The following is a 144,179-nucleotide window of genomic DNA, read 5'->3' as shown; positions in this document are numbered from 1 at the left end:
CTACTTTCCCTTTTAGGTATTTCAGAAGGCTTTCAAATTGCTTTTGCAAACATATAAATGAGAAGACACACATACATCAAACTTTGCATAAGGATTGCATGGATTCATCTTTGGTCTGTTGAATTCTTAATCTCCCACCTTGGTTTTTCCATGTACCTCTGTCTCTCTCTCCCTCTCTCTCCCTCTGTGCATCATTTCCTACAAACATTAAAATAGAATGTTCAAGCTTTAGTGGTTCTAGAATCTAGTGTTTTTGTTATTGGTTCCTCTATTCTACTATAGGTAAAATATATCATATATATATATATATATATATATATATATATATATATATATATATATATATATATATATATATATATATATGCTTTTGAGGGTGACTAACTGACAATATTGACTATTCTTGACTTCAAGCATAGTATATGTGGGTAAGCCTTATTTTGGTTTCTTCAAAATTTTAACATGCTTCATGAAAAGTAGGTTTTTTAGTTTATTTTTATTTTTTGCCACCTTGATAAGATTTACTATTTATGGCAGGTTGGTCATTATTGGATGGTTTCTTGTGACAGGAACATTTTTTCTCAGCAGTGTGTTTATTGCACTTAACAAGTAAGTTCCCATTTGTTTAATGTTTGTTTATTATAAATGTTGTGATTACTAATCTATATCTACTTTGCCTCTAAGTTTGTTTGGTTGAAACTAGGATTCTAAAATTTTTTGGTGAAAATAGATTTAGATTTAAAAGGTTTTAGTGTTATTTCTATAAAGATTAGGATCTTAAAATCTTTTTACTAGAGATAAAATCTGAGGCTTGATTACAGGGTTATTCAATTATCTATGGAAGTAACAAATATGCTAATTAGCTAGAGTTACTTTTGTATCTATGAGGCTTTAAAATGACTAGAGCATGGATATTTGGACCTTTCTTGAGGGGATCTATAGCCATTGGATTATACCTTTTTATATTGATTTTCTTCCTTCATAGCTATCTCCATATGAAGATTATTATAGTCAGAATAGTACAATATTCTTTCTCTAGGTCTTCACTTCAAGTGTTATACTTTATTGGACAGTCTTATACATCAACCTTGGTCTTATACCTCAATCCTAGTGTTTTTTGTAAATCTAAAAGGATGAAGCTTGAAAACTTGATTTTAGGCCCTAGGGTATAATAGACATTTCCAAATTTGTAGTAGATTTTTCTGAGATATCTCAATCTTTGAAAGTTGAAACGTCTCTTTCTGTATTCCCCAAATAAATTTTCCTATTTAATTCTCCTTATCTAACATTCTCTTCATTTTAGGATGCATATTGATCTTGATTTGATTTAGCCATACAAGAAACAATAAAATAATGATGGAACTAAGCCTTTTTAGAGGTTGGATTTCTGCACTCATTCATACCTTTTTATTTTTTAATAAACCTTTCTCCATTCACTTTTATTAGGTAATGAAATGGTTATTAGATGTTGGTAGATACTTCTGCTTTTATGCATTAGCAGCTAAATTATTTTTTGATACAGAGGAAGTGTTATGCTTCACTAGGTGATCACCAGTAAGGGGGTCAAACTTGACTGAGAGGTGAGACTCAAATAGGAATTGTATAAACAAATAACTGCATTTTTTGTATAAAGGGACCCCTTCTTTGGGTTTAGCTTTAACCAACGATAGAGATAAAGAAGGAAAAATCCAATAGAAAGAAGGAAAAATCCAATAGGGAAAAAGAACATAACATAGTATTGATGATGATGACGAGATTTTTAAAGACATGTGATGTTGAGGCTTTTGGATGCTTATTGACATTATTATTTTTAATTTTAATAATGAAGTTAGAAAATTTCCCTCTAACTATTGGAGAGTCTTTAAATTGACATTACAGAGCTCATTGGGACATTTTTCATGACATTTAACTCATTTGTATTACAATATTTTAAATATTTATGGTAGTTTAGTTAATTTTAAGATGTTGTATGACACTTTGAGTTTAATTAGTACTTATATGATATTCTAAACTTAATATCTATTGCAAATTTGAATAAATTTGTGATTTTAAATGTTTGTGTGTGGGTTGCCTTTGGTGGTCAAATGTGCTCATGGGTCTAGGCCTCGAATTTGTTAAATTAGGATGAGGTTCCCCATTTGTGAAAAATGTCGAATGTTCTAACAAGATAATAGAAATAAAAAATTATAAAAAATTATTTATTTAAATATTAAATAATTAAATTGCTAAAAAATAGTAGAATCACATTGGAAGAAAACCCTGAAAATGGGCTGCCTTAATAGAAAAAGTACAATTGAATTGCATTAGTGAATTAAAAAAAATAATTAAATTTAGTAGAATTCACATTAGACTGTTTAAAAATTAAGTCATATAGTATCTAACAGAGCTGAAGAATGTGTTTATTGGGCATGTGTGGGTTCCAATTTGTATTCAAGCCATATTTGATAAAGTGATAGGACTATATATGCACCTGGGTAAAGTCTAGTCACATTCTATTTGGTTGGGGTAGCTTGGTGAAAGATGTATTTCTTTGAGCACAAAATTGTCTTACATGTGGACATATTTTTAGTAATCTTAGAATATAGCTCAATGTGAAGCTATGTGATTCCATTCTTAATAGCTAATTGGCTACCTGTTTCTATTAGTTAGTTTCCATGTAGAATATCTGCTTTTTAAAAACAGTAAAGCTTGTCAGGGACATGAAAAGTTTCACAATCTATAAAGATAGTTTGAATTTTTGGATTAAATTATTTGAGCAGTTTTTCTTAATCAACACTTTAGATCACACTACGTGATTCATCATCAATAGAAAAATTCGATAATGAATTGTCTTCTCTTTCCTTTTGTTGTGATGATGGATATGTAGTGGTCTAAAATGTTGATGAAGAGAAATTGTTAACACAATTTAGAAACTGCAAACATTGAGTAGCAACTAGATAGTGAGCATGCTAGTGCTAATGGCACTACTTGTTCATTCTATAAATTAATACATACATCATCTAGTATTGATAATGATGATGAGATTTTTGAAGAAATGTGATGTTGAGGCTTTTTGGGTGCTTATTAACATTATTATTTTTAATTTTAATAATGAAGTTAGAACATTTACCTCTGACTATTGGAGAGTCTTTAAATTCACATAGCAGAGCTCATTGGGACATTTTTCATGACATTTAACTGATTTTCATTACAATATTTTAAATATTTATGGTAGTTTAGTTAATTTTAAGATGTTGTGTGGTATTTTGAGTTTAATTAGTACTTTTGTGATATTTTAAACTTAATATCTACTGAAAATTTGAATAAATTTGTGATTTTAAATGTTTGTGTGTTGATGTACCCAACCCCAGAAGCTTTTGGCAGAGTTATTGAACCTAAATCAGAACCATTAATTTTGATGTTGTTCATGAGAATAGAAGAGAGGCCTATTTATTAATTCTTCTATAGGATTGCTACCTAGATTAAAATTTTGATGCTAGCCTTTGTTCTTGTTTGGAGTATGCCAAGAAAATTTGTTTGATTTGGCTTGTGTATTTTTAGTGAGGATACTTGTATGGGACTACTTTTTGAATTTATATTTGAATACATGCCCTTTATTGGTTGTACAACTTTTTGAATCCTCAACTATAAGCTTCCCTTCAATAGCCATGGGAAATTCATCATATTGCCACTTCTAAGGTCTTGAAGTGTTTCCCTATTTGATTTTTAGAATAATCTTTACTCAAGGAAAACATTGCTATATATTAATATGTTTCAATCTTTTAATCATCTTCATTAGTTGATGCATTAATCACATTAGTCATTGGTATCATGATTAGTCAAGGCATGCTACTCATAGAACTTGAGTAATTTTCACCTTGGAACATCTCTTTGAGGTATTTTGCAAATAACTAAGATACATTGTCTATAACTCCACATTTTGCAAACATCTAGGCCTTCTAGAAATTATAGGATCATTTTATTTACATTTGAAAACATTAATCAACAATTTCAATATGTGCAAATATAAACATTAACTACAACATGCCCAATTTATTTGTAGATATATTTTTCTATGAAGAAAGACCACGCCTAACAATATGAACCCAAAACAAAATAATGAGACAATGGCTGCATTGTGGGCCCAGTTCTAAAGAAAACCTGATAAATGTTATTTTCCTTCCAAAAAGTGTAAGGGCTTAAAGAATCGAAGAATTCTAATCACAACAACCTAGAGTCATTGTAGGCAACATGGTCATGTTGAAGGGGGCCATGATTTTTGTCCATTGCTGAATGTAGATTTCCTACTGGAGGAACATGGAGGTGTGAATATCCAAGTTGAGGATAACACTCCCATGGAAGAAGATGATAATGTGCCAAAGGACATGATTGAAGAAGATGGTATTGGAGTAGGTGATGAAGAGGCTCACAATGATGGTACTAGTGAATCTAATAATGATGATGAAGATGGTCTTGATATACCTTTACTTGAGAAGGCACACGAGCCCTTATACAAAGGCTCCCAAACAACTCTACTCTTGGCTATAGTGTTGTTGGTGAACTTAAAGGTTATGAATGGTATATCTAATGTAGCAATGTCACATATGCTAAGGTATGTCATTTTTTTCATCTTCAATGTTAGCATAAAATTACTATTCATTACATTAACAATGCATATTTGTTGTTGTAGGTTGATTAGTGAGTTTTTCTTAGCACCATCAAACATTTTGCCTTGTTTGTACTGAGAATTATCTAACATAATGAATCAAATTGGAATGAAGTATCAAACAATACATGCATGTTCCAATGATCACATTCTATATCATAAACAATATAAATTTGCAATAGAATGCCCTAATTATCATATTAGTAGATATTGGTAAGATTAAATAACAAAAAAAGTGCCTCACAAGGTTCTTTGGTAATTCCCATTATTCTACGTCTTCAACGGTTATTCAGGTGCTCTAGCTTGGCGCAATTTATGGATTACCATGCACACAATAGAAGTTAGGATGACATTATGTGAATGCCTACTGATGGTTCTGCATTTAAAGAGATAGAAGAAACATGGTCACACTTTAAAGAAGAACCTCATAATCTAAAGCTTTCATTGGCAGTGGACGATGTCAATCCATATGGAGATATGAGATCTATTTACATAGTGTGGCCTATTTTTGTTATTAACAATAACAATCCTCCTTGGATGTCCCTAAAGAGGGAGCACATAGTGTTGTCAATGATTGTGCTAGGTATTTTTTCATTTTATAGTTATCTAAATTAATTTATAAATAGTGCATGAAAATGGTCATAATAATTATGTAATGTTTATGTTCATTCAATTGCTAGGTAAATACTAAGTTAAAGATATGAATGTATATATTGAGCCCCTAATTGATGAATTTTTGAGGTTATGGAATGGCATCACTATGTATGCCATCTCTGGACTGATAGGACATTGATAATTTCAATCCCATGCAATGCTTGTATGGACAATACATGATGCCCCTGGGTTAACTCATTTTTGTGATATGTTATATTGTTAAGATCACATATTTTTTTTCTATTATAGTGCTTACACATTACTATCAAATGCTTAAGTTGTGCATGATAATTGTACATGATCTTTTAGGTCTTCAGAAAAAGGGAAAATTTGCATGTCTAGTCTGTGGTTCGAAGATGAAATCTTGTCACTCGAGAAGTTTAGGAAAGTAGGTGTTTGATGAGTTTAGACACTTTCTCCACAATAATCGTAGGTATCAAATTGCTGAAAAACATCTTTTCAATAAGAAAGAAGAGACATCATCAAGGCTATGAATAATGACACCTCATCTATGGAAGTTGGAATACGATCGACTAAATCATCAAGGTAATGTCCAATTTGTCATCTGAAGTTTAAAATTTATATTTTGAAATTGTCTTATATTTACTAATGCTATAATTAATTCTCGTGAAGGTCATCAACGCATCAATGAACAACTTATTAGAGGAATGAAAAGTTATCCTACTCAATTTAGTAGGTTACCATACTACAAGGAACTCTCAATCACACATTTGTTTGATGCTATGCATATTGGAAAGAATGTAACAAAGAAACTATGGAAAATTTTGGATGGAAGGCATGATAGAGAAAAAATTGCCAAAATTTGTACTGACATTCATGAATCCAATCATGTACAAAAATATTTCATTGAATCAAATAGGAATGGAGACCACAAAAATACAAGTGCCCTTCCTTGGTTATTAATAGAGCAACAAAGTGATGCATTAAAAGAAGTCATAAAAAAAGTAAAATTTCCAACAAGATTTACTACAAATATAAGCACTCTTCTATCAAAGAAAGGTGATTTTGGGCTAGGATTGAAAACACATGATTGGCATACCTTTGTCAAGGTTAGTCATGTTCTCTGTTTACAATATATTTGTAAGATTGAATGTACTACCTATTGCATTATTTAATAATATATTGAAATGATCATTTTTTAATGATTGCAGTTCATCCTACCTTTATCCCTTCCACAATAGTTTGTCAACAATATTAGACAAGTTATATACAATATTTTAAAATACACGAGGTTAGAAGTGTTTTTTCTTAGATTTGTAGCTTTATATCTGAAATCTATTGTAAAATTTTATTTGAAATCTCATTTATGTGTTTTTTCTTGTTGAATCTCTTTTAGGTGGTTATCATCTAAAGAAATTGATATAAAAGATATAAAATATTGGAAGAGGAAAATTCCACAACTTATGTGTAAAATGCAAAAATGTTTACCTCCAACCTTTTTCAATGCTCAAGAACACTACATCATACATCAAGTTGAGGAGATTAAATTGTGTGGACTTGTACAAGCTAGATCAATGTGGATGGTTGAGAGGTACTTGAAATTTGTGAAGGGATTGGTTTGAAAAAGAGAACATCTTGAGCGTTCTATGATATACCAGACCATGGTGTACATTAGTGAATATCTTCCAAAATTTGCAGTAGATATCCATATAGATCGCATTTGGGATCTCAACTCTAATGACAGGTTCAAAGGGGAGTACTTGACAGGGAAAGGTAGATTGAGGAGGGTGAGAGGTAATTATAAGTTTTTTTATTTTTTTTGTAGTTTAATAATTCTTATCCATCATCAATATATAAGTTGCTTCTAACTGGTGTAATTGTATTCTTTATAGTTGGTCATGAGTGGGATGCACTACATTTGTATATTGCAAATAATCTTGATTGGATGATGGTATGGATTGAACAGTCTCAAGAAAATGGTCACTCATTAACATGGGATGGTGTTGCATCATTGCTTAAAGAAGCTCATCGTAATGGAGATCCCAATGTTATGCTAATGGTACTTGATCTAATATATGGCTTAAGAGATACAAAGGTACGCATAAGATTACTAATCATGAGACATAAGTTTAATATCAACTCATAGATTAATACAAATAATCTTGGCATGTTTGAATAATTGCAGGTCAAACACCACAAAGCTATATACTACCATGTCTATAAATTCCACACAAAAAATTTAGATGAAATGAGGAAAATGTGTGATTCCAGGATACATGTCATCTTCACTGTCACCAATATTTCATCTAGAACTGACATATGTCCTCAACAATATGAAAATCTATACTATGGAATTTTGGATGATATACTTGAGTGCAACTTTAATTCATTCAAAATAGTTTTATTTGTCATCAAATGGTTTAGGTTATGAATTAATCAAAATGATCCTGATAGGACTGCTATTGAACATGATAGTGGATTTACTATGATTAATACAAGGTCATTTGAGCCAATTGGAGATGAGCCCTATGTTCTTCCAAGCCAATGTGAGCAAGCGTTTTACTTTGGTGTTCCACACAAACCAAGTTGGTCATTTTTTGTTAGACATGACCCAAGAGGAAGGCTAGTAAAGTATATTGTGATCGAAGAAGAAGATATTGAAGAAGCACAAGAGTAAGTAAATGATTATGAGGAACAATAGTTACCCAATGATGAAGAAGAAGATGGTGATGATTTTAGTCATGTTGATGATAATGGTGATAATAATGATGATGATGCTAATGAAAATCATGATCATGATAATGAAGATGGTGATGATCATGGAAATGATGATGCTGATGAAGAAGATGATGATGGCGATGATGATGGTGGTGGTGACAACAATGATCAAAGTGACAAGTATGATGATGGTGGTGATGATTACATGGATGAAGATCATGATGATCAATAAAATATCCAGCTGGATCAATGTCAACTATGATGGGGTCTTGTACGACCAAATTTTTCTTTCCAAAACATATGTGCACATATAAACATTCAGTAGAAAATGTCAAATATTTTTTTAGATATACACATTAGTTACACTAAATTTTTAACTTAAGACAAATGATTTACATATACAATCTACTTTATTATTAATATTTTTTTTGGTAAGTCTATTACTTTAATTTCGCTACTGATTTCTACGAGTTACAAATTTTTTTCATAGGGTGATGTGGATGCACCATCTCAAACACCTTTAGCAGAGGTAAACATTAATTATTGTAAATTTAATTTTTATATAGAAATAAATGTCATATTATTATGTTCTTTTCCTTATGGCTTTGGAGTTATTTTGATGAAATTTTACTGATATTTTATGTCACAAATGATAGGAAAAAGCTAGAATGACCACTGATCAAATGTGATATGAAATATGGGCGTCATATCTACATGACATCTCCCTTAGTGCTGACCCTATGTTCATCACCCATAAAATTAAGCAAAGATACACTAATGAACTTGTTAACATTATCATCGAGGGTGATAGAAGTGAGGAGAAAGAGGTACTGAGAACATAATTGGACCGTAGAATCCAATCTTTGCAGGTAAGTAGTAATTTGACGAAAGCAATAATAGAAGTTCAATAGATATTAATATTTTATATTATCTTATGGATCATTATCTCTAATTTTATGTGTTCTTGTATACACATATGTTCGAGTTGTGACATCACATGACAAACATGGTGAGGGTTGTCATGCACAACATTCATGTAAGTAACACTTTGTTTGTTTTCATCAACATTATAACACTTTCCTTTTTTTTGTGTATGTTTCTAGATAGTATCCCATTTGATCTTTATCCATTGCAAATGCCTTTGCTAACAATATTGTATTCTTCAGCTCATGATGAAGTGAAGACTCCTCCTTCGGTTGGTGGTCTAGTATTGCCTGGTGCATTGTCGACAATAAGGACCATGCAAACATCCTCGTCTATGCCCACTAGAACTGGTAAAACCTTGTTTCACTATATTTTGTAATGCATTTCTAGAAGTTGATGAACAATGAAGTAGCATATCAGTGCCTAAATGATGTCTACAGAAGCTTGGATACACACAAACACATGCACACATACACCATGCATGCATGCATACATACATACACACACACATATATATATATATATATATATATATATATATATATATATATATATATATATATATATATATATATACCCACACATAGAGAGACATGGAGATAAGTAGGGGGTAGCCTTTCAATTTTGTCTTGTATACCTTTTCCTCATGACTTTTCATTTGCACTTTTGACATTTTTGGGCTCATGACCCTTGATTATTTCTCCTTGTAATATGTTGGTACAAGAGCACACTTGTATTTACTCATCCCAAATAGACGGGCTAGAATGCATATTATTATTCAGGTGTTGTAAATGTTTGTTCCTATCTCTAGTTGTTTGTTTCACATGCAACATTTAATCTCTACATGACTTCTCATTTTATAATTTTGTTGCTAACTTTGTGTTGAAATTACTAGTAAGAATAAAGCCTTGTGGTGTGTCATCCACACCACATTTAGTGTAGTTACACACATTTATGAAAATTGTTTTTTATCACCTTTTTCTAGCTGCTTGAAGAGTGTTGAATAAGTAAAATTAACAGCTTGAGGTCTATAAAAGTACCAAACTATTGGTTGCAAGTTGTGTTTGGTCTCCACTTATTTAAACCTAAAGCTGCTGCACAACATTTGTTAACATTGGTAATGGCATATACAGTTGATAAAATAATGACAGATGTTGATGGAATTTTATATAAGTTAGCGTAGGTCACATGCCTTGAATTCTTTGGCCTATCAAATACTCTTGCTTCAAATATACTCCAAACTTATGGGTCATTTGGATGCTTTTGTGATGCATTTACTTTTTAGAATTTCCTTGAACAACACAATCACTCATCTACATTTTATTGAAAGTAAGAAGCTCAAGCACCTAAGGCATTCTACTTCATATAGCATCCTTACGCATAGGAGCTTTAAGCTTCAAAGAATGTTTGATATTATGTTGTAGATGATTATGTGGTTAAAACTTACAAATAAAATACACAATCAATTCTATAAGATTACAGTTGCCAATTTGAACTACTTTACTAATGTTCTAGATTTTGTAGCCCATTGGTTATGCTTCTCTTTCATGCTAGGCTAGAATTTAACTCCATTCATGATAAAAAATATGCATTTTAGCAACTTTTAGTTCCTTTGTATTGTGAAGCTCTTAAAACTCTGGAGACATTTTTTCTCATTTTAGTTGTTATTACTATGAATTCAATTTCAGTTATAATGAGGTTACTAAAGCTCTTTAACTTTGAATGCCATCAATGGTGAGTAAGCTTCCTCATTAATCTCTTTCTGTAGTTTCTACATGCTATATAATGTGGTAGTCTTGACATTGATATTTTTGCCAGCTATTGTATCTTTTAGCGATTCTAGTTTGATATGCCTATTTTTAAGTGTTGATCAAAGAGATGTTAATAGCAAATAATGAGTATGAAATATGGGTATTCTGTCTTTTTGATAGCATCAATACAATTTTTTTAAGTTAGAACCATAATTCCTGTAGTGATAGGGAAATTATTGTTTGTTGAGATTTTGGATGTGATTCAGTATAATAGTATAGTATGGCATTTATCTGATGGTGTAGAAATTAAATAAAGGGGCAATAGATGCAAACTTTAAATTCCATGTAAGTGGCATATAGAACAGTGAGGTGTCAAATTGGTGGTAGGTTGTTGAATATAAGTAGCTTTGGATGTTGCATTATTTTGATTGTCTTTCTTGCAGATTGGTATTTATGGTTACTAAAGGGCCTCTTCTATACAAGGTGGCTCTGAATAGAGGTCTATGATCAATGGAGCAAAAGAAAATAGGAAAGACTTATGATCATTAGAGAAAAAGAAACAAAAGATTCCTCTTGTTTTACAGATGACATTTGGATTACATAGATGTCTAAATTTAGTATTGCTAGTGATTTGTAGCTAATAGAATAGGAGTACACAGCGTCAACATTGTCAATTTTAGAGTATTGAATTTATGGAGCTTTAATTGGCTAATCACCACTATAGATTCTAAGATTCTAGTATTGTAAGTTATTTATAGCTAGTGTGATAGTCCAAGTTGTAAAGCATAGTGATAAAGGTTATTTGTACCTTAAGGTTACATTTTACTACATTTTTCTTGAGGTTTATGGTATGCACCAACCCTTTGATTTGATTACTATGGCAGCCATAGTTCTCTAAGATGCAAGTGTGGTATTGCATACTTGAACTAGTTGGTCTTGTTTTATCTATATTTGTGTACCTTGATCATCATTGAACACTAGGTTGATTTGTTTGAGTTGCAACTGAATTTTCCTATTTCTGATAGTAGACATAGTTTTTATGTTAAGTGCATTTGTGGAGTGAATTGTAGTGTTAGCTAATTGTTAGTATTCATTTTTTATGAATGTTTTGTGAATGTTAGAGGTGGGGTCACTTTCCCTAGGTGTTCAATCAAGTGCATTTATATGCACATGTGATTGGTTACGTTCAAACTGTTTCCTCAACTTAAACCCAGGGCATCATTGTTGTAGAAGTCTATTATTACCATAGTGCCATGTATGTTGGATTCTAGTAAATCATTATTGATCTTAACTTTGAAGCTTTATAATCATTTTTTGTGAAGTGTAGCTCTTTGTTTTTGCATGTGCTATTTTATTTCTCTTTTTGGTCAAGTGTGGCTTTATATTCTTATGTGTGTAAAATTACTATATTACAATATGGTATATTGTACTATGGTTTTACATGCATGTATTATTATGCTACATAGCTTATTGTATATTTGTGTACACGTGCATAAGAGTTACCATATGTTACATGGTCCTAGAGTTTGATATACATGTACATACTGTATATTTACCACATTTGTGTTTTATATGGTAATGCTATATGTTATCTATGTATAGAAATGATATAAATACTATTTTATCATCTGTACATGACTTCTCATTTTATAATTTTGCTGCTAACTTTGTGTTCAAATTACCAGTAAAAATAAAGCCTTGTGGTGTGTCATCCACAGAGATGGCCAAGATAGATTTGCTTCAACCCATCTGATTGTATGCATAATTCACAAAATTTTCACTTGTTCTTTTTCTTAACTTTTGTTTATTGCATGTATAACTACTCTTCTACATTCAAGATGCTAATCTTACATCAAGTTGGTGAACAATCAGATCCAACTTAGAAGCTACTGCTAACAATGTTCTAAATGATGAGAGGAAAAAACATTTTTGCTAGTCAATTTCTTCAATTTGATCATATCCGTAAGTATGCATATGTATTTGCATTTGAAATCTATTCTAGGAAAATATGCAAGAGTTTCTATGCTTGATTATTGAAGAATGAGTTGTATCTTTAATCCAATAGTTGTTTGGCTATTATTGATTGCACCTTTCACAGTCTCTGGTATTGTCTTCTTCTCTAGTATTATAATTTACATTTGTTTGTAGGAAGAAAATTAATTGGTCATATTAATAAAGTGTGACTGGTGGCATCTCTTTGTTGTTCAATTCATTTGGTGTCTTCTTTAATTGTCATGATGTTTCAGTTGATAGACCATCAGAGAGTATTATTGCTGAAGCTGATCCATTTCCTAGAGTGGTCCATGTGAGTAGTACTAGTTTATATGAAGGGACATTGTTGTTGAATAAGAAAACTATGTTTCTGTTAAAAGAATGAAAGCTTCTAGGTGCTTTAAAGTTGTTATTATTTAAAGTGTAAATTTAGTTTACTTTTACATTATTCATTTTGGATTGATAAATCCTTTATGTTTTTGTAGGTAATAATGCTTTCTTTGAACATCTTTTTCATATGACATTGAGACTATTTGGACCCACCATACGTAAAAGGTATGTAGTTTCATATCATTGCTACATAATTTTTTCTTTTCTTCCATTTATTGTAATATATTAAAGTTATTGATCTAGCAATCTATTTGTTTTTAAAAAGGTGGAATGTACAAGCTATGGAATTAAGAAATTAGTCGATTACATCTTTTGAGGAGAAATTTGGGAAATTTTTTTTTGACACTGGCCTACTTTTCAAAAGAGCAACAAAGCATATAAAGACTGTGAGGGATCAATATAGAAGGGCTCTTAAGGATAAGCCAAAGTATGACCATCCTCCTATGATTCCACTGATGGAGTGGAATGAAATAATAGAAGATGCAAAGGAGCATAGGGCAAAAAGAGGTATGACATGATAGTATTAAGTACATTGTAATCATGCACTAATTATTGATATTTGTAAATATATAATCTAAGGTGTTTGAAATTGTTCATAGATTGCATGACACATCCATGGCTACAAAAGCGAGACTAGAAAAGTTTGGCCAACACAAACTTGGCTTTGGTGGCTATATGAATCTCCAGTCTCAACTTGTAAGTAGGAGCAATGAAATTTAATATTTTTTTATATATAATGTTGCAAGATTTTTTTTTAATGAAACCATACATGGAAAATTGATGATATTAAGCAAAAAATATAGGGCACAAAATTCAATGTGGAGCTCACAGATGAAGATAGAAGAATTGCCTTGAAGGAAGGCTAAAAATTTATGGGTGCATGCCTACATGAAGAATTTGTAAGCCTTGCCCAAGAATCCAGTCCACCAAATGATATCTCATAGGTAAATTGGTCAAATGAAAAGTAAATGAAATTGAATAGTTGAGAAGATTCTTTTTTGGTATTTTTTTTGAATGTAAATTGACTGCATAACAATGTGCATAACTGATGGGGACACAACCCAAGCACAGAATGGACACAACAAAAAAGGGAAAATTTTATTAACTATAAAAATATGCTAGTACACTTAGTGTAGAGAAACAGACTCAAAAACATGCCCTATGGGCTTACAATAGCATAAATCTAGAGATAAATTCTTCTCCAAGTACCTTCTCTCAAACTCCACTCCTAACTGCCTTTTACAATGCCAGAAATGTTCTTAAATAGACCTCGGAGGGTTAAGGATTAGGAATACATTCTAGAAAGTGTTAGCAGGCATCCACCGACGAAATAGAAGGCTCTAGAAGTCACATTAGAAGTCAGCGCAAAATTAGAAGAATCCAGAAACGATAACCGAACTTTTGGGAGGCATAACTTTTGAACTGTAGCTTCGATTGATGAACCATTTACATTTCTAAAAAGCTCTCAAAGTGCTCTATAGCCCTATGACTAGCTTTGCTCGTCCCCCATTTTTGCCCCTGTTTGAGGTCATTTAATGCCCCTAACTTGACTTTGAAGCATTCTTAGGATGTCTCCAAAAATCAAAAAACTGCAATAACTTTCAAACTATGGGGCCTTTTAACTTGGTACATTTTCTAGAATGCTCTAAATTAAAATGAAAATATTTTGACCAATTTACACCTTCTAGTTCACCAAAATGATGGCTCAATTACATACTCCTATTTTTTTGGCATTTACACATATCCCAAGGTGATTAAAAACTCTATCTTAGAACACTGATAGTGGAACTGTGAGAGTTGGAACCTTTATTTGACCCAAATGGGTATCCAAAAATGAAAACACATGAAACAAAAACTAAGTCTAAGTACATTTTTTTGGGTGACATAGGATTGTTCTTATACCTCTAGATGCTCCTGCATCAATAAAATTTTACTATAGCCTTCATATCCTACCACAAAACCTGCTCGTGACAAAGGCCATGATGTGCATTATAGTGGTGGAGGTATTAATTTCCTATTGGAAATTAATTATGCAATTATTAATACAATTTAACATCTTCAATTTCAATTTGACATGTATTCTTTTTTTGAATATTTTAGAGCATGTTGAATATCATGCTGAAGGAGTGGAGCATGTTCCAAGTGTCCAACATGTTGACATGGCGGTGGATCAAAATGTTAATGTACATGATGTGGCATTGTTAGGTAAGAAAAATGCATTTTATGTTGTATTAGTACTTAATTAAAGACTTGTAATAGTTAAAAAAAGAAAAAGAGTATGCCAATTTATCCCATTTACTTGTTCTTGCAACAGAGGCCCCCTTTAGTGTAGCAGCCTCCAGCTCCTCCAAAGAGAAGGAGCCATTATAATTTGACATTAAATATGCCAGAAGAGGAGGAGAATGATGCAGATATGGATGCTCCTATGAGCGATTTTCTTAAGAGAGCTCAGAAAAACAAAAAGAAGAAATGATGTTTTAAAAATCCTCTTTGATAAACCTTGTTGGATAATGAAAGAACTTTGTTCTAAGTAATTATGTATGAATGATGCGTATTAATACTGATTTTTATTTTATGTTAATGAATATTGTTGTGTCAATGAAGTCTTGATTTGTATTGTGTATTAATGAATTTTATATCATATTAATGAATGTTATGTGATTGTATTGATTGAATGTTATAGTTCATAAGTGGATGAATGAATGAATGAAGTATGCAATTAGATGATAATGGGTACTTTAGATTGATGTTAGTGGGAGGGGGGTGAGGCTAGATGAGCTTCCACCTTCACATGGTTGGCCTTGTCAAGTAGAGAATATTATATTATTCTTGAAACCAAGTGAAGCTCAAACTAACATAAAATGGACACTTTGCATGGGGTAGTTCTAAAATGATCCACAACTATTTTCCCCATAACATGAATTTATGAAATATATTTTGATATCACCAATTTTAACACTCTATTTGAAGCATAGGAGTGGCCTATAGTCTTAGCATGAATTTTGACTAATGCCTCAGTTTCAATCCTTATTGAGAATCTTGTCTTCTAGCATATTTTTGACAAAACCTAGTGCAACTTTTGACTCACAAGAAAAGTTGAACTTCAGTCTCATGTTGGAGACATGACCACATGCTTTTAGCTCCTTTCCCTTTCTTGAACTATACACTTGCCCACCATCCCTTAGAAATGGGTTTAGCATCAATGTTCCTACCAATCCTCCTTAATTGATGTTTTAGATATGCCTGATGCAAAGTGTAAAAGTTTCAAACATGCCTCATGGAAAAAATTTCATGTTCTTAAAAACTAGAATGACTTAACACATGCTTGTCAACATGATCATATCTAACAAAATCATGGTGCTTGAAAACATAGGTGTCTTTAAAGATCAATATGAGACCTTTTAACTGACTGGTGCCCTTAAAGATCAATACAAGAACTTTTAACTGACTATAGATGGTGTGCCTTTAAAGATCCATGCAAGTAGCAAGACATTTCAAATGACTATAGAGGGCCATTATAGGTTCTTGAATGATTCCTTCATTAGCAGGATAATGTGCTACATGATAAAAGGTCACTTGCAATGTGAAAAGCTGATAGAATCAAATTTCTCCCTAACCCAGATGCTTATTCTACATATTTACTGAGAATTCAATTCAGACTGTTCCTTTTATTAATTGCATTATCAACACCTTAGTCACCTTCAACTATTAGAATTCTCTAATTTTGAGATTATGCCAAATCTCACTAGCAATGCTTCCTATTTTACTTCATTATTTTTACTTATACCAAAGAATAGAAACCTTCCATAAATCTCCTTCAGTTAGAGCTTTTATCTAAAGTTAGCAAAATGTTTGATTTTTGGTGTTTTTGTTATGGGGAGGGGTGAAGTGAGTTTAACATAGAATGAAAATGTGATATGGGATTTATGTGTGACTACCTATAATGTTTGATATTTGATCATTTTGTTCCCTTTATATATTTACATTCTCAAGGTAGATTTGGCAAAGTCATTGTGGTCTAGCAATTTTGACTTTTGAGTCTTGCTAAACTTGTTATTGTTGAATATGACTAATAGGTGATAGCTTCCCTAAGAGAATTTGGGCTCGAGTTGTCAAACTTTATTCTTGGAATTGAATTCACCAAGAGTAATCAGTGGATTGGTATCAAAATCTTTATACTAATATCTCACTTTTATGTTGTGCAATTTTTATAAAGCAATGACACTCTCTAGACCTTGCCTTAAATAATCACTCTTGGAGATTTCAACTTCCTCCAGAAGAAATGTATGTTTTTTTATGATGTATTTAATTTAGAATGTTCTAACAATGTTAAGTTATTTGTGTTATTTTTTCTTTTACCTAAAAAAAGTAGAATATGGAGAAGTTCATAGTCATAGTGATAATGAAGATTTTGTTTGTTTGGCAAACAATAGATTCATTGATCAAAATGCACTCTATATAAATTTTTCATGTTGAAGTTTCTATGTAGTCACTAAATTGTTTTTTAATAGTTTAGTGTTTGTGACATTAACAAATTTTGGATCAGATTTTATTTTATATGATTTCAAAAATGGTATGGTCTCTCTGATGATGTTCTTTATTTCTTCTTAATGTGAAATAAAGAAGATAGAGAAGTTTGTGATGATGATAAAGATATATTGATATTGTATAAAGTTTTTTAGTTAATTATGGAGGAAATTTAGTATTCAAGTTGGAGTAATATTGACAGGGGTGAGCTTTGAAAAAAATCTATTCATGAAACATAGGTTAGTAAGTTTGACTTGATGTTGAAAATATCTCCTATTTAATTTGAAAATATCTCCTATATATATAACTTCAATACTAACTTAAAATACTTTTGAAACATTTTTTAATGAAAAAGATTAATCTTCATAATAAAAAGAGAATTGCTATATAATTTTAACTTTTTCTATTCTTCATACTAAATAATTGATAGATTAGATTAGTATAAACTTTTTGCATATCTCACTTTTTTAGTTTTTGCTTGTATCCAGAGAAAATATGCTTCTGGCTGCATCATTCCTTATACCTATTCCCAATCTTTTGTCACCTTGAAAAAAGTTCCCTGCACAAGGAAAGAATGCATGCCCACTTTTGGAAGAATAGACTATTTCCTTGTTACCTACAATGTATTCCAAATCTAAGACATTGACCCAATCACCACCACTATGCCTGAAAACATAGGTGTCTTTAGAGATCAATATGAGAGCTTTGAACTGACTGGTGCCCTTAAAGATCAATACAAGAATTTTTGATTGAGTATAGATGGTGTGCCTTTAAATATCCATGCAAGAAACAATATCTTTGAACTGACTATAGAGAGCCATTATAGGTTCTTGAATGATTCCTTCATTAGCAAGATAATGTGTTACATTATCATAGGTTATTTGCAATGTGAAAAGCTGATAGAATCAAATTTCTCCCTTACCCAGATGCTTATTGTACATATTTACTAAGCATTCAATTTAGACTATTCCTTTTATTAATTTCATTATCAACACCTTAGTCACCTTCAACTATTGGAATTCTCTAGTTTAGAGATCATGCCAAATCTTGCTAGCAATGCTTCCTATTTTACTTCATTGTTTTTACTTATACCAAAGAATAGAAACCTCCATAAATCTCCTTTAGTTAGAGCAATTTTTTGAAGTAAGAAAAATGTTCAATTTTTGGTGTTTTCATTATGGGGAGGGGTGAAGTGAGTTTAACATAGAATCCAAATGTGATATGGGATTTATGTGTGGTTACCTACAACGTTTGATATTTGATCATTTTGTTCCCTTTATATATTTACATTCTCAAGGTAGATTTTGCAAAGTCATTCTGGTCTAGCAATTTTGACTTTTAAGTCCTACTAAACTTGTTATTGTTGAATATGCCTAATAGGTGATAGCTTCCCTGAGAGAATTCAAGCTCGAGTCATCAAACTTGATTCTTAGAATTGACTTCACCGAGAGTAATGAGTGGACTGGTGTCAAAATCCTCTCACATAGAAAGTTTCAAATTTGTTTAGTTTAACTAAACTGGGCATTGAAAATCAATAGGTTTATTTTTTTGATAAATGCAAGGAAGCACTTTTTTAATAGGAAAAGTTTGCATGAGATTGGGAACATACCAAACCCATATGAGCAAGTGATTTCTATCAGTGGTCAAACTCTGTCTCCATTTGACGAAGATAATATGATCCCCTATTTTGGCTTTGGCGATGGTTTGTACTTATAATTTTTTTTTACATTAAATAAAATAGCTTTATGAAAATGCATTACACATAGATATATGCTATCATGTGATGCACATGGTTGCCATTATCTTCTTTGGAATTATATATGCTATCAGATTTTGGTCTTGCTGTAATAGTTCAAGGAGTTGTGAATAGAAACTTTTTTCAAGTTTTGGGAACCTTGGGATATGTTGCTCCAGAATACCTTGTAGATGGTATGCCTCAAATACTAGGTTGAGCTTTCAAATTATGTTTATGGCATATACGCTTTCCAAAAATATCACATCCTAGGAAAATAGATATAATTAATATTAATTTTCTATGCTATGAATGCCCCCATGACATTGATTCGCCTCTACTTAGATAATTTTCTTTGTTCAACCAATCATAGAATTATCTTTGTGTAACCAATGACATGGAAATTGATGGAAAAAAGTGATGTCTATGCATTAGGAGTAGTTCTATTGGAACTAATTACTAGAGGAAATCTTGTAGACAAATCTATGCCAGAAGGAGGCCAATGTCTTGTTACCTGGGTATGGTTTATCTTATTGCTTACTAATGATATATATTTTATTGATAAAAGGCTGAAGTCAAGATCATTATTATTATGTGTTGTGACCAATTCTCATATAAGATACTCATAATTTACTGTTGTGAATTTTAGGCTCTTGCCTTATATATAATGTATTATTATTTATTAGGCATATGTAACAATATAAATATCCATAAGTTTTTAAATTCAATTTGAGATTAAAATACAACATTCTTTACCATGGTTTCTCATTATTTCTTTAACTTTTGATTCTTGCAATTATATACTAGCAACAATTCATTCACTTGTGGATGAACCTATTTAAGATCCATACACATGTTATGTTGTTCGAAACCTGATTTCAAGCTTCATGAAGAAATCATCTACAATAGACACTTTAGTTTGTTCTTGATATTACTTGATACCCAAGTAGACTAAAATGTGATAGTACTTGATACTATAATTCTCATAGGAAAAGCTTTAAAATATGAAATTTAAATAGAAACTTAGTTAGAAATAGAGGAAAGTGCATACTTTGTTAAGCCAACTTGAATGTGATCAAGATCATAGAATGCTTTGTTCACATCTGTTGTGAAAACTCCTACTTGAAATCCATAGTGCATGTTATTTGCATCTTGCACTGCATCCATAAAATCTCTATAAAGGAATAAATTTGAGCCAAATCAGAATGGTTTCTAGTGGAGTTTCAAATAGAAGCCTAGCTCAGATTTGACTATATAACATGATATTAATCAACCCTTATTCTTGACTCTAGAATAAAGTTCATCTACTGCACATGACTCTAATTTTTATTTAGTATTTCCATTATGAGAATGTGAAGCCTCAAGCTTATTGAAGAGTAGAATCATCCCAAGTACAAACATTAGTTTTTATTACTCCCGTTGAAAGAATACCAAATTGAAAATTAATTTTAGGGTAGTGTTTCATGTAATTTTGGCGGCAAGTGGCTATCCAACCATTAGGATGTACCAAGACATCTGTGACTGATGCTACAAACTAAAGTTTTGGTGTCCCATTGATGATGAAGTTGTTTTTCATGTGAGGCAATAGTATAGTGAACAAGCAGTGGAAAATCTTCATTGATGAGAAGTCAAAACTTTAGTTATGAAACATCCAGCCATTGATGCAAAGTTGCATCGTGATGGCTTACTAGTAGCACTTGCTATCATGGCGGTAATATTATCTAGAGGAGAGGAGGCGAGAGTAATTATGAAGAGTACATTAGGATCACCAAACATAATCAAACATCATTAGGGAGAAGGGATAATTTTGAAGGAAACCTGTAGTAGTACATTAAGACCACTGGCCCAAAAATCTCTTCTTGTCTCACTTCAGCTTCTAGGGGAACATTCCATTTTAGAAGAAGGATGTCTCTTTTCTTGATAGTAAAAAATAAATGTTGGAAATTTTAGAATTTAGATTTAGTAGCCTACAAAATCATCGATTTCAGTTGGTGAGTCCCAACTTTAATTCTTAGGCATCTGAGCATATGTTCTACCATTGATCCCTGACTTCAGGATATGTGGAAGTGGATTAGAAGAATCAAAATTTTTATTTATAGAATTTGTAAATGAAACAAGCATCATCTCTCTATCGCAGGCATATTTTGTCTATCAAAAAAAATCTACCTATGACATAGACGACTCTTCTGTCTAGCTTGCTAGTGCATACGAAATTAATGAGATATAGATAAGTCTTATGAGGACCTTTTGAACTATATTTTTCTTGGTCCCATTTGCTTTTTTCCTTACTATTATGAACATATTGAGTATTGTGTATGAGAAAAAATTAATGTTTTTATAGAGAATTATACCTTATCTAAAATATTTCAGACAAATGCTATAAAATCATCCATCTGAATTGCAAACATAGTTTATTATTTAATGAAACATACAGTGCCAAAGCATCAAAGCCTATGAAGAATAACAACATGAAAATACCCGTTTGAAGAGATTATATTGCACATTCTTGTAGAAGTGTACTACTACCCTATTGTTCTGAGAATTGTGGGGCCTCTAGAATTGATCAATTTTTCTTTTTCATTTCCATTAGGTATCATAAGATACATAGCTCATTAAGGTTGGATTGGTTAGATGTTTGTGTACATACTACATACTAATATCTAGGTACATTTGGATATAAATTTGGGCAACATACCAACCTGTTTGGTGCATTTGATCTCAAATGGCTCCATAAATGAAAATGACACAAACTGATGAAAAAGAAAGATCAAGAAAACCTTGATAGTTCTTAGGGTTATATGTACTCAAGGTTAGCTAGAGGAATTTGTCTAGGAGTCACAAAAATCTTGAAAAAAAGGAACCTCAAGAAAATGCTATTTTTCTTTAAAGATAATCTATAATTGACCTTATTTGATACCAGTTGCTTCACGATGATATGGAGTTCTACAAGTTGAATTTTTTTTTATAGAAAAGTGGAAGATTTTATAAGTATTGAATTAGAGAGAAATATGAGTGCCTGTCTTTAACAAAGTTGAGAGATTTGAGTGATGAAATTTCATATTTTAATAATATTATTGTAGTCAACAAGGGGAAACTATTGGTGCAAAGATACAATCACCTTTCATTCCTTTTCAAAACATAGCTTCAAAAATGAAAGAATTATATCTCTCTTCTATTTTTAGAAAGCAGATGATTCTGTAGGCTACTAAATGTAAATTCTAAAATTTCTAATCACAAAATCTTATCTTTCTGAAATGTCTCTCTTAGTTTTTAAGATGCAAGAAGAGAAATATGTTTTTCCAATTTTAGAATGAGGTAGTACTAAGAAAATTGAACCCAAGCAGTTAGAAATGTTATCTACTATTTCAGGGTGGTGTGAAGACCTAATTTACTCTATGAGACAATGAAAATGTAAATATATTTAAACTGAAGATGTATTAACCTCCATTTAGAATCTTACTGGACTGTAAAGTTCTTCCCTTATGTATAGTCATTGCATGTGGATACATGATTAACCACTCTAATAAAACATCCTTGCATAAGCCTATAAATCATTTCCTTTAGGTCAAGAACAAGGTCCTCCACTATGGAAGGAGAATTGCCTCCAAGTTCCATCAGTACCTGACATCCCACATCAAGTTAAGGACAACTGGATCATACAAAGAAATAGACTAGAATTTCTTCTAAAACATCAACCTCACCTTCTTTTTCCCAGCTCTAGCTTTCATGTTCCATCTAGAATTTCTTGATCCTATGAAACTGAGTAGCTCTTGTCTATCATCTATTATTAAGGAATCAGAGGCCCCTCTAGAGATTGTGAAGATAATGGGGTTGGTGGTCATGATTTGTGAGTGCTTTCAATGAGAATACTTTCATTGTGGTGTTGATTTTTTTTTAGGTTTTGGGTTATAGTAGAAATGCTTTCATGTCATTGATGGTTTAGGTATTCTATTTTATTGGTTTTCTAAAGGATGATGATGCAATGTGGGTACAATCTTATACTTTTTATTTAATGTGTTTGACAATCAACACAATCTTTGAAATGTGAGCACTGTATTCTACTTGTTATTTAAATGTGTTTGACAATCAACACAATCTCTTTTTTCCCCAACTTTATATTTTAAAGTGTGTTTGGTACTATTTCTTGACAAGAAATCATGGTGGGAATTAATGGAAGTGACTAACTAAAAAATTCAATCATGAAAATGGGTAAAATGTGCTTTCCTCAAGTTGTATTAATTGCTTTTAAAGCATGTCAAAAGCACTGTTTATTAAGTGACAAGAAATCATGGTTTCTGTGAAAATTTGTAGAGGTGACAAGCTAATAGCTTAAATCATGGAAATGGGTATCATGATTTTTATGTGCTCTTAGTCAGCACATTTCTAATTGGTTGTTTTGTCTTAAAATATATGTGGGTTCTGTATTTTGATTCTATTTGGGTTTCAGATAACAATAGATACAACTCTAATGCCACACTTGAATCAAATTCACTAAAATTTTCCTTTGGTGTGTTTTTGGATTTTACTCTAATGTGTTTTACTTTATATTCATCATTGTAGTCTAGTCATCCAAATTTAGGCACAATATACCAACTACTATATTACATGCAGTTATACTGATAAATAAATGTTACATTGCAATGTGAAATACAGATCTTAATTGATCACCCAAATAAAAACATGAACTTTATTAAATCCTAAATAGCTTTTGTGTCACACTTGAATCAGATTCACTATTATATTTAGGGTGTGTTTTTGGGTTTCACCGAATAGTGTATTAGATATCCATCAATCAAGATCATTGGCTTTTAGCCCGCTCTGCCAAATCTAGATACAATATATAAACTATCAATGTTGGAGATCTATTTCTCATGACAGATGTTGAGTTTTTTATCACTTCATGTGTAAATCTTTTAGGCTTTGAAGAAATTTTTGGATGGAGATTCCATATTAACTTTAGATCCAAAAATAAATAGAAACCCTGTTGCAAACTTGGTGATAGAGAAAGTGCTATTAAGGAGTGGTTAAAAGGCTTGATAGTGGTTTGTTTTTGATCAATCAGGTATGCTTCATGTGTCCAAACTTTGTCTACTCATAATTTAGCTCTTGTTTATGGCCTATTATTATTATGAGCTTTATAAGTTTAGATAGTTCATTTCTCTGTTAAAAATTGCTATTACATTTTGGTTTTCTTTGTGTTGTACATAATCCAAATTAAACCCATTTATTTCTTATTATAGGGCTGCATCAGCCTTATGCTCAAAAAAAGAAGAGGAAGCCTCATGTTATAGGATTAGAACCATAAGGGCCATAGGAGAATGTCGAAGATAGTCATGATGTGCCTATTAGCGTCGTGACTATCTTCGATATTCTCCTGTCGCTCTTGTGGAATATTCAAGGATTACAGGTTATTCAAGGATTGCAAGTTATTCTTCAATTAGGAATTCTCTTTCAGCTAAGCTCACAAGGGAGATCAGCTAGCAAAGATGCTCTGTTAGCTTTTAATACACTTCATAGATGAGATTGCATTATGTGAGATTCATTACTACACTCAGGGATGGGCTCATCTTCAATCTTCTAAATGTTGAATATGAGCCCATTCTCGACTGTAGTAATGAATCTCAAAGCTCCTTCAGCCTAAGCATATCATGTCCTTTAGATGATCTTTCTGAAGCTACATCAACATTGTATCCTTTAGGTGTTTGATTCTTCATCTTTCTTCTTTATTATTCTACAGAACAATTCTTATGGTTTAAGTTTTTCAACATCAATTTGTAATTTTAGTTAGAAATATCTATATATCTTTTCTTGCCAGACAGGGTTGCTTAGTCTTTATGTAAATGTCTTTGCTTTTGCAACTTGGACTTGAATTCACCACCAATGCTCTTTATACTATAGTGGGGGTGGCCATATTGGCCTTTTTTTTTCATGTTTTGGGCGCTTCTATTTAGAAGGGGATCTTTGCTAGAGGTTTTGGAATGGTATTGTTGACTCTAGTTGATCATGAGGTAATTAATATTACTTTGTTCTGCCAACAAAAGGGGCTCCACCATAGCTATGGTGTATTGTTAATATTTTCTTCAAGTGTTTGATGTTGTAATGTGTGCTTTGAGTTTTAGACTTTAGTTTATACTAGCTAACAACAACAAGACTACTTTGCATCATTAGAATCATGAATAAGGAATGCAGAGGTAAGCTTTTTTGGGTTTTTGCTAAGAAAATGTTGATATTAAACTAGTGGAGCTGCTTGGCATTTTATGCAAATTTGTTTGGTGTAATTTAAGATTTGAAGAAAACTATTAAAATTTTTCATGTCTTTCCTATTTTATGCAAATTAAATATGAGATTCATTGTTACTTGACTCCTCTACAATTTTCAATAACTGCTGGGATACTAAGAGCACATATTCTTGGAATGTTGGTATCATGTTGCAAACTTGCTATTATAGGTAATGTTCTTTACACATTTTCATCAAATAAAATATTACAATAAAAAATAAATGGTCTCCATCCAAGTTGATGTCTGGTAAAAATCACAACATTGAGATTGTTATTTTGCATTTGAGGAAACTCAAAATTGGTCCACTTATATGTGTCATGAAATATATTTCTAGGAAGGTCTCTTCTTTATTCCAGAGTCCCCCAGGTGGTTATTGAATAGCCTTTTTTCCTAATAATTTCCTCATGGTCAGTGATTTATGTGAATTGTTAGTACTTTTAGAATCAGTTTTTTTTATATATAGCTTATGCCTAGTGCAAGAAACCAGATTTTGGATATGTTACATGTTTATTAGCTGGCAACACCATACTAGATTTATGTAGGTAGTTAACAGAGTGAGTGAAGCAATGAGAAACTCAATCCATGATTCCGAAGCTCAATTATACTTAGTGGTTTTAGTTTAGATAATTCATTTTACGATCCCAATTGATTATATAATTCACTTGCAGGCAAAAGTTGGACAAGAGAAAGAGTTTAGAGCAGCTTTGCAAACCCCTTGAGGAAAAGATTCTGATGTTTCTATCGAGGTAGCTGAAATCAAAGTCTTTGCAATTTTTTTCTCATATATATGTAATTTTGAGTTAGTTATGATACACAGATAGTTTAAATTTTAAGTTTTGTGTTAATTATCTCATCTATTGGAAAATAGATATAAGCTTTGTCAATAAAAAGCCTACCCATTATTTTAAATTGAATAGTTTGTAAAAAGAAGTTGTTTGAATTGGCTACCTGCTGAAGGTCCCTAATCTGAGACCACTTCATCTATAGATGTTGAATCAAAAAATATTTTTGAAGATGCTCTTGATAAAGTTTCTCAAGATCTCTTATCTATTTTTGTTGCATATCATCTTTGTATTATGAAAGTTGTAGATGATTGGCTAAGCTCCACCTCCCAACAACTGCATAGGTATTAAGATCATATTTCATTATAGTTGTAGGGATTTTTATTCTCATAAATAGATTAGTTTTTTATGTCGATATAGATTTTTTAAGGATTATTTTAGATCACTGTGAATGTAATTGTTATAGAAAAGAAGACAAAATAAGGCAATTAATTTTATATGACAGAAGACAGATAGATGTATTATGACCATAAAGTAAAATAATAGTCTCTATCTTGTTATAGAGGACCAAAATAAGAGTTCTAACCAAATGAAAGTTTTCTTTTATGGAGTGTATAATATGTGCTACAGCTTATGTTCATTGCCTAGTTTTTGCATATCTAGCAACCATGGATTTTGATGACCACGTTATGTTTAGGCATCTTGTCAAATAGTTCATGTGACTTATCTATGCTTCCATTTTGCAAGCATGTCTAATTCAAGAAATCAATAAAATACAAATAATAAATTATGCAACAGAATGGGAAATAACAATATGTTCTATTGACATACCTAGGAACTAAAATTATGTCATGGGACTTAGCCAACAATATATTTGTACCAAGTATAGTGCATTGTAATTGTATTGTTCATACAATGTTGATATTTACTCGAGAACACTATTTCTATTTAACTTTAATCACCAAGTTTCCTTTTCAGTTTAATTTTGAGCTAGTGATGCTTGAAACTTAAATGCCTACAAATGCTGCATGCAGTGTCCAGTCTCAAGCCCTGATCACTAGGCAAGCTCCTAGCTCTTATTACAGTTTTCTTACTACAATGTCACATCTAGTTTTCTTGTGATTCTATTGACCTAAAGGATCCTTATCCAAAAACAACAGTAGTCTCCTCTGCCCAAGGTAATACAACTTTGTTTGGATTTAAATAAGAAAATTATAGTAGCATTATTAGTGAGGATTTGTGTCTTCTTAGAAACTTCTTATCTAAGAAAGCCTTCCTGAGGGTTGTGAGCTTGTCTATTTCTCCTTTATGTCAAAGGTTCAATTCTAGCATGTTGCTAAGAGCCTACCCAAGGTTATACAAATGCAAAGTGAACTAGTTTTTGATTGCCTCTTTTATTATAGTAGGTTTACATGTGGGGTGTAGAGTACATGGAGAGCTTGCCCACTTATTTAGAGTTTTGTTTCTCATCATTTCCCTAAATATCATATCACAAAAAATAAAAAGAGCTCGCACAAGTTTGTATGATTAGTTACTATTGATGTTTTTCAAGCATTCTATAAAATAGTTCACATGCCTTGCATATGATATGACATTTTGCATGCATCCTGCACTCTCTCATCCGGCTGATGATGGATTACAGAGAGTGATTTGAAATGATGATGCTAAAAAATACACACAATCAAATCCAAAACAAACTTGCATTACAAATGGATTGTGGAAATCTGATATTCTGATATTGTTATCAGATTTCCACAATCCATTTGTAATGCAAGTTCATTTTGAATTTGATTGTGTGTATTTTTTAGCATCATCATTTTAGATCACTCTCTGTAATCCATCATCAGTTAGATGAGGGAGTGCAAGATGCATGCAAAATGTCATATCATACACAAAGCATGTGAACTATTTTACAGAATGCCTAAATTTTTTTTTTTACACCCAGGCATTGGTAGAAATTTCTATCTTCATTGGTCAAAATCTCTACCAAATCCTAGATGTTTTCTACCTTCATTGGTCAAAATTTTTACCTTCATTGGTCGAAACTTTTTACCTTCATTGGTCAAAATTTCTACCTTCATTGGTCAAAATTTTCTAGTATCACTAGTCAAAATTTCTACCTTCATTGGTCAAATTTTCCACCTTTATTGGTCAAAATTTTCTTGCAACATTGGTCAAAATTTCTACCTTTATTGGTTAAAATTTTCCACCTCAATTGGTCAAAATTTCTACCTTCATTGGTCAAAATTTTCTACCTTCATTGGTCAAAATTTTGACCACTTCCTGGTAGAACTTGCCCCATGGCTCTAGAACGTTTTCGACCAATAGATTGGTCATTTTTGACCAATGGGTTGGTCAAATTTGGTAAAAATTTGGGTAAAAAATTCAACCAATAAAGGTCGAAAAGTGGGTCCAAATGTACTAGTGGTTGATGGAAACCCTAGCAAAATTATATGAAAAGCCCTCCACTTCAAATAAGGTATTTCTCATGATGCATTTATTTAATATGAAAATGGCAGAAGGTGGATCTATTGCAGATCATTTAAATGAGTTTAATACTATTACTAGTCAGTTATCTTCTATGGGTATTAATTTGGATGAAGAAATTAGGGCTCTCTTTATTTTATGTCTTTTCCTGAAAGATGGAATGGCTTGGTAATGGTTGTAAGTAATTCTATTTCTGGATTTAATACCCTAAAATATGATGATGTGATCAATATTATTTTGAGCGAGGAAACTCATTGGAAATCCTCAAGTGGATCTACATTAGGAAGTGCTTTGAATGCACAAAGTAGAGGCAGAATGACTGAGAGAGGAAGTAATTCTAAAAATCATGGGAAATCAAGAGAAATGTCAAAGGATAGGTCTCAATCAAGAGGACCAAATGACTGTGAGTACTATGGTAAAACAAAGCATAAGAAGAAATATTGCTAGACTTGAAAGAAAAATGAAGGAGAAAAGCAAGATGGAGACAAGAAGGCAAATGTGGTAAGTAACAAATATGAAGAGGATGCTTTGCTTCTGTCTTTAGGAAGTGTTGGTGATTCGTGGGTTTTATATTTTGGTGCTTCAATTCATGCTACACCTCATAGAGGTTATTTCATTGATTATGTCCAAGGAGATTTTGGGCTTGTTTATTTGGGGGATAATGAACCTTGTCAGATTGTTGGAAAGGGAAAAGTTAAGATTAAGTTGCAGAATGGGAATCATTGGCTACTACATGAGGTAAGACATGTTCCAAGGCTAAGTAGGAATTTAATTTCAGTAGGGAAACTCGATGATGAGGGTTGTGTAGTTACTCTTAATGATAAAAATTGAAAAGTTTCAAAAGGTTCCCTGGTAGTAGAAAAAGGTATGAAAGTAGACACCTTATATCTTTGTACAAGTCATATTGTTCCTTCTACTTTAATTGTTTTAGAGAAACATGAATGTTTAGGAACAATTGCTACAATTCAGAAGGGAGAACAAATAACTACTATAGATTCTGATATAGCATTGTGGCACAATAGACTTGGGCACATGAGTGAGAAAGGTATAAAATTACTTCATTAAAAGAAATTTTTATTAGGTCTAAAATGTGTTAATATGGATTTTTGTGAAATTTATGTGTATGGAAAACAAAAGAAAGTGAGTTTTGTGAAGACTAAGAAGGAAAATAAAAGGGAGAAATTAGAGCTTGTGCATATAGAAGTATGGGGACCAGCTCAGGCATCTTCCCTCAGTGGCTCTCGTTGTTATGTTACATTTATTGATGATGTAGCTAGAAAAGTATTTGTTTATTTCCTTAGACATCAATATGATGTATTCCAAACTTTTAAGAAATGAAAATGCTTGGTTGAAAGTGAGACTGGTAAGAAATTAAAATATCTTAGACCTGATAATGGTGGTGAGTATTATAGTCATGAATTTGAAGATTATTGCCTCAGTAATGGTGTTCATAGATAGGAAACTATTCCAAGGACTCCATAGGAAAATGGAGTGGTAGAGCACATGAACATGGGTATAATGGAGCATGCAAGGAGCACTAGGTTGCATGTTTACACATGTGGGAAGAGGATGTCATTACTACTATATATTTGATTAATAGAGGTCCCTCTACTCCTTTGGGTTGTGTTATTCTAGAGGAAGCATGGATTGGTAAGAAGGTGAGTTATTCTTTTTTCAAAACCTTCGGTTGTGAAGCATTTTCTCATATAGATTTTGAAAATAGAACCAAGCTAGAAGCTAAGTCAAAGAAATGTGTATTTTTTGGATATGGCATGAATGAATTTGGTTATAGGCTTTGGGAATTTAAAAATTGTAAGATTGTAAGAAGCAAGGATATCATATTCAAAGAGAATGTGTTGTACAAAGATCTGTTGCAGCAACATGAGAAGAAATAAGATGATTATGTAGTGCTAGATGATACTCCAAAAGATGATGTTCTAGCCATTCCTCATGATGTGCAACAACCACAAAAACAAATACCACACACACCAGTGAATGTTAGATGGTCAATAGGGCTAATTAGACCTCTTTAAAGATTTTATCCCTCTTTGTATTGTATTTTACTAATAGATGCTGATGAACCTGAATTCTATGATAAAGCTGTGTAGGTAGATACTAAGATTTAGTGAGAGTCTGTAATGAAAGATGAAATGGACTCTTTGCTAAAGAATAAGACATGGGATTCATGCAAGTTTCCTATAGGTAAAAGGGCTTTACAGAACAAGTGACTTTATAGGTTGAAAGAGGAGGATGGAGGTAAGAAAAGATTTAAAATTAGGTTAGTTGTAAAAGGATTTGCATAGAAAAAAGGCATTGATTTTGATGAGATATTCTCTCCTATTGTTAAAATAATTTCTATCCATACTGTTTTAAGTATTGTGGCTACTAGAGATTTGCATTTGGAGTAGCTTGATGTTAAAACAACCTTCCTCCATGGTGATTTGGATGAAGAGATACATATGGCATAGCTAGAGGGATTTGAGGTCAAAGGTAAGCAGAACTTAGTTTGCAAATTGACGAAAAGTTTATATGGCTTGAAGCAAGCACCTTGACAATGGTATCTAAAATTTGATAGTTTTATGCATGAGCATGGATATAGTAGGTGTCATTTAGATTATTGTATTTATTTTAAGAGGTTGGATGATGATAGCTACATTATTTTATGTTTATATGTTGATGATATGCTTGTAGCTAGGTCTAACATGGATCACATTAAGGGGTTGAAATGCTAGTTAGCACATGCATTTGCTATGAAAGATTTGGGTGCAAAATAAAATCCTTTGTTTAAAGATTTGGAGAGATAGGAAGAAAAAGAAATTGACACTATCTCAAGCTAATTATGTTGAGAAGGTGCTGCAACATTTCTCTATGGAGAATGCTAACAATGTTAGCACACCTTTACCTGGTAATTTGAAGTTAACTAGGGAGATGTGTCCAAAGACATAAGAAGAGGAGGATATGATGTCCATGGTACCCTATGCTTCAGCTATAGGAATTTTGGTGTATGATATGGTATGTACAAGGCCAGATATTGCACATGAAGTGGAATTCATTAGCAAGTATATGAGTCATCTAGGAATTGAGCATTGGAATATAGTCAAATGGATTCTTAGATATTTGAGAGGAACATTTAGTAAGTGTTTACACTTTGGGGGCTCTACTATTGACTTATAGGGCTTTGTTGTCTTAGATTTGGTAGGGGATATTGATATTAGATGGAGTACTATAGGTTATGTATTTACTATTTGTGGGACACCCGTGAGATAGGTTTCTAGGTTATAGAAGGTGAATACTATATTCACTATAGAGGAAGAGTATGTTGCTGCTACAGAGCAAGCCAAGGAGATGATATGGCTTTAGTTCTTCTAGGAAGAATTGGGACACCCATAGAGGGATAATTATTTTTTTACAAATAGCCAGAGTGTCATTCATCTTGCAAAGAATTCAGCTCTACATTAAAAGACAAAACACATATAGTTGCAGTACCATTTTATTTTGTTAGTTTTGGTTGGTCTTCTAGACTAAATAGGATTAAAGAACAACAAAGTGTAGGGTGGTTTGATCCAGTGGGAGCCCCATGTGGTAGTAGTAATGTAGTCAGGTTGTAATCACTAGATCGTAATCATATTGGACTTGCTATTTGGTGGATGTAGCGTAGGGATTGGGTGAACCATGTTAAATCTTGGTGTCTTATGTTCTTTTATGTGAGATCTATTATTTTTTGATATTGTTTATATTTGCATTTTTATTTTTGTCCATGGTTTAATCCTAACAATATTGAAGGTATGTTTATTGGCTATTCATTGAAACTCAAGGCTTACAGATGTTCTAATTTGAGAACTAAGACTATTATGGAAAGTGAAAATGTGAGAGTTGATGATAAATTCAGGATACAAGAAAGAATAGTTTATTACAACTCAGATGATGAGAATGTTGTTACTAAATCAAGGAATGATGAAGTATTCTATGAGACTAATAATGATTTGTAGGATGAAGGAGACCCAAGGTAGGAAAAAAGCTCAAAATCTTCAATAGAGCTAAGAGTTGAGATAACAACTCCCAGTTTAGGTAAGAATATGACAAAGAATCATCCACCCAAGAAGATCATCAGAAGTAGAGATAATTGTGTGATGAAAAGAAGTAGAATAAATAAAGAACTATGTTTGATATCTCAAATTGAACTAAAGAATGCAAATGAAGCATGTAAAGGTGACTACTGGAAGCAAGCTATGAAAGAGGAATTAGATTAGATAGTAAAGAATAAGACATGGGAATTAGTTCCCAGACCAACAGAAAAAATGTGATAGGAACTAAATGGGTATTCAGAAACAAGATGAATGAACAAAGTGAAGTAGAAAGGAACAAGGAAAGATTGGTATGTAAAGGTTACTTAGAGAAAGAAGGAATAGACTATGATGAAACCTATGCGCCTATGGCAAGAATACAAGTAGTAAGGTTATTCTTAGCATATGCAACATATAAGAAATTCAAAGTATATTAGATGGATGTCAAGTCAACAATTTTGAATGGAGAACTTGAAGAAGAGGTATACATAGAACATACTAAAGCTTTTCCTTTGATAGATGACAAGGACATAGTATGCAAATTGAAGAAAGCATTGTATGGTTTGAAACAAGCACCTAGAACCTAGTATCCAAGGTTAGACAAGAATTTGACAAAGCTTGGACATGGAAAAGGTATTACAGATAGTAATCTTTGTTGGAAAGAAATTGATGATGGATTAATGATCTTGGTAATTTTTTTTGATGATATCATATTTGGAGGAAATGATGATGAAAATGACAAGTCTGTAGAAGAAATGAACAAGAAATTTGACATGAGCATGATAGGAGAAATGAAATATTTTCTAGGATTACAAATTGTGTAGGACAAAGAAGTATTCTTTATTTCTCAGACTAAGTATTTGAAAGATTTACTGAAAAGGTTTAGTTTGGATAGATGTAAACCCATTGGAACAACTGTGGTAACTTGACACAATTTATCTAAAAAGGATGAGACACCTACTGTTGAGCAGAAGAAATACAGATGTATGATTGAAGGATTGTAATATTTGACTCACACAAGGCCAGATATAGAAAATGTAGTTGGAATTGTTGCAAAATTTCAAGCTGATCCTAGAGAACAACATTATGTAGTAGTCAAAAGGACATTTAGATGCTTGAAAGGAACACCAAATTTTGGATTGTGGTATGATAGATCTAATGATTTCACTCTGTATGCTTATACTAATATTGATTGGGTAGGTAGTATGGATGACAAAAGGAGCACCAGTGGTGGAACCTTCTTTATTGGAGGAAGATTAGTTTCTTGGCTAAGAAATAAGTAGGATTGTACCTCACAAAGTACAATAGAAGCATAATATGTTGTAGTAATAAACAATTGTAATCTAATTGTTTTGATGGAGTAAATGCTAAAGGATATAAGGATAGAATTTAGTGAACATGTTGTCATACATTATGACAACACAAGCACATTGAATATGGCCAAGAATCTAGTGTTTCATTCTAAGACTAAGTACATTTCTATTAAGTATCACATGTTGAGAGAGAAATTTGCAGAAAAAATTAGATTGAAGTATGTAAGAACTAAAGAGAAGATTGAAGATATTTTCACTAAGCCTCTTCCCAAAGAGACTTTTGAGTATTTGTGATGTATGCTAGGGGTTATGCCCATTCCTACATCAAAGTAGATGATAGAAGAGCACATTAGTCTAGAGTAATAGAGAATTATTGTTTGTCTAGATTGAATTCTGATTCTTCCTATATGGGGGAGTATCTGTGATGAACAAAGTCATCTAGACTCTTATTGGATGTTGTTTTTGAATAGTGTCTTTAAACACTTGAGCTAGTCAAAAATAGTTGTTGCAGATTTTGATGGTTGCTGAAACCTTTGACATTCATGTTAATGGGGGAGAAGTGCAACATGATAAACAAGGACAACATGGAAAAATAGTTCATAAAGCATGGAAAATAGGTAAAAAAGATTCAAAAAATTAGTTGGAAAGAAGTATAGTAGGAAAATTAAAACATGGAAAAATAGTTTGATGCAAAGCACATTGAGGTATATCAATGGGGAGAATGATTGATGAAGAGGATTTGAAAAGAGAGATTAACAGTCTTTTGTAGTTGGTATTCTTAGAGCTAGATGTTTTTCATCTATGTTGCCATCAATGCAAAAGGGGGAGATTGTTGGAAGCATGAATATTGATGATATTCCCATGCGGGAGTATTGTAGAAACATGATTAGTTTATTATCATGATGATATGTTACATTCATGACTATGTTTTTCATTGATGTCAACATAGCAGTTTTCTATGGTATTTGAAAAAAGAACAATGGTAAAGATCAAGTTGGTACATATAGATTGTTGAGTACTTTTAGTAGCAAGGTTAAAGGGATATTATACTATGTGTCTAGTATACATAGATAACCTTGAAAGCATAAGAGATTAATTTTGGAAGAAGTTATGCAAATTTTAGTGAAGACTATTTTGAGATAGAGTTTACAGAGGCATGTTTTGGTAAACTTGTTATATCTCTTAGCAGAGTTGTTATTCTAAGAAGTTAAATTTAAATTGTGAAGAAGACATGTTGGTCATGGCATAGCTAACTCACTCATCATTATGTTAAGTGTACAAAAAGTTATTTTAGTTCCTAGGTGAAAGATTAATGTTATTGCTAAGTGTAACATGTTCTTAATGTGGTCCTATAATAATTAATTGAGAAGGGGCAATAGCCAACTTAGGAATTGTTTTATGGATTTTGTTTAAAGGAAGGAAATTTTCCTTTATTATATATGATGGATGTATGAGATGTACGAATTATTGTAAGTAGCACAAAGAGCAGAATGTGAAGTTAAGCAGAGAAAAGTGAAGGTGAAGGAAATTTTTTTGCTAAGGTTTTATTGTGTGATTTGAAGTTGGATATTTGGATCTAAGGTTTGTCACCTAGTATACAAGATCAAACAATGATTGGTCTAGTTAACATGATAGAGGAAAGAAGTTAAAATATAGGTCTAGTTAACATGAAAGAGGAAAGAAGTTAAAGTATAGTATATAAAATTATTCTGCAAGGAATATTTGAGAGATTAGTTGGAAAATGGGCTCAGTGTATTACCCCAAAAGCTATTTGAGTAGTGGGTCCTTCTATCTTCTACAACTCCTACCAAGGTTGGAATCTTCTAACAAGGATTCAAAGTCTCCTAAGAAGGAATCATATGTACTAAATAATGTAATAGACTCCTAATAGGGTCCATTGTCTAACAATGACTATTTATATTAGTACATCATCTTGTTGGCATCGTTCCCACAGGGGTTTTCCCTCTGATAAAGAGTTTTCGTAGTTAACATAGCTGGTGTAATTGTGTATGTGCATCTTTGTATGGTTGTTTTTTAGTTTGGTTGTTGGTAGACTATTATTTCTAATATTAATAGGTTAAATTTATACTAAAATACTAAAGCTTGTGGGTATCATCACCATGCCAGTTTCACTTTCTAATTGGAAGGTTTTCGGGTCACCATATTTGGTGTCAAAGTGTTATAGATGTTTATTTGCTTTCATTCTTTCATGAATGCAATTAGATTAGAATATTATATGAAGGATTAATTGGTGAAGTAAGATAAAGTTTTATTAGTTCCTGATTCAGCCCTCCCCTCTTAGTAACCTTGCCTACCTTATATTTCCAACAATCGGTATCAAAGCAATTTAGTTCTCACATTAGAAGTTTAACAACTTGAGACAAGATTAGAGGCAATGGAGATATAGAAGCTAGATAAGACTATTGACAATGAAAAGTCAGATCTTAAATTGGCCATTGGATAACTCAAGAAAGAAAAGGAGCAACTCTCTCAATCATTGAAAATAAGGAAAGATCTTATAGTACAAATGAATGACAATATCTACATTGAAGAAAGAATTAAAGACATATATCCATAAAGAAATTCAGATGAAGCTGATGAAGTAATCAAAGACCTATTAGAAAAGAATTCCAATCTCAAGAAGAAGTCAGAAAGCTGAAAAAAGAACAAGAAATCCATTCAGTGAGACTTTGTGAAGTTAGGGAAGAAAAATACCAAGACAAAGAAGAGACAGAAGAAAAGAACAATGAAAAAACTATCCCTTCAACAAGAAGACTTCATTGATCAACTCACTAATGAAAATGAAGAGCTTATGAATCTAAGATCAAAGAATGAAATATTGTAGAATGATCTCAACATTGAAAAGATAACCTATGAAAGAATGATGAAATCTCAGGAAAGCATGAATTAATTGAATGAAAAAATCAATATATATACAAAGGAAAAACTAGAATAGGATACATAGAAGAAGGTGAATGATTTCAGAAAGGATCTCAAAAGAATAAGAGGTCTACTTACAATCATTGTGGTAAGATAGGTCATACATCAAAAAAAATGATGGAGTAATGGTAAAGAAAAATTTAATGGAAAGTGTTATAGTTGTAATGAGCATGGCCATAGATAATGTAAATGTAAAGAGAAACCTAAGTTTGAAGGTAAATGTCACAATTGCAAGAAATAAAGACACAAATCTTCAAAGTGCAAAACCAAATAGTGGAAGAAAATAGAACAAATTGTGAAAGCAATATTTGGATAGGATTACAATTCATGGTGTAGATGTCACTACTATGGTGAATTTGGGCACATTAGAGAAAACTATGTGAACCATCACACGATCGAGGAAAATAGATTCGAAAAAAAGGTGTTTTATTTGTACAGAACTTGGACATCTTGCCAAGAACTATATGAACATTGGTAGAATTGAAGATGTGAAGAAAATAAAAAGCTAATAATATTAGAAATAAAATAAGGCAACAATGAATACCAAAATCTCTAGACAATGCTACCCAAAATCATGAAGTGAATGACACCCAAGTCAATGAGTTGGGTGGTTCAATCATTTAAATTTAGTTCCTTATGGAGATCACTAGAACTATGATTTAGAAGAATTAGTCTAACACCAGTTCCAACCAACAAGAAGAAAGATCCACATCAACATTCAAGATGCATAGGGATCATTGAGCATGATGGAAAGTAGGAGACCTTACTGAGCAAGGTCAGGTTGCATATTATTGCAAACACAAAATTAGTAGTTCCTACCGAGTGATGGTGAATCTACTGAGCTATAGATGTCTTTGAAGAATTAAAGAATAAACTAAGTGAAGGATAACCTATCACTGAGAAAGTATGAAGTAAAAATCATTAATGGAAATCAAATAGAAGAAATTCATTAGATGGAAGAAATTAAAGGCATTGTTTCACCGTGAATATCCATAGCTATTTTTGAAGAGTGAATTCAGAGCCCCTGAATAATTTAAGTTTTTTCTATTGAAGAATTCTCAAAGTTTTTAGAAACCCTACTGAGTGTAGCATCTTCAAGAATAAAAGTGAAGAAAGGTTCTAAAATGTTGGTTCATGGTGTCAAATGCAAGGCACCTAATTTCAAGTTGAGTCCAAGGATTGTAGAGGTGGTCGACTCAACTGGTGCACAATCTCAAATTACACCCAAGTTATTACTTTGCATAACATCCATTCCCTTTACCACTATTCTATTTATGAACTCAGAACCCTAGAGATGGATAAGGAATTTAGGAAATTTTGTGTGGATGGTGCGTTAAAGCCTGAACATCAACATTTGGAAACCAAAGGTTTGACACATATTTCAAATATGCCAAGAGATTTTTAGGTCAAATGGATTAGATATATTCTAAGATATGTTCACAATAAGAAGCTATGGTTGAACCAACACATTTAGATTATGAAGAAAATGATTCATAGAATCAATGGGATTCCAATGCTAAACAAAGCTAAGATAACCAACACCCTAGGTCAGGAAGAACTAACCATGAAAACTCTTACCAAGTGGGACAAAAGAGGTATTAAACTTAATGGAGTAACTGATATGGAGTTGAAGTTTAGCATACATGTAATTACACACAAGATTTATAGCTATAGTCAATTAAATATTGTGTCATGTGAAGTTGTCGATCTTGCATACAAGGTTGTGAAGAATAACCTATCCTTCGACCTTACTAAATTGTTGTCGAACCAATTCAACAAAAACATGGAGAGCATTAGAGGATCAAAGAATAACCCATGTAAGTTTGGATCTCTTTTTTCATGTTTATTCTTCTTTACTCAAAATTTTTTCCCTTCTAAAGGTAGAATAGTATGGAGGAAGGATGTTCCTATTTTATATTAGATCAATGAATATATAATAGAAATGGGGGAAAATTTTGATAGCATCATGGATAACTATTTTGAATCATTCAAAGAGAAGATGCATAATAGATTTAGGATCCCTAAGAAGCTCTTAGAAGATTACAAGGATGATATCTATTTCATGGTGGACTATGACAATGTATACATTCAAGCAATTAGACCTAGAGTGACATGGGCTAAGCCTCTAGAGTATGAGGTTAAGATTGATGAAACTAAGGATATCACAAAGGCTCTACTGAATGAGCCCGTGGATCCTAAAGCTACATATTTCAGAACATATAATTAGGCAAAGGTAAGAATTAAGATTGAGATCAAGCTACCTCAAGTAGTAAATAAAGGAAGGAAAATAGTAGAGAAGCTACTAAAAAGCACTAAGCAAGAAGGTTCTCCTCTAATGCTTACCAAGGGAAAAGTTAATTATATAGAAGATGATGATGAAGAGGATAAAGAAGAGGAAGCCAAATTTGAGGAAGAAGAGCCTCTAAGAAAGAAAGGAAAGGTTATTAGAACTAGACTACTTAGTCATCCCCTATTGTATTCACAAGAAGGGCAACCAAGTCTAGGAAGAAATTGAAGTTAGGTGAAGATGAAGCCAAGTAGATTTCTTTCAAGAGATCTTCACCTACAATTCAAGAAAGATTGAAGAAGATAGAAGAAGGAACTAGTGTGACATGTTGAAAATTTCTCAAGTATTAGACAAGGAATTGAGAAGAGAAAAGGAAGATTGAGGATACTATTATAACTGAATTGGGAAAATGGAAGTATTCACCAGATGAGCTTAAATAATAAATTCCTAATGGACTTATATAGACAATAAATCCTAGATGAGAAAATGCACAGAAGATTGCCAAGGACATCTTTGAATATACCTTGAAGCAACTCATTCCAAATCTCAATAATAAGGAGGTAAATAAATCCTTGAAGAAAATGGAGAAGTTCATTGTTAAGTTAAACACTTGTATGATATTGCTTAAGGACATTGAATATGTGGTGAAGGCAACTACAACTACATGGAGGAACAACTATAAGTTGCATCAACCTAGTGACTTTGTTGTACATGTTGATGACAAGGATGATGAAGATGAGGAAGAAGATATAGAAATAAAAGATGCTAGATGATATGTCAATCTGGATGATGAGGAGGAAGCCTTCTAGAAATATAAGGGATTGAGGAAACTAATGTATAGAAAATTGTAGTAGTAGTCATGGCCTCATTTTCTTGCTCTCCAAGAACAACCTTAGCATAATCTAGCCTAGAGATAGCTTCTACTAAGTTGGTTGTGGATACCACTTCTATACAAAAAACCCAACCAAGCTCTAATTCTGTTTAGCTGAATGTTACATTGATTGAAATGCCTAACACTTCATCTGTTGAGAAACAAGGTCCTCCATCATCAGGCTTCACTGGGCAGCAAAAAAGGTATTCCTATTGTTAGTGCCATTTCAACTTTTATTTCTAGTCCATAAATTTTGACAATTGTTTCTATTCCAAGTGTATCCATAGCCAGTTGAATGATAGTTGAGAATCAGTCTGAATTGAGCACTAAAGTTTTTAAGGGTAAACAAATTGCTTCTACCATTTTGATAGAAAAGAGTAAAGAAGAAGTAGAAGTAGTTGATCTAGATGAGGATATAGTTATTCCAAATTGGGGATATCTCTACTCTCACCCTTGATCAAATAAATACCATGGGTGAACTACTAAAGAAGAGAGTTAAGTAGCAAAAGCTTAGAGAAGAAAAGAAGAAAGAAAGTGTAGCTCTTGAAGACATAAAAATCATATTTATTGATGCTCTAAGTATTGAGGTTGATGAAAAAAAATCCATCCTAGAACAATTAGTAGAAATTGTCCATAAATATAATGAAGACTTGAATAGATAGGAGAAACTGCTATAAAGAGTTGAAAGAAAATTTGAGAACAAAGTGTTGGAACAAGTCACATAGAGATTTACAATAGATCAAGTAGAGTTAACTACTATTCTTTGTTCACTAGAAACCTCTATTAATAATGTTGTTTCATTATTTTTCAAGTGACACATCTATCTTTACAAATGAGATCAAGGAAAAATTGTCCAAGATAGATGAAGATATGAAGGAAAGTGCACACTAGCTGTCACTTGATCCAAGTCATAGTTTTGCACATTATTCAAAGATTAGATGTTTGACAAATCTGTTGGTAGAATTATTGAAGGAAGAAGCTAGAATCTAGGCCACACTTGCAAAAATCTAGGGAATGATTCTTCAAAACATGGATGCGTTGCAGAAAGACATTACACATGAAAAGACACTCATCCATGATAACAACTTCTCCATAGCTGATCACATGATGTAATTATTAATAGAAGTTCAGATTACATTGCATGTAAGCAAGGTATTACAAAAAAATTGGGACAAGAAAATGGTACTTATTCTAAAGGGACATTCTAATTTCTTGTCACATTTTTGTATTAATGTATAGATATTATACACCTTTAGCATTTATGTCAAAAATGGGGAGAAATGAATATATTTTATGTATAAAAGAGGAATAGTATACTACACTCCACTTGTATATACATAGGAGAGACATATGTATGGGGGAGTAGTATAATAGTATGGATAAGTAGAACGTACCTTTACAAAAGAAATTTTGATAAATTAGAAAAACAAAGTATGTTAGCAAGTGACAATAGATGGAAGTCAAAACTAAGTTGAAGACACTAAATAATGATAGAGGAAGTTTTGACTTATAATTTTTAATGATAAGGATATTTTTTTTGGTAACTGTTTTTGTGACTAATGCCAAAGGGCGAGATCGTCAACATTAAGGTCAAATTTTCTATTAGTGACTCAACAATTAGTCAATTGGTTACATTGCTACTAAGGTCTATAGTTGCTACTAAGCTTATCATTTAGTTTGTAGTGTTAACCAAGTGATTCAATTGTTCCCAAGCCAACTAGTTAGAATATATTTCCTACCAACCACCTAAGTCAATTTACAGTGTTTTTCAAGCTACAAAGTGTTTACCAAGATTCATAAAAATAGTTCAGCTAGTAGAGGCTACTGAGCTAGTCAGTAGAAGTGAAGAAGATAGCAGTATTAGCTAAGATCTATAATGTTAACCAAGTCCAATGGTGTCTATCGAGCTCACTAGGTTAACAAAGTGGATCTAGTGTTGAATGCATCATGCAGTGTCAACCAAGTGATCCAATTGCTACCAATTTTCTTAGTATTTACTGAGTCACACAGTGCTGACTAATTTTAAATTTCTTGAAAGTGATTAGTATGGATTGAGATTCAAGTTCAACCAAGTACTAAATTTTCCCAAAAATTGACAATATTTTTCCTATATTAGAACATCATCAAGTTTGTCTTCAGAACCTAAGTTACAATAGTTGGGCCGACTTTGTGAATTATAATGAAATTGGTATTTTAGCTGACTCCAGTAAGTTATGGTTTGAATTGGTATATATGTAATGCATTGTATCATATTGATGTAGGTACACTTTGTTACCACTGACAAAGGTATACTCTGATACCACTGATGTAGGTACGCTCTGCTACCACTGACAAAGGTATACTTTGATACCACTGATGAAGGGTCACACCACCCTTACCAACTCATAACCAAGATCACAACAATATGGAGATAAAGAGATGAAAAAATGCTTCATAAAGCATCCATTAATATTTGAAATTCATTACAATATTCTACAAATGAATAAAAAACTCCAAACTCTTATAATATAAGAGAGATTCCTCACTAAGGGCTTCCAACTAGAAGAGCTTACAACAAAAGAGCTTCTTCTTGAGGACTTCTACTTCCCAAACTTCTACTTCTCAAGGTTGTACTTGAAGAGCTACACCTTGAGAGCTTGCACTTGAAGAGCTTCTACAAGAACTTACACTTGAAGAGCTTCTACTTCTCCAACTTCTACTATTTGAAGAGATTGATTACAAATGAACAAAAGCCTTCCTTAAATAGGCACTTGACACCCAATGCATGATTTATCCACAACATTATAGAATATCCACAACCTTCTAAAATATCCACAACCTTCTAGAATTTATACATAAATACAACTAAGCACCACCATGTGGCTCAATTAGAAAATTACATTTGCTTTATGGATCACAACAAATATTAAATGTATGATTTAAGGAACTTTCCACAAACTTCTAAGATGCCACCTACACACCTCGATTAATATAATGACAACTATTTTCCTATTTATGCCACCCATGCACCTTGAAAATAGAAATTCCTATTTTCTCCTTTTTTCCTATTTTTCTATTTTTTATTATTTTTTTTCTATTTTCATCACTTTCTCTCTCCTCCATAATTTTTTTTTAATTTTTTTTTTTTTTAAAAATAATTTAATTTTTCCATGCAAGATGCTCCTACATCAGAATATCCATGTATGAATGTGAAAATTATATGATAAAAAAAACTCTAAATTAAAAAAGGCTACAAGCAATATAAGGGACAACAGAGATTTTTCTATCATAGTCAGGTGATAATCACAATACAATGAATCTCAACCAAAAGATCAGAGTTGTAAATCAGAGATTAGCCATTGGCTCATTCTAATAGGTGTACTAGTCAAATAATTTAATAGGGTAGACTTAATAGTCTTTGCTAAATCTCTTAACCAAGTGCATACTTCATTGTATGTTTGTAAATCCTTTAACAAGGTGGAGCTCACAGTCCTTATTGCTCCTAATAGGGAAGATCACTAGAAGTGGTGAATTGAAAGCCTTAATAGATTAACTTTATATTATAGCCTTCAAGCTTGTGGGTATCATCCCCACCCCAATTTACTTTCTAATTGGAAGGTTTCTGGGTCACCATATCTTGTATCAAAGTGTGATGAATGTTTATTTGTTTTCATTCTTTCATACATGCAATTAGATCAGAATATTATATGAAGGATTTATTGGCGAAGTAAGATAAAGTTTTATTGGTTTCTCTTAGTAACCTTGCCTACCTTATATTTCCAACAACCCTCTTCTCTCAAATTTATTAAAGGGTTCAATTTCAAATAGGAAGGGGAATTCTTCATCAAATGGATTTTTAAGGGTTTAAATGTTGAAAGAAATGGGCCCTTATGTAGTAGATATATGGGTCATATCTATATATGTTGGAAATTAGAACTTCTCATTATATAACAACATAAGAAAGGAACACTTTTGTGTTGAAGATATTTTAGTTGGCCTTTAAATGGTCTCTTTAAAAGTAAAATAAGTGCCACATAGTGCTTGTACTTGCAGCTATAGTATTTATAGTAATTATAAATTAGATTAGAACATCGTTGAAATTTGGTTTGTTTTGAAATGTTTAGTGCAAAATTTTGATAATAGTGAATTTATTATTTTCCCATCGAACTCTATCAAAATTCTTAAAAAAATTCTAATATTGAATACAACTATTATTTTTAATAATTGAATTTTAAAATAGTAAGAGATTAATTTGGAATCCATGAGCTACATACAAAATATCAGACAATTGTAAATAGAAAAGAAACATCTATAGTAAATTTTAGAAAATCAAATGTTATAATATATTAAATTTATAACTAAATAACAAAATTCTAAATGACAAAAAACTAATTATATGTAATGTAGAATTTAATTGACTAATCATAAATAATATATTGTGATGATAATCTACATTATTATAAATAACTTATGCAAAATATTTAATATGAAGAATTTGTTGATATAAGATTGTTTTGAAGAGAAGAATATGTAATGGAACAATAATTATTTTGTCAATGATGTCAAACATACTACCTACTAGTGAGACAATTGATTTTTGGTCTGAAAGCTACCATCTAGTTGATTGATGAAGAGGATTGGAAAAGTAGAGATAAAAATAGTACCTAGAGAAAGGCTGAGTTATTTGGTACATAAAAGAAGCATTAAGACCAAGTAAGACATTGATACTATAGTGTATTGTTTATCTACTTAATGTTTGAAATGAAAGATTACTCAAGTTAAGACTAGAAGAAGATCAAGTAAGAAAAGTGTCCGCCAATCCTTTCTGAGTAGTCAGTGCAAGCCAAGAAAAAATCAAAGGAAGTTGAGTGAAAATCAAGAGGTGCCAAGCAAAGATGAAAATAGTGTAAGTCGATATTGTTAGTATATACTGAGTAAAGTTTAGTTGGTGTTGAGCATTAGTAAAATTTAGTGTTTTCTAGGTAAACTAGTGTTGGCCAAGTAACATACCAAAATAGATGCCGAGTGATAAAATATTGATGTCGAGTGCCAGTAAAAGTGTTAAATCAAAGATTTGATGAATCTAAGTCGAGTACTTTATTTTCTTGAATTATGTGAAGCATGTGAAAGATAACTATGATGAGCTGGTGTCACAGAATTCAAGGTAAACCATTTTGAGGAAAATTCAAGGAAGATTAGAGGAACTAAATAGAAAAGTTGGTAGATTCATTGTATCATACCTAATTCTACCTAACCCTAAAATGGATGATTGTGGTCAAGAGAAAAAATATCTTAGTTCTCTATTTATACAGATAGCTGGTCAGAAGAAAAGTTTGTCATATGTTTGAACCTAAGGAAGACAAAGAGTCCAAGGTATTGCTTCATTTAGTGGCCGAAAAAAAGTGACTACAATTGGCATGCAAAGCAAGAAGGCTTAAGGGTATGAATGCTTGAAGGGTCAACAAGGTATCAGACCTGAAGTGTGTGAATGCAAAGTAGAATGGAGGATTGGAACATAAATCTATAATCTACAAGTGAGTTGTAATTTTAAATTAGATCAAGCCTTACCATTACTTTCTAATCATTGTATTAGTTTAGGGAAAATCCCTTTGTATTAAGGTTGACCTAACAGTCATTTGTAAATTATTTAATTGGGTGACATTCTAACAGAATGGTCTAAAGTCTTCTAGTAAGGCTCACTCTTAATAGCATGATTGAAATCCTTTAACCAGGTCACATTTCATAGTGTGTATTGTAACCTTTAACAAGGTTGGCCTTTCACATGGCATCATTTTAGAAAAGTGAAAATTAGTGGCATGTTACTGGTTTTTTTTCCCAAGTTGGGTTTCCTTGTAAAATCCTTGTGTCAAAATTGTGTAAATTTTTTTATGTTGTTTCATGACTACTGTACACAAGAAAACCCAACCTATCGGGAGCACACACAAATAAGAAAATGTTGGTTGTACATCTATATCAATGATCTTAGTAAACCAAAATACAACTAATCTACTTGAGTTTTAAAACTATACAACAAAAAGATAAGAATCCTCATGAAACCTCAAAGCATCTCAAAAAGGGCACCCACAAAAGGCCTTGTTGGTGTGCTCAATGACGAGGGATGTGGATGTGCTCTCCTCAAACACAATTATGGAAGAATCCCTTCAAACCAATTGATTGAATGCAAGAATTCATATATGAAATGATATTAAAATGTATGCGAATTACCCTCAAGAAATGGATATGAATAAGCCAACCTTAGAAGAATTCCAAGGATGTGAGTGTTGAAATGATATGCAATGAAATAAATTAACAATAGTTTACTACCATGAAACTATGTAAAATCTAGAAATTGTAAAAATGTAAAGCACTACCAAGGGCTAGCTCTAAGCATGAAAATATCTAGAAACTCTAACACTATACTAGCATGACAACAATGAAAATGGAGGAGATTTAAATATACTTGAGACAAGGGCTCTATTTATAGGCTTGAGGGAGACCTTGAGGAGGTGTCATCTATGTGGGTTCCACATAGGTGCCACAAGGGAGACACATGAGCTAAGGGGACAAGCCATGCAAAGGTCAACATAAGCATTTTTGTGATTAAGATGGCTTAAGGTGTGCTCACACATGTGTGAGCAACCTTGGAGAGAGCAAAGGAGGGCAAGTGTGTAAGAGTGTAAGAGGATTTTTGGAGGAAATAATGAAAGGGGGCTTTCTTGGATTTTGATTTTCTCACACATGTGTGAGAAACCACTTAGGGGCTAAAAGGTGTTTAGGAGTATATTTAGGATAATAGAGTGGGTTTAGCAAGTGGTAGGCTTAGAAGGATGAGAGTGATGGGTGGTAGGCTAGGTTTTAGGTGAGATTAAGATAAATCAAATAGGATTTAATTTAATCACATGATTCAAGAATTTAATAAAGTGGGGGAAATTAAATAAATTGGAATTTATTTAAAAGAGGATTTATGGAGCACTATGTATTAAATCAATTTAACACATTAGAGAGGATGCATTTAAATTAAATTTAAATATTTTAGGGAGATGAAACTATTTAATTAAATAAATAGAGGAACATGACAAATATAATTAATTATAGTGTAAAGGAAAATATTAAATCAATTAATCTAATAATTAGGACAATTTTAAGTGTCTACATTTTGACCCTCTTGATGTGATGTTGGGATGCCATTATATCATAAAAAAGAAAATATAGGTTGCCCTAGAGAGGAGAGGAGTCACAAGAGTTGTGTTGTAGTGATGAAAAGGGAAGAGGGTGCCCCCTCGAGAAAATGGGATGAAGGAGGAATATATTTTACCCCATTTTCTTTGAAATAGACACAAGAAGGAAAAGGAAATATAAAAAGGCTTCAAAAATGACCTTGTATGACTTGTTGGTAAGACTGGAATGAAGCAGGGTGAATTGGATAATGATTTAAGTAGATAATGAATCTAAATGCATCCTAACTACATGAATTCATGGGATTAAATTGTGTTCATGTGGGAGATCACAGCCTAGTTTGATATTGTTAGAGAAGTTATGCATCGAATGCTATAGTAGCATAGATAACAAGGTTCCTTTGTGTGGACTAGACTCTCAACATAATAGAGACTTTATGAACATAGATGTAGGTTTCATAGTCATGATGAAACAAATGAAATAAATGCACTAGAGAGGTTTGGGAACACCAAAATTCTTTTCAGGTATCTTGGTGGAAAGTGTGCTAACTCGTTGCCCCTAGTGAGCAATGTAGAACCATAACTCTAAAAATAACCTAGATGTACTAAAGAATCATGAAAATAGATCATATCACAAAATGACCTATGTAATTAGGTTAAGCCATTCAAATGATATCAAGATATTGAAGATCAAGGCACACTTGGGGAGACTATCACTGACACTAAAAGTTAAAATCAACAAAAGACCTTATGACCAAGTAGTCATTCAATCCATAGTTCTTGCCATGAATGTTATTCTAATGGTGAATCTATAAAGCTTACATAGAAAAAATTCACCATCTAAGGAAGAAAATCTTTGTTTGATTGAATTGTATTGTTATGTATGTGATTATTTGCTAGCAATTATGTGAAAGGAACAAGGTTCTCCAATCATTTAGTCTTAGTGTCAGTTTCTGCAAGTTTTGTTTGCAATCACTATTTTGATAAGCTTAGTTTCATGGGTTGAAGTTTAGTGTCAAGAGATTAGATGATGAATAGAATAATTTGGAGAAGATGATGGATGAAAGAAGAACATTATTGAATGAGGTGAATTATGTTGATTATATTGGGTTACAAGAAAATAAGTACTTAGATAAGATTGAAATTGATGTGTATGAAATGACTAAAAGAAGAGAATATGATTAGATTACAGGATAAATGAGTTGATTGCATGAATTGGAAGAAGTAATAATTGATGGAAGGTGTAACAGATTAGAACCAATGAAAAGGGAGAACCAAGAAATGGTAAATGGATGAGAAGGGTGAGGGTGATGTTGATTTTGGAGGATTGGGATTGTGTGCTGATTGGGCACTATGTAGGGAATTGAAATGATGGTTTTGGACATTAAAGCTCAAAGTATGGGGAATTACATGGAGGATTTAGGTTGGATTGAACATGAGGATTCTAGACTTGGAAACATAGGAGAGGAGGACATATGTTTTGGAATGTAGATTTTTGCTTTTGATTTTCTAGGCTCAAGATAGAATACTTGAGTTCCTTAATTTCTTTAGCAATGACATGTTTGAGGAATTATGCGGGCTATGAAGCAAATCATATGTTGATGAAGGATAATGAGGTGGATTTCCCTTGTCAAAGGTAGAAGAATAAGGAATGTGAGATGGATTAGGAGTGAACATGCAATTTTGAGCATATGTGAGTTGAATGGGAGGTATAACTCCATATTGCCTTTGAAGATCTTCTACCATTTGGTTAAGCCAATTCTTATCCATGGAGCTTAGAAAAAGAGTGATGAAAGATTTGACGATGGATGCAATATGACCTTAGGAAGAGGAGCAATTTTGGATTTTCTTTTAATTTGATTTGATTTGACTTGAGATAACCTTGATGTGGATAAAGACTTTATGATATTGCAAATAATTGGATGTTATATTTTAATGTTGATATCTTCTTCCACTTGGTTATCGATGAATGATCCCAAGTTGGCATAGGATATACAATAGATCACTTAATACTTGAAAATGGAAAAATAATCCTAAGTGAGAGAGTACAAATATGATAGATTTGTTTAAGGATGAAGGTCTAGTATCACACATTGCATAAATATTTCTTCCTAAATATTGGATTGAATCTTGATGAAGGAGAAAGATTATTGATGATATTGTTTCGAGTCAATTAAGATAGGTAGGATTAAAGGCAAAGGATTATGATGGTGCTCCTAAGTCCAAAGTGGAAGATTTTTTTGAAAACTTGAATTAGAAGAGGATTTAAAGAGATGAGGTTTGAAAGATAGATTTTGGATGAATATTATAAATGGATTGAATTAAGAATTGATTAGAAAGGAATGCATTTGACAAGGGATTGGATTAAGAATCACGATGATGAATCATTGGATAAGGGAATTGGATCTTGATGTGGATTATGAATCAAGACTAGGATGAAGATTAGGGATTTGATTGAATGATTAAGAAGATGAAGTAATGATTGGGATGGTTGAGATTTTGAAGAGTGTGATGAAATGGATGAATACAAGAAGTGGTTTCTAATTCATGTGGGCAACTTGAAAAAGAGGAATTAAAACAAGGTCTCTTTTTTTTTGTTGTTTTTGAGATTTTGTTTTTTTTAATGAATTTTGAACTTTTATATATATTTTGGATTTTTTTGAAATATAACATGTAAAACATACAATGAAACATATACAAGAAGAGTTTATATGGTGTGTCCCCTTCAATTTGGGAGGGTTTGAAACACTCAAGAATGTCAAACACACCAACAATCCTATAAGGTTTTGACTAGGATATACAATCTCAACTAGGGGTGTGTTGGCATGATTTTTGTCCCTTATATTTTTCAAACTTTTAGGATTAGGATTGAGTCAATGTGATGTCATGTCTCTTTCTAGATTTCCGTTAAGGAAACTCTAGTCTCATCTATTCCTTTTTATACACCTAGGTGGGCATTCAAATGCAATCTAATGCATTGGTTCATATTAGATGATTATGAAAGGGAGGGTAAGTTTATGCATTTCCCAGATGAGAAGAAAGTTGTTCATAAACCCTAAACTCTATGATCAAGTATTTCACTGAAGGCATGGTGCATTTGAAAGAAGATCACATTGCATTTAGAATAGATGGTGACTAAAAACATTTTGATCGAAGCTCGGGTCCAAGATGTAGATCACAGGAACATCATGGAAACCAAAGAAGTCAAAATGACCATAGGAGAAGAAAATAAATCCTCAAAAATGCTGAAAGAACCCAGTCAAAGGTGGTGTGAATTTATTTGAAATCTAATTGATGGCTTATATTTAACCCACATGTCTATGTTGAAAAGTTGATAAGTCAAATGGCTCAGAATTGAATCCAGATCATCAAATGAAGACCAAATTGACACATGACATTTTAAGACAGAATTATGATGGTCCTTGGAGATGTTTCTTCCTAGCCATCAAATCATAAAGATCAACAATAGTCACATGTTCACTGGTGATTTAAGATAACCCAGAGTTGACATGGTAAAGCAGCAAAAAACATTTTTCCCAGGTTCATATGGAGTTGAAGGTAACTTGAGGTTAATTTTTTGACAAAGCAAAAAGCTTGTGTTCATAGAGTTACAAGCAGTTAAGTCAATTTTGGGTTAACATGGTGAACAAGTGATAACCAATGATCACATGGTCATGGGTGGTTAGAAGAAACCTAGAGTTAAGGCAATGATAGAGAAAAAATAGAATAATCACATCATTGTAGAGGGCTCAAAGTAACCTATGGTTAAGGTTGCAATCCAACAAAAACTAAGAGTTGCATCATCACTAGAAGTTTAAGTTGACCTAAGGTTAGTGTTGCAATATTGCAAAGGATAATAATAGTTAAGGTGAATTTTTTTCACAAGGTCACCAGCTAAGTAGTGTTCAATACATTTTAAGTTGTGACCTAATGAAAGTGATAACAATCAACCTCAAATGGTCATTGCAAGGTCATAGGTTAGAAATAATAGTTAATTTTAATGTTGTGAAAGCATGATCATGGTTAATGTGAAATTGTCTCTAAATTGCTATGGTTAGTAGAATAAGGACATGTTAAGTTGCAACTTGACAAAAATGATAATTATAAGTGGTAATCTCTATTTCTTAGGTAGTTAAAGGTAGTATGAAATTAGGGTTATGAAGCTGTGGAAGCTAATAATTACATTGTCATAGATAATTAAGTAGTTAAAGGTTTTTAATCTGCAAAAATGAGAAGGGTACATAACAATTAGAATCTTAATCTATTGCATGTTCATGAGGAGTTAAAGTTAATTTTGAGTTTAAGTGGTGAAGCTATGAATAGTAAATTGAGATAGTGATCATATCGTGGCATCGAATAAATATATTAAAGGAATGACTATTGTGAAGAGGAGATAAAGAAAAGGTAAAAGTGTTTTCATGATTTAATCATAATCATTGATAGGAGATCAATGGTACAGATTTAGACCTACTATGATTGTTGAGATTCAAATTATATGAATTTGGTGCCAATGAATTAGAGAAGAATATGAGTCATTTTGAGAGTTTCTAATCATATCTGCTTTCTTTCTCTGATATATTGAATTCCAATTGATGACTGTTGGATTTCTAAATGATTCAAGTGCTCTATTAATGTAACTGATGAATTTGTAACTAGCCAAGAACCCTAGGAGGGGGCCTATATATTTAATTTTCTAGGTTAATATAAAGGATCAACAATTTTGTCCAACTTTTCCCCTTTATTTCTAGATGTTGAGTGGGGATCAAAGAGTTAGATGGAATGAAGGATTTTTATGATGTGGTCAGTTAGGTAATGTGATGTTTTGATTCCATTTAGGACTAGGATGCCTAGGTTTCTTTCATTATCACCTTCAGTTGAGCTAACCTTGCATCTTAGAATAGTTTCCATGGGATTATAGGATAGATGCATTTGAAGTTGTTAATTCCTTGTCAGATTCCATTTTGGTAATGGGTTATTAGTTAAGGTGGATTCCATTTCATTTTTCATGTTCATCTTTTCTCTCGCCCTAGATTTCATTTCAATAGGACTAATTTGCATCCAGATTAGAGTAGGAGTAGTATTAAAAGGGCTTTAAGGTAGCTTGTGATATCCATTCCATAGGGTGTTATAGGTTTCTGAAATCTATTTCTGCTTGGGGTTTTTTTTATTTATGAGAATCTTACTTTATCCTCTTCTTCTCTCAATTTAAGAGCATACCCCATTCAAACGATCTATTAGTAACACAATTCACTGCATATATTGCATATAAGGGAGTTGTACCTTATAATTTAGAGGGAAGTGATATAACACATACATTGACCCATTCGTTGGTGACATCCTTTTGTTCCTTACATTTAATTAGAGGGACAAACTGTTAACCAACATTTTTTTGGCAATTCTATTAGGAAATTGGAATCTAAGTCTAGTGTTTGGTTTCTTATTCTTCGAAATCTAAACTTGTTTTCCCTAGGATGAAGATTGGAGACTTTTTATGAAGGACCTATTCCCTTTGGTCTAAGAAGGTCTAGTGTAACTCAATGACCATGCCAAATCCAAAGATTGGGAGAAGGCCAAGGCCTAAACCCACTCTCCAAGAACTTAATGAGATTAGTAACAAGTTGCTGCAAGAGCTTGTATTTTTATACAATGAAAGTATCTCCATGTTGTCCAAAATAATATTAGCATTGAAAATGATGATGTTTATGCATCTCTATGGAAATGTGTGTGCTCTAGATTCTACAAATTAAAAGACATGCAAAGAGAGGAGTTGAGGTTGAAGCAAGCAAGGCTTAAGCTCATTCCTACTCTTCAAGAACTCCACATCACAAATGACAAGGTGCTTGGTGAGATTTTTGACTAGTATAGAGAAAGAATATCCCATTAAACCTAATAAAACATTAGCATAGAAGATGATCATATGTCAAAGATGTTTTGGAATCACATCTATGCTCATTTCCAAAGACTCAAAGACCTACAAGAAAGTGAAAGAAGGAATCTAAAACAAGTACAAATAGTTGAACATGAAAAAAATTTGGTAAGGTAAACTAACTCTATTCTTTATGGTTTTCATATGTTTAAAGAATAGGTGAACATTCCTAATGTGAGAACCAATGAAAGGCTAAGTCTTGAACCTACTCTTGAAGAGCTCCATAAAAACAAAGGGCAAGGTCTTTTAGAAGATCTTGTTAAATCTTGCAGAGATTCTGAATAGAGGAGATGACCCCAAAGTAAGCAAGATATGGAGCCACCTTTGAAACCAATTCCACAAGTTGAAGGATCATTAAAAGGATAATAGAAAGGAGATAAAGTTAAAGATAACATCTACACTTGATTATGAAGGTCCTGTGGTAATGTCACCTATTTCTAGTTGTCATATTTTTGGGTTCTTTGGTAGAAAAGAGGCCATTCTTGATGCTATAGATCAAGGTGAAAATAATCCATCAGAGCCCCCTAAGAAGAATCTTCTAATGATCATCTACTTGCACTAGAGCATTCCACTTGTGATCTACCAATAACTATACTTCTGACTCTAGTTGAAGAAAGAAGAAATGAAGTTTAGCCTAAAGAATGGTTGTATTAGCATGAGAAGGAACTTCATGAATCCACTAGTATGAATTTTATTCTTGATAAAGATGTGATTGAAGAAAAGAGTCTTGAGATCAATTGTCAGTTTGTAGAAGAATCAATTCCATTCCTAGACGCAATGTTTTCTTATAGTGATGAAGAGGAGATTGTTTGTGAGTTCTTGTCACTCCTCTAAATGGATGAATCCTCTCAAGATGACTCAGCTACAAAACTAAAACATGAAGTAAGGATGTTGGATTATGATTATCTTTATATGCATTTAAATTGTGAAGGTAGTGATAATACACTAAAAGAGAGAAGGAATGAAATTGACTTGGTTTTTCAAAGCAAAAAGGTTACAAACCATCAGCTAGTAAATTCCATGGTAAAGGTGACATCTTGCTATTCTCAGGCTCATGAAGAAACTACATACCACTGCAAAAATGAGCTCACTTTCTTAAAATAAGTGTATGTCTTCCCCTCTCCTTGACACAACAAAAGACCATGAGGAGAATGACATGAAAAATGCAATGGGAGATAATGATGCATATGACTAGGCATGGTTTTTTGGACCTAAATGGATATATAGCCAGCTAGTGCATATAATCAAAGAAACATGTGGAGTTTCCATGTTGTTGTTGCTACAAGTAGGGATCCCACTTAGAGACCAAAATCAATTGTGAAGGAAGGGATCCTACTTCAGTCAATCAATAAGTTGATTCACTTGAGTATATTTTGCTACTAGTTTTACAAGGTGAGATTCATCTCACCTCTATAAATTTGATAGGTTAGGTGTGTTTTTAGTTTAGTTGTTCTTCTTTCCTAGCTTTCCTTCTTTTTATGTGTTTTCTTATCTTTTGTTTTGGTTGCCCTGCTTTCCCACCACCCAAATGCATATCATCTCCTTGTGTTATTTAAGACTTTTCAACCCAATGGACTAAGACATTGATCTTTTCTATCTAGCATGTTCTATAATAAAGGAAGTAGGTAGCCTTTTTTGTTTTTGTTTTTGTTTTTGCCAAGATTTTGTGAAACTAGAGATTGCTAGGTTCCTACCTAGACACTAACATGCCTAGTCCCCCAGTTAGAGCCAACTATTGCCATGATTTTAGTCCCCTATATTTTTTAGACTTCTAGGATTAGGATTGAGTCAATATGATGTCATGTCTCTATCTAGATTTTTCCTTTAAGGAATTTCTCTTCTCATATATTCCTTTTTATACACCTAGGTGGGCATTCAAAAGCAATCTAATGCATTGGTTCATATTAGGTGATTAGGAAAGGGAGGGTAAGATTATGCATTTTCCAGATGAGAAGAAAGTTTTTCAAAAACCCTAACTCTATGATCAAGTATTTCATTAAAGGCATGATACATCTAAAAGAAAATCATATTGCATTCATAATAGATGGTGACTAAAAGCATTTGGTTTGAAGCTCAGGTGCAAGGTACAGATAAGAAGAACATCATGAAAACTAGAGATGGCAAATCGACTACAGGAGAAGTAGATAAATCCTTAGAAATGATGAAAGAACTTTGTAAAAGGTGGTGTGACTTTCTCTAAAATCTAATCAATGGATTATATTTAATCTATACATCCATGTTGCAAAGTTGACAAGTCAAATGGCTTAGAGATTAAATCTAGATCATCAGATGAAAAATAGATCGATGGATGGTATTTTAAGATGGAATTATAATAGTCCTTAGAAATGTATCTTCCCAACTATTAGATGATAAATATCAATTACATTCACAAGTTTGCTAGTGATTTAAGGTAATCCAGAGTTGACATGGTGAAGCAGTGAAAACCACTGTTTATAGGGTTGTAGGGAGTTGAAGGTAACCTGAGGCTAATTTCGTGATAGAGAAAAAAACTGGTGTTCACATAATTATAGGAAGTTTAAGTCAACCTTGACTTAATATGGCTAACAAGAAAAAACCAATGATCACATGATCAGAAGTGGTTAGAAGAAACCCAGAGTTAAGGCATCAATAAAGTGAAAATAAAATAATTACATTATCGCAGAGGGTTAAGAGTAACCTATGGTTAAGGCTGCAATACAATAAAAGTTAAGGGTCACATCATCACCAGTAGTTTAAGTTGACCTGAGGTTAGCATTGCGACATTGTGAAAGACAATAATAGTTAAGCTGAACAATTTTTAAAAGGTCACCAACTAAGAAGCATTCAATACATTTTAATTTGCAACCCTATGAAAGTGATAATAGTAACCTCAAATGACTATCGCAAGGTCGTAGGTTAGAAATGATAGTCAATTTGATTGATGTGAAAGCATGATTATAGTTAATGTGAAATTGTTGCTAAGTTGTTGTAGTTAGTAGAATGAGGACATGTTGAGTTGTGACTCAAATAAAATGATAATTCTAAGTGGTCATCTCTACATAGGCAGTTAAAGGTAGTTTGATATCAGGGTTATGAAGCTGCCAAAGCTAGTAATCACATTGTCATAGGTAATTAGGAAGTCAAAGGTTTTTAAACTAAAAAATTTCTAAAGGGCACTTAATAGTTAGAATCTCAAGCTGTTCCATGGTAGAGAGTAGTTAAAGTTAATTTTGAGATGAAGTGTCAAAGTTGCGAACAATAAACCAGAATAGTGTTTTCATCATCGCATTGAACAAAGATATTGGATGAATGATTGTTGTGAAGAGGTGATAAAGAAAAGGTAAAAAGGGTTTTTATGCTTTAATCATGATCATTGATAGGAGATATGTTAGAAACAATAGTCCACAAGATAACTAAGAGGGGGGGGGGGGGGGTTTGGTGGGGGTGAATCAATTATCCAATAATTAATACTTTTATCCACCTTAAATAATCTTAACCATTCAACCAGAGTAAATAGAAACCATAAAAAGATGCACATACACAATTACACCAAATATGTTAAGTAGGGGAAGCCTTGATTAGAGGGAAAACCCTCATGGGAATGATGTCCACAAGATGATGTACTAATATAAATATTCCTTGTTAGAGGATAGGATGGACATTGTAAGTAGTCTTTTACAACATTTAGTACATATGAGTTCCTATTAAGAGACTTTGAATCCTTGATAGAAGATTTCAACACTGTTAGGAGTTGTGCCAACCTTGTTAGGAGTTGTAGAAGACAAAAGGACCCACTATCTAAATAACTTCTAGGGAAAGATTATTGAACTCATTGTCCAACTGATCTCTCAGCTATTCCTTGTAGAATAACCAAATGTAGTGAACCTAAACCTCTAACCTCTATCCTATCAAATGGACCAATCACTATCAGACCTTGTAGACCAGGTCATGAATCTCAAATCCAAGTATTAAGCTTTGGATAAGACAATAAGGCTTTGACAACCAAGTCTCGTTGACATTTGCTTTGCTCTACTTATTTTTGCATTCCACTCTTTGTGCTACTTATAATCATTCACATTCATCCATACATGATAAAGGAAGATGTCCTTCCTTTATACCAAATCCATAAAATGATTCCCTGAGTTAGCTATTACACCTTCTCAATTAATCATTATAGAACCTCATTAAGAACACATTACACCTAGCGATAACATTAATCTTTCACCTTGTAACTTGAATAACTTTTCATACATGCAATATTATGATGAGCGATCTTAGCTACATAACTTTGGCTTCAAAAAATAATGAGTTTCCTAAGAGATATAACAAGTTTAGTAGAACATGCCTCTATAAAATCTATCTCAGAACAATCTTGACCAAGACTTGAATAACTTCTTCCAAACTTAATATCTCATACTTCTGTGGTTATCTGCATACACTAGAAAATTAGTAGTATCTCCCTTTAACCTCTCTTAGTGAAAGTAATCAACTATCTATCTATAACAACTTGATCTTTCCACTGTTCTTATATCAGATACCATAGAAATTGCTATGTTGACATCTATGAAAAACACTGTCATGAATGTAACATATCATCATGATAATGATCTAATTATTTTTCTACAATCCTCCCCCATGGAATTATCATCAACATTCATGCTTCCAACAATCCCCTCCATCGGCATTGATGGCAACATAGATGAAAAACATCAAGTTCCAAAAAGATCAACTGCAAAATACTATTAACCTTTTAAAATCCTCTTCATCAATTATTATTGGCCATTGATATACCTCAATGTTCTCTATGCTATACTTCTCCCAAACTATTTATTCTTCTTCTAAACTATATTTTCCACACTATTTTTCATGGTGTACTTCTCTTTGCCATTGACATCAATGTTAAAGGTTTTAGCAACCATCAACCTCTGTAACAATTTTCTTTGATCTGCTCAAGTATCCAAAGACTATTAAAACAAAAAATCTAAAAAGAGTCCTAGATGAATCTATCCATCATAGATACTCCACCACGTAGGAAGCATCAATATTCAGTCTAGACAAACAATAGTTCTTTGTTACACTAGACTGATGCACTCTTGCATCATCTACTCTAATGTAGGAAGGGACATATCCCATAGCATACCTCACAAATACTCAAAATTCTCTTTGGGAAGAGGCTTAGTGAAAATATCTACAATCTTCTCTTTGGTGCTTACATACTCCAATCTAATTTTCTTTTCTGCAACTTTCTCTCTCAACATGTGATACTTGATAGAAATGTGCTTAGTCTTAGAAAGCAATACTAGATTCTTAGATATATTCACTATGCTTGCATTGTCACAATGTATGGCAATAGGTTCACTAAATTCTATTCACATATCCTTTAGCATCTGTTTCATCCAAACAACTTGATTATAATTGTTTACTATTGCAACATATTCTACTTCACCTATACTTTGTGAGGTACAATCTTACTTCTTTCTTAGCCAAGAAACCAATCTTCCTCCAAGAATAAAGGCTTCACCACTGGTGATCTTTCTGTCATCCATATTGCCTACCCAATCAGCATCAATTTAAGCAAATAAAGAAAAATCATTAGATCTGTCATACCACAATCTGAACTCTAGTGTTCCTTTTAGGTATCTAAATATCCTTTTGACTACTATGTAATGTGCTTCTCTAGGGTCAGCTTGAAATCTTGCAACAATTCCAATTGCATTTGCTATATCCCGCCTAGTGTGAGTTAGATATTACAATCCTTTGATCATAGATTTTGTACTTCTTCTTCTCAACAATAGGTGTCTCATCCTTTGTAGATAACTTTTGTCTAGTTACCATAGATGTTCCAATAGATTTACATGTTTCCAAACCAAACCTTTTTAGTAAATATTTCAAATCATTCATAATTGTTTCTAGATTAGATTGTGTTGAAGCTTTTACTATCAATGTTTCAAAGTACACTATTTGATTCATCATTACGATGAGAGAGCAAGAGCTACGAAAAACATAGTGAGTTGTAGATTGGGACTGACTCCAAAGATATTGACAAGGCATATTAACGAGTCAACTTTAAGGTTACCAAACTAGTCTTTTAATCATTTGGCCCCTTAGTGACTTTTTGTGGTACAAATATCTTATTAATTCATTTTAACCCATTTAATAAAGTGTTATCACTTATTAAACTACCTACAATGGGTTACTCTGGCAGCCACTTTGGGCCTCAGCCTCCATTGCAAGCCACTTCCCAACTTAACATACAGATTACCTACCCTAGGCTCATAAAAGTATAAATCAAAGAATCACAAATTTCACCTTAGCCCTATACAAGAGACTGGAAACCATCAAAAGATAATCACAATAATGCATCAGTTCTCTATGAGAACTAGAAAGCATCCCCAAAAATACAGATTGAAGACTGAAAATGGTTAAGTCAAATATGTCATAACATTCACCTCAGCTTCACATAAGAACATTGGAAAGAAATAATGTACAATATATACAAACTCATCATAATCATAGAGCATACCAACACATTACCATGGTCAAGTTTGAAAGATCAAGATCAATTCCTCATAACATCACAATCACATAGCTCCCAAGCCAACACTCTAAACTGGTCAACACTCTAGTCAACCCAAGCCCAAAAGCATAGACAACATATAGAAACAAAATGTAGGTTTCATAGTTTGGTTTGATTTGAAGACACACAATCAAGTTAAATAGTAAGGTTTACACTTTATTTCAATGTATGTTTTCAAGTAGATAATTCTTCATAGTTTACCCTTATGAATTAACCTATTCCTATATTCGAATATAATGCATAGTTACCCTAATTGATTTTAAGTCAATTTCCAAAAATAATACAAGGGTAATTATTTATTTTAATCATTAAAATAATAATTATTGGTTTTTAAATAAAATAATTACAACCTTATTAAAACAAATAATAATAATAATAATAATAATAAATAAATAAATTTACAACTTTATAACAAGTAATATTAATTAAACTTTAATTAAAATCTACATTAAATTATAAAAATTATCTATATTAGCATTCATTAATTATTTATTAAATTATTAAATATTAATAAAATTTATTAAATATTAATAAAAATCATTAATAAATAATAATTGAAATTAATTACATTTTAATTTTAGTAACATTAAATAATATTTTAAATTATAATTTAAATTTAATAACATTAAATACTAAATAACAAATAAATAAAACAATTTTAAAAAATGCATTATTGAAAGGCATTTAAGGTCCGCATGGCTAGCGTATACATTGCCGTAGCGGGGACAATAGTTCATGTAGTCACAGTAGGATACTACTATGTCAATAGTACCTGTTGTTGTAGCAGGACTATTGCCGCAACAGTAAATTGTTGGGATGTGCTAGTAACAAGGTAAGAGGTGGAGGGCAGGGGTTGGTGGCCATGCCCACCCCAAACTTTCTTTATTTTATTTTTAAAATAAATAAATTTATTATTATTATTATTATTTAAATTTTATAAAATTTGTTTTAAAATAACTTCCCCCAATAAAGATTTTAATATATATTATTTTTTTATATAAAAGTTCCAATGATACTCTAATAGGGGAAATATGACCAACCCGTCAAATTTATTTGCTAAAATTTTGATTTCATAACAAACCCTTCCCAATTTAATTTACAATTTTACATCTACTGAAAGAGGGTTTTAACGATATTTTAAGCTCCACATGTACATAAGAAACCCACAAGCATTCCAGTAATTCCAAAATATAATATTGAAAGATTCACCATAGAGAAATTTGAACAAACAATTCACAGTCATGAAGAAGACAGTAAAAGAAATAGCGTAATTAACTATGCAAATTGAATCACAAGAATCTACCTAGATTCTGATGCTAACTTGCAACACCCAAAAAGATTTGTGAGAGAAATTTCTCCTCTCAAAACCTTCTCTCTTCAAAAAATTCTTCTCCCAAATTTACAGTCCCTTCCCAAAACCTCGGTCCCTTCCCAAAACTTCGATCCCTTGGAAATGAACTCTCAATTGGTGATAAGGAGTTCTCTCCTAAAATCGGGGCACTAATTGTGTGATCACCTGAGAGGACTCCTTGCTCACCATACATTAACTCTTTATGTTTTTCATGCATATTTAATGAATTATAAATTAACTTTATTTAATTTTCAATTGACTTCTTTTTCAATTAATTTATTAAATTTTAATCTCATGCATAAATTATGGAAACTTAAAACTTTTAATAAATTAATATCTTTTCACTTTTTAATTATTTTTGAAACGTTAATTGATAAAATATTTATTAACTTAAATAATAATAGTATTTAGAATTTATTTAAAAATGAACTCTAAATATATTATTATTAAATTAAATAAATATTATCACATTTTAAAATTAAACTTATAAATTTTATCTTTAAATTTTATTTTTTTATTTAATTAATTTTCCAAATTAATTAAATATAATTAAATATTGAAATATCATAACAATTTTCCATTAAATTAAATCATTAATTAAATCATTTAATTTGAGTTAATTAATAGGAAAACCACCAAAGACTTATGAAACAAAATATGAAACCCCATCATAGAAAAACACATACAAGATCAAACTAAAGGGTTATAATCATGAGTTAACGTCATCCAACACATTCAGAAGGTAAACAACTTAGATACTTATCCTAATTTCCTAGGACAAATAGCTTAAAGGTTTATGATTTGGACTTAAAATTTATCTCCCTTCTCTTACCATTGAGATAATGCGATAAGGTATACTCATCCTAGCAATTCAAGGAAGTCAATATTGTGTACCTATAATTTGCATAAATTCCACCCATGTACAAACACATATATTAAGCTAAATAGGAAATGGCAAGAAGTGGTGCATCGTGTAGATCCCAACTAGCACATGACTACAACTCCCTTCCTTAACCACATCAGAAATGCCATACATAAAGAAAATATACATGCACACTATACAAATGCAGTATGGGGTATGTATCCATGAGAAAACACATACGATAATCCATCTAACTAATCATCATTAAAAAATAAAAAATATTGTAATAATCATCATGCATACATGAAGTATAGAGTACCAAGTAATCTCATCATAAAATCAACTGAATATGAAACAATATTTGATAATATCAAAATACTATTGCTAAACATCAAGCATAAAATTGGCCTAAAAGAGTTTGTGAATGATAGCAAAATGTGTACTAGGGGTAGGCACTACATCCACCCCCCTAGACTTAGGCTTACTCTTGGAAGCCTATAAGAAAAGTAAAGCTAAAGAACTCACTATGCAGGTCCCATTGGACCTTTTCCCCTCATAGAAGGATATGACTCCACTAAGAACACTCTTTGGGATGTACCCATGTCTCCAACCATTGGTTCTGAAGCTATAGGTCTCTGGCCTAAGAATTGTGATTTCCCTTGAGGGAAATGGGATGAATTGTGTTTGCATTGTCTGCATAAGGAACACTCTCTGTTGAAACTCCTCTACACTCTAGGTGTGCTAGATTGCTGAACACTACCCTCATGAACATAAGACTGGTTACTCTACGTAGGCTGCATGTACTGATTTTTCCTGTTGTGCTGAGTGTTATGATAGCTCCGATAGCTCCTAGCACTGGAAACACTGCCATCACTCTATGCTAGAGGTTAAATTCCTCCCTATTGTTGATTACCTCTAGAAGGAGGTTTCCTACTACCACCTACTCCTAGATACTTTGCTATCTTTAGTCCAATAGATGGTTGCTCCTCATTGGTTGGTGTTGCCACCTCCTCCCTCTTCCTAGCCTATATAAGCATGCTACCTGGCTTGTATTTGCATCTCTTATTTTTGCATCCTCTTAATGCTATTTTGCTTCCAGCATTTGCATTACTCTCTTGGAGACTAACTCTATGATGCTATTTTGATTTTGTATCATTTGCATTCATAGTTTAGATATTTACTCTTTGCACTAGTTTTCTGGGTTATTAATCTTTTCAGATTCTAACATGGTATCAGAGCTTTTCTATGTGCAAGAGTAGATTTTAGTTTCCTTATTTGAGAGATTCGGCGGGGGGGGGGGGGGGGGCAAATAAACTTTATTTTAGTTTTTTGAAAAATGAAGTATGCTCTTCTCTTGCATCTTTGGATGATCCTGAGAATCAGAAAAGTTTTGACAAAAACAATTTTTCTTTGGAGTTTTCAATTAGTTTTGCAGGTTCCAGCGTGCCATTGATGGACTTAAGAAGCTGATCCAGCATTTGCATATTACATTTTGGTTGCTGGGGTCATTTTTTGATTTTTGGAGCCGTTGTTTACTATTAAAGGCGTCTAATTTACACTACAACATCTTTTGTACATCAACAAGAAAAATGCTTTCTGGGTTTTGTTTGCAGCCCCGAAAAACCATCTGGGTATCTTTTAAATTTTTCATGCAAGCTGTATATTTTTCATAATCAAGCATGCAAAGCTACAGCCATACCCCTCTCCATTAGCAGTCGCAGATTTGAATGCAGTTTTCAAATGTCTCGTTCTTGCTCATACAAACTCCGATTTTGATGATTCTTGTTATGAACTTGGCTATTTTTTTGTGCTCTATCCACTAGTGGAGTTGTTTTTTATTTTCATGCATGAATTCTTCAGAAATTGCAGATTCTTAGCCGTGACTGTGAACAGTTCTCATTTTGGAAACTTCGAAGGATCATAATTTTCTCATACGACCTCATATCGAGGCGATTCTTTTTTTGAAAGTGCATGATTTTTCGAGTAGATCGCAATGGTGCTATTTTTTTTTCTTGATTATTATGTCCAAGTTTCACTTTTAGCATATGCTCTTCATGAGGGTTTGTAATGCATTGAAATCAAGACCACTAAATATCTCTTTCTAGTGGTAGTTGTAAATGCACTAAAATAAAGTGCCAAATCATATTTCTTTAGGGGGGTTCTCTAATTGAGTAAAAAGGGGGGGGGGGGGGGGGGGGGGCATTTTCGTGGCTGGGTTCTCTTCTTTCTAGCATTTCTTCTCTGTATTTCTTCATCATGGATCAAACAAATATGCCCATCCTAACTCCATACAATTACTTTGAGTGAAAATCATGCATGACAATTCACTTAAGAAAAACTGGATTAAATAGGATAACTATGAGACTTGAAACTGAACCTGCTAAAGATGAAGATAAGCCTAAGTGGTTTAACAAATGTGATGAGGCATTTGGAACATTGCATTTTTCTGTTTCTCCTGACTTGCTATTTCACATTGAGTCTTTGGATACACCAAATGAAGTATGGAAAAAGCTAGAAACACTATTTGGCACACAAGATTCAATGAGGGGTCATATGTTGGAAAATGAATTAATTAGTTTGAGTTCAGGCAATTTCAACACAATCCAAGATTTCTTCACGAAATTGAAATCACTAAGGCTATAGTTAAAACAATGTGGAATTGAAAAGAAAGATGAACAACTGATTCTTAGTATTCTCTCTAAGCTAAGTTCAGAATATTCAGTATTTGTCTCTACCTTCTATGCTACTAAGGGTGCACTTGGTACTCAATTCACCATGCCATCTTTAGATGATTTTGCTATCAATCTCACTCGAGAATAGGAAAAGCTAATCTAGATGGGCATTCTTAAGTCTTCTAAGTCACATGCCTTGGCTGCCAACCAAGGCACAAAAGAACAACAAGGACAAAGTAGTAACACCAATAGTAAGGATAAGAAACAAAAGAATAGCGAGGAGAAGAAGGATCAGATATCAATTTCTTCAAAAGCAACTATTGATACACCATCTTCCAAGGGCGATAAGCCTAAGAAAGAAAAGGTCAAATGTGCCTATTGTAAAAGATCTGGTCATGATGAACATAAATGTTTGCAGAAACAACTTGATCACTTGACATACATTCTTGAGAAGAATAATATCAGTGTTCCTGAGTCTATCAAACAAAGTTCTAATGAAGGGTCTAACAAAGAAAAAGAAAAAAACAAGGGGAAAGGAAAGGGCAAAGCCCTTTTGCAGTTGCTTCCTCACCGTCAACTTGGGTTCTTGATTTGGGTGCTTCACACTACATGGCTTCATCTAAGGAAGAACTTGCATCCTTGGAGCTGTGTACTATGCCTTCTATTTTGATGGGTGATAACACTCCTGTTGAGGTGTGTGGGAGAGGGTCTGTTGATGTGGGGTATGGTACATTCCATGATGTTCCTTATGTACCCTCATTGTCAACTAATCTCCAATCGGTACACCAAATCACTCACACAGGTTTAGGCAAGCGGGTTGAGTTCACTCCTAGTTCATTGGAGATATGTGAGTTGCACAATGATTCTACAATTGCAGTTGGGAGAGCAGATCATCAGTCACGACTCTATATTTTTTCTTACTTTGTTCCTGACCTCCTTTGACTATTTCACTCACTCACTCTAATGATGTAAGCAGATTATGGCATAAGCGATTTGGCCATCTTAACTTCCACTACTTGCATTAGCTTAACTAGCAGAGCATGGTCACAAGGTTGCCTTCTACTTTGACATTGGAGTCACTTGGAATACACGATAGATCTTCTAATGGGTTAGATTCACTTGAGCAGTCTTCTACCTCTACTTCTGATGCAAAGAGTGATTCAGAGGACTCACCTCCTTCCTCTCCTAGTCATCATTCACAAGTTGATGATTCTTCTCTAGATTCTCCATCTTTTGGTCCACTTTGGGCTAGACAGACCTTGCAGTTTGCAGGTGATTGGGTTGGGGATCCATCAGACACCAAGAAAACTCGTTCACAATTCCAAGATGCTCTACATATCTTCATTGCTACTGCCTCAAATCCACAGTCCTTTCATGAGGCTTCTGGTATTTCTGAGTGGGATACAACTATGCAGGAAGAGTATAGTTCCTTGATGAGGAACCACACTTGGGATCTTGTCCCTTTTTCTAAGGGAAGAAAAATTGTTCGATGTAAGTGGATCTACCAGACAAAATTTGCAAGCTTTGCTGGGGGTATGGGATGCTTCATCTTTTGGGGGGCTGCTTCCTCTCACTTGGAGTCCTAATTTTCTTCTAGGAGTCTCTTTTCTCTCTCCTTTGGGGGAATTTTATGTACATGGGTACCTCATCAGGCTTGACTTGTTGGGACCCATTTCTACATCCACCTAAGCTTTGCTTATGGGGGGTGTTAGTGTAGTTTTTTATTTTTCCTATTTTGCTAGGTTTTTCCTACACTTTTAATAATCTTGCTTAGGTTAATAAAGCATGTCTTATTAGGTGAATGGTTGTGAGGTGTCACCTTCCTACATGTGAGCATCCATTAGCTATCTTGGGAAGATAGTTTGCTATCTTTAGTCCAATAGATGGTTGGTCCTCATTGGTTGGTGTTGCCACCTCCTCCATCTTCTTAGCCTATATAAGCATGCTGCCTGGCTTGTATTTGTATCTCTTGTTTTTGCATCCTCTTAATGCTATTTTTCTTCCAGCATTTGCATTACTCTCTTGGAGACTAACTCTATGATGCTATTTTGATTTTGTATCATTTGCATTCATAGTTTAGATATTTACTCTTTGCACTAGTTTTCTGGGTTATTAATCTTTTCAGATTCTAACATAATAATCATAAAACATTCCACTATAAAGCATGTATAAAAGACACATGTTTTGAAAATAGTATAAGTTCAATTTTTAGTTTTTCCTAATTTAGGTTTAGGTATATATTTTAGTTTTGAAGTCTAAATAATCAAGTTTTGAAAACATACAACTAAAGTTTAAGTTCTATTTTAGTTTAACTAGTTCAAGTTTAAGTTTGATATAGATATACATAACAATTTAAATTTCATTTTAGTTCAACTAGTTAACAACTAGTGGCATTTCAATATACCCATAGCTCCTAATGTAGAAATTGAGCTCTGATACCACATGTAACACCCCACCAAGGGGTCCAAAAAAATTAACCTAAAATTGATGGAGTAGCCATGGACCTACCTTTGTCCCCTGTCATTGCCAACATTTTACATATAACATTTCAAAGAGCCAATACTTCAATCTTTCCCCCTTAGACCTAAGTGGTGGAAATGATATGTGGCTGAAACCAATGTGTGTTGGCCCGATGGACTGGGTAAATTAGATGAATTCCACTAGCACATCAACAACATTTCTCTGTGCATCACCTTCAACAAGGATGTTGAATCTGATAATCAGTTGCCTTTCCTTGACATCCTTCTCATTGGTAAACCATTCAAGGCTATTACAAGAAGTAAGACATGTTCCAAGGCTAAGCAAGAATTTAATTTTAGCAGGTCAATTGGGCAATGAAGGTAGTGATGGTCATGTTTTCACTTTAAGTTTTTCTGAATGTCTCATAGAAAATGTTCTTTTTTCTTTTTGTACAAATTAGGGTTTGGTATCTTTTAAATTTGTTAACCCTAAGAAAACCCTAATTAGTGTTTTGCAAAATTGTTTCCCTAAGAAAGCATTTTAGGTTATATGCCTTTTCCTTATAATCGAGCAAGATTTTTTTAATTTAAAATTACCCCTTTTTGGGAACCTTTTAAAAGAGTATGCATGTTGTTCCCTAAAGTTCCCAAAATAATCTTTACCACAAGATCTCTTCAAAATCTATGGTGGTTACCTTGTCACTATTAGAAATTGCAAGGTTTTTACCCTTAGCGACATAGAGACCATCACAAAAAGGAAATATGATTGAACTAAACCTAAAGAAAGGTGTCATGATTTTTCTTGCCATTAATAAGCCTTGTCAGCTTGATGGCTTTTCAAAAGTGTCAAATGCAATTAAAGATGCACACTATCAAGAAGATACTATTGATCCCCACTGTCAGATATCTCCAAGATCGATGGTGGTTGCCTTTTCATTATGAGAAGTTAGTCAATCTTTACTGCTAATGACATTGTGACCAAAGGAAAGTTAGGCATTACCACCACATTTGGAATAAAATGATCATGGAATGTTCATCATCTGATCAAGGAAGCATCAACGATGGTCCCTATGTTGCGATGAGAATTTGTTCGATGTTTATGCTTAATGACATAGTGAGAGTGTGACATGTGTCAAAAAGTGCCAGTGGGTCTAGTGTAACTCACAAGCAGTGAAAAGAAAGGCCTATGTGGAAATTTTTAATTGTGTTGACTGCCAACCTAGATGATTAAAATTAAGTCATTAATGATTTTTTTCCTCAATTGTCAGATATTTTAAAATTGATGGCTTGTTTTTAAAATTGGAAGGTGATGCCACCCTATTTTTCTTATGATCCATTTATGAAGAATAAGGCTCCCCATGTGAAGTAAAACTAGAGATATATTGCAAGATTTCACAAATTCTTCTCTACGCAAACAAATTTCAAATTTTTAGAAGCCAAGAACTTGTTGAAGAATTTTTCACACCTAGTTGAATTGCAAAAGAGTTTTCTATATCTACTATTTATTATAGAACTTTGAAAAAATAACAAAGAGCCAAGTTTGTTTCTTAATCCATTAGATAGTTCAAAGCATTCTGGTATTCTGCATTTTTATCAAACATGCCTCCAAAGAAGGGTTTTTTGGGAAGGTAGAATATATCAGTAGGAACATATGTGATAAATTTATGGAATAATTAACTAAGTCCATGAATGAGTCAGCCCAAATAAAAAAGCTAATTCCTGTGAACTCTAGGCTCAAGATTGTAGATCATTTATATGATGAAGGAAATCGGGTTAGGGATGCTATTGCTTCCAAAAAAGGGCTCCATATTTTTAAGAAATAGTTTTTAGAAAGAAATTTGTTCCCCCCTATGGAAATATTTGGAATTTTGATTTGGGTAAACTATTGGTCCCTAGGGTTTTCATGGATTCAAACCTTCTCACAACCATTGCCCAAAAATATGACCTAGTAGCTAGGATAGTGAGAAGAGTAGATGGGGAATGCCTGATAAGGATTAATGCTAAAGAAATTTTAGAGGTTTTTGGTTTGGAGCAACTCATAGATTACCATGAGATCATTGACTTGCTAGGATAGGAGAAGGACAACTTGTCTAAGAAGGATCAAGTTAGGCAAGGTGCATTGAGAGCACACTTGGCCACAATTGGAAATTTGACTTTTGTTACAACATCAAATAAAGAGCCTTTTAAGAAGAATTTTTTCACTACTAGGGAAACATTTATATACATGAATTTTTCTAGGGTTTTTGGGGAGGATGAACAAAATTTTATGCCAATAAGGTTCATGTATATGGTGACACAGATCTCTTCTTTTGGTGTAGATATTATCTTTGATTTTGCATCTAATATAGTAGAGGAGATTCATATAGGATTAAATGGGATTTCAAAGAGCAAGGTGAAGAAGACATTTGGCTATTACTCATTGTTGATGCACATGTTCTTATTTAAAGGGGTTACATACTTTGAAAAGGAGATGGTTTTTAATAGAGAATATGAAGGAGAAGCTTTGCTAGTCTAGTTATGGAGTATAGATATGACCTGGGATGTAGAGTAGGCTAGTCTTGTTAGATTTGATAGGTATTTTGCATCTAGGTTGAGAAGCCTCATATTAAGGGACAATCCTAGAATTCCCAAGGCACTGCTGGATTTTATCAGGCCTATGGATAATCCTTTTGGTTTGAAAGTATCCCACAACTAGGTAGACACATTTTAGGATATATGGTATCCAAGGGACTCCCCATGTACTACCCTACCAAGTGCCTCTCAGGGTAGGGATAGTTGAAATGCTATGGAACATAAGTGGATTGGAGGAAGCACAATTGGCTAGTAGATCTAGGGGCTCAATTTTCCCCACTTGCATTGTGGCTCACCAGTTCATAACCACCAAAGGTGGTTGGGTGTTCTTGTATAAATTCTTGGACCAGTATAAAATGGTTGTATCCCATGTCCATTTTTGTTATAGTGAGAGGTTTTTTGATCTATTCAAACGAAGGGCTAAAACTAGCTCAAAAGAGCATCAACCCTAGTTCCCTATAGACATAATAAGGAATGAATTCTCTTTGCAAGAGAAAGAGATCAAAAAGGAAAAGTGGAGAGTTTACTCTAGGGTTTTCAAATTCATTAATTTTTTTGATAATAAATATAAGCTACTAGATGATGCAAAAGTAGAGGCAGATAATTTAAATAAACTGATGACTACTTTTCTTGAGATTATGGAAGTCACAAATGAGAAGAAATTATTCTTTATTAATTCTTATCCTGATAAGGCCTAAGTGGTCATGAGAAGGTTGTCTTTCACCCATGTAGTAGGATCAGGTAATTAATTGTTCAAAAAAGACTTGATTATAATATAATTTAGAATAAAAGGGCCACAATGGATAAAGGAAAAATAATAATAGTATTTATTGGTTTGGTTTCTCACATGATAAAATTTCCCTAGCCTAGGTACAAAAAATCAGATTGAATCCATTAATGGTGAATAGGGTTTTTGGTCTTTGGTCTTCCAAATTTGTTAGCCTTTGAAATTTTTTATGAAACCCTATGTCTCATTTCTATTTAAACTTTCAGGTGCAAAATCCCTTTCAAAAATTTGTGAATATTCTGTAATCATTTAAATTATTCCGTGCCCCCAAAGTGGTCTTTTCTCTCATGTTCCTCACCGTCTGATTCTAGTAAGATCTTTGGCAATTAATATCTATTTATGAAAAGATGTGCACTTTTTATGTATAGTGAGGTGGTCAATATTGCAAAATTAAAATACAAGGCCCTAAAATGGAGGTGTGGTGATCAAAAATTATGTTGTGACCAAAGTATTCAGTCGCGCGTACTTTGTCAAAATTGTCAGAGCCAAAAATGAACCCAGTACAAAGTGGGCAAAAGAAGTTGCTAGAGTAACGGTCACTGAAATGCATGCTAGAGTGTGTGGGGGACATTATATGGCTAAAAAAACTACACATAAGGTGATGAGAGCTAGCTTCTGGTGGCCATCCCTTTTCAAAGATACTCAAGTTATGGTTAGAAAATATGATGCCTATCAAAGGTTTGCTAGAAAACTAAAATTTGTAGGTAATACTCCACTGAAGCTAGTTGATGTTCAAGCACCTTTTCTACAATGGGGTATGCATTTCATAGGTGAGATCTCTCCTAAATCTAGTATTGTCTATTCCTGGATTTTAGTTACTACTAATTATTTCACAAAATGGGTAGAAGCAGTCCCTCCAAGAAACGTAACTAGTAAAGTTGTCAACAATTTTTTGCTAAATAATATTATTTCTAGGTTTGGTTGCCCTCAGAGAATTGTAATAGATAATCCAATGTGCTTTAGGTCTGAGGAATTCATAAAATTTTGTGACAAGTATGGAATTACAAGATCAAGATCAACGTCCTCGCCATACCATCCACAAGGAAATGGACAAGCTAAATCCACAAATAAAAGCATGTTAAAAGTTATTAAGAGGATGTTAGATGATAACAACAAGGCACGGGACCTCACAACTTATTCCACAAAGGTTGTAGACCATTGTGGGCATTTGGAAAAGATTTTAATCAAAGCATTGGAATATGGAGTGTCATTAAACCCTAAGAAATGTGCATTTGGGATAACTGAAGGTAGGTTATTGGGACATATAGTATCAAAGGATGGGGTAAAGACAGACCCTAAAAGACTAGTAGCCATTGATAAGGTCCCTAAGCCAAAGAATGTAAAAGGAATTCAATCTTTCTTTTGGTGAGTTAATTTTCTGAGGAGATTTGTTACAAATTTTGCTAAAATTAGTAGGCCTATTTCTAAAATGCTCAAGAAAGGTGCTACTATCAACTGGGATGGTGAACCTTCGTAGGCATTTCAAGATATTAAGACTACTATAAAGAATGCCCCAATCTTGAGGACCCCTAACTATACCAGGCCAATGCACCTATTTTCTTTTACATCTTTCCATACTGTAGTTGTAGTTTTGTTGCAAAAGAATGAGGAAGGATATGAACAACCCATTGCTTGCTTCAACAAGTCATTGTAGCCTACTGAACTAAAATATGAGATAAATGGAAAATAAGCATATGCTTTAGTAAAGGCTGTTAAGGCATTTAGATGCTATTTAATAAGAGCTATTGCCATTGCATTTGTGCCTAGTGCTCCTGTAAAGGATATTTTTTCTCAACAAGAAGTATCAGGAAGAAGGTGTAGATGGATCAATAGGATCCAAGAATTTAACATTGAGATACAAATAACAAAACTGGTAAGAGGCCAAGGTTTAGCTAAACTCATGGCTCAATCTAATTTGGATGCTAATCAGATAAATATGGTGACATATGACCTCAAATCTGATTTATGTGACATGGATCATTGTGACTAGTGTGCAAATGTTATCCACTATATACAACATATGGAAGCTCACCTTATTTGACTAAAAATGAGAAGAGAAGCATTAAATTACAAGCCATTAGGTGCATAATTATTCAAGGTAGCTTGTGGTGGATAAATTTTGAAGGAATATTACTTAAATGTGTTGATGAAGAAAAGGTTAAAGAAGTTCTAACTGAAATGCATGTTGGAGTGTGTAGGGGACATTATAAGGCTAAAACTGCTACACACAAGGTGATGAGAGTTGACTTCTTATGGCCATCCCTTTTCAAAGATGCTCAAGTTATGGTTAGGAAATGTGATCACTGTCAAAGGTTTGCTTGAAAACTAAAATTCTCAGGTAATACTCCACTGAATCGAGTTCAGGCTCAAGAGCTTTTTCAGCAATGGGGTATGAATTTCATAGGTGAGATCTCTCCTAAATCTAGTACTAGCTATTCCTATATTTTAGTTGCTACTAATTATTTCACAAAATGGGTAGAAGACATCCCTACAAGAAATGTAACTAGTAAAGTTGTCAACAATTTTTTGCTAAATAATATTATTTCTAGGTTTGGTTGCCCTCAAAGAATTGTAACAGATAATGCAATGTGCTTTAGGTCCGAGGAATTCATAAAATTTAGTGACAAGTATGGAATTACAAGATCAACGTCCTCCCCATACCATCTACAAGGAAATGGACAAGATCAATCCACAAATAAAATCCTGTTAAAAGTTATTAAGAGGATCTTAGATAATAACAAGAAGGCATGGGATTCCAAGTTGCAACTAGTAATATGGGCTGACAAAGTGACTATAAATAAGGCCATTGGAGCAGTCCCATTTGATCTAGTATATGGAATTTAGGCTAGGATGCCTCAAAATAACTTAGTAGGACTCTATAATTACATCTATTTGTATGATGAAAATATTATAGATGATATGGAAGAAAGTTTGGATGAGCTTGTAGGGTTAACAAAAACTAGAAGAGAAGCATCTCTCAGATATCAAAAGCTGCAACTACAAGTTAAGACATTATATGATAAAAGGATAGTGAGTAAAAAGTTTGAAAATGGAGATTTTGTCCTAATGTGGAATGCCAGAATTGAAGATAAAGGAAAACATGGTAAATTTGATCCTATCTAGTTAGGTCGCTACTTGATAGAAAAAAATTGGGGAGAAGACTTTATGTTCTCAAAGATTTGTTAGACTATATTCTTGAACTGCCAATTCATGGACAATTCTTGAAGAGGTATTTTTCTTGAAAAAGTATTTGTTTCTTCCATGAATAGTAGTTTAGTGTTTCCTATACATTTCCAAATTCTTTGCCTTTGTTTAATTTCCTGTATATAGTCTTCCCATGTTTTGTTGTTCTCCTAGTAGTGGTTAGTTTGTAGGGAGTCTGGGTGGTCTGCTTCTCCTAAAAATTCTGAGCCCTCATTTGAATCTGCATAATTCAATGTCCCTAGATAGAGCCACTATTGCTTTGATTTTTCACATGATAAGATTTCCCTAGCCTAGGCACAAAAAATTAGATTGAATCCATTAATGGTGAATAGGGTTTCTAGTCTTTGGTCCTCCAGATTTGTTAGCCTTTGAAAATTTTTGTTAAATCGTATGTCTTATTCTTTTTAAAACTTTCAGGCGCAAAATCCTTTTAAAGTTTTTATGAATATTTTGTAATAATTTAAATTTTCTCGTGCCCCCAAAGTGGTCTTTTCTCTCATGTTCCCCACCAACCAATTATAGTAAGATCTACAAAAATTGCTATCTCATTATGAAAAGATACACTTTTTATGCTACTTGACTATCAGAAAAACTAAGCATCTCACCGTTAGCAACATAGCAAATAGATGAGAAATATATGACATGGTGGCCTCCAGACATCCCAGTGACTAAAGATTTCCAAGTTGCAATGGTGAGTAATGACTATTATGTCAGAAGCATTTAATGAGGGCGATTGTGACTTGACTTGCCTTTTTTCTTTTAGCGCTGAGTTTTCATAAGCCACTAGAGCTCACTACTTCACTATCAAAAAAATTAGCCATCTCATTGTTAGTGACATAGTGAGCTACCTTGAAATAAGCACATGGTGGGACCCAAGTAATGTGGAAATGTGACTAGGATAAGAATAGGGTTTTATATGCTAGTTTTGCAAAATTTTATTACATCATCAGTTTCCTGGACCAACGCCCCATGCATAAAACATATGAAAGATTCTAATCATCAGATCAAGCTTGGATCAATGATTCTCGCTATCTTGCTATGGATAGATGTGTAGTTTTTTCTCTATGTAAGGTAACGAAAAAGGGACCCACCACATCTTCAAAAAATTTTGCAGTTTCCACACCCTAAGATCAATTTCAAATCTACGAACATCACTATCTTGCTATAAAGAGTTGGTCGAAGGATATGTATAGAGAGGTAGCAAATGAGAAACCTACTATATTTCTCTTAAGTGATGTATCAAATGTCCTCCACACAATCAAAGTAGAATCAATGGTTGTTACTACTTTTCTATCAAAAAATGCTTGAGGGTTATGTATAGCGAGGTAGTGACTTGATGACACGTGTCCCCAGTCATTAGTAGGTCTAGTCTAAAATGCAAACAAATGAAGGAGCTACACACATGAAAAAATCTCATTGTGTTGACTTCCAGCATGTTGAGTAGAACATGAGTCATTTTTTCTTGCATCCCTTGATTGTAGGATTTTTCAAAAATCAATAGTGTATGTTTGAATGTAGAAGGCGGTGGTACTCAGTGCATGGTACTTGAGCTGCTTTCCAATTCCACTATTGAAACTATGCAAGTTAAAAAGCTTACAACATTAAACCTTAGGTCGAAGATACCAAATGGATTGGATGACAAGGGTAATTTGGTTCAGGATGCAAGTACCTCTCAAACTAGTTAGGATTTGTTTAAAAAATGGTTTTCAAAGAGGTACCTTTTTTCCCAACATGTCAATTTCTAGAATTTTGATTTAGGGAGGCTGGTGGTTCCTAGTGTTTTAATGGACTATGATCTTCTTGAAACTGTGGTAAAGAACTGATGACCAAGCCCTAATCACAGTTAGCCCAGATGAAATTAGGGAAGTTTTTGGTCTAGGGCCTCTCACTGAATACCATGTGCCCATTGACTTGAAAGGATTGGAAAAATAATACAAATCCAAGAAAGATACCATTAGGCAAGGTGCATTGAATTCACATATAGGTAAAATTGGAACCCTGCAACCAATAACAGTAGCCTTCAGGGGGCCTTTCAAAAGAGGATATTTCAATTCTAGGGTTGTAGATATATATAGGACCTTATGTAGTGTTTTTGGGAGAGATGAAGAAGAATTTATGCCTGTGGATTTCATGTATATGGTTATTCAGATTTCTTCTTTTGGTGTGGACATCATTTTTTACTCTATTTCTACTATTTTTAGAATTTATGGTTTAAAGGGAAGTCCTCATGTATTACCTTACTAGGTGCCCTTGAAGGTAGGAGTAGCTAAGGTTTTGTGGTAGTTGGGAGGAGTAGAGGAAACATTTTTGTTGAAAATATCAATAGGGTCAATTTTCCCCACTTGCACAGTAGCCCATCATTTTGTAATCACAAAAGAGGGTTGACTCTCTTTGAATTTTTTTTTGGATCCCTACAAGATGGCTATTTCCCACCCTGATTTTTGTGATTTTGAGGGATTTTATAATTTGGCTCTAAGGTGTAGAATTAAGCTTGGAAAAATGGAGCATGAATTCTATTTTCTAGAAGATATAATAAGGAACAAGTACTCCTTGCAAGAATAGGAGACTAGAAAAGAAAAGTGGAGAGTCTTCTCTAAAATTTTGGATATTATTAATTATTTTGATCCAGATTATAGTCCTTTGGATGATGGAGTTACAAATGTAGATAAGATAAGAAAACTTATAAATACTTTTCTTGAAATAAAAGAGGCAATGAATGAAAATAAACAATTCTTTATTAGATTTTACCTGCATAAGGCTAGGGAAGTAATGAGGAGATTGTGTTTTACTCCCAATATAGGGGCAGGTCAATTAACAATCCAGAAAAGGTGAGGGTGTACTATCATTCAGAATAAAGGGACCACTGTGGACAAAGGAAAAAAAATAATGACATCCACTAGTGTTGTTTTAGAAGAGAGGCTTTCTGAACCCTCCCTAAAAAGGAGAAAGATAATAAGGGAAGAGGATCCTCATGCTAAGGAATACTCACCCTCACAGACCCCTTTGAGGATTGAAGGGGAGAAACTCATTGAAGAGCAAGTTGAGTAGTTGGGATCACAAGGGGGAATTTTTGTGACACAATTAGAAATAAATGAAGGAGACACCCAGGAGCCTCCAGTACCAAGTTTTGAATTAACAGTTGTAGATTACAGAGTAAGGGAATTGGACCCTATTTTGGAATAGGGAAGTCATCAATTTTTGTCTGAGGACACTTTTGTAAAATCAAGGGCTTTTCATCTATTTGCATGGAGGGAAAATATGAGTAATTTTGAGGAAAGATTCAAAAAATTGAAAGTAGAGCATCTGTAAATGGATGAAGCCTTTATCCAAAATCAAATAAAGGAACAAATGATGCAAGAGTTCAAGAGCATAACCCCTGAAGAGGGGAGGCAAATGGTGAAGGCTTCAAATATATTATTGTTACCCAATTGGGATATTACAGATTCATTGATTTTCAATTCTATTTCTAATGAATTGGAATTACAAGACGCCAATAAAAAGGAGTTTGTAGGGACTTCATTTTTTCTCTAGTCATGTGGTCATTAAGAAGGGGATCTAGGGCTCCTTCATCACAACTAGATGAATAAGGACTAATAGGAAACATCACTGTGAGGAGAGTGGTTGATACCTGTCATGTGCAGGCAGCACATTGGAATGTAGATTCATCCCAAATTCGTTTGGCCACTACTAAGAAGGAATAATAGGAGATGTTTGAACTACTGTGTAAATAAGAAACAATTCTTAAGGCCTACAATAATAAGGTTAAAAAGATAATTGAGCATTTGACTTCTGTAAGTCATCCTAATGTATGCAACCTTGTTGATCTTTTGTTGTGATGGATCATGATTGTGACCATGAGTTGTCTACACCATTGAGGTGTTTGGATTTATGTTTCTGTATTAGTTTCTTTGATTATGCTTATGGCTGATCTATGAGATTATGATATGATTTATGATTCATTGAGGTTTGTGCCATTACTTACCAAGATTGATGTGGTATCATGAGGTTGTTTCGTGATTACCCTGAGATGTGTACATAGATTGCACTATGTACTATTACCATGCTACATTGGACTAGGTTCCTGTAGCAGTGGATAGTCATGTTTATGACTGTGTTCACTTATATATTTTAAGTGCCTTTAAGTGTTGTTTAAAAAATCATTATCAAATGCTTAATTAATTAGAAATGGATTGTCCATGTTGGATTAGTTGGTTATGTGTTGTGGACATTTACCTTGTTATATTTTGATCTAAGAGATATCTGTTAGTTATGTGATGTTTTTTATTTGAGAGGACCTGAGGGTCAGATGTTATACTTTGATTTTAGTAGCATAGATTTTAGACTACTGTGTCATTCAGTTGATCATATTGCATGATGATGCCATTTTGAGATGACAGTGTGTTTTTATGATGAGATCTAGTTATCTGGTATTTGGACATCCCTCTGATTATGTTAGGTGATGGATTTAATGCTATGGTTATTTACTTCATTCCTGCATTGTTATGGTTTATGAAAACGTGAGTGATGTAAATATATTATTTTAATATAATTAAATAAATGGTTTAAATTAGGTGATTTAATTCATTTATTGCTTCGGCTATGTTACTATATGCAATTGTACTTGATTGTGTTGTTTAGTGTGTAGGAATTATATCCCTAGCAGTGGCACATGGAGTTAGTGGTTCAACCAGTCATATTTTACCAATGTCATTCTTATATGGTCAATGTATCCTTATTTTAAATGTTTAATTTAATCCTTTTAGTGATTATTAAATCTGAACTCATTTGCATTATGTAATTAGACCACTATGTGTGTCTGTGCATTTAGAGTTTCACATTGTTGCGAAAGTTGTTAACAAATTTATGTGTTTTTGGGTTTTTGAGCTTTTTAATTGATTTATTTTAGTTTATGGTAACTTTTTCATAGATGAATTCTTATTTCTAGGAATAGCCTATTTTTATTTGGGTCAATTCAGGGTTTAACTAGGTTGGCTAGTTATTTGCCCTAATTGATTATTCACTCAAAAAGTGAATAAATAACCAAAAAGGAATTTAATTCCTGACTTCTCACTTTTGAATTAGAAAGTTGGAGAGTAAAACCCAAAATCTTCTTCATGAGGATTTATTGTTTTTTTCACTGTGGGAACAACGGGCGTGGGATCGTTGCAAGGTTGGGCTTGTTGGATCCAGCTCGAGGAAACCTTGGATTGCTGTGATTTTCAACTACTTTTGCGAGGTATTTATTTTATGGTTTAGATTTCCATTTTGCCCTTTTGGCTGTGAGGTAGGGCTTTCCTGTTTTATTATTTCTGCTCCATTTCTACTTTTGTTTTTGGAAGTTGTTTGTTTGGAGGCTGAGAACTAGTGTTTCCCTCCGTTTCTGTATGCTAGTTCTACCCAGTTGGGCGGGTATGAACATTTCCCTATTTTTTGAGATGAGGGTTTGGGGTTTTACACTATTATGCTGGCTATTTTTGCATATGGTGTTCAAACTCAATTATTTTTCAATTTTTGGGGTTTTTGTGCCCAAAGGTCAAATGGGTTTTAATTTTGAAGTTTTCCAAATTTTAGGATTTTTACCTCATTTTACGTGCTGCCCTACTTTCTTAGATTTTCTTGGCACAATGTGGGTCATGGACCTTGATGATCCATTTGGATATTAGTCAGACCACTATTACACTTTTATGTTGCATTGGGGTGCATGTTGCATTCATACTCCTGAAACTGTTGTTGGTTGAGTGATTTTATACCTAGTTTTATAGTTTCTTTTTTACCTTTGTTATCGTCTCATAGACACTAAGATTTGTGTAGAATCTATGCTTCCGAATTGAGGTCAGTTGAGTGAGTTCATGATGTTTGGTCTTGTTGCATCATTACGATTCATGTATAATCCACACTCCTAGATTGAGGCCAGTTGAGTGATTTCATGATGTATAGTTCTATTAGCTTTGAAATTCATGTAGAATCCATCCTTCCTATGTTGCTTTTAGTTGGGTGTTATCTTTTGCATTGTGTTCTAATCCTATCCTTGTGTTTTGATCTTTATGATGATGGTGCACCACACACGAGTACATGCACGTACATATGTCGGGTGACTTGTGAGGCTCGATCTTCCATGGTACTTTTGAAAGTTATGATCACAGGGGTTGGGATGGGAGTATGTATGCCCATGAGCACTTGTCATAGGATGAGCATGGGTAGGGTAGGGTAGCATATAGAGGAGGCTTCTATCTTGCAACTCGACATTTATGGCGCCAGAGGTTGACGGAGGATAGGAAGTTTTAAGTAATTGATAACTTAATTAAAATGTGTGAGTGTTAATAAAATTTAAGATAACAAGATGTGTGAGCACCCAATTAAGTTCGAGGACATAATGTGTGAGCACCTATTTAAGTTTGAGAACACAATCCAAGCTTGGGCTTGTTCTTTCCAAGCGAATCTCCATGATGTCAGCCCCTACTTAGTAGTCTATTGAGTGTTTGACCAGGACCTGTACTCCTTGCATTATTTTAGGTTCTTGGTTACAACCATCATACTGTTTGGCATGAGTGTTAGCCATGGATGTTGTTTTGTGTGTTTTGTGGTTGTATCTTTATCTCCATTAGCATGGTGGGTGTGGACCTACGGGTGCTACATGGTTGGGAGGAGTAACTACCTTCACCACTACTAGGGACTAGTGTACAGAGATGGTCTATTATCCTAGTGTGACCATTGCTAGATGTTTTCACTTGGTGCTTTGGGTTTTGGTGTATGCTTTCTTGTGATTTATGCATTCATTGGAATTCTTGGATATCATGTTTAGTTGATGTTAGTTTATTTGATGCATTCCCATATTATGATGTTTAGCATAGTACTAGATGATGTGAATTGTTGTATTGGATTATCTATTGCTTATTGCTTAGCATGTTAGATTTTCTTATTATGTTTATTAGCATGTGATAGGTGATGTTATCTACTTGTAGGTTTATCTTTTGTTGTACTAGCATGTTAGATTTCCTTATGCTTTTGGTTATTAGCATGTTTAGTAGTGACATCCCTATTATGACAGTACCAATGATTTGATTGGTGGTTTGGGATTTATGTGTGAGGGATGGCTAGGGCCCATGATGGTATTATGATGCTATTAATAGTTGGGAGGAACCGTATACTTAATTTGGTTGTTTTGTTATTGTGATATTATCTCTATACATTATTATGTTGCTTATGTTCACTGCAATGTTGCTTTTTGTATGTTCTTTACTGCTTGGGTTTAGATGGATAAATGTTCCTCTTCCTTGTTCCTTGGTATATTGTTGATTATGCTCTCAAGTGTTCACCCCTCAATCTTTGTGGATATGGTACTCCCTAGTGTGGAGGTTTTGAACTCAATTTATCTTCGATTTTCCCCTTTTGTGTTTTCCTTAAGTGTTTTTGTGTTTCTATGGGTGACATTTTTTCAGCATAGTGCAACATAAAAATGTATCACATGCCCATAGATACTATGTCATACAATGTTGGAAAGTATCACACGCCTCTTGGAGAAATTTCATGCGATACTAGAAAGTATTACACCTCCTTTGGAGAAATGTCATATGATACCCTAAAAGTATCGCACACCCTTGAGAAAAGTATCGCTCAAACTCTGAAAGTGTCACCCTCCTTTGTAAGAAATGTCGTGTGATACTTGTTAGTGTTGTATTAAAGTATCACAAGAGTTTTTTAAAAACCTGGGTGGCTCGGCAATGGGCACTTTTTGACTTCATTCAAACTTTTTGAGAGTTGATTTGGATACCCTCTTCGGTGTTCTTCAACTCTATGGTGTTGCTTTTAGATTTCTATTGAGTGTGTTGTTGTAGTTTGTCTCTCAGGGTTTAAAATATATCATTTAAGTATAAGTTGATTTATATTTACTTAAGATATATTTTAATATATGCAAAAAATCTTTTGAGATAGGTTTCAGACCTCTCGGAGATAAGATAAGATTCTAGGAAATTTCAAGGCTTCAGAAATCTAGACTTAGCCAATTTTTAGGGGTTCAAAATTTTAGACTTAGCCAAATTTTAGGATTCTACATCCTACCCCAACTTGGTGTTTTGTTAATCAGTCATCATTTCTTTGAGCCCTCATCTTATGCATGGTTTTTTTTGGCTTTTGTTTATATGTGTTAGTTTAGTTGTGGTGTTTAGAGATCCATTGGTTGTCAAGATTGTGGTGAAGTCTTCCATTGTGATCTTTGTGATCCTTATATGATATTGTCATGTGCATTCATACTTGCAAAAAAAAAAATCTTGGTTTATATTGAATCCCTGTTCCAAAGGATCTCCAAGCGGGGCATTACAACTTGAGAACAAGCTAATGGGAAGGTCCACAAGGCCGAGAATAACATACACTCACCCCCCAGTTGAACCATTCAAATCCACCCCCTCATAGAAATACTAGATACACCCCAAAGGCAAAAATACTATACAACAAAAGATTTTGAAGAAGAAAAAAGCAAGGTGTGGGAATTACATGTGGAGTTGAATGTATAATATGAAGATAAATTAAGAATTTCTCTCACATATTTGGGGGACAAAATTTAATGGCCACTAGTTTATGATCAGTTGGCTAGGGTGATCAGTATCTAGGAGGAACTCAAAATAAGTGATGAGGCTTTGAAGCTTATTGTGAATAAGTGGATAAGAAGGAGGAAAGAGATAACATTTTTATGTTATTTTTTCATAAAAAACCTCATATGATCAAATTGAAAAAACTTTTGATATTGTTTTTCATCTTTCTTATTTTGACAATATGAGAATTCATCTGCAAAGAATAATAGTGGGCTACTTGAACAAGTACAAGAGCCAAAAGTTTAGTTTATTTCCTCATGCCCTAGATAAGAGAAATAATTTGAAAAAAAAAGATGAATGGGCTAAAGAACTTGATGATTTATTTTCTTTATGGATGAATCAAATTATCAATGAAACATGGCATGCATGGTGGGCTACCACAACTAAAGAAATAGTGAAAGCCCAAATATTCTTTGATTCTTTGAAACAATTTTTTTTTGATATTGATAAGGAGGTAGAATATGTTATCAAAAAATAACATGATATTCTATAATTTGGTTGGCCAGAGGATGCATTTTTTGAAAAATGGATGGATGATTTTTCTTTTGGTGAGCAACTAGAATAAGTTGAAAATGATGATGACAAAATACATGAAGATGAATTAAAAATCATCGATCCACCTCCATCAGTACTTGTAAAAGAAGAAGGCCAGTCATCTCATGCAAAGGATACAATGGATCAGTTAGATGACTCAGCATACAAAGAATCAAGAGTAACTTTCACCTTGATAACACATGATGATATGAGTGAAAATGCTAGAGTGGAGGTGAAGTTACATGAACCAAAGCCTGACACATCATTGGTAAGTCTAGCAGACACATATGCCGAGGATTCAAAATGAATAAAAGACCAATCACGAGATTCCCAACATGGGAGGATGTAATAGAAAAGGGGGGCCTACCAAGAATAATATGATGTTACTTTGCTGTTACTTGAATTTTTGTCATTTTCTGACATAGTGTATGTAAATATCTTTTAAGGACACCTGTTAGTTCTCTACACCTAAATTTTGTTGCATCTCACATTATATAAGTGAGATTCTAGGGGTATAGAATGGTCTAATTTCTAATGCATTTTGGTATTACACTAAGGATCTTTTTGGTCCTTTCTTTGAGAAAAACTTTATAGTTTATATGTTCTGCATATTTTCTAAGAATACATCAATATGGAATGATCTTTGTGTTTCTTTCTAAGGTCATTCCAACTTTACTACAATTGTATACAATTTTCAAGGAAAATTAATACAAGTTTTGAGTTGTCCTCATATCAATTTTTACTGAATATTGTCTCCTTAGCTGTTACTTGGTTATTTTGAGATTGTGTGAGTAAAGCTTGCTCAATTGAATGTAATTCATTTAGGTTTTATATCAATTCATCACTGCTATTAATTCAATGAATTAATTAAATGCTTTTAATGAATTTGATGGAATGGTCATGGTGATAGAAAGAATGTCTGTAAAAATGAACTTCAGTAAGAATCGCTGATAATATTTTTTGTAATGCAACAGATTAGATCCACATATTGAAGTAGACTCTGAATCCCAATGGAATAGGCACTGATCAAAATTTACTTTGTATGCAAAATAGATATACTATGAAGAAGCATCAATTCTAAAATCACAATCAGCTTTATTTTACATTTCTTGAAGATTTCAAAATGATGGTCAACACTTGTTTACATGGAATGTGTTAGCCTTAGTTAGCCACTATTGCTAGGAACACTTGCAAATCTATAGAAGAATTTTGACCAAATCTGTTATATGGGATGTGTTTATACCAAATGTTAGAATTATGAATGTATTTGAGGGTATGAGATGAAAATTAGAATGAAACTAAAATAATTCTCATACCTTCCAACCTTGAGTCATGCCTTGGGTATACCCACCCTAGTTTTGCAGAGCCCAAAGAGTAGAAAACCACCCTTGGTTTTGTTGAAGTTGGGTGCAAGTGATTTTATCATGTAACTGTTGATGGGAATTGGCTAATCCTTAGGTTGTGTGAGTAATATCAATTTGGTATTGAAACTTGTGTTGTTTAGTAGTTTTAAAACACCAACAAAATGGTGACTCTACTGGGGAGTTGTCCAACACATCTATGAAGAGTACTACAGTTTCTTTGGTCCTATTGTGTACGTGTGTGTCAAACTATTTAGTATTACCCATGGTTATAAGGGGGTGTTTTAGTGACAAACCTTGAGAATTTAAAAAGAAGAAAAGAAAAACCCAAATACTACAGAGATACACTGGTGTATCTAGCCTCTCCAAGTGTCTTATCTAACAAGCAAGAGTTGTAGTTTTGTAATTTCAATGATTGGTCCATCTATGTCAGATATTCCCATTTTTTTGTGTTTTTTCTTTGTAGTCAGGCATAATTGTAATCATGTATTTTCCCAAGAAAAGGGTGGTGACTCAGTCAAGGTTTTGAAGGTAGTGCTTATTTGATGTATAGCGAAATGGTTGACAAAAGAAAAAAAACATGAGCTTAAACAAGAGCCAATCCAATGTGTACTGATTTACCTAAAGGTGGTAGGAAGAACCTAAACAAGAAAAGAAAAGATCCAAATCCCACCTAGAAACCCAGATGTAGTGTATCAGTCAATTCCTAGTATCAACCAATAATAGGGAGAGAGTCTTCTTCACTCAGCTCAGAATCAGAAACCACAAGACTCCTTGGAGGGATATTTACTACCCCAGTACTAGATGAAAGAATATATCAAGATAAGGATATGTCACCAGTAGGGAATATATCCCCTAGGCCATATCTCATGGGTAAGATGCATTGTAGTTTAGGACTTTGGAGTTCTTTTAGAGATCCTTCTAAACCTAAAATAGTCCCATATACAGAACCAAATCTTATAGATCGAAATGACCCTATTGACTTGGAAGCTACTTCTGTAGATCCTATAGAAGTACAATCAGAGATAGGATTCTTGAAGAAATGGGTTGCTGAGGAAGAAGCTAAGTGCATGAGTCTTGAAAAGGAGAAGGAGCAAGACACCTTGGATGCTATAATAGAAAGTGACACTCTACTTAGAAGGATGGCTACCTTGAAAGAACAAAATAAAAAGTTAGAAGCAAAAATGACAACCCTCCATGCTGATGTCTTTGGAGATGTAGACAGTCTGAGAGCTAAAGTTTAAGAACAAGAAAAACTCTTGAATCAAAAGCAAGAACCAGTTATTGCTCAAGTTCAAGATTATAAACCTGTCCAAGTAAATCCTATAGAACCCACTATGAAAGTTGTAGATAAAGGAAAGGGTAAAGCTACAAGAGTCCAAATAAATGAACCTCAAGCTCAACCAAGCAAAACCATAAAACCTTCCATGTTAAAATTAGATCTAGATTTGGAAAAGGCTACAAAAGAGAAGGAAGGCTTTGCAAAAGAGCTTAAGAAGGTGGAAAATGAAGCTCAAGCTACAAAAGCTAGGAGAAAAATTCAGTTCATTAAGTTTAATTTTGCATTAGCCTCATGGCCAAATTTATCCACCCTAGCTTTAGTTTTTGTACCTGCTTGTGGACCAGTAGTTTTAGTTCAAGGAATATCTCAGTCTGCTCTTGCCTTATCATCCACCATTTATACTGAAGCCCCTGCTATTAAACCCCAACAATCCCAAAGTGTTCCTCTTAACCAAGCCAACATAGAAAGTACCTCAAATGTTCCTGGTTTCTAGAAGAAACCCGTATACATGGAAAAGTATAGAAAAATATCATTTACATGTATTCTTTGTGCTCCACATCCCATATCTTTTAATTTAAGAGATAAAGTGGTTAAGTTTTCTAGAAATAATGTTGTTACTGGTGAAGAACATTTGAGAGTTTTCATAGACATGTTAAATAATTATGAAGTTGAACATGAGGGTTTCTTCATGAATCTGTTTGTTCATTCACTGACCGAGGACGCAAGGGATTGGTTCAGAAGGTTACGTGATGACAACATTACCTCTTGGAGTGACTTGGAAATTTTTTTTAAGGAACAATATGGAGACAAGACTAATGCAGGATTCATTATAAATGAATTCAATAACATCAAGAAGAATCCTAATGAGTCCACATTTGACTTCAATGTGAGATTCTAGAAAGTTATGTACAAACTATTTCAAGTTATGAGGTTGAATGAGGATGTTTGTCTCACAACATATTTTAATGCTTTTGATAGCAAAATGGCTTATCAGTTGAGGGATAAGGATCCTAAAACTTTAAGGGATGCTTATAAGGTTGTAGTAAATATAGAGAATAATAGGAAAGCATCAGGAAAATTGGGTAGGTGAGATGATCCAAAAATTTTCAATCCCAAGAATAACAACAAAAGGGAAGTTAATAAAACTCCTGTAGGAAAGAAGCCAGAAGAACCTACAATAGGCCAAGTATTGGAATTGCAAAAAAAAAGATGAATCCTACTAGTTTCAATAAGCTAAATGTTGCTGAGAAAACCCCTGTGAATAATAACAATTTCAATAGACAACCTAGAATGTAGAATTACCCTTATACCACCCAATGGAGGGATGGCAAGCCAATCCCTAACTAGATTCAAAATGTAAAAGATAGGGTACACTAGATGCTCTGCAAGGAAGTTCAGTAAATATGAATGATAATGTGCCATGGTGTATTATTTTTCAGTCACCCCACTCTGTAGAGTATTGTTAGTTGCTTAGTCATTTACTTTTGATCGTAGTTTACAAATTGAGGAGGAAGAAAAAAAGAGTCATGATGATGTAAGTTGTAATATGGTAAGCATGTATAGTGATTGTGTTGATTCTAATTTGGAAGAAATAGAAAGTGATCTAGAGAATAAGAAAATTTCTTATCAGTTAGATCATCAACAAGTTTTTTTAGACAATGAAGGCTATGATGAAGATCAGGTATGTATTACATCTTTTGAAGTTGGTCATGTAATGTTAAGAATGCCTTCTAAAGAGGAAATTGATAGGATCACTGCAGAAATGATCTCCCAATTACATAGAAATTATAATTTGAGAAATAGAATAGTTAACAATGAAATTGGGAAGCCTTCTAGTATATTCATAAAAGATATCACACATAAGATGAAAGATGAAGACATGAACGCTAGTGTAGAGATAGTCAAGTTTAAAGATGTTAAAACTAAGAATTGGGAACAAAAGAAGAAAGTGTAATTCCAAGCTAGTGAGACAAAAAAGGTAATTATGTAAGAGAAGGGATCAGGGTCTCATAATTCCAAAGAAATAGTAATCCCTGCTACTCAGAAGGTTCCCACTCTAGGTATGATTGTGAAACCCACTGTGTCTGATCCTATTGACATGATATCTATGTTGTCACAAATTATTGTTAAGGTACCCTTGTCTAAACTCTTTAGAATTGAAGAGCATAAGAGTAAAGCCATGTCATGGTTGGGACAGATAAGAAATAGTAGTAAAAATGTAGAACAAAATGCTACTCAACAGCTCCCCTTAGTAATAGAAGATAGTGGTATCATGTCCCAAATTCCCCAAATGTTCTTGGATGACTCATCAGTAGTATACATAGAAGATATTGATCCATTTTTTTCTCAGTTTGATTATAAAAGGAAAGACCTTAAAAAATTGCATGATAGACTCAGGAGCTTCTAACACCATAATTCCTTTGAAAGTAATAGAAGCCTTAGGGTTGAAAGTAGATACTAAACAAGGAAGATGCAAAGGTATGGATGCTAGGGAAGTCCCAGTCATAGGTACTATAAATGCTTTGCCATTTAAGTTATCTACATATCTTGAGGTAGAATTGACCATGTGAGTCCTTGTAGTTGACATACCTCCACACTATTAAATGTTTCTTTCTAGAAAGTGGAGTGCTGCTATGGGAGGTAGGCTACAATGTGACTTAACCTATGCAACTTTTCACATAGGTTATAAGGCTATTAAAGTAGACAAAGAGCCAAGGGTTAGTCATATCTTGGGTGAAGAAATTGACAAAGATTCTACTTGCTTTTTAGATACTAGTTTGTATGAATTCAAAGCTGAATTGATTATCCAAGATGTTGAGAATTTTCCTATTGTAATTGAACATGAAGTTGAGTGTTATATGAATTCACAAAAGTTATGGACAATGTTCTTTGATGGGGCCAGTTCTAAGGAAGGTGCAAGAGTAGGGGTAGTTTTTGTTTCTCCTAAGAAAAACACTTTTAGATACTCCTTTACCCTTATTTTCTCATGCACCAACAATATAGCTAAGTATGAAGCCTTGCTGTTAGGGTTGGAAGTGGCTACCCATCATGGGATCAAGAAGTTGCATGTTATAGGTGAGTCTAAATTTATTATCTCATAGGCAAGGGGAACATATGCTTCTAAGAATAGAAGGTTGAAACAATATAGAAATGTTGTGTGGGATTAGATTGAATTTTTTGAAGCATTTGGCATATCATGGAGAGATAGAACTCAAAATAAGATGGCTGACTTATTAGCAAATGTAGCAATTAAACCCTAGGATGTATCATTTGTAGGAATATCCCAAATTTAAGTTCAAAATAGGCCATCAATACCTCACAGTATTGAGCATTGGCAAGTCTTTGAAGATGACAAAGACATTGTGAATTTCTTGCTAAATGAAGATAAATACCATGGATACGAGTTGAGTTGTAGTGATTTGGTTCAAACCATAGATTGGAAGGAAACAATTTTTGGCTAAGAGGTTATACAATTAAAAAATAATAAAGTACCTAAAGGCTTGGTTGTTTTGGAGAACATGTTTGATAACCAAGATAGGGTAAGGCTTGGTGCTAAAGACTATAAACCTCAAGAGCTAGAAGAGATAAATTTGGGTACTAATGAGGCCCCTAAGAAAGTTTATATTAGCTAGAACTTGTCAGCTAAAATTAGAAAGCCTCTGATTGACCTATTGAGAAAATATAGACATGTCTTTACTTGGTCATATGATGATTCAAAGGCTTATAAAGAAGATCTTTTTCAACATGTTATACCTTTAAAGGATAATTTAAAACCCTTTATGCAGAAACAAAGACTAGTTAATCCCACTCTGGCCCCTAAAATGCAAGAGGAATTAATGAAATTAAGGGATGGGGGAATAATTAAACATATCAAAATTTCCACTTGGGTCTCTAATTTAGTACTTGTCAGAAAAAAGAATGGAGATATTAGATTTTGTGTAGGTTTTAGAAATTTGAACATCGCTTCCCTGAAAGATAATTATGGGTTACCCAATATGGAAGCTATGTTGCAACAAATAATAGGGTCTGAACTTATGTCAATGATGGATGGATTTTCAGGATATAACTAGGTCTTGGTGAAAGAAGAAGAACAATTCAAGAAACCATTTACAACTCCTTGGGGGACTTATGTATATGTAAGGATGCATTTTGGATTGATTAATGCTGGTGCCACTTTTCAAAGAACCATGGATGTGGCTTTCCATGAGTACATAAATAAATTTATGGTTGTGTATCAAGATGACCTCACAACTTATTCCAAAAAGGTTGAGGACCATTGTAGGGATTTGGAAAATATTTTTATCAAAGTATTGGAATATGGAGTGTCATTAAACCCTAAGAAATGTGCATTATGGGTGACTGAAGGTAAGTTATTGGGACATAAAGTATCAAAGGATGGGGTAAATATAGACCTTGAAAGACTAGCAACCATTGATAAGGTCCCTAAGACAAAGAATGTAAAAGGAATTCAATCTTTCTTTGGGCAAGATAATTTTGTGAGGAGATTTGTTACAAATTTGTTTGAAATCAATAGACCTATTTCTAAAATGCTCAAGAAAGGGGCTACTATCAGCTAGGATGGTGAACCTTCATAGGCATTTCAAGATATTAAGACTGCTATAAGGAATACCCCAGTCTTGAGGACCCCTGACTATACTAAGCCAATGCACATATTTTCTTTTGCATCTTTCCATACTGTAGCTACAATTTTGTTGCAAAAGAATGAGGAAGGATATGAACAACCCATTGCTTTCTTCAGCAAGTCATTGCAACCTGCTGAACTAAAATATGAGATAAATGGAAAACAAGCATATGCTTTGGTAAAGGTTGTTAAGGAATTAAAATGCTATTTGATAGGAGCTATTGTCATTGCATTTGTGCCTAGTGTTGTTGTAAAGGATATTTTTTCTCAACAAGAAGTATCAGGAAGAAGGTGTAGATGGATCAATAGGATCTAAGAATTTAACTTTGAGAAATAGATAACAAAACTAGGAAGAGGCCAAGGTTTAGCTAAACTCATGGCTCAATCTAATTTGGATGCTAATCAGATAAATATCGTGACAGATGACCTCAAATTTGATTTATGTGACATGGATCATTGTGACTAGTATGAAAATGTTATCCACTATCTACAACATATGAAAGCTTCACCTTATTTGATTGAAAATGAGAAGAGGAGCATTAAATTACAAGCCATTAATTACATAATTATTCAATGTAGCTTGTGGTGGAGAAATTTTTAAGGAATATTACCTAAATGTGTTGATCAAGGAAAGGCTAAAGAAGTCTTAACTAAAATGCATATTGGAGTGTGTGGGGGACATTATATGGCTAAATCCACTGCACACAAGGTGATGAGAGCTGGATTTTGGTGGCCATCCCTTTAAAGATGCTCAAGTTATGGTTAGGAAATGTGATGCCTATCAAAGGTTTGCTAGAAAACTAAAATTCTCAAGTAATACTCCACTGAAGCGAGTTGAGGTTCAAGCACCTTTTCAGAAATGGGGTATGGATTTCATAGGTGAGATCTCTCCTAAATTTAGTAGTGGCTATTCCTAGATTTTAGTTGCTACTGATTATTTCACAAAATGGGTAGAAGCCATCTTTACAAGAAATGCAACTAGTAAAGTTGTCAATAGTTTTTTGCTAAATAATGTTATTTTGCAGGTTTGGTTGCCCTCAGAGAATTGTAACAGATAATGCAAAGTGATTTAGGTCAGAGGAATTCATAAAATTTTGTGAAAAGTATAAAATTACAAGATCAATGTTCTCCCCATACCATCCACAAGGAAATGGACAAGCTGAATCCACAAATAAAAGCCTATTAAAAGTTATTAAGAGGATCTTAGATGATAAAAAGAAGGCATGGGATTCTAAGTTGCAACTAGCAATATGGGCTGACAAAGTGACTATAAAGAAGGCCATTAGAGTAGCCCCATTTGATCTAGTATATGGCATTTAGGCTAGGATGCCTTAGAATAACTTAGGAGGACTCTATAATTACATCCAGTTGTATGATGAAGATATTATAGATGATATGCAAGAAAGTCCAGATGAGCTTGTAGGGTTAACCGAAACTAGAACAGAAGCATCTCTCAAAAATCAAAAGTTGGATCTACAAGTTAAGACATTATATGATAAAAGGACAATGAGTAAAAAGTTTGAAAATGGAGATTTAGTCCTAATGTGGAATGCCAGAATTTAAGATAAAGAAAAACATGGTAAATTTGATCCTATTTGGTTAGGTCCCTACTTGATTGAAAAAACTTGGGGAGAAGACTCTTATGTTCTCAAAGATTTGTTAAACAATATTCTTGAACTGTCAGTTCATGGACAGTTCTTGAAGAGGTATTTTTCTTGAAAAAGTACTTGTTTCTTCCATGAACAGTAGTTTAGGGTTTCTTGTACATTTGTAAATTCTTTTCCTTTGTTCAGTTTCTTGTATATAGCCTTCCCATGTTTGGTTGTTCTCCTAGTAGTGGTTAGTTTGTTGGGAGTCTGGGTGGTTTGCTTCTCTTAGAAATTCTGAGCCCTCATTTGAATTTGCATAATTCAATGTCCCCAGATTGATCCACTATTGGTTAGATTTTTCACATGATAAAATTTCCCTAGCCTAGGTACAAAAAATTAGATTAAATCCATTAATGGTGAATAGGGTTTTTGGTCTTTGGTCCTCCAGATTTGTTAGCCTTTGAAAAAAATTGTTAAACCACATTTCTCACTCCTTTTAAAACTTTTAGGTGCAAAATCCTTTTAAAAATTTTATGAATATTTTGTAATTATTTAAATTTTTTCACACCCCTGAAGATGTCTTTTCTCTCATGTTCCTCATTGTCCAATAATGGTAAGATCTACAGCAATCAATATCTCATTATGAAAAAATGTGCACTTTTTATGTATAGCGAGGTAGCAAATATCATAAAATTAAAAAATGGGGCCATAAACTGGAGGTGCGGTGATCAAAAATTGTGTTGCGACCAAAGTATTTAGTCACATTCACTTTTTTAGAATTGTTAGAGCAAAAAAGGAACCCATTACAAAGCAGGCAAAAGAAGTCACCAGAATAAGTGTTTCTCTGATGATTAGCTACTTCGCTATCGAAAAAACTAAGCATGTTGCCATTAGCATCATAGAAAATAGATAGGAAATATATGATATGGTGGCCTCCAAACTTCTCGATGACTATAGAGATTTCCAAGTTGCAATGGTGAGTAATGACTATTATATCAAAAGCATTTAATGAGGGTGATTGTGACTTGACTTTCCTTCTTTCTTCTAACACCGAGTTTTCATAAGCCACTGGAGCTCACTACTTCACTATTAGAAAAATTAGGGATCTTGCCATTAGCGACATAGCAACCTACCTTGAAATAAGCACATGGTGGGACCCAAGTAATGTGGAAATGTGACTAGGATATGAATAGGGTTTTATATGCCAGCTGTGTAGGATTTTATTACATCATCAGTATCTTGGACCCACACACCATGCATAAAACATATGAAAGATTCTAATCATCAGATCAAGCTTGGATGAACGATTCTTTCTATCTCATTATGGATAGATGTCCACTTTTTACTCTATGCGAGATAGCGAATAAGGGACCCACCACATTTTAAGAAATTCATGTAGTTTCCATGCCTTGAGATCAACTTCAAATCTATGGACATTGCTATCTCCCTATAAAGAGTTGCTCAAAGGATATGTATAGCGAGGTAGCGAATGAGGGACCCACCATATTTGTCTTAAGTGATGTATCATATGTCCTGCACATGATCAAAGTAGAATCAATGGTTGTCACTACTTAGCTATAAAAAAATGCTCGAGGGTTATGTATAGCGAGGTAGTGACTTGATGACATGTGTCCCTAGTCATCAGTGGGGTTGGTCTAAAATGTCAACAAATGAAGGAGTTACACATATGGAAAAATCTCATTGGGTTGACTACCAACATGTCAAGTGGAACATGAGTCATTTTTGTCTACATCCTTGGATTGTAGTAGTTTTTGAAAATCAATAGTGTAAGTTTGAGTGTAGAAGGTGGTGCCACTCTATGCATTTATGAGGAATGAAAGCTTTGTGTGTGAAAGAAAATAGAGTATAATACAAAATATTTTCTTAGTCTCATCCCACAAGAACAAAGATTTCAAGCTTTTCCTAAGTAGAAGACATTGTTGAATAGGTTGTGTTGAGCTTGACTAGAGTGTGAAAAAAATTTCAATTATGTGCGAAGACATCATAGAATTATAGTGAGAAATAAGAAAAGAATCAAGTAAGTAATTGTAATCTCTATAGTGTCTCAGTTCTGCAAATTTCAATTCAAAATGACTCCAAAGAAGTGATTTTCTAGTTAGGAGAATTGATTGGATAGGAATGTTCACGATGACTTACTTGAGCTACTTCCCAATTCCACTACTAAAATTGTGCAAGTTAAAAAGATTACTACATTAAACCCTAGGTTAAGATAGCAGATGGATTGTATGACAAGGATAATTAGGTTTAGGATGCCAATACCTCTCAAACTAGTTTGGATTTGTTTAAAAAATGGTTTTCAAAGAGGAATCTTTTTGCTCCACATGCCAATGTCTAGAATTTTTATTTAGGGAAGTTGGTGGTTCCTAGTGTTTTCATGGATTGAGATCTTGTTGAAGGTGTGGCAAAGAAATATGACCAAGGCATTAGGGTAGTAAGAAGAACTGATGGCCAGGCCCTAATCACAGTCAACCTAGATGAAACTAGGGAAGTTTTTGGTCTAAGGCCTCTCACTAATTACAATGTTCCCATTGACTTGGAAGGATTGGAAAAAGAATACAAATCCAAGAAAGATACCATTTAGGAAGGTGCATTGAAGGCACATATAGGTAAAATTGGAACCCTGCCAGCAATATCAATAGCCTCTAGGGAGCCTTTCAATAGGGCATATTTCAATTCCAGGGCTATAGAGATATATAGGACCTTGTGTAGAGTTTATGCCTATGGATTTCATGTATATGGTTATTAAAATTTCTTCTTTTGGTGTGGACATCATTTTTGACTTTGCTTCTTACTTTGCTGAGGAAATTCGCAGTGGATTAATTGGGATTGCCAAGAGCAAGGTGGAATTTTTTGTTGGTCATTATTCTTTGTTGATGAATATGTTTTTGTTTAAGGGAGCCACATATTTTGGTAAAGAAATGAAGTTAAACATAGAAGAAAATGGAGAAGCACTATCAGTCCAATTATGGAGTGCAGATATGACTTGGGATGTAGAGAATGGTAGTTTTGTTAGATTTGATAGGTATTTTGCTTCAAAGCTAAGATGCCTCTTATTGAATGACAATCCTAGAATCCCCAAGGCATTAATGGGTCTCATTAGGCCTATGGATAACTCTAGTGGTTTGAAAGTTTCACATAATTGGGGGGATATCATCCCATACTCTATTTCTATTATTTTTAGAATTTATGGTTTAAAGGGAAGTCATCATGTATTACCTTACCAGGTGCCCTTGAAGGTAGGAGTAGCTGAGTTTTTGTGATAGATGGGAGGAGTAGAAGAAACATTTTTGTTGAAAAGATCAACAGGGTCAATTTTCCCCACTTGCACAGTAGCCCATCATTTTGTAATCACAAAAGGGGGTTGGCTCTCTTCGAACAAAATTTTGGGTCCCTACAAGATGGCTATTTCTCACCCTCATTTTTGTGATTATGAGGAATTTTATAATTTGGCTCTGAGGTGTAGAATTAACCCTGGAGAAATTGAGCAAGAATTCTATTTTCCAGAAGATATAATAAGGAATGAGTATTCCTTGCAAGAATAGGAGACTAGAAAAGAAAAGTGGAGAGTCTTCTCTAAATTTTTTGATTTTATTAATTATTTTGATCCAGGATATAGTCCTTTGGATGATGCAGTTACAAATGTAGATAAGATAAGAAAACTTATGAATACTTTCTTGAAATAATAGAGGCAATGAATGAAAAGAAACAATTCTTTATTAGATTTTACCCAGATAAGGCCAGAGAAGTAATGAGAAGATTGGGTTTTACTCTCAATATAGGGGCAAGTCAATTACCTACCTATAAAAGGCTAGGGTATATTGTTATTCAGAATAAAGGAACCACTGTGGACAAAGGAAAACAAATAATGGCATCCACTAGTGTTGTTTGAGAAGAAATGCCTTCTGAACCCTCCCTAAAATGGAGAAAGATAATAAGGGAAGAAGATCCTCATGTTGATGAATACTCACCCTCATAGACCCCTTTGAGGATTGAAGAGGAACAACTCACTAAAGAGCAAGTTGAGCTATTGGAGTCACAAGGGGGAATTTTTGTGACACAATAAAAAAATAAATGAAGGAGACCCCCAGGAGCCTTCAATACCAAGTTTTGAATTAATAGTTTCATGTTATAGAGGAAGGGAATTGGACCTTGTGTTGGAATAGGCAAGTCATCAATTTTTTTCTAATGACACTTTTGTAAAATCAAGGGCTTTTCATCAATTTGCATGGAGGGGAAATATGAGTAATTTTGAGGAAAGATGCAAAAAATTGAAAGCAGAGCATCCATAGATAGATGAAGCCTCTATCTAAAACCAAATAAGGGGAAAAATGATGCAAGAGTTCGAGATCATAACCCCTAAAGAGGGGAGGCAAATGGTGAAGGCTTCCAATATATTATTGTTACCCAATTGGGATATTGCAGATGCATTGATTTTCAAATCTATTTCTAATAAATTGGAATTACAAGACCCCAATAAAAAGGAGTTTGTAGGGACTTCATTTAGTGAAGATCAAGCTACTGTAGTCATGTGGTCATTGAGAAGGGGATCTAAGGCTATTTCATCATAGCCAGATGAATCAGGACTAACAGGAAACATCATTGTGACGAGAGTGGTTGATACCTCTCATGTGCAGGTAGCACATTGGAATGTAAATTCATCCCAATTTCTTTTGGCCATTTCTAAGAAGGAAGAATAGGCCATGTTTGAAGTACAAAGTAAATATGAAACTATTCTTGAGGCCTACAATAAGGAGGTTAAAAAGATAATTGAGCTTGAGAACAAGCTAATCGGGAGGTCCACAAGGCTAAGAATAACATACCCTCACCCCCCAATTGAACCTTTCAAATTCACCCCCCTCATAGAAATACAAGATACACCCCAAAAGCTAGAATACTACACAATAGAAGATTTTTAAGAAGAAAAAAGAAAGATGTGGGCATTACATGTGGAGTTGAATGTAAAATATGAAGATAAATTAAGAAAGGCTCTCATATATTTGTGGGACAAAATTTAATGGCCACTAGTTTATGATCAATTGGCTAGGGTGATCAGTATCTGGGAGGAACTTAAAGCAAGTGATGAGGCTTTAAAGCCTATTGTGAATAAGTGAGTAAGAAGGAGGAAAGAGATAATATTTTTATGTTATTCTATCATAAAAACCTCATATGATCAAATTGAAAAAACTTTTAATATTGTTTCTAATCTTTTTGATTTTGACAATAAGAGAATTCATCTGCAAAGAATAATAGTGGGCTACTTGAACAAGTACAAGAGCCAAAAGTTTAGTTTGTTTCCTCATGCCCTAGATAGGAGAAATAATTTGAAAAACAAAGATGAATGGGCTAAATAAATTGATGATTTATTTTGTTTAAGAATGAATCGAATTATCAATGAAACATGGCATGCATGTTGGGCTACCACAACTAAGGAAATAGTGAAAGCCCAAATATTCTTTGATTCTTTGAAACAAGAATTTTTTCATATTGATAGGGAGGGAGAATATTTTATAAAAAAACAATAGGATATTCTTCAATTTGGTTGGTTAGACGATGCACTTTTTGACAAATGGATGGAGGATATTTCTTCTGGTGAGCAATTAGAAGTAGTTGAAAGTGATGATGATGAAATGCATGAAGATGAACTACAAATCATCAATCCACCTCCATCAGTACTTGTAAAAGAAGAAGGGTAGTCATCTCATGCAAAGGATACAATGGATCAATTAAATGATTCAGCATACATAGAATCAAGATTAACTATCACCTTGATAACACACAATGATATGAGTGAAAATGCTAGAGTGGAGGTGAAGTTACATGAATTAGAGCCTGACACTTCATTAGCAAGTCTAGTAGCCGCATATGTCAAAGATTCAAAATTAATAAAAAACCAATCATGGGATTTCTAGCATGCAAGGATGTAATAGAAAAGGGGGGCCTACTAAGAATAATATGATGTTACTTTCCTGTTACTTGAATTTTTGTCTTTTTGTGACATGGTGTATGTAAATATCTTTTAAGGACACCTATTAGTTCTCTATGCCTGAAGCTTGTTGCATCTCACATTATATAAGTGAGATTCCAAGGCTAGAGAATGGTCCAATTTCTAATTCATTTTAGTATTACACTTAGGATAATTCTTTAAAAAAATATTTATAGTGTATATTCTCTGTATATTTTCTAAGAATACATCAATATGGAATGATCTTTGTGTTTCTTTCTAAGGTCATTCTAAGTTTACTACAATTGTATACAATTTGCAAGGAAAATTAATACAAGTTTTGAGCTGTCCCCATAGTCTCCTTAGTTGTTACCTAGTTATTTTGAGATTGTGTGAGTAAAGCTTGCACAATTGAATACAATTCATTTAGGTTGTTTATCAATTCATTACTACTATTAATTCAATGAATTAATTAAATTCTTTTGATGAATTTGATGGGATGGTCATGGTGATAGAAAGGATGTCTATAAGAATGAACTTTTGTAAGAATTGCTGATAATATTTGTTGTAATGCAACATATTAGATCCACATATTGAAGTAGACTCTGAATCCCAATAGAATAGGCACTGGTCAAAATTTACTTAGTATGCAAAATAGATACACAATGAAGAAGCATCAAATCTAAAATCACAATCAACTTTATTTTACATTTCTTGAAGATTTTAAAATGATGGTCAGCACTTGTTTGCATGGAATGTTTTAGCCTTAGTTAGCCACTATTGCTAGGAACACTTGCAAATCTATAGAAGAATTTTGACCAAATCTGTTATATGGGATGTGTTTATTCCATATGTCAGAATTATGCATGTATTTGAGGATATGAGATGAAAATCAAAATGAAACTAAAATAATTCTCATATAGTAGATTCCAGCCTTGAATCATCCCCTAGGTATACCCACCCTAGTTTTGTAGAGCCTAAAGAGTAGAAAACCACCCTTGGTTTTGGTGAAGTTGTGTCCAAGTGATTTTCTCATGTAATTGTTGATAGGAATTGTCTAATCCTTAGGTTGTCTGAGTAATATCAATTTGGCATTGAACCTTGTGTTGTTTAGCAGTTTTAAAATATCAATTGGATCAACCAGTGCTATTCGAGAGGAGAGACCTGATAAGCCTATTCCCAAGAGGTAAAAAGTACAAAAGGAGCAAGTGCCTCAAACATAGGAGTATTCACCCACTCAATCTCCATTACACATAGGAGATGAACAACTCACTAAGGAAGTTTTGGCTGCCCATAATAAAGAAGTTTGAAAGAGGATTGAACTAGGAAATAAATTGATGGGACACCAAGGAAAATCTAGTAGGCCTAGAATCACTTATCCTCATCCACTAGTGGAGCTTTTGAAATCCACTCCTCTTATTGAAATTCCAAACACACCACATAGACCTCAATATTACACTGCAGAGGAAATTGAAGAATAAAAGAGTAAACTATGGGCGTTACATGTAGAGCTAGAGATTTAGTATGAGGATAGGCTAAGGAAAGCTATCATTTATTTAGTTAATAAGATTTATTGGAAAACTTTTTATGAGCAACTAGAAAAGGTAATAAATGTATGGGATAAGCTAAAAGCAAATGATGATGCCCTAAAGCCAGTTGTCAACAAATGGAGTAGAAGGATTAAAAATGTTCCTCTTCTATGTTTTTTTGTTATTAGTTTATCCTATGAGTATATAGAAAAACTTATGATTTGACCAATGAGTTGCAAGAATTTGATGATAAGAGAATTGTATTGCAAAAGAGAATCATAAGTTATCTTGACAAATATAAGAGTATTAATTTTGAACTCTTCTAACATGCCATAGATAAAAAGGATAAGTTGAAGAATAAATATCAATGGGCCCAAGAATTGAATGACTTATTGTGTCTTTGATTGAATAAGGTTATAAATGAGAAAGGAAATGCATGATGGAAAAATACAACTGAAGAAGTTGTAAAAGTGTAATTTTTTTTATGATTCTTTGACCATTTTTTTATTGAGTTTGATAAAATAGGAGAATATGTGATAAGGAATAAGCATGAGATTCTAAATTTTAATTGGCCTAGTGACACACTTTTTGACAAGTGGATGGAAGATTTCGTTCATGCAAAGCAATTAGAATGTGGTGAAATTAATGATGATGAAATGGAATAGGATGAAGTAAAAATAATTGAAATAATAGTAAATGTAGAAGAGGACAAAGGCAAGCAACCAATCATAGTAACAACCACTTAAGAGAAAACTAGTGACCTGGCATTAGAGAAATCAGATATAACTATTATCTTATCAGTTCATGATGATGTGGATGGAGAGCCTCAAGTTAAAGTAAGTCTACAAAAATCAGAGCCAAGTCCATCACAAACAAACTTATTGGCTAAATATTCCAAGGAACAACAACAACAATGAAGCCAATTATTAACTTCCTATCAATAAAGAAATGCAACAAAAATGTGTAGTAGAAAGTGGTTCCACCAAACAATTTTCGTGATGAAAGACATTCTTTTTTTTGTGACAACAACTATGTAAATATCTTTCTATCTTAAGGAAAATTATCAATATTCTCTATGCTTGAAGATTTTTGCATCTCACACTATATAAGTGAGATCCCCAGGCTAGAGAAAGGGTCTGAGTCATTGTAGAATTTTAGTTTTACTAAGCTTTGTTTGGTCTAGTTTTCTCGATATCAACTTTTTAATGTATTTTCTCTACAAATACAAAGAACATATTAGTTGTCCATGATTATGATGTCTTATCTTGAGTTTTTTTGAGTATTACCCACTGTTATATAATTTTCAAACAACATTAATGGAAAGATGAACTGTCCCCATTATCTTTTATTTCTAAATGTTGTCTCCATTTTAGTGACTGGTCATTTTGAGATTGTATGAGTAAAGTTTGTTTAGTTTAATGCAACTAGGATAAGTTGTATGTCAATTCATTATTGATTTTGATTCAATGAATTGTGCAAATGCTTTAATGAATGTGAAAATATATCCATGTATTAGGAAAGATTTATGTAAGAATGAGTTATAGAGAGAATTGTTGATTATATTGATTGTAATGCAGTCAATTAGGTCAAAAAAATTGGATAAACTCTGAATCCCAATGGATGAGACACTGATCAACTATTTTAGTTAGCATATGGAGAGATCATAGATAAATGTTAAGAAAAAATCTAAAAATCAATATCAATATCAATTTTACTTTGAATATTTGAAGAATGTCAAAGCTGGTCAGCACTTATTCACATTTAATCTTTGAGTCTTAGTTAGCTACTATTTCCTAGAGTTATCTATAGATTTAAGAAGAATTATGACCAATCTTCTATAAGGGATGAAATATTGTTGTAAAATATCATGGAATGAGTGAAATATGAATGTAGTATTAGGTTGTGAATCTTTTATCCCTCAAGTGCATCTGCCAATATCTTTCATGTATTTGTTGAAGTTAGGTCCAGATCTAAAGAACATATAGCTATTTATAGGAAGTATCTAATCCTTAGGTTGTGAAGCATTTGTACATATCGATTGTAAAAAATAGAACCACACTAGAAGCTAATTCAAAGAAATGTGTGTGTTTTGGATGTGGCATTGATGAATTTGGTTATAGGCTTTGAGATTTTGAGATTTTAAAAATCATAAAATTATAAGAAGTAGGGGGATGTCATATTCAATGAGAAAGTGTTGAACAATAATCTATTATAGTAATGTGAATAGAAAGAAAATGGTTCTACAGTACTAGATGATACTTCAAATAGTTCATCATACTCTGCAAAAAAAATAGCAACAACAAATACCACAAATCCTAGTAAATTCTAGATGGTCAACAAGACCAAGTAGACCTCTAGAAATATCTTCTCCCTCTTTGTATTCAATTTTATTAACAAATGTAGGCAAACCAAAACTTTATGATGAAGCCATATAGGTGGATACAAAGCTTCAGTGGGAGTTTGCAATGATAAAATAAATGGACTCCTTGTTGAAAAATCAGACTTGAGATTTATGTAAGTTACTTGTAGGTAAAAGGACTTTATAGAATAAATGGTTTTACAAGCTGGAAGAAGAGGATGGAAGTAAGAAATAATTTAAAGCCATGTTAGTTGTAAAAGGATTTGCACAAAAAAAGCACATTTATTTTGATAAGATATTTTTCTGTTTTGTTAAAAGGACTTCTATTCATACTCTTCAAGTATTGTGGTTACTGAAGATTTGCATTTGGAACTTCTTGATGTTAAAATAACTTTTCTTCATGATGATTTGTATGAAGATATATATATAGCTAGCATAACCACATAGATTTGAGGTCAAAGATAAGGATAACTTAGTGTTCAGATTGAAGAAAATTTTATATGGGTTGAAGAACACATCTTGACAATGGTATCTTAAATTTGATAGTTTTATGCATGATCATAGTTACACTAGATGTCATTCAAACCATTGCGTTTACTTTAGGAGGTTGGATAATGAAAGCTATATTATTTATGTGTATATGTTGATGATGCACTTCTAGCTAGGTCTAAAATGACTCAATTCAAGGGGTTGAAACAAGTTAGCACATTCATTTTCTATGAAGGTGATGCAGTGAAAGGAAAGTGTATCCCTAAAATCTAGTAAATAACCACACAATAGAAACACAAAACAAGATATAAGATCTAATACCAAACACGACTCTTTATTCATAAAATAACTATTTTCATGCAATGTACTAGGCTATAAGGTATCCCTGGTTACAACCAAATACAATGGCAATTACAATAACAATTCTACAAGATCCCTCAAGATCCAATCCAAACACTAGCTAGGCCAGACTCAGCACTCTGGTAGAAACCTCCAAGGAAGATCTAAACTTGGCTTGATAATACCACTAAGCAATCTCCTTGTTTCCCAAGCCTTAGCTACTAGCCCTTCAAATCTGTCTCTTCTGCCACATGCTCTTCTCTCAGCTAGATGAGTATTATCCTTATCCTAAAGACTCCATAAGACCCCTTACCTATACCCAACTAAGTTAGAGATCGGCCTAGTATGTTACAAATTAAAAAACCCTTGCATTAAATGCACATTTAAGCCACAAGTCAGCTTACAACAAAAATTAAATACAACCAAATTAAATGCCAAGGTTGGGTCCCACTGGAAACTAAACAGAAAAAACTTGGGAAAAATAGAAACAAAGATATGACCGAGCACCAAAGAATCAATGCCGAGTATCAAAAAATATACCAAACATAATCAAGCTCCTTTATTCATCAAGCACAAGTATGTGTCAAGTCATCCATAAGAAACTGAGTCCCTTTGTTGACTGAGCTACTCGGTCAACACTACAATCAAGCATAAATGATCCCTATAGTATAAACCGAGCCCCTTGTGTATGTAGAGTAATTTTACCAACCAAGTACCTTGAGAATGTGACCAAGTAAGGCTACTGCAACCAAGAATCTTGGTTAACACTACAACTAGAAACCACTTAGTAATGATTGAGCCACATCTCTTCCTTTGACTGAGTCCCCTAACTCCAAGGTCAAAATATTCCAACATGTAGGATTTCCAATTACCCTAAGATGCTCCTTTATTAGACACCTTAGGTGCAAAAGGATGTTCTCAATAGCTGGAAGAACATCTTTTGTGATTAAATAGATAAATCCCAAATTGGTTCTTCATATACATGTCCTCCATGTGCTAAAATTATACACACTCTCCCTTGTTCCACCTCTACTTCACCACATTCATCCTTGGTGTGCTATAGGTTTTCTTTCCATGCTGATCTCTAACCTTCTTAAAATCCTTCATCTCAACTCAACTTCCAATGCTCAAGTTACTCCTACTAATTTTGTTCATTCTAAAAAGGAATTGGGGAATGCTTCTCACCACCCATTTCAATAGTAATCACATTCTTGTCACAATCATGTATAGCCTTGAAATCATACTGCCAAGGTTTACCAAGAAATATGTAAAAACTAATCATGTCCACATTATCACAAAAAACTCGATCCATATACTACCCAATCTAACCTTCAATTAGATAATCTTCACCCCAGGTCTTGGTGCAAATTTCCTTAGCTTCAGTAATCTATCTACACACTTAGGGAAACCTTCACTCTAATACCATCTAATGTAGTGCAAGGCATGAGTATCCCCAAAAAGAAATATCCTTGCCCCCAAAAAATAACCACACAATAGAAACAAAAAATAAGATATAAGATCTCATACCAAACACAACTCTTTATTCATAAAATAATTGTTTTCATGTAATGTGTTGGGCTATAAGATTTTAATTGTTACAACCAAATACAATAACATTACAATAACAATTCTGCAAGACCCTCAAGTTCCAACCGAAACACTAGTTAGTCTAGATCCACTCTTTGGTATAAATCTCCAAGGAAGATCTAAACTTGTTCTCACAAGCTCACCAAGCAATCTCCTTGTTTCCCAAGCCTCAACTACTATCCCTTCAAAGTTCTCTCTTTTGCCACGTCCTCTTCTCCAAGCTGGATGATTATTATCCATATCCCTAAAGACTCCACAAGATCCCTTACTTATACCAAACTAAGCTATAGGTTGGCCTAATATGTTATAAAATTAAATAAACCCTTGCATTTAATGCACATTTAAACCACGAGTTTTCTTATAACAAAAATTAAATAAAATCAAATTAAATGCCAAGGTTGGCTCCCACTAGAAATGGAACATAAAAAACTCAAGAAAAATAGAAGCCAAGACATGATTGAGCACCAGAGAATCATTGTTGAGTATCAAAAAATTCACCAAACATAATTGAACTCCTTCATTGACCAAGCACCAGTATGTGCTAAGTCCTCCATAAGCAACTAGTACCTTCACCAACTGAGCACCACTAAGACATGACTGACTAATGCTACTCCAAATGAGCACCTCAATTAACACTACAACCAGAAACCACTCAGTAGTGATTGAGGCACTTCTCTTCATTTGACCAAGTCTCCTAACTCCAAGGTCAAAACACTCCAAAATGTAGGATTGCCAACTACCCCAAGATGCTCCTGCATCAGAAGGATTTGGGGGAAGCAAAAAAGATCCTTGATATGAAAAATTTCAAGGATAGGAAAAATAGGTAATTGACTCTATCTCAAACTAATTATATTTAGGAGGCATTGCAATTTTTGTCCATAGAGAATTCCAAAGCTATCATCAAACATTTTCCTAGTCATATGAAATTGACAAAAGAAATGTGTCCAAAGACACAAGAATAGGAGGATAAAATGACCAAGATATATAATACTCAAGTTTAATTCATTGTACAATATATACTAGGCTAGATATTGCACATGAAATGGGAGCCACTAGCAAGTATATGATTCATCCTAGGATTGATCATTGGAATGTAGTTAAAGGAATTCTTAGATATCTAAGAGTAACATCTAGTAAATGCTTATTTTTTGGGAGATCTACTATTGATTCACAAGGTTATGTTGACTCAAATTTGACATGTGATCTTGATACTACGTGGAGTACTACAAGCTATCTATCTATTATTGGTAGAATAACAATGAGTTAGATTTCTCGGTTATGAAAAGGTAAATGCTTTATCTACTATAGAGGTAGAGTATGTTGTTTCTATAGAGGTATCTAAAGAGATGATATGGCTTTAATTCTTCATGGGATGATTGGGACATCCATAGATGGGTAATTATTTGTTTACAAATAGCTAGAGTGCTATTCATCTTGCCAAGAATTTTGCTCTACATTCAAGACAAAGCACGTATAGTTGTGGTACCATTTCATTTATCCATATTTGGATAATGAACGGTTAATGTTGTAATGAAAGGTAAATGATTTATCTACTATAGAGGCAGAGTATGTTGTTGCTATAGAGGCATCTAAAAAGATGATATGGCTTTAATTCTTCATGGGATAATTGGGACATCCATAGAGGGGTAATTATTTGTTTACAAATAGCTAGAGTGCTATTCATCTTGCCAAGAATTTTGCTCTACATTCAAGACAAAGCACATATAGTTGTGGTACCATTTCATTTAGCCATATTTGGATAATGGATGGTTAATGTTGTAAAAGATAGATACAAGTAATAATCTAGAAGACATGTTTGTAGAGGTAGTGACAAGGGAGAAGCCTAACTCATCTTTAGGTTTGGTTGGTCTTTTAGACTAAACATAATAAACAATAGAGTCTAGGGTGGTTTTACATTTTAGTGGGAGCTACAAATTTTTTTATTAGTCTTTGAGTGGGAGGTTATTATTTTGGAGTCTAATTAGCCTCCAAGTGGGATATTATTGTGAAGTGAAGCTTAATTAGACTTAAGGGTTAAGTTTTCCCACTTTATTTAGTACAATTTTCCCCTAGATTATTTCTACAGGGGTTTGGGGATAGCACCACTATGGAGGTTTTTAAGGACAATGTCCCCAAAAGTTTAATTGACTTTATTATTGTAAAAGGTGTTGGTTGATATTTTTCTATTGGAGGACTTGTTCAAGCCATCAATTTTGTAAGTGACAAAAAATGTGTATAAAATGGCTTAGGTTTAGGGATTTAATAATGTATGATTTAGTAGCTTCTTATGACAATATTGAGTTGTAAGGGATCACATATTGTAATCATTAGATTGGACTCACACATTGGTGAATGTATCCCATAGATTGGGTCAACAACATTAAATCTTTGTGCATTGTGTTCACTTCAGAGTGGTTTTTTTTTTATGATATTGGTTATATTTTCATATTATTGTTACTTATGTCTCTCTAATCCTAACAACCAAGAGCTCAAAAACCTATTCTCCAATGTGTGCATATGATAGATGAAATGTTTAAAACATTTACTACAAGTTTACAATCTCCTTAAAATCTTGAATCTTTTTCATAGACACTGTATGCCATGCAAGGACTAAAACACCTTAGGTAAGTCTTAAAATATGAACCTATTGTTATTTAAAAAAAAAAAAGATAATAAAAACCCTCAGGAGTATTGTGAATAAAAAACATACTATCACCTAAAGATAACATATTCATATTATCAATTCACAACAACAAAACATCTAGCAGAGAAGAATAAAAAACATTCTTATATACTCTTACTCAATTTTTTGATAGAATGGTGTACATATCATTATAACTTTGATTGTTGAGAAATTTAAATGAAAAAATATGAGATAAGGAACCTTATGTTATTCATCCACACCATCCTTGGACTACAAGTAGACAATAAAAAAACTCCATAACTTGGTGCATCTAACAAACAAAAAAATACTCAAAGCCACCAAAAATAACAAGTCCACTAGTAACTCTTCTAAGCTTTTAACACTCAGAGAATAGGACACTGCAAAATTTTCATCCAACATGAATTTTATTCTATTTGGATTACGTGGATAATTTCCTTGACATTAAAATTATTACCAAGAACATATATCATATTTCCTCAACGATGAACTTTCCACAATCACAAAATCCTTAATAAGTCACCAAAACACACTCATAAAGCATATCATCAAAATCCTACTCAGAATACACATATATAAAAAAAAAAATTAATTAAGACATTTCATAAACATTGTGAAAATTCTATACCAACCCTAAACCCATAAAATCAATTGCAGGAAAATGTGGAGCTTTCTTGAACCAGTCAATACAAAATTCTAAAATGTCAACATACAACATTAATTTGAAGAATAAATGATGACACCATGGACCTAAAAAGATAGGAGTTTGAAATCAATAGAATATAAAATCTAATTATAGATAAATGTAGAGTATTCTTCTAGGAAGATACTAGATCATTTATCTAAAAACACATTCTTTAATGATCAATACACCTTAATTATTCATTAAAATATCATATTGTCCTTCATGATAGATCCATGCTTCTTATTCCATCTTAAAATGTCATTATTTTAATCCACATCTGAATAATAGTCACATTACTCCTAGTTTAGAAGGAAAATGGAAGCAATGAATTTAATAATGTAAACTAGATGAGGTGAGTTCATTAGTTAAGCATCTTAACCGTAAGACATTTAATACAAGGGAAATAAGAGCTTCTAAACATAACACTCATTATAGATCAAGTTATATTAGAAAGCCCAATTATGATGGAGGTATTCTAATTTTAAACTCAAATTATACCAAGGAAACACACAAGGAAGTCCTCTTTCATGTGATGATCATTAAATTTAGTATGTGTGATGAGAGAGTAAATTGAATTAATTGATTAAATAAAAAATAAGAATAGATCTAGGAGAAAAATATTATCAACTAGTCCAATAGAAGAAGGGGAAAAAAATATGACATGGGAATAAAGAGAAGGGAGAAAAATGACCTCACGATGTACAAGGAAAATTACCTTTCTACTTAGAAAGCTGTAGATCTTAAACTATAATAGGAAAATTGATTGTAGATTTAGAATTGAAACAAAGACCTATAGAACCCTCAAAATCTTAGATCTTCAGGTTTAGGTCAACCTAGTTGACCCATACTAGCAGTTTTACAAAAAGATAGATGTGTTCCTATATGATAGAAATAAAATTTATTCTAGATCTATTGAAATCCATCGACTATAAGTCGCCAAACTTGAATTGCCAATTTTAATAGCATGTTATTGCACACAAGAAAAAATATTTTTTTAGGGAGGGGCTTACCTTTGTGAAGTACCAACTTAAGAATAAAATTTGGAATATAAAATTATGAAAAAACATGTAAAAAGGAAAGAAAAGTGCAATGATTCACCTTACTTGATGAAACACTTTCTAGGAAGAACTTCATTATTGCTAGATGTTGTTGATGTATAATCTTAAAGAGGAATGTACAAAATATCCCCAATTGCAGTGGATCTAATAAAAAATCATAGCTCCATGGATGTAGATGTAAATAGAGGAGATATAAGATGAATTACACAATGTATATCTTGTTGGATACAATTTTTCAATTGTGTGTTGTCTTTGATGTTACACAAATGTCATATTAATTATCAGATAGAATCTACCAAGCTCAGTTGGTCAGCAAGGAAAAAGAGAAAGTCTATTGAGCTCAAAAGGTTAGCAAAGAAGGTTCACAGTGTCTACCGAGCATTTTCAGGCTTTACCTTGTGCAGACAGTTGCTACCAAGCTTTCAAGGTTAAGAAAGGAAATTCAGTTGTTACTAAGCTCACTCGGTCATCAAAGGGAAATATGGAAGAGATAGTTCTTATAAAGCTCTCATGGTTAGCAAAGAAAATTTAGTTCTTACCGAGTTCACTCGGCAGGGAAAGGATTTTGTAGATTTTGCGGTGTTAACCAAGTTAAGATGGTTAACTTAGGAAATTGTTTATGGAAGTAGTGCTTACCAAGTAGGGTCGGCCAATGAAGGATTTCATTGTTTAGTGAAATAAAGTTTATTTTTTAATGTGATATTTGTAGCTAACTGATCTATCGTTTATTGGTAAATGTAACTTGTGAATGAGCTGACTTGATCATCTGAATGGTATATATAAGAGGTCAACTTGTGAATTCTTAGTGTGTGATGGATTTGATGTGATTTAAATGTGACGAAGGACTAATTATTGTGAAAGTGAATTTTGAAGGGTGATTAGAGATCATCGAGGAGCAACAAAGCTATATTTGATTAAGGAGGATCTAATGGTGCAAAATAGAGATCTATAATCAAAAAGTTTAGTTACATCATATTCAAGTTAATTCATTGTTACTTTGTAACCATTGTAGTAGTGATTTAAAAATCTCTTAATAGAGTTGGTTTAACAGCCATTTTGTAAATACTTTAACAAGGTGACAGCTTAGTTGAATTTTTCTAAAGACCTCTAGCAAGACCACTGTTAACAGGGTGATTAAATCCTCTAATAGGGTCACACCTAATAGTGTTTATTGTAAACTTTAACAGGGTTGGCTCCTAACAAGGCTCACTTTAGAAGAATGAAAATTGGTAGCTAGTTACTTGGTGGTTTTTCATATATTGGGTTTCCACGTTAAATATGTTGTCTCTTGTGTTCATGTTATTTACTTTTGTATGCATGCTAATAATTATGAATGCTTAAAAATTAGTAACAAGTTAATCTACCAAGTTACAACATTTTTGTGATGTGTTTACTGAGTGACAATAGTAACTAGTTATTTAAGACATCAAAGGGATCATGATTTATTATTGAGGTAACTGATTCACCCCCCCTCTCAATTACTTCATCTATAATTCCAACAATTGGTATTAGAGTTCTTGGTGCTTGTAGGAAAAGATTTCAAGGATCTAAGCTAAAGATCAAGATGTCTTACAAGAGGAAAATTCCAAGACTTAACAGGGACAACTTCTTTGCATGGCAAGGATTGATGAGACTTCATCTAGCTTTTATTGGTGATTCAGGGCTGAAGTACCTTGATGAAAAATATCCAAAACCTGTTGTTACATTAGCTATCAATGATATTGCTGAAAAGAAGACTCATAATAACATGATGATAGATATTGCATCTGCCCTAAGTTATGAAGAATTCGATGACATCTAGGATTGCAAAACTACCTTTGAAATATGGAACAAACTAAAAGAGATCTATGGAGGTGATGGTAATGTAAGAAGAGCCAAAATAGAAAGTTTGAGAGGACAATTTGATTAGATGAGGATGAGAGAGGATGAAAACATAGCAAAATATGTTGAAAGAGTTAAAGCAAGTGTTAGTGCAATCGAAGCTTCTAGAGGAGATATCAAGGAGGAAATTGTTATAAGTAAAGTTCTTAGAACTCTACTTCCTATTTATGTAATCAAAGTTTTTGCAATTCAAGAAAGAAGATGTGAAGCAAATCATAAGATAAATTTAGAGGCCATAGTTGGAAGATTTACTACATTCGGGTTAGACAACTATGATAGTTATGTTCCAGTTACCAAGAACATTGAATCAACATTTGAAGTTAAGATTTCACTCAAAGTGAAAGGCAAGAAGATAAATGATCCTTAGTCAGATAGTGATGAAGAATTAGAATAGAGTTCAGACAGTGATCTTGAGGTGGTTGAAGCTTTGCTAGCAGGGAAATATTCAAGGGGCAAAGGGAAATACAAAGGTAAGGTTCCTCTAATCTATTTTTCTTGTGAAGAAATTGGACATATAGCTGCTAGGTGTCCAAATAAGCAGAACGAGGATGAGAAGAATGGTCACAAGTGCAATGGCAAGAAAGAATTCAAATCATTAAAGGATAAAGGTAAGAAAGCATGTTTCATGGCTAAAGATTCTAATGATTCTGATTATGAAGAAGAAGATGAAATTGTTTACATTATTGTAAAGGATGAATCTAATAATGATGAAGAAATGACACTCATTTCTCATGTAAGAAAAAATGATACATGAATTATAGATAATGGTTTTTCTCATCACATGACTAGTGATAAAACTAAGTTTGAACATTTGAAGACTATGATGGTGGCAGTGTGAGGTTTGGTAATAATGAACCTTGTTGCATAAGAGGAAAATGAAGAATCTCTCTAACCAAAGAACTTGTATGTGATAATGCATATTGGGTAGAAGGACTAAAACACAATCTATTAAGTGTGGCATATCTACTCAATAATGGATTCAAAGTGGAATTCATGCACAGAAAAGCAAGACTATTGGATGGCAAAGGAAAGTTGATTAGATCAGGCACTCAAACAAAATGTAACTTGTTTTATCTTGAACTTGGTGAATGTTCATGTTTTATTGCTCAAGTTGAAGAAAGTGGGTAATGGCATAGAAGGTTGTGTCATGTGAACTTTGATAACTTGGTAAAAATAAGTAAATTCAAGAAAGTAAGAGGCATTCCTAACATAAAGAAACTTGAGATTGGTCTATGCAAGAATTGTCAGATTGGCAAGATGGGAAAGACTAGCTTTAAAAGCAAGAACTATCAATCTGAAGAAATTTTAGAAATTGTGCATACTAATTTGTGTGGACCTATTGGAATTGAAAGTTATACTGGTGAAAAGTTCTTCATTCTTTTTGTTGATGATTACTCAAGAATGATGACTATCATGTACCTAAGAGAGAAATCAGAAGCATTTGAAAAGTTCAAATGGTATTTGGCCAAAGTAGAGAAGGAAATAGGCAAAAGACTAAAATGTTTGAGGTCAGACAGAGGTGGTGAATTCATTTCACATGAGTTCAATAACTTCTGCATTGAAAGGGGAATCAAAAGACAGGTTTCAACACTTGGAACTCTTGAACAAAATGGAATAGTTGAAAGAAGGAACATATCTATTATGGACTTTGCAACAACCATATTGATTGAAAAGAGTTTTTCTATAAAATATTGGAAGGAAGCTATCATTATTGCAGTTCATACCTTGAACCAAGTACAGCTAAAGAAGGCTCATTGAAAACCCCCTATGAGTAATGGTATGGCTACAAACCTAATGTAAGTTACCTAAAAGTATTTGGAAGCAAATGTTACATTTTGAAAGAATCTAGAAAAGGTAAATTTGATGTGAAGGGTGATGAAAAAATATTTTTTGGATATTCTTGCAAAATTAAAGCATATAGATGTTTGAATTTGTCTACTCACAAAGTCATAGAAAGTGCACATGTAAAAGTTGATGAGTTTGAAAAAAGAACTAAAGAAGAAAGAAAAAGGGAACCTAAAGACTATAGTAATTTTTTTTTATTGAACCTGATACATTGCTAGGTAGACCTATCATTCAGAAATCTTCTACTCTAGAGTCTTCTATAACCGAGTTGCAGGAAGTTCAAACCGAGCTAATGCTTACCAAGTTGCAAGAACCCGAGTTGCAAATAGAAGCTACCAAATCAACAGCTACTAAGCTTGAGCAACTAGAACTAGAAATAGAAGTTGAAACATAGAAGGATAACAATCCAAGTCATTCAAATGGCAAGGAGCCTATGCTGGCCAAGTATGTCAGAAAGCATCATGCACCAGATCAGATCATTGGAGATAAATCTGAAGGAACAATGACAAGAAGTAAGTTGAAAGGAAATTGTTTACTTGCTAATTTTCAACCTAGGAATGTCAAAGATGTATTAGAAAATGAAAATTAGATTGAAGCTATGAATGAAGAAATAGAACAGATAGAGAAAAATAAAACATGGACTCTTGTACCTAGGCCTAAAGAAAAAAATGTGATTGGAACTAAGTGGGTATTCAGAAACAAACTAAATGAAGATGGTAAGGTGTCAAGGAACAAAGCTAGACTAGTATGCAATGGATACTCTCAAGAATAATGTGTAGACTATGTAGAGACTTTTGCTCCTATTGCAAGATTGGAAGGTTTCAGAACCTTACTTGCAAATGCTACATACAAAGGATTCAGAGTTTATCAAATGGATGACTGGATGAAGAGGTTTACATTGAATAGCCTGAAGGTTTCATTGATCTAGACAAGAAGGACATGGTCTACAAATTACATAAAGAATTGTATGGTATGAAACAAGCTCTTAGAGCATGGTATGAAAGACTGCATAACTATCCTATTCAGATTGGTTTTCAAAGAACTAATGACAACAGTAGTTTTTACATCAAGGAAGGACTAGATAATAAGATTTTTTTGGTAGAAATATTTGTAGATGATACTTTGTTTACAGGAAATGATAATCTTTGCAAAGAATTTTCAAAACAAATGAATAAGGAATTTGAAATGTCAATGTTTGGTGAGATCAAATTCTTTGTTGGTCTTCAAATTCATCAGAGTAGGAATGGCATTTACATCACTCTATCTAAATACATCAAGGAGATACTGAAAAAGTTTGGTATGGAAGACTGTAAACTAGTTGGGACTGCTATGTGTAATGGATTGAAACTTACCAAGGATGATGAATCAAAGGAAGTGGATCAGACATTGTATAGATCTATGATTAAAAAGTTGCAGTATGTAGTACATACAAGACCAGACATTTCCCTTGCAGTAGGCATTATCGCAAGATTCTCAGCAAAACCAAAAGAAAACTACATGATGGCAATCAAAAGGATCGTGAGATATTTGAAAGGAACTGAAGATTATGGGTTATGGTATAAACTTGGAGGAAATCTAAATTTAAAAGTGTTCACTGAGTCAGATTGGGTAGGGAATTTTGATGATAGAAAGAGTACAAGTGGAGGAGCTTTCTTTCTTGGAAAGAGGTTGGTTTCTTGGAAAAGTAAAAAGTAGAACTGTACATCCCAATCCACAGCAGAGGCTGAATATGTTGCAGCAGCAATAAACTATTCAAACATTGTTTGGTTCAAACAGTTATTGGAAGGTATGAAACAAGAAATCAAAGAACCTGTTGTTATGTTTTGTGACAATACAAGTGCAATCAACATATCCAAAAATCCAGTAATGCATTCAGAAACCAAACATATTGCTATAAAGTATCACTTTGTCAGAAAATTGGTACAAGATAAGGAAATTATATTAGAATATGTCCATACAAAGGAACAAATTTCTAGCATATTCATGAATCCTTTACCTAAGGATGCATTCTTTTATCTAAGAGGTAAGTTAGGGGTCATTCCCCTATCTGAAACTCACTAAAATACAGTTTTAGTGATGCATCAATAGAAATAGAATTGAAGATGTACCAGTTGATGCAGCAAAGTAATGAAGACATTGCATATGAATTAGTACTTAAGGTACACTAGAATTTATTTTTAAGTTGTGTTGTTTTTGGCATGTGTTGTCAAAGAGGGAGAGTTTACTATCATATCTTTATGAAATTTGCAAGAAAATGAGAGTTTATGTACGAGGGAGAGATTACTATGAAAGAGGGAGATTACTGTAATGAAATATAAGAAGCATTCTATCAGAAAATACTAGTTCTCAAATTTTATTCTACTATGACATGTTGTGTTGGCATCAATGCCAAAAAGGGAGATTGTTGGATACAATTGTTCAATTGTGTGTTTTCTTTGATGTTACACAAATGTCATATCAGTCATCAAATAGAGTCTACGAAGCTTAGTTGGTCAGAAAGGCAAAAGACAGAGTCTAGTGATCTCAGAAGGTTAGCAAAGAAGGTTTACAGTGTCTACTGAGCATTCTTAGGCTTTACCTTGTGCAGACAGCTATTACCGAGCTTTCAAGGTTAAGCAAGGAAATTTAGTTGTTATCAAGCTCACTCGATCATCAAAGGGAAATATGGTAGAGACAGTTCTTACTGAGCTCTCATGGTCAGTGAAGGAAACTGAGTTCTTACCAAGTTCACACGGTAGCCAAAGGATTTTGTAGATTTTGTAGTGTTAACCAAGTTAAGATAGTTAACCTAGGAAATTATTTCTGGAAGTAGTGCTTACCAAGCAGGGTTGGCCAATGAAGGATTTCATTATTTAGTGAAATAAATTTTATTTGTTTAATGTAATATTTCTAGTCGATTGATGAATATTTTATTGGTAAATGTAACTTGTGAATGAGCTGACTTGATAATCTAAATGGTATATAAGAGGTCAAGTTGTGAATTCTAAGTGTGTGATGGATTTGATGTGATGCAAATGTGAAAGAGGACTGATTATTGTGAAAGTGAATTTTGAAGGGTGATCATAGATCATTGAGGAGCAGAAAAGCCATATTTGATCAAGGAGGATCTATTGGTGTAGAATAGAGATCTGTAATCAACAAATTTAGTTGCATCATATTTAGGTCAATTCATTGTTACTTTCTAACCATAGTAGCAATGATTTCAAAATCTCTTAATAGAGTTGGTTTAACAACCATTTTGTAAATCCTTTAATAAGGTGACAGTTCAGTTGAATTGTTCAAAAGACCTCTAGCAAGGCCACTCTCAATAGGGTGATTAAATTCTCTAACAGGGTCACACCTAACAGTGTCCATTGAAACCTTTAACAGGGTTGGCTCCTAACAAGGCTCACTTCAGAAGAGTGAAAATTGGTAGCTAATTACTTCGTGGTTTTTCCCATGTTGGGTTTTCATGTTAAATTTGGTGTCTCTTGTGTTTATGTTATTTACTTTTGCATGCATGCTAATAATTATGAAGGTCTAAAAATTAGTAACAAGTTAATCTACTGAGTTACAACATTTTTGTGATGTGTTTACCGAGTGACAACAGTAACTAGTTATTTAAGACATCTAAGGGATCATGATTTATTGTTGAGGTAACTGATTCACCCCCCCTCTCAGTTACTTCATCTATAATTGTAGCATATCTACTCCCTTGATGACATACATAAAGGTAGATCTTGAAGAGAAAATGCTTAGAAAGGATCCCAAAATCTTGAAAACACCTTGAATGCTTGATTAATTGCCTTGAGATTTTAATAAATTCCTTAAATCTATTAGAGTAAGTATTAATTTAATTATATTGATTAAATTAATTTTACTTCCTTCTTAATATTTCCCTTTCATGCATTAGTGACATTTAATAATTATATTAAGTATTAAATATTTACCTATTAGGGTTTCCATTTTAGGTTTTGATCTCCTTTTATAAGGATTGGCCTATTTTCTAATTATTTTTGTCTAATAATATATTCTTTAATTTTTAGAGCCAAACCCTTGTTCTTTTCTTTTCTCTACTTCTCTATGATAGATTCTTGCATGTATATGTTCTTTGAATTTGTATTGTTCAAATTCGACATGGTACAAGAGAAAGATCTACTATAACTTACTTAGGTCTCAAAGCTATCAAAGAAACAAGGGTTTATGTGGATCAAACTATGAATTTTTGATCTTTTTTTAATTACAATAGGGGGTTGCAACTTTTTGGTGCACTTTGAGCTCAAGTGAACCTCATTTTTTAGTTCGTAGCACCCAAAAAACCCTATTTTGATGTAAGACACTCCCCATTTGGGCTTTGTTTCTCTAGGACACAATTTATTTTTACCCCAAGCCATGAACAATTCTTGAGGTAGTAATTTAAATTTTGATGAAAAATAAATTAAAAATACTTGATAGAAAAATGCATGCTTTCGAAAAAAATAAAGTTTTGAAAAGCACTTTGAGAAGTGCATGCATTATTTTTTTCTCAAAAAAAATACTATTTAAAAGTGAATGCTATCCTTCAAAGAGTTGAGATCAGCATGGTAGACATGCTCAAAGATGACATCTATGTATGATGGTACATGAGCCAAAATTTGACGGCCTTCAAATTGTCATTCATTTAAGTTCTTTAAAAAATCATAAAGAGTAGTCTTGTGTTTTTTGGCCATACCTTGGGCACATGATGTCAAAATTGTGCAAATGAGGTACTATGAGAAATATGATTATGATAATTGTCCAATGGTGTAGATTTGATCTTCTAATTTTTCCATTTTAATCTCTATTTTTATAGTCAAAGTCAGAAGTTCATTTTTGCACTTTGGGAGGCATATCTTTTGCATTCTAACTATGTTTTCTGCCAATGTAAAGGCATGGTAAATTTCTTGTTGTGCTTTATCTTGATCCATGGTTATATTGATCATATATTTCTCTAGGTACATAGGCTCTTTTCATAAGGATTTATTTATTTTTCTTCCTATTCTAGGTTTTAAATTACTTCCAAGATTTTTTTAATTTTTTTGTATTGTAGGGAGATAGGTTTCTTTCTTGATTCTATAATTTATACCAGAAAACTAGAAATTAATAAAAAATAAACTGTTCTAAAAAAATGGTTGAGATCTCTTCTTCTCTAGAACTTCTTAACTTGCCAAGCTTTAATACATGGAAAGCACCATGACACAACTTCTTCCTTCAAAAGGGTTGCGGTATTGTTTAGATGCAGTGCATCCAATTTTAAAGAGATCATTTGAGGTTATGAAACACATGAAGAAGATGGATGAGGTCATGGGTTTGATTTCTATGCATGATTTAGATAACATATTGTTGTGTCTTAATGGGTGTAATACTTCTCAAAAAATGTGGGCCAAATTATAGGATTTATTTTGCACCATCAATGAATTTAAATAACTTCATCTTGAGGCTGATCTTACTTCATTAGTACCTAATTATTTTCCCTCCATTGAGGACTTTTTGATGATAAAAAGACATAGATCTTTGCTATAGATTTGTGGGAAGAACAAGATTTAAAAAGACTATATTTACCTAATTCTTTCTAAGCTTCATGGAAACTTTTAGATTTTTTCTTCTACCTTTCATTCTGCCATGGATTTTTTGGGTCCTCAATTTAGCATGCCATCATTTGAGCTATTTTGAGATCATTTTACTTGAGAGAAAACTAAGCTCTCTCAGTGGATTAAAGAATCATGTATTGGTAGCTTAGACATCTTCCAGAAAGAAGGAGAAGAAACCAAAGGCACAACCTTAAGAGCCTTAGATGGATTTTACTACTTCTCTCTTCTGAGGCCCACCTTCTATAAAGGGAGAAAAATAAAAGATAGAAAGACTCAAGTTCTAATTGTCAAAATACCAATCATGATGAGTCACATTTATATGAGAAGAAGATAGATGGATGTGCAAAATAGGTTTCAAATTTGACTTCTCTTCTTCAAAAAAGCAACATTGATATTCCTTCTACTTCTTCTCATAGGTCTTCTTCATCAACATATCAGTTAGATTGGCAATCCATAAGAAAGGGTCATGCATTATGGGTGACCGCAAGAAGTTGGGTCACAATTCCACGAAAGTCAGATTCGCAGAATTGTACTTCTCAGAAACAGGTACCCAATTTTTTAAAAATTGGGTACCTGTTTCTAAAATTACGCTTCGAGCACCCAAGCTGAATTTTAAAAATTGAGTACCCGATATTTAAAATGGATCGGGTGCCCAAGCCACTTAACTATTGGGCACCTTCCTTTTTAAGAATCAAGTACCCGATTTCTTAAAAATTGGGTACCCGATTGCTTAAAAATTGGGTACCTGATTTGTAAAACTTTTATATAGTGCTTTTTTGGTGTTTTAGAGGTCATTTTCATGACCTCAAAAATGGGAGCCCAATTAGAGACGCATACGGGAGCTCATTTCTTAGCCCTACCGACTACCCCCTTGCTGCTAGTTTTTGATACACAGGTATTTTAATATGTTTTATATTATTTTACTTTATTTTTTTCAATTTTCAATTTAATATGTATGTTAATTTATTATTTTTTCACTTTTCATATGTACGTAAAATTGTAAATTTACATTGTTAATGAACTTAAATGTTTAAATTTTTGTATTTGTTAATTAAAATATAGTTTCATAAATGTTTATTAAAAAAATTATTATTTTAGATGTTTTGAAATGTATTTAGTTTATGTATTTATTACAATGTTGAATGATTAGATTAGATGTAAATTTATTTTTTAAACATGTAATTTTACAAATAAATATAACCTCGACCTAAAACCATATAACCTCGACCTTGTTTTAACTATAACCTCGACCTAAAACCATATAACCTCGACCTTGTGTTAACTATTTAACCTTGACCTAAAACCATATAACCTTGACCTTGTTTTAACTATAACCTCGAGCTAAATTTATTTTTTAAACTATAATCTCGACCGAACCATATAAATAAAACCCTAAACATATTATAAAATACTTAATCACATAACAGCCGGCCAAGGGATCCAAACAAAAAACTTATAGTATTTAAAATGATTTTACTTAAATTGTATTGTACTTTGTTTCATGGATCGAAAATGGATGATGTAAACTATTTTATAAATGTATATTCTTTCAGCCTTTCATACCCTGTGACATGTATAGTGGATAATTGTGCATTTCGAATTAATTTGCCAAGTGGCATTTGGAACAAATGTATATAAATTATTTAAATGGATTGAACTGAAGTAGTTAAAATGAACTTTCATGTGGACATGTTATTTATTTTACTTTTAGTAGTTTATAATTATTTAAAAATGAAATGTAAATGTGCTCATTAAGGAATGCAATCTCTTATGTTTTTTATAAATGTAAATTATTGTGTGTATGTTATTGCTTGCTTGGTAAAACTTTTGATTAGTTCTTTGGATCCCTTGGCTGTGCATCATTTAGGATTAGTTCTATAATGTCAATTTGTATTGAATTTAACTCTAATCATAACCCTTACTATCATCTTAACCTAAGTAATCTTAATTTGCTAAAACCTACACTAGGTAATATATAAATAATTAACTAACTTTCCTATCTTACCTTGAGTGCTAATTTTATAAATGTCAAACCCTAAGATTGAAAGGTAACCTTGGCCCTTAACTAATTAATAGTATACTTATAAACCAAATTGAATTAAACTGTGATCATAAACCTAATTATATATCCCAACTTAAGAGTAGAAACCTTGAATTTAACCTTAAAAATCCTTTCCCCAACCATTGACCAAATTGAACCATTACCCTAGAAGATTGAACCAAGTTAAATGTTGACCTTAAGACTAAACCAAATCACCCTAAACTAGAACTCAATAATATATTGAACACTTTAAAACAAAATTCAAACCTAACTTTTTTGAATTAATGTTTGTTTTTAATCTAAAAGCTCTAACTATAATTCTATATCTAAAACCAAATTTAGCACTTTAGAACTTAATTCAATTTATTAACTCTTGTCCTAATTGAAACCTAAGCATGTAAACCTAATCCTAAAACTAATTAAACATTGATATCAAGGTCTCAAAATGATACATCATAAAAAAATTAGAAGAGACTTAAACGAATCAGGCATCTAATTAACCCTCCCTGACCATCAAGAGATGGAGGTGTCCACATCAGTGTGAGTAAGAGCCCAGACAAGACCCTTAGACGAGTAGCCTAAATGTTTATTACCTTTGTAGAATGGAAGGCCACATAACAAAATATTGCGTTATTCTATAAAAATAAATACCCACCCCCTAGTGATATATATAGTAAGATCTTTTTCCTAATTTTACTATCAATTTTTTTGGTTAGAAGACAATGATAGTTCAAAATGATTTAGAAGATAGGGTTAAAATGAGAACCATCATTCCTAGAGTGAAGATGCATTATTCCAAGTGATAAACCCATTTCTATCATAAATCAACTCCTCCATCCAAAAAATTAGTAATGAGAAATCCCTACGTCAAGTAATCAATGGAGGGCTCATAAAATTGATCAAGTGATCAACAGAGGGCTCATAAAATCCCTAGGTCAAGTAATCGATTGATCCCCAAGGGGAGATAAGAATCTCATTAAAAATTAGAGACAAGACACTCCTAAATGCGTATCATACAAAATAATTATTGCCAAGGTCTTAGCCTCTAGACTATAAGATATCCTACCCAAGATCATTAACCCTACACAAAAGTGTTTTGTTAAGGATATTTATGCATATTGGAGAACTTGATAACCTATTGGAAGACTTTGGATTGAGAAATATTTCTAGGATAGAGTGTAGGCATGCTCAAGTAATTGATTATGAAAATGTCTACAAAAGGGTGGAATGGAGTTTCACTATGATGATGTTGCAAGCCCTCCATCCAATATTAAATGTCAAATGGTGTCCTCTCTTATGATTGGTGTCAAGGTTTTAGTAAAGAAATTAATGGGGTTAGATCATAATTTTTAGGACTCTCTAGATCAATTATGAAAGGGTGTCCTCTTGCATCCTCTTTATTTTTTATTGTTGAACATTGACTCATTACATTATCTCCTTAGAGATAACCAGTTGTCTCTAAAAGTTAGAGGATCTACTCTAGAAATAATTAATAAGTATCTAATGTACATAGTTTTTTGATAATATATTTTTATTCTTTTTAAGCTAGAAGATTGCAACATGAGTCATTTAATGATCAAATTGGACCTCTTTTCTTTGTATCTGGTAGTAAGATTTATGTCTCTACATCTATCTTATTGGGGCTAAATATTGAGTCCCCTACTTTGTGTAGTAAATATAGTATTGGATGGAGATTTCATAATTAAGTAATTAGGTACCTAGGGATTCCATTTTTAGTAAACCCTAACATATAAATGAAATGTGTCTTTATATAAACAAGAAATCTTTGGAAAACCCAACAACTAGAACTCTAATTATCTCACTTTGGTTGGTAGAATTCAAGTATGTTAAAATATTCTCTCCTTGAATATTGGGTGTAAGTTTGTCTTCTTCCTGCTCATTTTATTTAAATCAATTTGGTCTTCCATATAAATCTATTAGGACCATTTCGTGGATAGCCAAGGGATTACTTTGGCAATAAAATGGATAGCCAAAGCTTCATAAGGTAATGAATTATGGATTATGATTAGAATTAGGATTATTATACATGGTTAGGGATAGTGTTCACATGTAAATTAGTTCATTACCTGACATGATCTACACTTATACTTTGCAAGAAGGTTTTCAACTTGGTGCCATACTCTATTTTTGAGATCTTCTGAAATTGCTTTTGTAAGAGATGTTTATGTCAATACTTGTATATGTACATAATATGATGGTGCTTGCCCATACATATACACTCAATATACTTTACACATTATATGCAACTTCTTATATTTTCACCTTTACATCTTTTCCCCCTTTCTAATGTAAATGCCAAAGGTGAATTTTAAATGGTTATTCCAAAATGTGACAAGAAGTCAGAACATACCTTTAGAATTAGTGCCATTGTCTTTTCCCAGTTTTCTTGTAACATCTTATTTATGTGTAATGTAATCTAAACTTCTACTGATAATTCTATCATCTGATCAACAATGGAGAAATTTTTAGCATGTGCACTATGACATGAGTGTTTTCGACACCTTTCTAGAGAATATTTTTTATTAGCCAACTAATTTTTGTAGAACTTCATATGACCAGGTTTACACCAATAATGCATAAGTTAAGTTTTAGATTTTGATTCTTTGAAGAATCATGAAGTTTTTCGTATCCTTTCTATATAGTAGAATTGTCCCCTCATTCCCAAAAGCCCCAAAATTCCCCTCATCCCTAGGTGACTTAGTTAATGGGGATGCCTATTTTAAGTGTTGAGATTTTTACTTGAGCATTTTTGACACTTTTCCAAGAAATTTTTTTGATCAGCCAACTGATTTTTGTAGAATTTCATGACCTACTTTACAACAATAATGTCATGTGATAGATTTTATATTCTTTGAAGAATTGTGAAGTTTTTTCTATCCTTTCTATATATAGCATAATTGTCTTTGCCTTTGTCATTGGTATTTAATGTTTTTTCATGTTGGATGTGTCATTGTTAATAGAAAACTACTTATGTTAAAAAGAAGATAATAGTTAGGATTCAAACTACAATCATAAATATTTTTTAATCAATTCATAATTCTATCTCTAAGCTTTCATTAGATAATTGTAACCTTAACTCTCATCTTAGGACCATAATAAATATTCGATACAGGTAAATATAATTGTAACTAAAACCATAATCCTAGGTAAGTTCCCTAACATTAAAGGATCCCAATCATTATAATAGTCTTAAGATTAGCCATCATGAAAACTATTAACATAACAAAATTGTAAACCATAACCTTGTCATAATCTTAACTTTGTTTCATCCCGAGACATGAACATGTATAATCCATAATGAGTTCATACTTAAAAATTTAGTATTTAATGTTTAATTTGACTTAAGTGTTTAACTTTATTTCTAATTTAATTGATATAATTTTAATAAAGATATGCGCATTTATATAGATCTAGTTGATAAATTTTAGATTTAAATTTTATTAAATAGTAATTTTGTCATACATGTATTATGTTTTGATGTATTTTTGATGTGTTTTATGTTTTATGTTGTTTAAATATATATGCAAATTATATTTGATGGACTCACCGCCACAACCTCCCCCTCCCATACCCCCATCTCCGCCACCTGCATCTCCACCTCCACCTCCACCTCCACCTCCACCCCCACCCACACCTCCACCACCCACCATGGATAAGCTCCACGAGACCATGAGGTGTAACCTCAACGACCTCATGAGTGATATAGAGGCTATCCGACGTGAGAGGCACACCCCCCCCCCCCCCCTCACCTACTATGTCTTGCAGATAGCATGCAAGGTGTGGTTGACTCCATTCATCATTTTTATTTAGACATCAATTCATTTAGATCATGGAGGGAAAGCATGCATGCCTTCTACTCTGATGGCTTATCGTATACAGAGGTTTATAACCTACATATAGGTAAAGGAAATTTTATACATTATTTTGTAAACCCTAAGATGGGTGAACCAATTAGTGAGAAGAAGCCTCACATTTCCATTAGGTGGTGTACACATTCGCGCATAGCAGCACATTTTTGGGAGCGGAGGTGGATGGTATTTGACCATCCACCACATGCTAATCATGAGGTGCCCATGTAATTCCTTAAGAATTTATGCGCTGAGTTTGAGTTGGGTTTGAAACCCAACTATTTTGATATGAAAGCATTTTAGGGGGTTGGTAGAGGGATGCCTCAGGATAGGCCTAGGGCAAATCTGAGTGATAGAACGAGAAATCGCAGGTGAGCTAAGCCCCCTGTACCTCTTCCTGCACCTGTTGTGCCTACTCCTCACCATCATCATGCGATTTCATCTGCTTTTACCCATTTGAGTGCCCTTTCGAGCAATTTAGTATAGCAGTGGACGCAGGCGGTACATGCTCCTCCACTTGGACATGTTTGTACTAGCTGTGGAGGCATATGCATAGGCCCCCAGAGTGATCCTGGTGCTGCTCACGATGGCCATTATGCTGAGGGTGAATATTTTCATGATGATGTATACGCTGCCCATGGTGATGGTAGTGACGAGATAGACGTGTCATCATTTTTTGACCTCATGCAACAGGGAGAGCCTCGAGAGAGTCAAGAGCAGCAGGTAAAATTTTAATTTCAATATAAATGTAAAGTGCACATAATTATTTACTTTCTACATATATGTGTAATTGTATTAACTATATTAATTTTTACTTTTCAAATAACAGAGGATGGATGACAGTGTTCCTCCTAGGAGGCAGTATAGTCTTTTTTTGAGACCTATAGATGTTGGCATCCCTTATACACTATGCACTTTGAATTAAACTGTAAAAATGTACATTCAAATTTGAATTTAATAACATGTGCTCATATGTTCTTTTTATTTTATTTTGTAGGGATTGTCTGCATCTACACATACTGATGTTGGTACAAGTCCTACTCCAGTTACCACTAAGGCACAACCTCAAATACATGCGGTATGAACTTTTGATTGAAGACAAATAATTTGTATTATTTTTATGTATGTACATTATTATTAACTTATAATCTAAAATTTTTTGACTCACATTTATATGTATTTTATGTATTTTGATTTTACGAACAAGAGCATGGATATCATACTCATCCATACAAGCCTCGGTATAGTCTATTTTTGACTCCATCTTATGATTATCGTGCTAGCATACCTGTAGACACATCTGTGACATTAGCTACCACTCAGGTATGATATATACATGATATATACATGTTTAATTTATAGTGTATAAAAAATGTAGTGTACAAATTATGTACTTTGTAATTATATTCATGTATATTTAATTTTGACTAAACGTTTATGTATCCATAATTTTAGGAGTACGTCACCACGAGTGTTGCTAAGAGCACAGGACTTAGCCAGATGGAGGTACCTACATCATCATTTGAGGTCAGTATTGTGATTTATGTACATAATGTATAGTTCATTATGCTCTAAAATCAAATTAAAAAAATGTATGTATTGTAAATTATAGGACCTCACCACTGCTGCATTTGGTAGTTTTGACAGTGTGCCTCCTCCCGTTACTGAGGGACACCCATCTCACGTGGTATAATTTATTTTATTATGTAGTGAATATTTAATTTATTTGCAAGCTAGATTTTGAGACTCATTTCAATTAAGCAAGTACATGATGAGACGTGCCTCCTGTTACACAGGGTGACACATCTACCTCACAGGGTGTCCGACATGACAAGACGACTCATATTACACATGATGATCCATCTGAGTCCTCTTCGCATGGAGCAAAGAGGACATTTGATCAGATAGATTAGGTCTTGTTGGCACCTATATATTGTGTTTATATATATATATAATTTATGATGTATGTACACTTTGTGTTAGGATAGTTAAAACTGTATGTTAGACCATGTACTATTTTTTTATGATTTCTTATCATGCTTGTGTATGTAGTACATATATTACTATGTTTCACCATGTTTTAAGTATATTCAAACCATTTTCTTTATTCTAACATATTTTATTCATGAACATATGACACATTTTGTAAGTATATATGCAAGATGAACAATAATTTTAACTATCTATAGAGCATTATTGGATAAATATCACATCAAATTTATGCATTGAGATAATTCATACAAATAAAATTGACCTACTCGATTAAAAAATGTATTAATAACATACCTAACAATGTATCATAAGTGATCTTAATGTGTTGTTTGGTAATGTAAGACTCGTTATCACCTAATAAGACCTATTATGTGGTAGTAAACATATGAATACCTATCATAACGTATAACAGACATAATGACTTATTAGGATTTCCATGTCCCCTTAAGACACACATGTATGGATAACGTACCTAACAATGTACATCATGTAAGCGATCTTAATGTGTTGTTTGGTAATGAAAGATATAATCAATCAATGAATACAATGAGTAATGATTTTTAAATTATCATGTGCAAGTCACTTGTTTTTAATATTACAATCAATAGTAATTTGAAACTTCAAACAAACATTAATTTAAACATGCTTGAATGTAAAAGTAATAGAACGAAATAGGAGGTCATTACTTAAATTGACAATTAATTTATAATAATTTATCAAGTGCACATACCTTTAACTTTCAAATAGAAGTAAACTCTCATTTTTGAATTAGTTTGTACAACATATTTCACAATATATGTAAGACAATGTCAATAATATATTTATAGTTCACTGAACTCATTTGAAACATAAAATTGGTTGAACACATCTCTTCAAATGAGGTCCTGTAAAATAAAAATGTAAAACAAAAACACACATGTTAATAAACACATAAATTAATATTCAAGGTATTTGAACTATGTAAATATATATGTGTAATTTGTATGTACTTACTATGTGAAATTTCACAAGATGTTGATGTTCGATCCACTTTAACACTTAAATTTGCATAAATTGTAATTGAGATCTGAATAAGAGGTATATAAGTTCTTTAAATTGGTATTGAAAGCATAAACATACATGTAATTAAATTATATAGGTACATATATATAAAAATAATACAATAATGGAAAAACTTACATGTGTTTGATTTAAATGTAGTCATCCCACTGTACCATCTGCATCCTCTCTCTTTTGCAATGCATCTATGATTTTCTCATGCTCATCCATTGAAATTGTCCATAATACCTTATTGGCAGGTCTCCCTTTGTACCTTTCTAATTTGATATTTTTTGCCACAACCAAATGAGAATAGTATAAAATCTTCTTTTCAGTTTGGTAGTCTTCAAATGCTGGCAAACCAGTTCTTCTTGTTAGGTATCTACATAGCGAGGTACCAGCTACAACAACAAACTCAATTGGATACTCAAAACCATCATCGCCTACTTGATGACATGTCATTTTTTTCTTAGGTTCCACACATCTAACTAGCCAATACTCAGTCTGTTCATCATTATCACTAGGTGCAATAATAGCATAAACATGTCCTACAAGATAAGATAAAGTATAGAAACACTTTAATCACTCATGTACATATGCAAATTATATAAATTGAAGCATGAGATCACAAAAAAATCTAATTAACTTGTGCATACTAGGTTCTATTAGGTCTGAAATACGATCATAGTCTTCTGATGCAAAAGTAACATTCTTTCCTTCATTTACTATATCATCTTCAAAATGTGTGTCAGTAGGTGCTAATGATCTTTGTTGCCAATCTTCAACCCATTCTATATTCTCACATTCTTCCCATTCACCTGCAAGACAAAATTGACAAAAACAAGCAAGCTCCCTAATGCATATAGTCCAAGTGTTAGAATCTGAACTCCTAAATGAATGCCATTTAGCTAAACCACTAATTTTATCACAATCATATCTTGAAGGGATATTATTTTCTTCAACTAGGTAGAAGAAATGTTTGATTGTAGAGTTTTAAGTTGATCCCATGTATAAATATTTGTTACACCATTCGACAATCTCATGTGCATTTTTGAATTTAGCTCTTTCCTCAAATTTTAATTGCTCTTTACTAAGGGCTCTCTTCACACATGCACCAGCACCATCATGTTCTCCTTTACCATGTCCAACCTCAAAAAAACTCCACACATATTGGATGCTAGTTTGCTTATGTGTCCTACTCAACCAATAGAACATTCTAGCATTCTTGAATTGTCCTGTACAATTATCTGACCATATCCAATGTTGTGTCATTTGAATTTGTCTCTCTTTTAAATGATCATAAAAGACCTTGAAACAATATTGGACAAACTCAGATGAATGGAGTTTATTATCACTTAAATAAAAATGGTGCTCTCTCAATATGTTTTATCCTCCTCTGTACTATCAGGTGCATGCCTATAAACTATATGAACATAAATTGTTACTTGCACTGAATTGTAATATTGTGGTTGTACCTCTTCTTGTGGTGCAAGTGTGTCGTTCTCTGCAAAGTCAACAACTGAAAGTATAGTACCAATTGGAAATGTATTCTTACATATGCGAAATTGTCCATCAAGCCATCTAGAATATTGAGAGTCTTTAACATATTTTAGTATGATCACACTCTTAAACTCATCCATAAATGCATGACAACTAACTTTATCTATAACTAGATCACACCTTCTTCCAAACTTCCCATCCTTCAATGGATATTCAATAGTTTTGAATATTTTTACCTCAACTAATTTTTTTCCAAAAGTAGTCAAAGCATTTTCATGCAAACATTCATCTAACAAAGAAAGATTGCCGCACATATCACATGTACTAGAAAGACATGCATTGAAAAGAGAGTATTGATCATTAGGTGGCTTACAAAACAAACCTGATATGAAATCTTTTATAGTTTGAGGTGGTATTTTTATACCACATTCTTGCAACATTTCTTTACTATGCATGGTACCATGTATAGATTGAAATACATCATAATGGTAACGAAATTGAATATGAGTTTTACAAAAACATGTGATTCTTTCCTTGTTAATCCTTACATACGATGGTTTACACTTTTCAAAAGATCGTTGACTAATGGTAATATTTAATACCTTACCATCTACAAATTTTTTAAACAATTCAGTTTGAGTCATGTCCAAAAGGTGTTTAGGATGTGGATCATGTATTTTTGACCCAATTCTCAATTTAAGAGCATCTCTTGAATTAGGTGATACTCTTGTATTATCATGCAAAAAATTTTCAATCAAACTTTTGATTTCACTGGTAAGTTTCATATCACATCTGGGGAGTCTACCACTAGAAGTCCATACAATATTTGTTGTATTACATTCAAAGTTAACCCTTCTCTTTACAGCTCTTTCTAAAGTCTTACAATTCACATTAAGATATCCACTTATGTTGGTAATCAATCTTTTGTTAGATGTTGATTTGTTAACTAAAGCTGTTGTTATTGCTCGTCATGCTGCATTCTTATCTTTAGACTGACTTCTCTTTTCGATAACATCAAAGGCACTAGCAACAGTGGATACAACTATTTTTAAAGACTCATTTTTATTCTTGGGTTTTGCATACATTCCCAACCTTCTCATTACTTTTCGCATTTTAGACATTTTAATTAGTTGCAACATTAGCTGACATTGAAACCCAAATTTCTTATTATAAAAAAAATGCCCATACAATCTATTAGCATGTGTCCTAATTTGTCTCCATGAAACCAATCCCTCAAGATTATCTAACACATCATTAGGAATATGAAAATTATGTTCAGACACTTTACTATCATCCTAACATGTTTGTTCAGTAGTTGGTGTTTCTATGTCTACATTCATGCAATTTTTATTTTCAAACACTTTACTATTTTTACTATTATTTGGGATTTGAATATCATTTTCAAATTTTCTTGGCATTTCTTTTGGGGCAGGCATTTCAATTGGAGTGTTCTCGTGAAGAAAATCTAAGTCATTTAAATCGTAACCTGCTTCTAAAAAATCACCAAATCATCACGAGAGAAAATTCGAGGGTTTGTAGACACCCCTGTATTGAACGCATAATTAGAATGTGCACCTAAATTTTCTTGTATTGGGTTCTCTTCTTTGACTTCTTCATCCATCATGGTATCTTCAATGTCTTTCTCCTTTGAAACATTGTTCAAGTCTCTAATTCTCTGTCTTCTCTCTCGTTGATGTTGTGCTTCATTCTCTTTATTTGCTGCAATCTCCTCATCTGTCAGAACTCTTGCTTTCTTCTTTCTTCATTGTTTTGATCTCATGTTTGCACCAGTTTTGAATTTGAATCAGTAGCCTGCAAATTGTATAAGAGGACTAGAAAATAGAATAAGCGTGGCAGAATTCAGTGTTGCAGGTTGAAACTATTGTTCAATCATTTCAATCATTGAAATTAGGTCAGTGGGGCAGCTTTGGGACCCAACAGGTACATCAAAAATGGGTACCCGATTTCTTAAAAATTGGGCACCCGATTTTTAAAAAATTGGGTAGCCCAATTTTTAAAAAGTTGGTATAACGGTTTAAAGAAATCGGGCACGCAATTTATGAATTACAAATCAGGTGCCCGATTCCTGAGACATGAGCAGGAATTTGGCATAGCTCCCAACTTTTGCATGGAATTTTGCCTTGGGGAAAGGCATGGCATAGGCTTGGTCCCACCAAGACATGCCTTTGTAGTCCTTTTTTTTTCTAAGGCATTTAATTGACAATTTCTGATATTGTCATACTTTTTTTATAGTCATTCCTATTGAATTTTTTGACAAGACAAAAACCCATTATAGGTCTTACTGTTCTGATTTCAAAAATGTAAATTTTATAGTGTTATTAGTTTATTTTCTATTTTTCCATTATTTATTAATCAAAACTATCTTCTAAACATTAAAAAGTGACATTCACTAAAACTTTAATAACTTTTTTATTTTATAATTTTTCTTAAATTAATTTATATGTCATCAATCTACATATAATTCTTTTGATGTTCAAAAAATTTTTTTTGAAAAAAGTGAGATTTTGATCAAATTATGTGGTCTGTACACGAGAGGTTTTAAAATTTACCTTTATAGCCAATTAATAATTAATAATAAAAATATTATTCAATAAAAAATTAAGAAAAAATATTGTCATGAATCTTAGGTGTATTAGGTAACTCCCTTTAAAAGGATTTGAAAATTTCATTTATTTGTGTCAAATTATGGTGTTTGTACACGAGCATGGTATGGTCCTTAAACAGGCATTTTGAAAAAGTGGTTTTTAAAGATCCATACCAAAAAAATAATCTGTCATATGGGTGCACAAATAAATTACATATTCAAAAACTAGATTCCGAACACTAAAAATTTGATTTCTAGAGTTTTTTAATATTCAATCTCTAAATACCTCAAATTTTGACATCAATTGACAAAAAATTTCAAAAACAGGAAAAACAGTTCCACTTTTTGGCCAAAAGTGACACCCAACTTCTTGCACTAACCCTTATGTGAAACAACTACTCTACATTCTTCTATATGACTATTTGATTCAAGTGCTTCACATAATATGGTATCTTCTTAGGATTTTTTCTCTTCTTTTCAGGGGTCTCCTAATCCATACATTTTTATAGGGAACAACACTATTATGATTGTATATAAGAAATATTCTATTGACATTGATAATGGTGCATTCTATGATGTACTATGTGTTACATATTTTTCCTCTAACCTTCACTCTATTTATCAGATTACTCATAATAGGACATGGAAGACAATTGAGTTCACACAAGATTTAGTGCATATGATAGATAGTGAGACATGTAATACTATTTCTAAAAGTTTTGTTAATCATTCTTCCTACTTGTACTCTTTCTCTCATTTTGTTCCACCATCTCCATTAGTAGATACATTCTCTCTTTCTTTATGAGACCAATGTTATGACTTCTACAACTCTACCTCATGTTCAAATTCCATATGTTGCACATGATTACTCTTCAAAATTGTCTTCCATTACAACTCCATTCATTGAGCCACCTAATACAACTTTTAAGGATATATCAAAGGACATCCATCTCCTCTTGAATGGTAGATTCAATACACATGTTATCACACCTCCATTGGAGATTCCATTGCAGGAATCTCATGCATTCTCCTTTGAGCATCAACTAGGACTTCCATGTTTACCTTATATTCACGAGTTTTATCTTCCTTGTGCACTACCTTTGATTTTTCCATTTTGGAGCTACATTGGTTTGATCATCAGCAAAAGAGTTCTACCATTCTTGGGGGGGGGGGGGGGGGGTGGGGGGGTGGATTGTTGCTATGGAGTCCTGAACCTCTATGATGCGGGGTCTCATTGTACTTATGGTTTTGGGAGAGTCTTTTGAGACATATCATTTGTAATTTCTTTTCATCTCTTTTTAGAGTAGAGTTCTTCCCATGTGGTTTTCTCTATTTACCCACTTTTCATAGATTTGGTTGTGATTGGGTACCTCATCATACCATGTTGCTGGGACTAGAGTTTTCTTTTAGCATAGTAGTTCCTTTTCTATCTCTCTTGCATTGTTTGTAGCTACATTGTTGCTCATCTTAAAGAGGGGGGTGTATGTTAGAGTAAAGTATTAATTTAATTATATTGATTAAATTAACTTTACTTCCTCCTCAATATTTCCCTTTCATGCATTAGTGATATTTAGTAATTATATTAATTATTAAATGTTTATCTCTTAGGCTTTTCCATTTAGGTTTTGATCTCATTGTATAAGGATTGATCCATTATATATTTTCTCATTCTTTTTTTTTTTATAATATATTCTTGCACATCTTGAAGAGCCAAAACTCTTATACTTTTTTTTTTCTCTACTTCTTCGTGATAGGTTCTTGCATGAAGGTGTTCTTTAGGTTATTTGAATTTAACTTGATCAAATTCTACATAATCTTCTTTCTTGAGTGTCATTCATGCATGTATTGATGTATTTATATATGAAAATTAAGTGCTCAAGATTCCTTCTTTATTATGTTTTGGGATAAAAATAAATCAAGCTGACAGGGTCACTAGATTTTCCAAATTAAATACCAAAGAAAAAACTAGCACCAAGACCAAAAATGGCCAAGGAAAAAGTTAACCTAGAAGACCTATACTAGTGTAGGTTGACCAGGTTAGCCTATACTATGGTAATCCCAAGGAGAGATAATTCAAAGTTCTCAAAAAATAGAGAGAGAGAGAGAGAGAGAGAGAGAGAGAGAGAGAGAGAGAGAGAGATAGGAGAGAGAGAGAGAGAGAGAGAGAGAGAGAGAGAGAGAGAGTTCTTTGAGCATAAATTCATACAAAGACCATAAAATCACCAAATGTTAGGAGCTAGAAGGTCTTAAATTATGGGTGCTTCCATCCTAAGATGGTACATTTAACCCTCTCTTTAGTGGAATTATGATCCTACCTCAAATTCAAGGCAGGTAGATAAAATAAAAGAGTTAATATTATCACAAATAAAGAGACAAATAAAATTCCAAGCCCCCAATAGACTTGAGACTTTGCCAATTCCAAAATCATTAGGTATGATATATTCATAATGAAATAGTGAAAATATTATTATAAAGATAAGTTGTTTCAGACTTCATAAATGAAAGGTTAAAGACTCTATACTTTCCAATAAATTTGGTGTGAAATATAAGGATTTCTAATCATATTATGAGAGAGAACTATAGGAAGGAGTATCATTATTAGATTCTTGATCTTTTTTTTTTTTTTCCAACATTCAAACATCAATTTAGTTTATTATCCACATGAAGATCATACATCACACTATTTTAGATAAAATTGATTTTTTTTATGAAGAGTTGATGCAAGGCCAAAAGGAAAGTACCAAGGTACTCTTTCTAGAGTTATACATTGAAGAAACAATATTAAATAAACCATAGGAAAGTATATTGATTCCAAATTCCTTCAACATGCTAGGCATAAGTCCTACCTAGTTACAACCATAAAAATTCAATTTACAATTAGCTAGCTTAGAAGATCAAGCTTCTAGAGACAAATTTGTATTATCTTCCTTCTATATAAATTTGTTGTTTTATTCCAATTCTAGATCTCAAATTATATAGCCATTAATACCACAAGTTGCCCTGTTAGGCAATTTATTACAAAGTATAGGTCCTGCCCCAAAGGAAAAATCAATGAGATTTCAATTAAGAAAACTAACATCCACAAGAAAAAAGATAGGTCCACACACAATTTGAGAATAGATCCTCAAGGCCATAGAGATCCTTGATATCACAAAAGACCTTGCAAAATCCAAAGGTTTACATTACTAAAGATGATAGGAAAGAACTCAATATGAGAAAAGAGAACTTGGCTATCTCTTGTAATTGATGAAATTAAGTTCCACAAATATAGGACAAGGATCTAAGCTAGGTCCACATAAAGAAGTTATCTGCATAGAAACAAAGAACATGAACAACAAGGCCATTCCATGAACAATATGTGGGAACAAATAAACATGAAATATTTTATTTTTGTTGATGCAAGATTACCAAAGAAACCAAGATGCTCTTGCATAAGACACCTAGGGTAAAGAAATTTTGATGTCCACATTAGGAAGCACTAATATTCTAAGAAGTATCATAAAGGTCCAACTCATATTGTGAAATTCAAGAACTTTCTTCAACTAGTTTATTCTTCCACTACACTAAGTATTCTCTATAATCTTTTCCTCTAATGCTCTTACTAATCACAATATCCAAACTTATGCCTATTCTTTATGTCTTCTTCTTTGGATAATCAATTTTATTAGATGTATCTTCATTAGATTCAAAACATTCATAAATATCTAAAATATTGTAAATAGGTGAAATATCACAGCTTCAAGCAATCAAACCTCAAAGGCATTTCCACCATCACGTTTCCTCAAGATCTTACAAGGCCTAAACTTCTTTATCTTTAGCTTGTTATATGTGGCAAAAAGAAATATTTTCTTCTTCAAATGTTCCATGAATTCATTTAAAACCTCAAAAGTCTTATGTCTTCTCCTCTTATATACTCTCTCCTTATATTATTGATTACTATTATTCAAATTAACCTTCAATTATTCATGGAAGTTATTCATAAAGATTAAAAATTCCTCAACTTTAGGATTATATTCCAATTCAATATTCAAGTTCCTCAATTTTGTAGTTCTTCTAGGATGCATACAATTTACAATATCAAAAGGTGTCCTCTTAGTATTTTTGTTCACTTAACTACTATATGCAAATTCTTCTTGTGTGAAGACAAATTCCCAATTAGTAGGTTTGGACACAATCAAACATCTCAACAAGTTACTCAATTTGCAACTTCAATTTGTTCATTATTCCATGGATGAAATGTAGAGCTAGACTTCAACTCAGTGTTTAACTTCTTCTAAAGTGTTCTCCAAAGGTAATGAGTAAAATTTGTATCTTCGTAGGAGATAATAGTCTAGGCCATTGACCTTATGGAAAGTCATATGATCAATTAGTGAAAAACCACTTAAGTTATCCAGGAAGGTCAGTTATTACTACAACCAAGATTTACATCAAAAAACATATTTTAGTATAGCTCAAGAAGATCAAGGATATCTAGTGTAAACCAAGCTCTTTAGTATAACCCAAATTATTGAGTGTTATCAATAGAAACCAAGTTCTCAGTGTGAACTGAGTTCATAGTTCTCAGTATGAACTAAGCTATCAAGTTTAAGTATGCATACTCCAGTATCACTCAAGTCATAAACTGTTACTTAAGCATCTTGTGCTACCTAAGTGCTAGAGTAATAACTAATCTTACTCAATCACCTGAGCATCAAGAAAACAAAAAATATGAATAGTGTTTCTCAAACATCAACATTTGACCAACTTAAAGGTATAATTTGGTTATTGTTATCTCTTGTGTAAGTTGACTTGGTATGAAATTATTATTTAAGGGATATATAAGGAGGAAAAATTAGTTTGTCTAAGGATGTAGAAGCAATACACATGAATATTTGAAGACAAGAAGAAAATATGGAGTAGATTGAGTAAGCAAGCTATAAAGAAGTATAAAGGGAAAATAAGAGATTTATCCATCATGGTTAGGTGATCATATTATTCAAAGGATCTGCATCAAAAAATAGAGTTACAAGGAGATCAACCTATTGATTCATCCTAATAGGCATATCAGTCAAATCCTCTAACTAGGTGGACCAAACTATCCTTTTTTGGATCTCTTAATAGAGTACATACTTCATTGTATTGTAAAATCCTTTTATAGGGTGGACCTAATAGTCCTTCACACTCCTAAAAAATTAGATCACCAGAAGTGACCAATTGTAAGCCATAATAGGCCAGATTTATTACTCTAGTAGTGAAGCATTGTGGGTGTCATCCCCACCCCAATTTTACCATCTCCTTCGAGGGTTTATGGGTTACCAATGTTGGTCTTAGATTGGTTTTGACAATTGAGTGTCAACACACTTAACTAATTCTTAGTTGATGCTGAGTATAATATAGATGCCGAGCTACAGTGTGTGCTAGGCTAGAGATTCAACAAGTGCCAAGTAAACTTTAGGTGCTGAGTGATAAGTGATGTTGAGTCACTATAGGTGCTAAGAAAAGTATAGATGCTAAGAAAAATAGAATTACCATATATGTCGAGTGAAATAGAATCACTATAAGAGCTGAGTGAGACTGAACTCCTATATGTGCCAAGTATCAACAATTAGTAAGTGTCGAGCAACACAGAATCAACATATTAGTTTGTGCCTTCACAAACTTAGATAATAACCATTTTTTGAGCTAACGCAGGATGAATCTTGAAGGATCTTGAAGATAAGATTGAATCTTTTGCATTATCTATGTAATCAACATGTAGCCAATAAGAAAAATGGAGAAGGCATGCAACCAATATGAAAAGTGAAAGAATTACATGAGAAAAGAAGAATGAATATTGATCATAGATTCATACCTAACCCTAAGTCTTCAAAGCCTTTAAAAGGAGGACGAAACCCCATTTTGTATATGTATGAGTAAGAGATTATGGGAGAACTCTAGCAAAGTGAAGAGGGGTGTAAGGACTTAGAAAGAGTAGAACAACGTTACAAAATTCAATTGATCAAGAACATAGTATCAAAGTTTCGAGAAGAGATATATCAGATCAAGCAAGGATCAGAACAAGGATCTAGAATTAGCAAATGGGGATTGCAATTCATTAGGTCAAGACTTTCTAATACTCTAGCCATTGTATTAGGAATGAAAATCCTATGATGATAGGTTGGTTTAATAGCCATGTTGTAAGCCTTTAAACAAGGTGCTACATCCTTTAACAGGGTAACATTCCAAGTGAGTGTTTGTAAATCATTTAACCGGGTTACTTTTAATAGGGTATAAAAGTCTTTAACAGGACAAGCCTTCCATAGGGTAGACCATTGGAAGTGGTCACAATTTGTAACCTTAAATAGTTACATATTTCTATAGTGATACTTTGTGGGTGTCATCCCCAACCCAGTTTTACCTTCTCATTTTGGAGGGTTTTTGGGTTACCAAATTCTTGTGTTATCTGTTTTCATGCATGTCGTTACTTTTATGTTTATTAGATGAATTACATGGGTGTGAATGATATCAGTTAAAACATTTTGAAAAGGTTAAAGTTAGTTACTTCTGATTCACCCCCCCTCTCAAAAATAAATCTTCTCACTTGTAAATTCCAACATTTGGTATCAGAGCCAAGTTCTCACAAGGAGGAGGCTTACAACTTGGAGAAAATATCTAGAAATGGAAGTCTAAAAACTTGGGAAGATCATAGTGAATCTAGAAATTGATATACAACTTGCTCTACACACTTTGGAAGAAGCTAGGGAAGAATTGAGAAAATCCTTAAAGAGAAGAAGAGAGATTGCCATAGCTGAGAATGATACACAATACAAGGAAATTGACAACTCAAAATTGTTTGCAAATGGAGATTCCATAGAGGTTGATGCAACAATGGTAGAACTAATGGAGAAGAATAGAGCTCAAGCAGAAGAAATTAGAACACTCAAGATTGAACAAGAATAACAAACCATGATGCTTTATGAAGTGACTAAATAGAAGAAAAGAGCCATTGAAGATAAGGCTATGCTAGAAGAAGATAAGAGAAACCTTGCCAATAGACTGGAAGAAAAGTCAACTAAACTTGTGTGTTAGATGATGAATGCACATCATGAACTAAATGTCAAGGATATTGAGATCTCTACACTAAAGATGCAAAATGAACATCTACAAAATGACCTAAAAAGAGAGAAGGAGATTCCAAAGAGCTTCAACAAACCCAATGAGGCAATCAAGTACTTTGAGTAGCTACTAAAATCAACAAGGGCTAGCAATGATACTTTAGGACTAGGATACACTAGCAATGAACAAGGAGAATCATCCAAGACTACAGAAGAAAGGAGTAACAAAGATAAGAACATTAAACCTACTTGTCAAAAAGGACATACCTCTAATGTATGTAGGGGCAAGAATTCCTACCAACATGAAAAACCTAAGAATGTGAGTCACTGTCATAAGTGCAACAAGCAAGGACATCAAGAACATGACTACAAAACTAGGACCATCAAAACACTAAGATTTGAAGGTCACTGATACAATTGCAAGAAGCATGGACATAGAGATTTTGAGTGTATATCAAAGCCTATGTGGACACCTAATCAGCCAGCAAGGGGATATAACCATGAGTATCACTACAATTGGGACTATAACACCAGATATAGTTGTCATTACTACCAGAAAAATGGACACATTCCTAAAACTTGCATAAGAACACATTTAAGAGGAAACTACAATAGATGGTTGAGCCAAACCTGTATGAATTTTCCTAAGGGAAAAATTCACCTAGGAACTAAGAACTCAAACACAAGCACAATTGTAGACTAGGAGAGAGAATATGATCAGAATGATGATATATTCAATATGCCATGATAAGAGTACACTAGGAGTGCTTGTATATAAAGGCCTCTGAGATACATCTAGAATGTCTCATAATCAACACCATGATGTTTCATACAACTAGGCACATGTCCACTACATATGGGTTATCCTCCATTAAGCACGAAAGTATGTGCGATGATGTGAGGATAAGCCTACAAGGGTATGAAATGAAAAATAGTGTTGTAGACACCATATGCTAAAATAGAGTTGTGTACTCCTGTGTTGTCTACATTATAACTCAAAAAGGTGTGCAAACTCCTAAGTGTCTCACAAATAAAAATAATAAAAATAATGCATTAACCTAAGTAAACATAAGTAAGTGTAAATAGTGGATACTTATTTACACCAACACCCCCCATTAAGTGTAACTTAGGGAAATGCCCTTGAGCTTACAAAACTAGGATGAAGGTGCAGAATGGGTCTCAGCTAATATGCCATGTTAGGTACCCATGTACATAATGAAAATAAAATCTCTCGTAAAGAAAAGAAAGAGGGACAACTTCATGGGAAAAACCCTCCCCCAAAAAGAGAGATGGATGGATGGAGTAATCAAGACCCCCCCCATTATGACATACATCTAGTATATACATAAGAGAATGAGAGAAGGAAGAGAGACAATATGGGCTCTCCCTCCCCCCCAAAAAGAAGAAGAAGAAGAAGAAGAAGAATGCCAACAAGTGAAAGTTGCTCCGATGAAGAAGTTTGTCCAAGAATGCAGAATGGTGTTCCTCCCCTTAGGAAGACACAATGCTAAAGATACAATCTTGAAGATGTGTGATGGCCCTAAAACTTGCTCAAGTATCCTTGTTCTAATGTTGATGCTCAACCCTTCCAATTCTGCTGAAAAGTACGAATGTTGATCTGACAAGGATGTATGTTAAACTTGTTCCAATGAAGCATCTGTCTCCTCAATTGACAAAGAGACCTCCACTAATTGTTTTCATAAGGATATATCATCATGCCAATCTCAATAGATTGATCATTTAGAGAATGGACATGAGGGTCAGAGTGAGCCCTTGCAACAACTGTAGAAGGATCACCTTCATCAATGAGAAGATGGAAGTCCTCAAGTCTATCTCCTAATTCAACTAAAGTTGGAGCTAGAAGACAAGATGTACCATGTTGTGCTAGAGCTTTCATTGTGGCAATGTAAGCATGTGGAATGGACTGATGTGACCTCTCACTACAACTATTGACAAAACCCCATGTGTTTGAACCTATTAAAGCACTATCGCTGGTGTCACTATTAGTTTCTATTGTGTATGATGTGTGGAGAGGATTAGAGGATAAGCTTGGATAACTTTCCTCAAAGTGAACATCCTTTTCCACAAAAATATCGTGAGTCTTGGGATCAATAAGTCTGTATGCCTTCACATTGTCTTCATACCCAATGAAAGTACAAGGCCTAGGTGTTGGTGCCTTGTAACTCCTGGAAGATAGGTTAGCCCATGTTGGACAACCATAGAGTCTAAAGTGACTCACAACTAGTTTTCTACCACACCATGCCTCAAAAGGAGTCTTCCTATCTAAGGCATTATGAGGAGACCTATTAATTATGTGAGTAGTACTACTAATGGCTGCAACTTCAAGTGTAGGATCAAGAGACTTGGCTTTTATCATGCAACTTGCCATGGTCTTGAGAGTCCTAATCCTCATAGCTACAACATCTATCTTGTGTGGACTAAATGTTGGTGAGTTATGAAGATCAATCCCTTCAATTCTAAAAATGTTCTTAAGTCTTCTGTCTACATATTTGTTCTCATTGTCCACCCTTAGTACCTTGATGTCTTTCCTTGACTTGTGTTCAACATGAGTCCTGAAGTCTTGAAGCTTATGAACCACTTCATTATTATGATGAAGGAAGTAGACCAAAGTGAATCTTGAAAAGTCATCAAAAAATGTGAGGATGTAGTAGCCTTGGCTGACTGAAGTCACTGCAAAGAGTCCTACTAAAACCATGCGAACTAGCTAAAGAAGAACTAGAGCTTGAGAAGACTTCCCTTTATCATACTTCTCCTTGAGATTCATATCCACTGAACAAGATGAACATTCTCACTTAGAAAAGTTGATATTAGGTATACCTTTGACCATCTATTTAGAAAAAAGTTGGTAAAACTTAGGGGAATTCCCTTAAGCTTATGAAACTAGGATGAAGATGAATAATGGGTCCTAGCTACTTGGCCATGTTAGGTACCCATGTACATAATGAAATGAAATCTCTCATAAAGTGGAGAAAGAGGGAAAACCTCATGGGAAAAACCATCCCCCCAAAAGAGAGATAAATAAGGATGCATCAATGGATGGAGTAATCAAGACCCCCCCATTACAACATACAACCAGTATATACATGAGAGAATGAGAGAAGGAAGAGAGACAAAATAGGTCCCCCCCCCCCCAAAGAAGAATGTTGACAAGTGAGAGCCACTCCAATGAAGAAGCTAGTCCAAGAATGCAGAATGGTGTTCCTCCCCTTAGGAAGAAACAAAGGAAAAAGTACACTCTTGAAGATGTATGCTGGCCTTGAAACCTACTCAAGTATCCCTATGTTGATGCTGGTGTTCACCCCTTCCAACTTTGCTAAAAAGAATGAATGCAAATCTAACAAGGATTTCTATTGAACCTGTTCCACTAAACCATTTTTCTCCTCAACTGACAAAGAGACCTCCACTAATTGTTATTCATAAGGATCCACAATCACACCAACCTATATAGATTGATCAAGTAGAGAATGGACATGAGGGTTAGAATGAGCCCTCACAACAACTATAGAAGGATCACCTTCATCAATGAGAAGATGTAAATCCTCAAGTCTGTCTCCCAAGTCAACTAAAGCTAGAGCTAGAAGACAAGATGTACCATGTTATGTTAGTCCTTACATTGTGGAAATGTAGGCATGTGGATGAGAGTGATGTGACCTCTCACTACAACTGTCAATAGAACCCCATGTATCTAAACCTATTGAAGCACTATCACTGGTGTCACTATTAGTTTCCACTATGTATGATGTGTGGAGAGGAGTAGAGGATAACCTCAATGAACTTTCCTCAAAGTGAACATCCTTCTCCACAAAGATCTTGTGAGTCTTTGGATCCATAAGTTTTTAAGCCTTTGCATTGTCTTCATAACTGATGAAGGTACAAGGCCTAGGTGTCAATGCCTTGCAACTCTTGAAAGATAGGTTAGCCCATGCTAGACAATCAAAGACTCTAAAGTGACTCACAACTAGTTTTATGCCACACCATGCCTGAAAAGGAATCTTTCCCTCTAGGGTTGGATGAGGAGATCTATTAAGTATGTGAGTAGCACTACTAATGGCTTCAACTTCAATTGTAAGATAAAGAGACTTGGCTTATATCATGCAACTTGCCATGGTCTTGAGAGTCCTAATCCTCATAGCTGCAACATCTATTTTATGGAGACTAAATGTTGGTGAGATCTAAAGATTAATCCCCTCAATTCTGCAAAAGTTCTTAAGTCTTCTATCTACATATCTATTTTCATTGTCCACCCTTAGAACCTTGATGACTTTCCTTGACTTATGTTCAAAATGAGTCCTAAAATCTTGAAGCTTATGAACCACTTCATTCTTATGATGAAGGAAGTAGACCCAAGTGAATCTCAAAAAGTCATCAACAAATGTTAGGATGTAGCAACCTTGGTTGACTGAAGTAACTGCAAAGGGTCCTTCTAAAACAATGTAAACTAGCTGAAAAACAATTGGAGCTCGAGAAGACTTCCCTTTATCATAATTCTCCTTGAGATTCATATCCACTAAACAAGTTAACATTCTCCCTTAGAAAATTTGATATTAGGTAGACCTTTGACCATGAGTTTAGAGCAAAGTTGCTAAAGAGAGTGAAAGTCAAGGTTACCAAACTGCTCATGCCATAGGTTGATGTGTGAATGTGAGTGAGGTAACAAGGCTTGAGAAGGAGTCTTAGGCACAAAGTGGGAGAAGGAATAAAGCCTCTTGTCATCATTGACTTTCCCCACTACAACCAATGAATCATCTCGTAGACTTCACACCATCATTGAATTAGGAAGGAACTCAACTTTATGACCATCTCCAAGGTGAGTGATTTGGTAAACTGATAGGAGATTGGAGCTAAGGTTTGGAATGTAGAGAACATCTTTGAATTCTCCATTTTTCATTTCCACATGTCCTTTCCCTTCAACTTCTATTTTAGTATCATCGCCCATGAAGATGTGTTTAACTGCTTCAATGAAGAAAAGTCTTCCTTTGAAGAACCCATATGGTAAGAGGCACCTGAGTCAAGTATCCATTCCAAAGAAGAACTTGTGTTTTCCATAAGTACTTTCCCTTTACCCTTTGAAGAGGTTGGAGTAGAATCCTTAGAAGTTCTTGGCACTTGAATCTTGTTCTTCCTAAGTAAATTTTCTAACTCATCGATTCTTTTTTTCTTGTAATGATGCTCATCATGATTTGGCAACTTGCAATATGCACAAAAGATTTTGTCCTTCTTTTCATTACTTCCCTTCTTGTTTGAAGAAAAATTTCCTTGTTGAGAGGAGGATTGTTGTATCTTAGATTGTGTTTTCTTCTTCCATTACTTGTTGTTGTTGTTACTTTCCCCCCTTGACTTGATTTGTGCTCATCACTAGCCACCAAGGCTTTAGTCTTTGATGACTTGAGAAGTCCAAAATTCATCAAGTGAGATTGTTCAACAATTAATATCTCTACAAATGCATCAAAGGAAGGCTTGTGGTAAGCAAATCCCATGGTCAACATGTGAGTATTAAAACTCAAAAAAAAATTAGCATACTCGGAAGGTAGGCTCTTCAAGATGTGATGAATCAACCTATCATCCTTCATGGGATTTCCATAAACTTTAAGAAGTACCCTATACTCATTGACTTTGATGATGTAATCCTAAATTCTGTCAAAATTCTTAGGATCCAAGAGAAGTAGATCATCTTCAATCCGAAATCCCCTTTCTTCATCCACTTTACCATACAACTATTCAAGTTTATCCCAAGCTTCTTTAGATTCTAAACAATTTTTGATGTGAAAGAGAAGATCCCCATGTACACAACTCCTGATAACTCTTAAAGCCTGTTGGTCTTGATTTTTCCAATCAATGAGTTGTTTAGCATCAGTAGGTTTGGTAATTGTACCATCAACATAAAGAATATATCCTTTTTCTATTAATCTACTCCATGCAATATATTTCCATGTAGAATAGTTGTGTGAAGTTAAAGGAGGACATTTAAAACCCATGATGTAGAAATGAAAAGAGCACAATAGAGAGACACAAAAAACACAATACACACTCCCCCTTTTCACTCAATCAAAAGACCCTACAAGAAAAGATGCTTTTAGCTCTTTATAAGTAGTGTGTTTACAATGGGCCACTTGTCAAAATGAACAAAGTGGACTTTCTAATTTTTCTTTTACAACTTCCTTATAAGGCTTAAATCTTTCACTTAAGCACTGTAGCTTAGAT

This window comes from Cupressus sempervirens, chromosome 1, assembly GCF_028749045.1.
Source record: "Cupressus sempervirens isolate cs-2001-9-10 chromosome 1, ASM2874904v1, whole genome shotgun sequence".
NCBI classification, from domain to species: Eukaryota; Viridiplantae; Streptophyta; class Pinopsida; order Cupressales; family Cupressaceae; genus Cupressus; species Cupressus sempervirens.
Note: the sequence above shows the minus strand (reverse complement) of the source record.